Source organism: Pholcus phalangioides, unplaced genomic scaffold, assembly GCF_987345545.1.
Source record: "Pholcus phalangioides strain wild (caught in Gottingen) unplaced genomic scaffold, Ppha-v1.0 ptg000042l_1, whole genome shotgun sequence".
Classification (NCBI taxonomy): Eukaryota; Metazoa; Arthropoda; class Arachnida; order Araneae; family Pholcidae; genus Pholcus; species Pholcus phalangioides.
The window spans coordinates 37,667,912-37,812,090 of NW_028301628.1; the positions used below are offsets into that span (position 1 = coordinate 37,667,912).

Here is a 144,179-nt window from a genome sequence, read left to right on the forward strand (position 1 = left end):
TAAAAGAATAAATATAACAATAAAAAGAAAAAGAAAGAAAAATACCAATAACATCACGTGCTCACAGGCCGGTAGCCAAAAGTGGCTATCACTGAAAAAATGACCGCAGTAAGCATGGATGTGAATAATATACAGGGGCATAGGAAACCGGGGGGGGGGTGGCATTTTACTTACGAACCGTTGGTCCTAGAGTCATATTTATAATTAGGAAATGTATCCGAATAACGCGTAGTACTCAGATATGCATTCATGTTGCAAGAGGTTATTTAGTTATTAAAATAGAAAATACATTTTTATACAGTCCTCGTGTGCCTAAAAGCACAATTAGAAAGTTGTCGCCTTATCTTTCCTGATGCTAACAAAAAAAAAGGTCCATGATTTTAAGTGGATATTCACTGAGATATTCAAATTCGAAAAAGGAGGAAAGTTTGGGGAAAACAGCGTTAAATCAGCACCTAATAGGCCTCCGAAGTCTGCTTGTGATGTCAGTGAGTAGCCCATTTTCCCTCAGAATATTCAGGGAAAAAAAATTCCCTTCTCGTGCCAGTATCATCGTTGTGAGGGAAAGAAATGATCGGGCTCAGAATTGGCGATTTTTATGCCCCACATCCAATCACTATGCGGTATTCGTGAGCCAATCAGGAAGATTCTACGCCAAAATAAGAAGAAACGGAATAGGATGCTGTGATTCAAAATGTGGCAAACTTGCTAGGTATTCTCAATGTCGTTTATGGCAACCCGTGCGGAGGCCTTCTATCTCTAGGAGGTGCTGGTTAAATGCGGGAAAAACGGTTTATCCGTAACCAACACTGTTTTTTTCCCAACTTCCCTCCGTTCTTTGAATTTAAATATCTCAGCGAATATTGCACTTAAAAACGTGAATTTTGTTTTGTTGGCATCAGCAGAGACAGGGTAACTGCTTCCTGATTGGGTTCTTGAGCACAGGGTGTCCGTATGAAAAGTTAACATATTTATTTCAATAACTATACAAAACCACTCGCAACATGAACGACGTATCTGGGTATTACAGTCATTTGGACACTTTTTTCTAATTGGAAGTATGCTTCTATGCTCACCAGTAAAATTACCATACGCCCTGTTACCTATGCATCCTGTATATAGCAAACCAAAATTAAATTAGAAACAGAACTGTATGAAAATAGAAAATAATTCAAAACGTTAATTAAAGCAAAAAATATGATAACACGAAATGAAAAAAAGAGGTTTGATTAACAAGAAAAATGACAAAACGGTTATTAAAAATAATCATTTATAATATTTTGAGGATAAGAAATAAAATTGGAATTACTAAAATCCAAAAAAAAAAATAATCCGAAATAAATTGATGAAGAATGAATTAATTAATTACGGTATTAGTGCGTCGGAACATCTGTAAATATTGAATCTTCTCTTGAGAACTTTTTCTCATCGAATAAATCTTGAAAAATGGACGTTGTAAAAATAAATTAAGCAATAAGCATTGAAATGAGCCCAAATAAGAAATTAAACAATTTAGTAATCTAAGAACATATTCGTAATTTAAGGAGAAAGGTTCATAATATTATCATCTTCAGTTTTAATACTGACTTAAAATTTTTTTTATTATAGATTTCATTCAAATTTTTGGAAAAAAAGCCTCTGATATAACCAAGAAAAATTTATTATATCAAGTAAAATATTAATTTTTGTATAGTAATTTTTATAAAGTTTTCACACAATTTTAAATAATGTTTGTAATTTTTATTTAAATAGTTATTCTTTTAGTAAAAGTTGATATTTATTTATTTAAATAATTTATTTTAACAATGAACTGAGTGAAAAATTATTATGTATCAATAATATATTGATGAAAAACTGCGGATATTTTAATTAAATCAATCAAAATAAGAAATTGAATTATTTAATAAGAACGTTTTCGTAATTTAACGATAAAAGCTGATAATAATGTTTCAGTTTTCAATATGCTGAATTAATTCTTTTTAAATTATAGATTTTCATTTGAATTTTCAAGAAAAAGCCTCGATATAACGGGGAAAAGTTTATTACAGTTGAAAAAGATTAGTTTTTATACATAAAATTAATTTTTATTAATTTGTGTGTATAATTCTTATTTAAGTAATTTCTCTTAAGTGAACGTTGATGATATGTTTTAATATATACATTTAAAAATAATATTTTCAGTTATACTAAGGAGAAAACTTCCATCTATCAATGACGTAATGAAAAATGTTTGTTTAAGTGTTTATTTTAGTCTTCAATGCATGACCCGCGGGGGCTACACGTGGCTTTCGAAGCTTTTTTAGTGGCCCGCCGATGAAAACGCTCACATAGTTTCAGAATTTAAAGAAATGCTGAAAAAAAAAAAAACGTCGATGAAAAAATGTGTTAAAGAATTGGTGAAATAAGTAATTTCAAATTTACTTCAGAACTAAGAAATAATTTCAGAATTAATGGGAAGTGATTCACAGAATCAATGACAAATGATTCCAGAGTCAATGAAAAATGATTCCAGAGTCAATGAAAAATGATTCCAGAGTCAATGAAAAATGATTCCAGAGTCAATGAGAAATAATTTCAGACTCAATGAGAAGGAATTTCAGAATTGGCAACAAATGATTTCAGAATTAAGAGGAGAAATAGTTTTAGAATTAATGACAAAAAATTTCAGAATTGATGGGAAATAATTTCCTACTATTGAGAGAAATAATTTTATAATTGGTCGGAAAGAATTTTGCATTTCATGAAAATTAATAATTAATGAAAAATATTTCTAGAATTATTGAAAAATATTTCTAGAATTATTCAAAAATATATTTCTAGAATTATTCAAAAATATTTCCAAAATTAATGAAAAGTATTTCCAGAATTATTGAATTAAATATTTCCAGAATTATTGGAAATTTTTTTTTCAGAATTAATGAAGATTCATATTTAATGGTAAAAAAAAACTCAGAATATATAAATAAAATTCTGAAATAATATAGGGTCCTGTGTTGACTCGGGACCCTCGGCCACGTTTGGCCTACCCGTTAAGACTAGATCGTATGAACTATATACCGCAGTATGACTTGTTGGCCCTAGGGCTTCACTTGATTTTTTTTTTTTTTTTTTGTGGCCCGCAATGCCTGAAAGGCTGAAGACCCCTTGATTCAAGTATACAAAAATATTTTTTTATCCATAAAGAGATCAGTCTCGAGACACACCGCCATCTGGCGGCGAGTACAAGCACTAAGGCATTTGATACGAGGGAAGCTTCCGAACTACAGATCGTGCTACTTTAGTTGGCCACGCACTAATAGCGCGTTTTATCTCGTTCATTTCTTTTGTTTTTGTCCTTAAAAGTTTTCATGAAACTTTTTCCCTCATTAAAATATTCAAAATACCACGTGTTGTTTTTGTTTCGGGGCGTGATTAATAATTATCCCTTCAAAATGTCTTAAGAAAACATGATAATACAACCCTCGTCCGATTATTTCAAACGGGAACTTTAGGTGCTGAAAAGTTTCTGGTAAGTAACACTTACGTTATTTTTAAATAGTGGTATAAAATATTAGAATGTTGCAATAAAACTTCTATAAAATAGATTAAAAAATTATGTTTTTATCGAAGAATTTTGTGAATTTTTGTATAATTTACATTCCACAGAATTTAAAGTTTCAGAAGCAAATAAGAGAGCATTGTTACCGAAATTCATTGTTTAAACGCTTAAATATTTCCTATTTCAGAAATGTTTCTTTTTCTTCTGTATAAAATTTTACACTCGTTGTGAAGGAAAAATAGTAATTTTTTTAATGAAAATATTTATCGGTGAAATATTTTCAAAATTTTTTCGGTCAGAAGATTAAATATGGCATTGACTTGAAAATATTTATTGTTTTATAGGTAATAGTTTTCATTTGTTTGACTATAAATATCGTAAAATATGAGAATATCAAAATTTAGCATCTATAAAAGTATTTTCGAAAAACAGCGCTATTAATTTAAGTGTGGTTATTACAATGAATTAGCAGGATGTTTTATATGAAATGTATTAAAAAATTAGTTTTTATCACCTGATTTTGTGAATTTGTGCTGAATTTCAATTAACACAAAATTTAAAGTTTTAGAAGCCAACAAGCATTGTTATTAAAATTTATTACTTGAAACGCTCAAACAATAAGATTTTTAGAAATTTTTCAATTTTATTGTATACATAATTTTATACTAATTACGAAGGAAAAATATTTACAGTGGAATATTCTCAAAATTTCGGTAAAAAGTGGAAATATTTACTGGAACGCGTTGATACGAAAATATTTTTTTTTCTATGTGTAATAGAATTAACTTGTTTGGGAGTAAATATCGTAAAATGTAGTAATATGAAAATTTTGCATTTATAAAATATTTTTCAATATATGAAAACTTTTAATTTAACTTTAGGAATTATACTAAAACATCAAGATGTGCTCTATTCTATTAAATACATAAAAAATTAATCGTAATTTTGTAACTTTTTGTTGAATTTACATTTACACAAAATTTAAAACTTTGGAAGAAAAATAAAAAGAGCATTATATTAATAAAATTTATTATTTAAAAGGTTTGAACCAATTTCATAATTTTTATTCTAAATATAGCTTTATACTCATTACGTAGAAAATAATGGCTGTTTCACAATATACATAGTCAAAATTTCAGTAGAAAGTGGAAATATTTATTAAAAGGCGTTGATTTGAAAACATTTATTAAAAGACGTTGATTTGAAAACATTTATTAAAAGACGTTGATTTGAAAACATTTATTAAAAGACGTTGATTTGAAAACATTTATTATTTCCCGTGTGTAATAGTTTTTACTTGTTTGGGAATAAATATCGTGATATGTGCGTGTGTAAGAATATGAACATTTTGTATTTACAAAAATGGTTTTTAAAACGAACGCTATTAATATATAACTGTAATTATTGCAACAAAATATCAGGATGTGTTTTATTAAATAGATTGAAAAATAAGGTTTTTCATTGCCAAATATCGTGAACGTTTGTTCGATTCACGTTTACCCGAAATTTGAAATTTTAGAAGCAAATAAAAGAGCATTGTTATTGAAATTCATTGTTTAAAATGATCTAATAATATCTACTTTTGGTATGTATTTATTTTTATTCTGTATATAGTTTCACACTCATTATGAGGAGAAAAAATATTTTTTTGATATAAAAATATATTTATATAGTTGAATATTTTTTTTTCTTCAAAATTTCAGTAAAATCTGGAAATATTTACTAAAACACGTTGTGAATCGAAAATATTTTATTTTCTATGTGTAATAGTTTTTAGTTCGAAAATAAATGTCATAAATTGTAAAAATATAAAAATTTTACATTTATAAAATATTTCTCAAAACTTATTGTTCTGTTATCTGTTGGTTTAACAGTAATTATTATAAATTACAATAAAATATCAAGGATGTATCTATTCTATTACAAAGATTAAAGAATTACGTTTTTATTGCCTAATTTTGTGAAATTTTGTTGAATTTACATTTACACGAACTTTAAAATTTAAGAAGCTAACAAAGAGCATTGTTTGAAACGCTCTAATAATACCTATTTTAGAATTTATTAATTTTAATTCTATAAATAATTTTTACACACCCATTACGAAAGAAAAAATAATTTTTTAATGAAAAATATTTATTATAGTGTAATTATTATAGTAATTATTTATAGTGGAAATTTTTACAAAATTTCGGTAAAGTAGAAATACAGTATTTACTAAAACGCGCTGACTTGAAAACATTTTTTTCTATGTGTGATAGTTTTCACTTGTTTAGGAACGAATGTCATAAAATATAAGCATATCAAAAATTTTTACATTTATAAAATAAGCTATCAATTTAACTGTGATAATTATAATAAAATATAAGGATGCGTCTTTTTTGTTGTGAATTTTTGTTGAATTTACAAAAAATTTAAAATTTTAGAAGGAAACAAAAATACAATTATTATATCAAAATTTACTATTTTCAAAACTCTAACAATGCCTATTCCGTAATTTTTATTCCAAATACAATTTTACATCCATTACGAAGAAAAACCCATTACGAAGAAAAAAAATTGTAGAAAATATTTACAGCAAAATTATAATTTTCCTAAAATTTCAGCAAAAAGTTTAAATATTTACTGAAACACATTAACTTGAAAATATTTATTGTTTAGACTCCGAAAAAAATTTTAATTTCATTTGTTTGGGAATAGATGTCGTAAAATGTAAAAATATCAAAAATTCGCGTGTTTACAATATTTTCAAAAACGAAAGGTATCAATTTAACTGCAACAATTGCGATAAAATATCCGGATGCTTGTATGTGTCCTTCTTTCGACCGCAGGAGAAAGGATTGAAGATTGACACGGATTGGTTAAATTCAGGATTTGAACCAATCCGTGTCAATATCTAATCCTTTAACCGGCGATCGTAGTTTAAACTGTGTCGGTGAATACGGCCGTTTATCATCGTCACCTGAGTTCTCATGCAGTTAGATTTATCGACTAAAAAACCCTTTAAAAACTTGAATTTTGGGTGAAAAATATTTGAAGTAAATTTCTCTGATATAATTAAAAAAAAAAAATGGCGATGCTTATTGGTATTCACTTCAGAGTATTTCATCAATGTAACCACGATATATTTCGAAACGATGAACCTCTCCGCTAATTGTACGAAGTACAAATGACTGGATACCAAGCACAGATATTTGGTAAGAAAAGTCATATTCCTCTGTGGGGAATCGAACCAGCGACCTCGCACTAACCGATTCCTCACAGAGGAATGTGACTTTTCTTTCAAACTATCTTCTTTTGGTATCCAGTCATCTGTACTTCGTATAATTAGCGGAGAGGTTCACCGTTGCGTTGTATGTCGCCATCTGGAGGCTAATTTCGATACGAGCTGCTGCTGAGTTAGGAGGATGTCTATTGCGCAGTCCTGTTCAGCCCAACGGAACAGTGTTCTTAGGAAAGAAAACGTCTGTTCTCTGTAGTTTAATGGTAGAACATTCACCCGAAAAGTGCGAGGTTGGAGGTTCGGTTCCCCGTAGAGGAAAGCAGTTTTTTAAAAATGATCTTTTGAAGATTCATTTTGAATTTTTATGTGAAAAATCTCGGAAAACCAGAACTGGTTCATATTCTGAATTTTTATACTTTATTGCTATATTTCAGTCTTGTATTCGATCCTAGACTTTTAGAAAAATCATCTTTTTACATACAGGGAGTCCATAATTAAAAGACCCTATTTTGAAGTAACCTACAGGCGATACCACTCATCAGAAAAGTGTGAAATTTTGTGGAGGACGTCATGAAGTGATGGAAATTTATTTCGGGGGGGAAGTTTTGTTTCACATTGTCGCCACCAGAGGGCGTTTCACTTTGAATACCTGTAGTAAACATGTAAATTTATATGATGTCACGCAACAGCTGTTATAAAATCTAGAAACATCCGCGGAGATGTCGTTTCTCAATGTGTTTGCTGCTCACAATGACGACAAATTTACGAGATCGCGCTTTCTTGGTAAAATTGAAATACCAAAACAGCAATTATGCAGTAACTGCTCTACGGAAATATCGGACTAGGAAAAGGATTCCAAAAGGTCCAATGAATGTTAAAAACCATTGAAGTACGATAACGAAATTTGAAATCATAGGATCATTCTGCAGCGGTTGCTTCTACATAATTATGACACTCGACTGCGATTCTCACTGCAGTTTCTAGCCCGCGTTGAGGTCGATTCAGAATAGCCTTGGAATATCTTCTGGACGGACGAAGCGCATTTTCACTTGGATTTTGCAGTCAGTACTCACAACTGCCGAATTTGGAAACCAGAAAATCCGTACTCTATCTTAGAGGTTTCGTTGCATTCACCAAAAGTGACGGCATGGTGTGGATTTACTGCATCATTTATTCTCGGTCCCTACATCTACGAGGAGTTACGTTCTACAGGACCAGTGACATGTTCGATCACCGGGAAGCGATATGCATTGCTGTTACAGAACGAAATTGTCCCCGCTCTGCAAGTCGTGTCACTGCCTTGCTCCTCCACGGAGCTCCTCCACACATAGCAGTGTTTGTTGAGAAAGTTCTTAAAACACATTTTACAGAAGAACGTGTCATCAGTCAGCACTTCCTTAATCTATGGCCTCCCCGATCCCTGGACCTTAATCCGTGCGATTTGGTTCTTTGGGGGCTTTGGAACGTTTGGTAAGTTGTGAGAATCAAATAACTTTACCTGACCTTAAAGGCAGCATTTCACGCCACGTGCAGAACGTTTCCCCGCATACACTTCGGTTAGTTGCGGAACATGCCATCTTGCGATTTCACATGGTATCTGAAAATGATGGAACATGCTTTGTTGCAGTAACAATTGTAGAAGTGTTTAACCATTGCTAAAATTGTAAACGTTTGCCTAAATGTGTCATTTCTTAATAAAACGCCCTCTGGTTGCGACATGTGCAACTAATTCCTCCCCCACCCGAAACAAATTCCCATCACTTCAATGAAGTCCTCCACAATATTTCAAAATTTTCTGATGATTGGTTTCGCCTGTAGGCTACTTTAAAATAGGGTCTTTTAATTATGGACGGCTTGTATTATGGAAGTTTCCACCCTTAATTACTCAATTTTTTTTCGACCTCTGATAATTTTTTCTCACAGTTAATGAAATTTACTGAAAGCCATAAAAGACCATTAAACAAAAATCTATTTCGGATTGTATTGCTTATACAAGGCCTTACTAGAGACGCAAAGTGCCGAATCCCACAAAATAAATGAGTATTGAAGTAATATCACTATCAAAATATATACTAACTACCTTTTTGGAAATTCAAACCATAGTAAGAAAAAAAATTGGGGGTTGCAAACAAGGTAAAAAAAAGAAGAAAAGAAATGGAAACAAAACTTTTTTTAACAAATTAGTGAAATCACATTGTCACGTGTAACAATATTACTATATACTCTTGAAAATTTTCAACAATACCTTTATGGACATTTTCAACATTACTTTTATGGACATTTTCAACAAAACCCTTCTGAAACTGTTATATATTCAAACAAATCCTTCTGTAAATGTTATTTTCTCAAAAATATATTTCTAAAACTCATCTTATCAACAATATCTTCTGAAACTTCTCAACAATATCCTTATGGCACCGTATGTATTCAACAATATTCTTATGACACTGCATCTATTCAACAATATCCTTATGGTCCCGTATCCAACAATATCCTGATGAAACTTTTTAATAATATCCTGATGAAACTTTTCAATAATATACTGAAGAAACTTTTCAATAATATACTGAAGAAACTTTTCAATAATATACTGAAGAAACTTTTCAATAATATACTGATGAAACTTTTCAATAATATACTGATGAAACTTTTCAACAATATCCTTAGAAAACTATGTACTCAACAATATCCTTAGAAAACTATGTACTCAACAATATCCTTAGAAAACTATGTACTCAACAATATCCTTAGAAAACTATGTACTCAACAATATCCTTAGAAAACTATCTACATAACAATATCCTTAGAAAACTATCTATTCAACAATATCCTTAAGAAACTAACTATTCAACAAGATCCTTAAGAAACTAGCTAGTCAACAATATCGCTCCAAAAATGATCTGTTCAGCCCTCTCTCTAGATAAAAGAAGAATTAACAACGATTTCTCGTTATTTTGTGACAATTGAAAAATGATCTATTTCAACAGAAATTTCTTGAGCAAACTACTCTACTTTCCATGCTACTATTTCGACAATGATTCCACAAACAATATATCATTGTTGAGCAATGTCATTTCAAACAGAGAGAACCAGGGAACAATTGTTCGAACGCAAACACACACAATTCTTCTTTTTATTTCTTCCAAACACGCGGTTATGAGTTTGGCTTCCGCGGAGTGGAATCTCTTAAAACTTTATATATTCTGTCTTTGTGCTGTTATCTCTCAAGAACAGGAGATCCTCGCGCCGGATTCTCAAGAAAATACGGTCGAATATAAACGAAAAAAAACCAAATTGAATATATATACATTGTAGAAGTTCCACAATGGCGCCAAAACCGTGAGACCGAATTCTTGGACATTGTTAACTGGTCGGCGTCGAAATAAAAAGGCGAATAATGTCTTGGATTCGAGAAAGGCGATGGCGAATAATGGCGCGGATTATTTTGGAATTTTTGAGATGGAAAAAAAAAATTGGATTCATTTTCTCCGCTTTATTTCTATTCATTCAGTATAAAAAGCGAATTTTCGATTCACTGGGGTTATAAACTGAACAGTAAATATATTTTTTCGAGTAGATTTCACAGTGTTATACTTAGGTTTTCCGGTTTACGTAAAATTCACCGCCATGCGATTCCCCGCTAGGAAAATTTACCGACCAACGACAATTCATCGATGGAAAATTTACAGCTAACAATTCACTGACGACAGTTCGACACGAGTTAGTGAGCGAGCGAGCGAGCGAGCGTGCTACTGAGTCCGTAAGCGAGAGAGTGAGTCAGTCGGTTACTGAGTCCATGGAAAATCTCGGACTTGCGAAACCTTGCGAGGTTTCCCACACGCTTATTTGCTCGCTTACGGACTCGGTAGCTTTCTCGTTCACTCACTCCCTCGCCCTCTCACTCACACGCTCATTTGCTCGCTCACTCACTCACGGACTCAGCAGCTTTCTCGTTCACTCACTCCCTCGCCCTCTCACTCACACGCTCATTTGCTCGCTCACTCACTCACGGACTCAGCAGCTTTCTCGTTCACTCACTCCTTCGCTCGCTCACTCACACGCTCATTTGCTCACTCACGGACTCGGTAGCTTTCTTGTTCACTCACTCACGCACTCAGTAGCTTTCTCGTTCACTCACTCACGCACTCAGTAGCTTTCTCGTTCACTCACTCCTTCGCTCGCTCACTCATACGCTCATTTGCTCGCTCACTCACTCAAGCACTCAGTAGCTTTCTCGTTCACTCACTCCTTCGCTCGCTCACTCTCACTCACTCATTTGCTCGCTCACTCACTCACGCACTCAGTAGCTTTCTCGTTTACTCACTACTTCGCTCGCTCACTCTCACTCACTCATTTGCTCGCTCGCTCGCTCACGCACTCAGTAGCTTTCTCGTTCACTCACTCCTTCGCTCGCTCACTCTCACACGCTTATTTGCTCACTCACTCACTCACTCACTCAGCAGCTTTCTCGTTCACTCACTCCTTCGCTCGCTCACTCACACGCTCATTTGCTCACTCAAGTCGAAATGTTGCCGGTGAATTTTTCGTACACGAGGTTTCCCCCTCTCCTTCCTCCTTCTAATTAGATCATGACCCGCCGCTTTGTATCAATGAAGATATTTTAGCTGGTGATGCAAGACCTTCGTCATGCTGGAACTGTGCACATATGTGTTGTGAATCTAACGTGAAGTCTGTTTCCGAGTAATGCTTGTTATGTGTAGTGCCGTTGTTGTGTGTATAGGCCGTGTCAATTTTTCTAACTATGAGTGAAGTGTAATGATTGAATAATTGTATCGTTGTGTAGGCCATTTGCTCTCTGTGGCGAGACTTTTTAAACAGGAGATCGGTTAGCATTCGAGCCTTGGAATCACAAAAAACCAACTTCAGCCGACCCCTACTGTGCAACGGTGGGGTTTGAAACCGGGTCATCGCGATGCGAGTCCGTCACTATGACCACTCGAGCACCAAAGCGGCTGGGTTTCCTCTCTCCCGGGAAAGTTAACTCATTTCTTGGGATCTCCCGTAAGAAGAATAAGGTTGAACCAGACCACGTTTCTGTAATGAATTAGACGTACCTAACAAATTTTTATTACTAGAAGAACTAGAGAACAAAAACTCAAGGTATTGACTAGACCTTGCCTCATTGGCAAGCCCAGACATTTTATAATGCCGAAAAAATTCAAAGAGTGATTTGTCGAAGAGTGGGAACCTGGAACAAATAAGTTGCGCTTGCAATTCGGTTTTTACTTATTTTGAATTCATTTATTAACCTTTCAAGCGGTAAGGACGAGATATCTCGCCTGTTTGAAAGCCTCTTATTTTAGCATTGACGAGCCCAGATATTTTGTAAAGTTGGTTTCTCAATGGAACACTATTACCTTATACCCCCCATCTTTTAGTTAGCACCTGCTGAAAATCGGAAGAAAGACTACTCCATTAAGAAGAAACGATACGACATTTTCAATGATTTCTGCTCTTAAAGGGTTAACTAATTCACCACCGAAGGTACTGCAAGTGCAGAACGTGAAGCCTTTCTTTTTGCAACAGCAAATCGCTTTGTTTTGAAACTAATTCAATGAAATGTTTATTTTGAAAAACAAAAGTACAGGGTGATTACAATTAAAGAGCTCCTGTACTCTGAGAAGTTTTTCTTAAGACCTGCTCATCCGAATACACCCAAATTTTTAGGATATCTTAATGAGACCATGGGCGAGAGATTTATGAAATTAAAAAATAGTTCAATTTTCTACCGCCGGGTGGAAACATGGAGTTTCTTATTGAATTTCTATCTTTCCCATGGACCGTATAGCGTGTATACGAAGTTTCAACGGGATACATTCTCCAGAACGGGCGCTACATAGGTCGGAGTAGTGTTGGTATACTGACGGGTGCTGCATTGGTCTGAGCAGTGTCAGTATACTGAAACTACTCAAACTATTTGTTATACACGCTATATGGTCCTCGGGAAAAAGGAGAATTCAATAAAAAGCGCCATTTTTTCACCTGGTGGTCGAAAATTGAGCTCTATATATATATAGAGTTCAATTTTCAACCACCAGGTGTAAAAGTAGGTTGTTTTATTGAATTTCACATTTTCCCCATGAATCATATAGCGTACATACCACGTTTCAATGGAATACGTCTACCAGAACGGGCGCTACATAGAGGTCTGATTAGTTTCGGTACACTGACACTGCTCAGACCAAGCATCGCTTGGTCTGAGCAGCCAAGCATCGCTGAGTATACTGGCCCATGTAGCGCCCGTTTTGGAAGACGAATTCCATTGAACCGTTGTATATACGCTATATGATCCATGGGGGGAAAAGGAAAATTCAATAACAAAAATCTCCACTTTTTAACTTGGAGGTCGAAAATGAAATTAATTTCATAAATCTCTCTCCTATGGTCTCATTAAGATATCCTAAAAATTTGGCTGTATTTGGATAAGCAGTTTTTGAGAAAAACTACTTAGAATATGGGAACTAATTATAATCACTCTGTATTTAGCTCAAATTGTTTGAAGGATTGTTCTATTAATATTGAAAATTCTCCGAAAGGGGGAACTCGATTTTTTCTATAGTTTGGTCAATTTTTCTAAAGTTTTTTTTTATAAAATTGCATTATTCCAACAATATTGCAGTTTACACTGCGATGATTCTTCTAATTTTTGAGACTATTATGGTATAATAGTTTAATTATATAATATTATACTTTATTAACTGCAACTATTGTCAAATAGTATTTTATGCTTAAAAGCAATTGGCAGTCCACGAGGTACATCCCACCCCCAGACATTGACCTGTTTTGAAGTAGAGAGAAGAGAACAAATTATTTTCACAAACCAATGTATTAGGAATACATACAGTACATTGATTAGGAATACATGTAATATATTAGTTATTCGAAAAAAAATTTAATACCATTAATTAAACACATAATTATTAATGATATTATTTAGGGTCCCTACTTTAAATATTAATAAATTTTTAATATTTTAACCATTATTAAATGACTCAAAATTTACTTAAATTTATCATATGCTCATGATAACCGAAACCCAGGATGGAGCACTCTAATTCCCGTTTTCCCGGGATTGAGGGTTGGAAACCCCGGGAAACCGTAGGCGGAGATTGACTTGGAAGTCTGGGAGGGAGCAAGGTCATTATTGCTGGGGGGGGGGGGGCGGCACGATGATGATGATGTTAATTCATATATACATATATACCTTAGATCAGTCGACTCCACCTTTGACTCTGGGGGGCCCCCCCACGCTCCCCCGTATCTCCGCCGACTCTGGGGGGCCCCCCCACGCTCCCCCGTATCTCCGCCCATGCGGGAAACATTAAACCCTAAGTGTTACATAATAATCGAGTGGAACGATCGGAGGTGAATTTACATACAGTTAGCCCATTGGGCTACATAAGTCTTGTACTTTTCATTCAAAATCTAGTTTTCTTGATCACTCATTCCTCATATTTTCCGTACTGCACTATAGCCCGCTGCTCCCCCCCCCCACTGTAAATACGCCTCTGTCTCTTAGTCAGTTTTTTGGTTACTCATATGTCTGCACATATTTTCTTGGTCCTGCTCATACACTTACTAAGTCGTTCTTTTTGAGCTCGTTGACCTTGCTCTTTGCTCTTTAGGTCTTTTGGTGGTCCCTTGCTTTCTTGGTCCCTCCCATGTTCACAAAATTTCTAGTTCCCTCTTTTGGTCGCTCGCTGACCTGGTTCCTCACTTTATAGATCACTATTTTGGTCCCTCACATGCTTGCACACTCTGCAGGTGTCACTCACTAGTTTTTCTCAAAAACGATTCATTCGAATAACAGTTGAATTTTCAAGTAATTTATGTAGGGGGTGAGTCAAAAGCCTTAACCCTCTATGGTCCGGTGTATATTTTACAGGGTGCCCCAAAAATTCGTAAATATAAGATGATTGTACTGAGTTCCCGTACTGTGAGCAGTTTTTTTCCTCAAATTTTTATCATATCTTAATGAAACGATACGAGAGAGATTTATGCAGTAAAAAGCTAGTTCAATTTTTTACTACCAGGTTAAAAAGTGGCGCTTTTTATTGAATTTTCTTTTCTCCTCCATAGACCATATAGCGCATATACCGATTTTCAATGGAATACGTATACCAGAACGAGCACTACATAGGTCGGATACCGAAACTTTCAGACCTATCTAGCGCCCGTTTGGTGGACGTATTCCATTGAAAATTGATACGTACGGTATATGGTACATGGGGGGAGGGAAAAAATGAAAATTCAATAAAAAGCGCTACTTTTTCAACTGGTGGTCAAAAATTGAACTATTTTTTTAAATTTCATAAACCTCCTGCTTCATTCGAATGAGCAGTTTTTGAGAAATAAACTACTCAGAGTACGGGAACTTTAATTATAATCATCCTGTATATACTGACAGAAATAATTTTAGAATTGTTGAGAGTAATATCACACACAATTGTTAAATAAGTAATAATTCAAGAAAAAAATTAATAATTGGTGGAAGAAATAATTTCTTAATTCATGAAGATTTAAAATTAATGGGAAAAATAATTCCAGAATCACATCGAGACGAATTTCAGAATTAATAAAGGAAATAATTGATTTAGAAAAAAATCGGAATCGGTGTGGATGAAATTATTTCAAATAAAAATAAACATATTTAATGTTTTAATGTTTAGGGTAAGGAAATTTAATGTTTAATGTAAGGAGAGAAATAATTTCAGAGTAAATAAAAGTATTCAATGATCAAGGCAACCCCTGCTTTTGGTAACGAAGAATACCGAGAGTTGTTGACTTGGTGGCCCACGGGCTCCATAGAAAGTTTCAAACTCTTCCTCAATGGCTGAAAGATCGAAGACCCCCCCTCCCCCCCACCCCTGTACTCAATAACCAAATCAGTCACGCTTTACACCATCATCACAAAGTAGAATACATTAACACTTTGTAGAAAGCAGTTTAGATCATTTGATCATTTTTGTCGCACCATGATCGTTTTCAGCACACGGGGGCTAATTAGACCAGGACCGATTCCGAACGGCAGGCTTTTTTTACACTCATGGAGAGGTTGGTGCACTAACCCCTCGATGGGAGAACTCCCTGCGGTGGCAATCTTCTCTGCGGTCATGTCGCCGTTTCTGTTGTATCCCTTTGTCAGGAAAGTTTTCTGACAAGGGACGAACCTGGTATCGAACTCGCGACATCTCTAAGCATCCTTTGGTACTTTAGGCGGGTATCTTATCGACCTGGGGTACCGCCATCAGAAAGCAGTTTAGCTTGTAAAGCTACTTGCCATGATTTGGTAAGAACTCAATGAGTTTTCCCCCAATGGTCAGTGGCTATTTTCCACCATTATTTTCTCGCACAATTGAAAAAAAACCATCGAATTTAAATAATTTCTGCTCCGACTCGTCTATCGAGCTCGATCCATAAATGCTTGATGGTAATCAAGTTATGGCCCCGATTTCACCCCCCCAAAAACATCCACTTGTCCTAGGTTTTCTTCGTTTAAAAATTGCTTTCTTCTCTCTCTCTCTCTCTCTCTCTCTCTCTCTCCAGCTGCTCCGCCACACGTTAAACTACTAAACCAGACATGAACCTCGTTCCTATTCCTCTGCGGAACTTCTACCGAATTGGTACATGTTGGAATGTGTCTGTATCTGTTGCGAACCTGACGTGAAGTTTGTTTCTGTGTAATGCTTCTTATGTGTAGTTCTGCCATCTGCAATCATTTTTTTTTTAAACTATGAGTTTTTTCTCAACTCCATAGTGGGTGAAGTGTAATGAATGAAAATAATTATATTTGTAGGCCTGTTGTTCTCTGCCACGACCATTTCTTATACTGCGAGGCAGGTCATGGTCGCTGAGAAATACCCCAACCCTTATTTTGTCGTTACTAGGGATTTTTTCCCCGTCTACACCATTCTTGGCAGCTGAAATGGTCTTTCAGCGCCACTTTTCGTCTTTATAGGGACCAGTGATTGGTTCTTAGCTAATCTTTTAAAACACGTTTCAAGTTGCTAAGAACTGTCTTAAGAAACTAATTATAGATTTAAAAAAATGTAAAAATGTGAGGATTTAATGTAAGATGGTAAACGTCTCAATACTGGAAATGCTTTGTGCAGTATTCATGCAAACATACTGGATATTCAGACCATTCGCCAAGCATCACCGAACAAATACTCTTCTCACGCTCATCATTTACATACATATGGCATGAACGCCAATAATATAAGCGTAGTTCTAGGATCTTATTTCGCTATTCACATCATAAGGCAACGACACACACTCAGAAGACTGCTTCTCCCTAAATTTCCTAATAATCTCGTCTATACGCATAATCGTCCACATTCAGAGTAATCCACACCAGTAACGGGCATCGTAGGGATTCACGTTAGCACCCTTCACCACCAGTTTGATGAATTCAACCGCAGTGCATCAGTAATCCATACATAATCGAGCCATCTCTTCCAATGCTTATCTCTCACGTCAAGTCAATCCTAATCAATGGAAATTGTGTTTCTGGGATTTGGACCCTAATATTTTATTATAAAGAGGAAATTCCACCGGGATAACATGAAAGTCAAATATTTTTATCATTGGAGCCAATCGAATTACATTGGATCCGGGGCAATTCACGTGGGTGGTACCAACTCCCCTCCCAGTCGAATTAATAAGACACGGAGCCACAAGAACAGGGCTATCGGATCTCAATAAGAAATACCTTTTTTGCATACAACGAAGGGATTGTGGATCGTTTTGCTGTCTATTTATCTCTCTCTATAACCATTATTCTTCGGTTAACTATTACACGCGGTGACAGGATCCACTCACCACACTCCCGCATTTCTCACTAAAGTGTTAAGGAGTACCACACGCACTCACACCCCACGGTACTCCTCCCCTATCTCTAGACTCCGGTGGTATATCCTCTTTTCCCGTAAACTATCTCCCGATTCCCAACAATCTCCATCTACCTTCCACCCTATTTTCGGATGTCAAGTTGTCGAGTTCGGTTCATTAAGGCTGACAAATTGCAGTTTCTCTCCCGGATAGCTGCAGCAGCCCCCCCCCACACCGCTCCAACTCCAGTTCTCTCCCATTCTCTCTCTCTCTCTCTGCCTCCTTTCTCCATGTTAAATTGTTGCGTTCCGGAAACTGTTGCGGCGGGAAACAGTGATACAAATGGTTCCGGAGGTACAAAAAAAAAATGTACAAGTACGTACCGGGTAACAAAAAATAAATAATAAATTGGAAAAATTCCAGTACAACGGGATACAATTTACAGACTTATTTGATTTTTATTACGTTTTATCCGCTGATTTTATTATTATTTTGTTGTATTGAAGTTTATTTGGAGGAAAGTGTTCGAGAAGTTTCTATTTTCCGTGCTGGCATCGTTTTTTTTTGCTTTTAAATAATTCTTTTATGCCGTTATTTTGCCAAATTCATCAATAAATTTTACTTTTTTCATTCTTGGAATATTTGGAGATATTTTGATTAACATTTAGGATCCTTGTTAGAAAATATGAAATTAATGAAAATATGAATCGCAACAGATAATGAATAGCTACATAATTACTAAAAAAAAATATAGAGTTATGTACAGTCAAACCTCGTTAATGAGTCACTCTTGGGAGAGCAAAAATATGACTTGATAAACGGAGTGACTTGTTAAACGGAGTAGGCCATAGCTGTGCCAATTCCTGCCTGAGGAAAATTGGGACTTCCAAAAAGTGATCCGGTAAGCGGCGTGACGTGTTAACCGGGTGACGAACTAACGAGGTTTGACTGTATGTATACAAGGTGATTATAATTAAAGTCCCCGTATTCTCAGTAGTTTTTCCCAAAAACTGCTAATCCTAATGCAGCCAGATTTTCAGGACATCTTAATGAGATCATAAACGAGAGATTAATATAACAACACACAGTATTTATAATAATATCAATCATATATTGCTGTCCCGCCCCTAGAGGTATACAACGGAAATATAATAATATAACACAGATATTATTTCTTGACTTAAATACGTTTTTTCCTCACATGATCAGCGAAGTGAATAATCATTGAAAACACATTCTCGTGGGAAAATGAAATGTACTCTAGACACATGTTTATTTTCCGAGTGAAAGCTGCGTCTCGAACGAAAGGTAATGTTTCCGAACTGATACGAAACGCAAACGAACACCAGCATGACCGGAGCCAGTTCATTCCTCAAGAGTACTCAAGGGATTATACAACCCGACACGATCGTCCTCAGAAAAGTTTCCGAGTTGTGACGCCTCGTTAACACCAAGAAATATCGTTCGCCGCCGTAACACTGTGAAATATCACACTGCCTGCAGACAGTGTTCAAACTCCCAATTGAGGGAAGTTCAAGTGAAAGTCGGTACCAAGAAATGCTTCAGTCGCAACCGTTCTTTTAAGTAATAAGCACCATCTACATGCAGTAACTATCACCGAGAGAGGCCATAAATATACGCATAGAAATACCATAACTCCTAATATAACACTCGTAGTCGGAAGACTGTAAGCACTTTAATTTACTCTCAAACCAAAAAAATAGAAGCAAACGAGCGTATGAGAGATAACGCTGACGTGTCACAGAATTAGGTAACCACACGTATGCGCATGTGAAGAGCGTTGTTGACACTAAAGAAGACCAACGGAAAGGCAAGCACGCCGAGAAAATACGGAATTCCTAACGCATTTCGACACACCATGCGTGTTGTCTTCAAAGGATAAATTATAATATAATTATCATCACGTTGACGTGGATCCCACTTGGATTGGATACCATATCCCCCCTCAGGTTGCTAAGCTGAAAAATATGCGTATGTACAAGTGATACGTCGCGGTCGGAGTGAAGCTTAGTGCCTGCATAAAAGTATAATGCAACGTTCTGACTGGTTGCTTAATGAAATGGAGTTATTCTATTTTTCTCTACCGAATTTTCTTACAATTCCCGCTCATAATGAACCTAAGCAACGGCGCTTATTTATTACCGTTTACTAGTGTATTTTTGATTAGTCTCACCGCAGAGCTACAGCGGCGGAATCTTCAATCAATTCTCTTCACTTATAGTTCATAAAATATGTGTCAGATGGCAGCACTATAACAAGCATTACACAGAAACAAGCTGCACTTTAGGTTCACAACACGGACTCGCACATTCCAACATGTACCAATTCCTTAGAAGTTCCGCACAGGAATATAGACGAGGTGCATGTGGGGTTTAGTAGCAGTAGTAGTGCATTTTTGAAAACGTAGTGGCTTAGGTTCATTACGAGCCGGGAATCGTAAGAAACTCCGAATAGACCAATCAAATAACTCCATTTCGTAAGGAACCAATCAAAACGTTGCATTAGATTCACATGCGGGCACTAAGCTTCAATCTGACCGCGACATATCACTTGTACCTATACGCATATTTTTCCGCTGAGCAACCAGAATAGAAGATTTGGTATCCAATCCAAGTGGAATTCCCGTCAGCGTGATGATAATTATATTGCAGTATTCATCTTCTGAAGACGACACGCATAGAGGTTCGAAATGCATTAGGAATTCCGTATTTTCTCGGCGTGGTTGCCTTTCCGTTGGTCTTACTTTGTGATTATATCATGATCCCGCAAAGTATTATTTACTTTTCCAAGTTGGAGGCAGCTCAACTCATTGTGCGATCGGTATTTCACTACAGCATAAGCATACTTACTGCTAGAGACAGAAATAATCACGTGTTAATTACAGGGTAGGCAAAAAGTCGGTAGAAACTTTAAAAATGAATAAAAACCGGAAAAATAACCGAAATTAGAAACGGTTTGCAGGGTTAGCATCGCTAGAGGGGTAACGGGAATTTTTTCAAGACAGGGAAAAAAAGTAACTAAAAAAGCTGCCAATAGGTGGCGCTTGTACGAACGACTTCGTTGGAAATATGCAAATGAGCCGGTTATAAGAACTTGCGCGCTTCTAATTCGCAACCAGTTCACCGTTGTAAACCGTGTATGTGGACCTGCTGGACTCTGCCGTTGCTGGATTTGTGACTCGCCTGCAATGTGTTATCCCATGTGGTGATGGTCATGTGGAACGCATATAGCTGTAATAAACGATTTGGAGGCATTCTGTTCGGTATTTGCGTATATTTTCTTTGATTTGTGTACGTCAGTGCCTCCTACCGGCTGTTTTTGAGTTTTTTCCTCCTCTAAAAACATTCTCACCTAGCGATGGTAATCCCGCAAACCGTTTTTTATTTCGGTTATTTTTATCAATTTTTAAAGTTTCTACAGACTTTTTGCCCACCCTGTAAAGTTTATAAACTCCTCAATTGAGTATTCAGTCGTAAATGCTGAAAAATTGGTGAATACCTTAAACCACAGAGGTTGTCCACAGCTTCCTGTTCGAAGGACAAGATGACGGTGCAACTAAAGCATCGCGGGCCCATCAGGGAGCACTACTCTGGCGTATAAGCCTCATCTCGGAAAATATGTATACAACATTATAACGTCTACCCCTCCTTTTTGCTAGAAACATGAATGTGCAAATTTCAATAACTTGGGAAAATTGGGGCTTTAAACTTTTTTTAAAATGAATTATTTCTTTTATTAATTCTGAAATTTGTCCCGATAATTGTGGAATTATTTTTCTCACTAATTTCAGACCTTCATTAATTAAGAAATTATTTCTCCCACCAATTATTAATCGCGTTTCTGTCAAAACTTATATATCCAAATAATAGATCCTCAAAAGTGAAAATTTGTACATTCATGTCTAATGTCATGAAGTTTGTAATTCATGTCATGTCTGGGGGTGGGGGCGATAAAGAACACAGTGAAACCGTGGGAAATTTTGTCGTTAAACTTTTACCCTGGGATTTTGTATTCCTCCATCTCCTCATAAACTTTCCACTTATCCGGTTGCATTTCCGGCTAGATGCATCAAAAATTGCAGTTTCTTTGGCAAATTATTTCATCCTATGCATTCATAGTTTGTATTTTACAGACACAACTAGATTTGCTGCTTCATGCATTCATATTGCGTGAGGCATGTTTTTTAAAGAAGAATATCATATTGGCTCGATTCGAAGAAATGGTCTGACGTGTAATGTAATCAGCCTGACCTGTTATGTCTAAATTTATAGACGAATTCTTTTCGGTTTTCGGTCCGTGTCTGGAAGTCCCTTGGCGAACGGCACAATATCAATCCAACTATCAAATATGACACATTTTGCCTAGAGTTTGCGTAACCTAGTTGGTTGAAGTTTCGAGTTACCATTGAGAGCCGACATCCAATCTGAATTTTTTTTTTTTTGAGCAAAACCTGTATTCAGATACAAATACAGAGGCCGCAATACACAACTTGCACTGAACATGCATTCAGATGCAAATATAGAAGCCCCGAAATATACAACTTGCACCAAATATACATTCAGGTACAAATACAGAAAATACAATACGCAACTTGCACCAAACATGCATTCAGATGTAAATGCAGATGTCCCAATGAACAACTTGAACTTGCACTAAACATGCATTCAGATGCAAATATAGAAGCCAAAATATACAACTTGCACCAAACATGCGTTCAGGTACAAATACAGAAAATACAATACGCAACTTGCGCACTAAGCATGCATTCAGATGAAAAGACAGAGGCCACAATACACAACTTGCACCAAACATTCATTCAGATGTAAATGCAGAGGTCCCAATGTACAACTTGAACTTGCACTAAACATGCATTCAGATGCAAATATAGGAGCCAAAATATACAACTTGCACCAAACATACATTCAGGTACAAATACAGAAAATACAATACGCAACTTGCACTAAGCATGCATTCAGATGCAAATACAGAGGTCCCAATGTACAACTTGAACTTGTACTAAACATGCATTCAGATGCAAATATAGAAGCCAAAATATACAACTTGCCCAACCAGGTGGCGGAAGAAAAAAAAACCAACCAATGCCCATAACAAACTTGATGAGAAATATATGTGTTAAAAAATTTCTCCTAAAATGGCAGTATGGTGAGAATACGGTGAATTATTTTCGTTTCTAGATAATGTAATTAGTTTGTTAATCAGGAAGTCTGCTGTTAGAATCAATATCTCAAATAACGATTACAAATTTAATTGAATGCACAGTATTTCTTGACCTGTTCCGGAGCCGCACAAAATCACCTCACGGGCCAGCTGTTGGCCACCCCCTGCCCTAGAACATTCCCGAAATCTTAAAATACTTTTCCGGGATTCCCAAAAGGAAACGGCGGATTTTCCCGACGTGACGGACTCTCGAAATACTCCATTGAATGGCGGTCAAGCGTGAGGTTTCTGACCCTAAGGGACGGAGTCGAAAGAAGAGCCTTTTTAAAAAAAGCATAAAGAAGAAAACTTCTCAGAGTGAGAGACTGTAAAATGGCATCCGGAGAAGTTGAACAAAGACTTCGAGTGTGGAATTCCGACTTTGCCAAACACGTGTTATTTATTTATTTCACAAAATGGTATTATTATTTCTTTATTCTTAGCGATACAGTTTCGAGAGCGTAGTTTAGCACTATATTTAGCACCGGCGAAAAACGCCTGCTCGGAGATCTTCAGTTCTAGGCAGAAGTATGTTGCAGGCATACACATTACGTACGAGACAAGGAACTAGAATTGTCTTCTTTTTTTTAAAGTTTGTTTCTACTTTAGTTTTGTTTGGAAGGTTCGTTAGGGACTTGTCGCGCTGTCTTTATACATAGAAGCTGTTCGGGGAACAACTAAAATAACGGAGTCATCGCGTCTATTTTTGTTAACTGTGACATGTTGTGCGAGTGTTGTTTGAAGTTTGATGAAACGAGACCTGCACCAACTCAAAATATCACGTACATACCTCAGTGGGGGGAAGGAAACTGCCGTTGTATTGTTTTGTGATATGCAGTCGAGTTCGCTTAAAACATGGCCCCTCTGGTGATTCGAGAAGTGTATGTTATAACCGTCGCGTATGTTGAAAGCGAGGTCTTACATATAGCGGTTCTTATGCGGCATGTAATTACTGATAAAAAAAAAAAGAAGACAAGATCTCAAAGTTAAGAAATTCCAGGATATGACAAGCATGTTCAGCATGTCGTCCCTTTTATACCAGAAACATGAATGTGCAAATATTCCCTTCCCTTGGGTTTATCAGCTGGTTGGACCACTTATTTCGCCACGTTTTGCAAGAAACGCGCTAATGCGTATCCCCCTATTGAGAAACCATTTTACAAATCATTTTAGGAGAACAACTTCCATAGAGTAACATTGAAAAGGCCTTTTATTTCCACGTTCTAGAAATTTGCACATTCATATTTCTGGTAAAGGGGTGAGGATATTAAGATAGCTTCTCAAGCGGGCGGCTTTTTATTCCTTAATCTATTTCTGCATTTGTTTAGTTCCATTCAGCGGATAGACGAGTGAAATGAATAAAATATTTTTTTTATAGCATCAATTAATACAGGGTGGGCAAAAAGTCCGTGACAAATTTTAAAAATGCATAAAAAACCGGGAAAGTAACCGTATAAAAAACGGTTTGCAGGGTTAGCATCGCTAGGTCCCGGGAATTTTTTGACAGGAAAAAAATAAGCCGACAGATGGCGCTGACGTACACAAGTCAAAGAAAAGTGTATCCAATCCGGTGCATCTAACCTGTCGGAACTGAAAGATGCGATCGGCCGAGAGGTATACATGCATACATCCGGACCTACTGCAGAGTTGCTGGATGTGTGACTCGCGTAGAATGTGTTATCCCTTATTTGAGTATCTGTTCTTTGACTTGTACACATTAGCGCCACCTATTGGATGTTTGTGAGTTATTTTCCCCCCTTGTCTTAAAAAAATTCCCCTGACCTAGCGATGCTAACTCTGCATACCGTTTTTTATATTTCGGGTATTATTTTTCCGGTTTTTATAAATTTTTGAAGTTTGCCACGGATTTTTGCCCACCCTGTATTACACAGGCTGCGTAGCAAACAGGGCGTATGGCATTTTACCGGCAAACCGTTGATCCTAGATGCATACCTCCGGTTAGAGAAAGTATCCAAATAACGAAGAGTACTCAGATATGTCAATGTTGTGTGGCAATGGGTTGTATACTTATTAAAATTGAAAAAAAAAACCCTTTTTTATACAATCCCCTGTATCTCAAAAGCCAGTTAGAAAATTATTGCCCTGTCTCTACTGATGCCAACAAAAATTGATGTTGCGAATTCACCCGAGTTGTGATGAACTTTGACTAAGTGTCCTCATCAATTGCCCAGATTGAATATTCACTGACATATTCGAATTCGAAAAACGTAGAAATTCTGGGAAAGAATAGTATTAAATGCGGGAAAACCGTTTTACACGCATTTAACGCTGCCTTTTCCCAACTTTCCTCCGTTTTTCGGACTCTTAATATCTCAGTGAATATTGCACTTAGAAACATGGGAATTTTTTTTTGTTGGGATCAGGAGAAACAGGGCAACAACTCTCTTATTGGGTATTGCGGCACACGGGGACTGCATAAAAAGTTGGTTTTTTTTTCATTTTCTTAACTGTACAACGTCTTGAAACATGAATGACATATCTGCGTACTACACGTTAGGGGTCATTCAAGTATTACGTCAGCATCGAGGGGGGGGGGTTTGAAGGTTGCTTACGTCATTAACCACCCTTTTTTGAAGATATGAAATATTCTAAGCTGCTGACGAAATTTTGCTGACAAGGGGGGGGGGGGAAGGGTGTCAAAAATGGCTGAAAATCTGCTTACGTGATACTTGAATGGCCCTCTTATTTGAAAACTTTTTCTAACTGGAAGTATACCTCTAAGATGAAAGGTTCGCCAGTAAAACTTCATACCCCCTATTTACTATGCTCCCTGTATAGTTACTGACACTGTTTGCTATAAATGAACATGACTTGAAAATATTCGATTAAAATTCGATTAACCGGTCGATTACAAAGTTTTGATTTTAACCAGTTAAAAATTTTAATCGATTCCCAGCACTAATTTTTAGTTAATCTAGTGACGTGTGATTACAAGTGGGATTTCCACCACATATTTCCCGAGCGTCACAAGTTGTATTAAAAATTCATGATGCCCATGTTCCAAGATAAAATATGGATACATATTAATGTCTTAATCAACCTCTCAGCTTACGTGAGGATTAATCACAGCCGACATCCGACTAAGTGATGTTTGAATAATAATGATAATAAGAACAAGTAGCGGCCACGTACCCGCCGCCAAGTGCCAGCATAGGTTTCATCTTGGTTTTTGGGTATTATAATCGCTGGTAAAAGCGATAAATTTCAAGCATTTATCAAATTTATTAGATTGGCTATTATGTGAATTATCTTAAATTCGTACGTAGGCACGTGGCCGTACGTACTGTATACTCCTTCACATTCCATATATATATAATTTTAGATATCCCGAACTTTTTTTTTTTAAATGTCCCGTTTTTTCACGTATTTTCAACGAGTACAACCGATTATTGAATTATTGTTCTTGATTATTGAAATCAAGAGAGAGAAAATTATCTTCCCAACTCATAAATGATATTATGATAGTTTCGACCATAGATAAGATAGATGGCCTTTTCACAGCCCAATATATCAAGGAAGCATTTTATTTTCTGGATATTATGCTGAGGTGAACTCGGAAAGAAAAGTCATCTTGTCTCCGACCGGGACTCGAACACAGGCCCTCTTGCATACCGGGCAAGCATGCTACCATCTACACCACTGGAGACACGACCCTGTCTTTCTTACTTCAAGCACTGTGGCGTGAGGCACTGAAGTAGAGACAGTAGTAGCCTCTCTTAATTTCAGGAAATGGCCACCAGGTGGGACGGTTTAGAGAGATAGATGGCTTTCTCTCAGCCCAATATATCAAGGAACATTTTATTTTCTGGATATTATCCTGGAGTTGAGGCTGTGGTTCTAAGAATCCCCTCCTTTCTTAAGAGTCGGCCTAGAGGCTTAGGACTCTACCGCTGTGGTGGTCGAGTGGCCATAGTGACGGAATCGAATCGCGAGAACCAATTCGTTAGAATTGTCCAACTATTCCAATATTTTCAAATTTTAATGGTAATTATTCTTCTAATTATGTCATATATTACTAGTGCATTGTCATATACAGCACATCCAACATGTTAATCCAGAGATACGTGATTACACGGAGGATTCCCGCCATGTTTCACGCGAGCATCACCAGCGGTATTAAAAATTCATAATGTCCATGTTCCAAGGTAAAATATGCACATATATATGACTTATAAATGCCTTAATCAATCTCTCAGCTTTCGTGAGGGTTAATCACATCCGACAAAGTGATGTTTGAATAATAATTATAACAACAACAACGCGTTGCGGCCACACGTACCGTCCGCAAGACACCAGCTTAAGTTTCGGTCTCACAGCGTACGGACAGATTACTTTGTACCATGGGTAGTAGATGGGAAGAAAATTTTAATTAACTCCTCGGGGAATACGTGTCCAATTCATTTTAATTAGGTGCCTGCCTCTTTTCTGCTCGAGTAAGTCGCGCAGATTTCTCAGAAATTTGTCGGTTTGTCGGAGGCGGTGGGGCGGTGGGCGTACGGGGCGCGAATGATGCCCCGTATTACAACATACCAACCATCGTAAAAGGCAAACAAGTTTCATATTAAAACGCGGCCATTTCTGACTTTTCACGGAGTTTCCCATAACGCAAAATTAGGGTGGGAGAAGTTAATTGCTCAATAAAGAGCAAACACTTTACGGGATGCGCCCCCCCCCCCCGTCCTCCTTAATTAACGGGAGTAAATGAGGCTTCTCGTAAATGACTCACTTCTCCTTGTAGATCATTTTCTGACTGAGAGTGACTTAAGTGAATCTTACGTATACTATAAGCATGCGATTATGCCTTATGACCGGCTCGATTCTTGGAGAGAAATACCGGGATTAAATTTGGAGAATGAATATGTAGTTTGTGTGTTTTTGGCGTCACCCCCCCCCCCCCATCTCTGCATACACCGAGTAAATGTGAATTTTAAATTCCGAATGCTAATAATGAGGGATTAGTAAAATCTCTGCTGATGACTTCGGTTATTAGGGATTGTAATATTTAATGTAAGGGAGAGAGAGAGCTATTTCTTTTGAATAGAAAAGAATGAAATTTATGAATTTTCTGAATACGTGCATGTTCCTAATTGTGTGTCGTTCTTCCGACATCTTTCTGTGAAAACACAATCGCCCCTAATTCTACAGTGAATTTAAAATTCTCTATTTGCTTTGACCCTTTATTTGCCTGTGTTGCTTTTAAGTAGGGCTGTGAATCGATTACGAATAGTTTAGTTTGTTTTCTTCTGGATGCTCTTAAACATTTCATGAAATCTTCAAGTGAATTTTGAAGATGCAGTTTTCGATCTTAACCCTTTAAGCAGTTTTCAAAATTTTCCTGTGCACACTTTTGACACTACTCACTTACTCCTGAAAAGAGGCAAAACGAAAGTAAATTACCCAGTGACGATAGACCGGAGTGGTGCTCAGATTAGAAGTAGTAGTTTACAGCGAATGCGAGACGAGATCTATCTCAGCGTAAAAAAAAAAAAAATCTCGTCACAGAGAGAAATAGACCCATATAGCGGTAAAATATATCCAATAACTTAATATTTGATGTATAGATGGCGGCACTAATTCTTCAATTCGTTAGAAATTCCATAGAGAAATGTCCGCAAGGTGCATGTACGGTTAAGTAGTAGTAGTAGCACTGACTCTTCACTCAAGAATAGATAAGCAAAGCAAGCAGACTGTTTGGTACACGCGCTCACTTCCAGCACAACCCACTTTCTCATAAAATAAATGGATTGAAGAGTAGCCACCTCTTTGGAAGTAGAATGGTTGAAATTTCTTCCGCAGCTCTGGGTCGCACTCGTGTTATTGGTGCAAGGACCAATTAGGTCAAACTGCGACACGGTGAAGTAGATTCATACTGTTGTGATATCAAAAAGTAGGAGGTTATCACATTTCCTTGATTTGACTGTTTATCATGATAAGGATTGAATCTTGTACAGGGTGTCCCATAAAATCGAAAAAAAGGTGGAAAGTTCATAAAAATTGAAGGAATTGGTATATTTGAATGCGGTTTGTGAAAAAGTTATTCCCATGACTGGGAATTTTTTTATTGGTACAAAAAAAAAAAAAATAAATAAATAAAAACCAATTTTTAGTTGATAGAGGGAGCAGTACGTGAGCAAATCACTGGAAATTTGCAAATCAGAGTCGTAGAAAAAGCAGGGTGCACGATTAACAGTCTGTGACTTCGTTTTGTTGTTACTGGCGCTCACGTAAGGTTTCATTGTGATGCCGACACATAGATGGATAAAACACGACTGCTGAAGTTGTTTTACCTCGGTCATCGCCTGCTGAAGCTATATGGAAGTCTCAAAGAAAGAAGAACAGAATAGATTGAAGAAAAGTTCAGGTCCAATCACCGGACAGGCTTCTAATGCCCCGTAATGGAAAAAAATTGAGCAAATACAAAATTGAACAAAAACAATTTGTTTCTATGTGCGGGAAAAAAGTCCCCTATCACGAGAATAACTTTTTTTTCGCAAAACGCATTGATACCAATTCCATCAACTTTTATGAATTTTTAAAATATAGGGTGGTTATACACTCATGTCCATAAATTGAGGATAATGCTAGCTCCGGCAAATAAAGGTTCAGAAACAAAACAAACGTTACTTATTCATAAAGCCCATTTATTAAACAAAAGATAAAGAACAAAAACGATGGTGTATGTATGATGACATTCATAAAAACCACGATTTTTGCTCCCTGGAGCAATTGTAAAAAATATCTCCTTTACAAAAACTTACTATTACATGGTTGGTATGATGGTTAATACATTGTATGTCTCCCATGCGATGAAATACAGTCCGTACAACGCCTAGTCATGCTGAGTATCAAATTATTGATCTGATCTTGGGGAACATCACTCCACTCAGCAAGCAATGCTCTTCGAAGTTCCGGTTCACATGTAGGAGGTGGTTGACGGGCTGCAACTCGTGGGCCAAGCATGTCCCACACATGCTCTATCGGATTCAAGTCAGGTGAGAATGCTGGCCATTCCATACGGGTTATATCCTCAGATTCAAGGCATTCGTTTACGATGTTTGCTCGGTGAGGACGGGCGTTGTCATCCATAAACACAAATTCTGCGCCCATGGCACCCCTAAACAAACGTACATGTTGTTCCATAATGATGTCCCGATAAATTTGGGCTTTCGTGGTTCCGGTGTGAACATGCAGATCTGTTCTGGAACCCAGTATAATTCTACCCCAAACGAGCAATGCTGCACCACCGTAACGGTGTCGTTCAATGATGTTGTCTTGGTGGTAACGCGTTCTCCATATGAAAGTCCGACGTGAATCAGACTGCAAGCTAAACCTGGACTCGTCGGAAAACATCACACAAGCCCACTGTGACGGTGTCCACATTGCATGTTCTCTACTCCAGGCTAATCGCTGCCGACAGTGAGTTGCCGTGAGCGGAATACATCTGACAGGCCTGCGAGCATATAGACCAATGTCTCCCAAACGTCTGTACACGGTTTGCCTTGAAACTGTGGTACCCGTGGCTGCAGATAGCTGACGAGACAGGTCGGATGCTGTGCTCCGTCTGCTTCTTTTGGCAGTTACTGCCAAATACCGGTCTTCATTCGGCGTTGTAACTCGGGGGCGACCTGTACTGTAACGTCTACTGGCATTTCCGTTATCTTGGAATCGTTGCCAAAGCCTAAAGATGACACTTTGGTCAATTCCAAGTTCCTCGGATACTTCCATCTGAGTACGCCCACATTCCAGGCGGCCGATAATTCTACCTCGTAAAAAATCATCCACATGCGTCCTCTGTGTCATAACTATTCGCTTATGGCACTGAGTGCCTTACAGAACTCTTGTGAACAATTCCACTTCTTTGCAACCATTCCTTTTATACCTCCCTCTTACACTCTCGTCATTGTGACGTACTATCGGCATCATCTGGTGGCTTCCTGAAATTTGCATATCATTCTTGCAGATGTGTGTGATAATTCTACAGGTGAAATTTTTACTTTAGATTTCGATTTCCGTGTGATTCTGAATTATCCTTAATTTATAGACATGAGTGTAATTAAAGTTCCCGTATTCTCTGAGCAATTTTTCCTGAAAAACTGCTTATCTCTCTCTCTCTCTCTCTCTCTCTCTCTCTCTCTCTCTATATATATATATACACACAGCCAAATTTTAAGATATCTGAATGAGCCCACGGGAGAGAAATTTATGAAATTAAAAAAAAAAAAAAAAAATATATATATATATATATATATATATATATAGAAAAGTGGCGCTTTTTATTGAATTCTCCTTTTACCCGTGTACCATATAGCATGTATACCAAGTAGTTTCAATGGGTAGTTTCAGTATACTGACACTGCTCAGACCAATGCAACACCTATCAGTTGGTTGAAGCTTGGTACACACGCTATACGGTCCATGGGAAAGAGGAAAATTCGATAAAAAAAAGCTCCACCTTTTCATCCGGCTGTAGAAAAAATTGAACTATTCATTAATTGCATTAATCTCTCGCCCATGGATCTCATTAAGACATCCTTAAAATTTGGCTGCATTCGGATAAAACCGCTCACAGAGAACGGGAACTTTAATTACAATCACCTGTATATACGAATTTATGGGTCACCCACCCTGTACAATATACACCGGACCATACGGGGGTTAAGTCTTTTGGCTCACCCCGTACATAAATTAAATTCCGTATGCATACGAGGGCAACAAAAAAACAAAACAGCTCCATAATAATAAAATAATAAATGACAAATGACTTTTCCACACAAGAACTCAACAAACATAAGATAGCTTCTCTCGATCCAGGTTTTTTTTTTCCACGGGATATAAAAAAAACCAAAAACAAAAGCGCCATCTTCTGGCGAAAGAAAATAAATAGAAATAAATTTCATTTCTCACCGTCACACGAAATACAAAATAAAATAGAAATTCAATTCCACACACTGAAATAAAAAAAAGGAGGAAAAACAACCAGATATATATAAAATAAAATCTATATATTTTTCCCGAAAATTTAGTTTGTTTCCTACAGGAATTGGTGGAACCTTGAATTATTTGGCTTATGTCTTTCTCTTTTATATATTCCGGGACAAATATAAAATAATATATATATATATATAGGAGTATAATATTCACAAGACGGTTTCGAAATATATATATATTTTTTCAAAAAGAAGTAGAAAATAAATAAATATTTTATTTGCCGTTTGAACAGGAGCCAAAAACATAGGCCCAAAAAATAACGGACTTTTGAAGTTTTTTCTCCCGTTTCATATTTTGTTTTGTCCCGGAGAAAAACGTGTGTGCGGATAAGGTTCGTATTTTTTTGTATGGCGTGGGGGAAAAAAACAAAATTTGAACGTTTTTGTTTCAATTTTTCATATTTCGCAGCTCATATCGTCTTCGAAACACTGGCGGGAATTTCTTCTCCGGGACTTTTTTTCATATATATATATCCGAAGACAACATGGGTTTTTATTCCTGAAAAATTGTATTTTTTTCTATTTTAAATTTATGCTTTGTTTTAATGTGTGGGGAACTTTCGGGAGAAGGGATTGATCCGATGGGATTTATGATTGATTCGATGCTATGTTATTAATTAATTATGTTTGATTAGCGAAACGCAAGTGTGAGTCTACCATAATCTACTGCGACAGTTTACTTTGTTACCAATAATTGACGCGATTGATGTTTCATTTAATCAATCGTAAAATAATTATCGGTGAAATCAATCACTTCAATGATTATGAAGTCCACATGATTTCCGTTTCAGCATTTTACTTGACGAATCGTTGACCTTAGAGCAGTGTCGTTACTAAGCGGGTGCAACAGGTACAACCGCACAGGGCCCACTGGGAAGAGGGGAGCCCAGAATGGCCCATTCTGCGCTCAATGGGCCAGGAGAGACCTGAATGGAAATTCTTGCACAGGGCTGGCTAGTTACGGCACTGCCTTAGAGGCGTACTTCCAATTGGAATGAGTAGCCGAATAACGTGTAGAACCAACACCTTTTCTATAGCGGAAAGCCTCCGCAAGAAGGTCTTGACGTCACTGAAGTTGTCCATTTCACTTACTTGATGTACTGCAAAAAAAGGTGAAGATTTCGCATACGTCGGACTGCTATATCCAATGGCCACAGGTGAAATGGACGGCTTCAGTGACGTCAAAGCTTCACGAGGAGGCTTTCTGCTGAAGAAGGTGTTGGTAGAACTCAGGTACGTGATTCGTGTTGCAAGGGGTTGTCTAGTTATTAAAATGAAATGAATTTTTTTTTTATGCGGACAAACTGCTACACCAACTCCGGTCATATCAATATATTGCAATTATTTGCCATTAATGAGCTGGGATGGAAATGAATGCACTGTTCGCCTCAAGTTCGGTAAGGAGAATATCTTATATACATCTTCCCCCCGGGTTAGACGAACATTCACGAACCATCACGCCACCAAAACAGAACAGACCGAGTACGACCAGGCTCTGTCGCTTACGTGATATAAGCTCGATGCTCCGGAGGCGATGGGCGTGCCGGAGAAAATTCTGAGTTACAAAATGAAAAAAAAAAACTGAAATCCCTGTCATGAGACCTAAAGGACCCCTAGTCATGTATGTGCATTGATATACAATTAGAAAAAAAAACGTGTGGTGTTAAGACATATTACGGAAGAAATTAGGTCATACAACAAGTTCTGGGGCTCCTATTTTAGGGTACCTAGTTACTCTAATTAATTAACTATTAAGGGTCTTGTAGGACCCTTTGACAATATGCATTCAAATACGAGATTCTAAGGAGTATCAATAAGGTATCAACTTTCTAATTGTGTTTTTGAAGACAGGATGTCAGTATGAAAAGTTAATTGTTTTATTTTGATAACTAAACAACCCCTTGCAACGTGAATGACGTAACTGAGTTTTCTACACGTTATTTGGATAATTTTTCCAACTGAAAGTGTGCGCCTAGGATCATCGGTTGGCCAGTAACATGATGCAAGGGGGAAGTACTAAGTAATCACCCTGTGTAATCAAATTCATTGATGCTTTACAATGAAGATCTTTATTATGCAATTGGTACTGGAATTTTCAAATTACTTGTGTGATGCTGAAGTCACGTGAGATGACCGTGAAGAAACTGATTTACGAAAAATTCACCAAAAACAATTCACCCCCCCCCCCCCAGTGAAATTTACCGCAAGGAAGATTCACCGAAAAAATTTCGACACGAATGAGTGATCTAGTGATTGAGAAGTAAGTCGGAGAGCAATGATGGAGCGATTGAGAAGAAAGTCGTCGAGCAATGATAGAGGGATTGAAAAGTAAGTCAGAGAGCAAGAGTGGAGTGATTGAGCAAGTTAAGTCAGGAAGCAATGATAGAATGGTTGAGCTAGTAAGTCAGTGAGCAATGATAGAGTGATTGAGCAAGTAAGTCAGTGAGCAATGATGGAGTCAGTGAACGAATGAGCGAATCAGTGAACGAATGAGCGAATCAGTGACAGTGGTGCGTGTACGAGAGACAGAGGGAGCGACCTAGAGAGTGTCTTAAAGATTAAGCGACCTAGTGAATAAGTGAGTGGCAAAATGAGCAAAGTTACTAAATTTTCTAAGCGATGAATTTTTCTTTCCATGAATTTTCGTTTCTCTGAATTTTCCAAGCGATGATTTTTACTTTCGATGAATTTTCGTTTCGGTGAATTTTCCAAGCGATGAATTTTTCTTTCGATGAATTTTCTTTCGATGAATTTTCTTTCGATGAATTTTCTTTCGATGAATTTTCTAAGCGATGAATTTTTCTTGCGGTGAATTTTCTAAGTGATGAATTTTAGAGGCACGGAGCAAACCAATCAATACATCTTAAAAAAAATTAAATCACAAATTTACATTTGAATATTTTATAACAATTAAATTGAATGGTATAAATTTTAAAATTATAAATTCGTAATAATTTGTTGTTAAAATGCCAAAAATGTGTTAAAAGTGAAATTTTCCAACTAAGACAAACTTTCAAGAAGAAAACGTTGAGAAAATATCGAACTTTGTATACAGCGGGTGCGTAAAAAAATCGGTGAAACGGAGTCATTTCTAAATCTCAAAATTTTCTCCTTTTCGAGTGAAAATTTCTCTTTTTGGAAGAAAAAAAAAATTCTTCTCATCCTTATGAATATTTATTCAAGCCTGAAAAGTACAAAGAGTGAGAAATAGGTATCCTGTACTTGCAGAACCTAAAATAGGAGAGAAAAAAGGGACTCTTTTTCTGCGGTTCAATGCTGATCGAGCAATAAGTGACTCAAGCGCATAGTAATTGGCTCCTACCAAGAAAGGATTCCGGTTTTTAAAGATTTTTCCTTTCTAAGGAAAAGGAAAAATTTTCTCAAGAAAAAGAAATTTCCGATTCTCGAGTGAATTTATTCGTCGTGTTTAAATTCGTTACCATAACCAAATTTTTTTTGGGAAATCGCGTATTTTATTTTTTTAAGGGGCGTTCCAGATCCGGACTTGATTCGAATTCCAGAAATTTTAGGAATATTCAGGATTGGTTCGGCAATTTATCATCACGTGGGATGGAAATGGGTTCTTAAATTTTTTACTTATTCGATATATGTTTCACACGTAATATATGAATCAAATAAAAAGAAATGGAATGAATATATGGAATTTTTAGGTGACATTGATTGCCAAAAAATTTATGGATTTTGGTTTTTCCTGGAGAGTTTTTTAATTTTTGACATTTTTGAGTAGTTTTTTTGCGTTAATTTCGTATGGGATGTATATTTAATTGGATTTGATGATACAAAAATTTTTTGTCAAGATTGAATTTTCTGATTGAAAATCAAGACGTAAATGAAATAAATGATACGACGTTTAGAAAATTAAAGTAATTGAGGTTGGTTTTTTTTATGCCATAGACACAGCTGCAAGTTTTGATGTGAATACGTTTTTTGTGACCATAATCGCGCTTGTCAAAGCATTTGCGTCAAAATATCCGTTGTTCTGAAAAAACGGTTGTCAAAAATTGTCTTGAAAACTACGCTTGTCAAAATATTCTTAAAAAACGGTTGTTAAAACATCTGTTAAAAAAAAATTCTTGCCACACTAATCTTGTTGAAAAACGCTAGTCTACGACATGTCAAAACGAAACGCTTGTCAAAACATTTCTTTCAAAATAAAACGCTTGAAAAAAGACGCGTTGCAGTGAAAAAAAGACCGTCAAAACATTTCCATAACAAAAGTATCGCCATTACAAAAAAGTAAAAAAACACGCGAGTCAAAACACTAGTCAAAACTAAATGCTTGTCAAAACACCTGTTGAAATGAAACGCTTGCCGAATTATTCCTACCAAAGTAAAACGCTTGTCAAAACATTCCTGCCAAAATAAAACGCTTGTCGAAATACATATCAAAACGAAACGCTTGTCGAAACATTCCTGTCAGAATAAAATGCTTATCAAAATACCTGTAAAAACGAAACGCTTGTCGAAATATTGCCGTAAAAAATACCTTCGCCAAAACATTTCCGTAACAAAAATATCACCATTAAAAAAAGTCGCGATCAAAATATCGCCGTCCAAAAAACGCTTATTAAAACATTCTGGTCGAAAAAGGCTTGTCTTAAACATACCCGTCAACATAACTCTTGTAAACACCCCCTTAAACTCTATCAAAACCACTCTCAAAAAAAGTTTGTCAAAACTACTGTCAAAAAGCCTTGGTCAAAACACATTTCCATCCATAAAAAAAAAATAATAATTAAAAATTTCATAATAACAATGTGTAAAAAAGAGCGTAATTCGAGCACGGATTCGAACCCACACACACACACACCAATCCAATTAAAACTAGAAACTTGAAAGAATCAAGTAAATCGAGACAGAAAGACCAAAAAAAAAAAAAAAAACCCAAATAGGATAGAGAAAAATCTAAGAAACTCCTGCACCAAATTCCGGATAAAAGAAGATCCGTTTAAAAGAGAATAATAAAAAAAAAGAGCTGATGGGGCGCAAAAGGCTATTTATTTCATCCGAACTCGTAAAAGCAAAAAAAGAGCCCTCATTTAACAAAGCTTTCGTATCTCGAATTTCAGGTCTTTGTTTAATTTGAATAAGACATTACTGTTATAAAGTAAAGAGTCCCGGAATAAAGTAAAAAAAAAAAAAAACGGGAAAACACGGAAATTACAGCACTTTAAAGTAATTCTTTTCGTGTTTTTTTTTTAGGGCTATATCCATTTGTTGAAGAGCTCTCTTTCTTTCTCTTTTCGGTCCATTGAGAGTTATATTGCTGCTTTTCACGGAATCATCTCATTTTAAGGTCGTAAATTTCGGACTGCGTTGGGGCGACACAACAGAGCCGAGTCTCTCTGGAGTTGCGTTGGGATTAATTTAACTTTTAATTTGGGCTCTCCTTCAGCGACGGTTAATGAGACTCGGCGAAAATATATGTTGAAACAGCGGGTGTGTTGGTTGCCGAAGAAAAGTGTGTGGAGTAAATATACGCACACACTTCATTTGCAATTGAAATGAATATTTTCGGGCAATCATTTGTTCCGGTTACTGTTTACTGTTACGTATAAGGGCGGGGTGACTTGGCTGTGCAGAGTGAGTGTTGTCGGCGATGGATGGGAATCGGTGAGAGGAATATAATCTGTGGAGTGTGATAATATGGAAGAGTTTATTCTAGTGACAAAGTCGAGTTTTTGGATATATGCGTTGGGGCATTATGATGTCGAATATTCTGATTTGATATTTCAGCGCTTTCTGATTTTAATCTCCATTCGGTGTCCTGACAAGACGCTGGAATTTCGATTACGTATCGTTTAATATTCTGATGGATGATGGTGTTACGATTTGATATCGTTTGATATTCTGGTAAAATTTCATGTTTAATATTCTTGTTAGTTTTCATGTTAGATACCGTTCAATGGTTGTTACATTTCATGTTAGATACCGTTCAATGGTTGTTACGTTTCGTGTTAGATACCGTTCAATGGTTGTTACATTTCATGTTAGATACCGTTCAATGGTTGTTACCTTTCATGTTAGATACCGTTCAATGGTTGTTACCTTTCATGTTAGATACCGTTCAATGGTTGTTACGTTTCGTGTTAGATACCGTTCAATGGTTGTTACGTTTCGTGTTAGATACCGTTCAATGGTTGTTACATTTGATGTTAGATACCGTTCAATGGTTGTTACATTTCATGTTAGATACCGTTCAATGGTTGTTACATTTCATGTTAGATACCGTTTGATATGCTGGTTAGAGAAGTAATGTTAGATACCATTTATATTCTGGAAAGATGTCATTTGACATTCTCGTTTGATATTTCTATTAGATACCGTGTTAGATATTGTTTGATATTGTGATTGGATGCAATATTAAACATCGTTTGATATTTTTGTTATTTTTATTAGATACCATGTTGGATATTGTGATTGGATGCCATATTAAATATCGTTTGATATTCTAGTAAGAAGATGTTTATTATTTCGGTAAGATACCGCGTTATATCAGCACCTCCTAGAGATAGGCCTCTGCACTGTTTGCCATAAACGTCATTCAGACTACCTAGCAAGTTTGCCACATTTTGAACCACAGCATCCTATTTCGTTTCTTCTTATTTTGGAGTAGAATCTTCTTGATTGACTCACAAATAACGAATACCGCATAGTGATTGGACGTGAAGCGTAGAAATCGCCAATTCTGAGTCCGATCATTTCTTTTCCTCACAACGATGATACTGGCACGAGCAGAGAATTTTTTCCCTGAATATTCTGAGGGAAAATGAACCACTTACTGACGTCACAAGCAGACTGCGGAGGCCTTCTATCTCTAGGAGATACTGGTTATATACTATTTGATATTCTAGTAAGAAATATTCAATATTGTTTTTAGGGCTATCCATTTGTTGAAGAGCTCTCTTCAAATCGAGCTCTCTTTGTTTCTATTTCTGCTCCATTGAGAGTTATATTGCTGCTTTTTACGGATGGGAATCGGTGAGAGGAATATAATCTGTAGAATGTGATAATATGGAAGAGTTTATTCTAGTGACAAAGCCGAGCTTGAATATATGCATTGGGCAATAATGTTCAACATTCTGATTTGATATTTATAAGCGCTTTCTGATTTTATTCTCCATTTAGTATTCTGACATGACTTTGGTATTTCGATTACGTATCATTTAATATTCTGATGGATGATAGTGTTACGATTTGATATCGTTTGACAGTGCGCTTAAATTCCATGTTTAATATATTCTCGTTCTATTTCATATTAGATACCGTTTGATAATCCGAATAGATTTCATGTTAGATGCCGTTTTATATATGCCAGTTAGAATCAATGTTAGATACTATTTTATATTCTGAAAAGATGCCATTTGATATTCTCGTTAGACATCGTTTGATATTCCGATTAGATACCATGTTAGATATTCCGATTAGATACCATCTTAGATATTCCGATTAGATACCATGTTAGATATTCTGATTAGATACCATCTTAGATATTTTTTGATATACTGATTAGATACCATGTTAGATATTGTTTGATATAGTGATTGGATACCCTGTTAAATATCGTTTGATATTTTTGTAAGAAGCAGTTTGATATTTTGATTAGATACCGCGCTGTATGCCATTTCATATTCTAGTAAGAAGCTGTTTGAGATTTTGTTTACATATCGTGTTAGATACTGTTTGATATTTTTGTTTTTAGGACTATTCATTTGTTGAAGCGCTCCCTCTTTTCAGTCCATTGAGTGTTATATTACCGCTTTTCACGGAATCACCTCATTTTAAGGTCATAAATTTCAGACTGTGTTGCAGCGAGACAACAGGGTCTGGAGTTGCGTTCGGATTTAATTTAATTTCAAATTTGGGTTCTCCTTCAGCAACGGTTAATGAGACTCCGCGAGATATATGCGAAAGAGAGCGGGTGTGTTGGTTTCCGAAGAAGTGTGGAGTGTACGCAGTTCATTTGCAATTGAAATGAATATTTTCGGGCAATCATTTGTTCCGGTTACTGTTTACTGTTACACGTACACGAGCGAGCGACAGACAAACGGCTGAGCTGACTCTCTAAAGCGTTGTCGGCGATGGATGGGATTCGGTGAGAGGGATATAATCTGTAGAGTGTGATAATATATAGAAATTTGTTTTTATGATTTTCGTAAAAGGACTATTTTGGATGAACGCGTTGAACATTGTGAGAAATCGGTATTGAGCTTTCTGAATTGATATTCTTGGGCCATTCGATTCGACTCCATTTAATATTCTTACTAAATACCGTATTCTGGTTTTACACTGGCGAGATTTCTGATAAGATATCGTTTAATATTCTGATTACATAGCGCATTTTGTTCCATACTGATATGTTTTAATATTCCCATTGAATACCGCGTAGTGTTCTAACTTGATATCGTATAATATCTTAACGTTCTGGAGAACGTTTAATTCTGTGGTGTTTGGTCAGAATATGATAACTCCAAAAAATGGCTTTTTATCTATAAGTAAGCCTCTTCCTAATTATAATTGCTTAGAAGTGAGATAAATGCACAAATACGTGCGTACGGCTAAACAACATGCTGATGTATGATATTTTCATTTGTGTTTGTGTGTGTACTTTATTTTTGGTTTTTAAATGACAATGAAAATGCTTATATCTCAAAAATGTGATTTTGGAGTTATCATGCTCTGACCAAACACCACAGAATTATTTGGTTAGAATTACCTTGATTCCACATTGATACCATTTAATAATCTGGTTAGATACCGTTCAATATTCTGATTCGTATCGGTATTTTGATTCGACAATGAATGTGAATGAATTTTGATTCGACAGTGTTCGAAGGGTTTTTCTGTTGGTCTCAGGAGATACAGGGCAACGATTTCCTAATTGGAAGGTAGAGTACAAGGAGACTATATAAAAATTTATCTTTTTTTGTGACACCCTGTGTTTTCACTCTAAAAACTGGTACAGTGTAATTTTTTAACGTCTTTTGAGCATTCCTTAAATTGGAATCAATCTCTACGATGGCTGAGATAAAGGTCGCATTAGCACTTACGGGACGCCCTGTATACAATAGTCATTTTGGGATACATCGAGAAGCTATTCATACTTAGATGAAGACAATGTATCGTATTTTCTAATAACTATTAGTATTAGCTTTTTTTTCAGGGATTGCGGTATTTTCGATATTTTTGGCAAACATATTTTTTATGGGCAGATTTTTCCAGAAATCATTAGGCTTTTTGCTTGTTGTGGCCTTATTTAATTGAAAGCTTATTACATATAGCCGGGGCCTTCGTGTTGTTTTCCCCCTCATACCCGTAAGAAGAAAACCAATCACGAAGGCCCCGATATAGCATATCCTATAGTACATAGGATTTTCAAATCAATATCGACTGGGTAATATTTAGTTATATATAAAATAGAAATACTTTTTTTTCCTATTTCCTCTCTTGTTTCTGGAATGTTTGAGTTGTCCCGTCCCGGGAACTTTACACTTTAACCTGAAACTTCATATCTCGTCGATTCGTGAACATTTTCCGCGTTCGTTCATCGGCTAGATTGGAAACACGATATTCTACCGACGTCATAGCCAGTGGCCGAGAAACGAAATAACATCATATCACATTTCGAGTTACGGTCAGAAAGAAAATAAGACGATATAATAAGAAAAATACCGATAAAAAACCGATAAATTTTTTTCGCGGCGATGTTTTACTTGGAACATTGAAAAATTCCGTCTAGAGAAATTATACGATCTTGTTTTAAAACATACATAATCGGTTTTTTTTCCGCTATTTATAGAATAATTGTATTTTCTATATCGTATCCTGCGTGACTGGTTATTGATATTCGATTTTCTAAAAATTGAAATTCTAAAAAAAAGGTTATGAAGGTACTAGAAATTATAATATAGTCGAATCTCCCGTTACAACGAATTCCAAGAGAATAAAGAAATCACTTCGTTGCAGCGAAATTTCGTTATAAAGGAATTTTACGAATTTTAATATGTGTGCTAAAAAGATTTCGCTGTAGTAGAATTCATTTCTAAGGAAAAAAATTGCTTATTTACGTTTTAAATAATAAAAAGAATGAAGTTAAAATTTGAAAAATGACACAAAGCAACTCATATCAATTCGGCACTGAATTTAGTTTGGCAAAATTTCTACTTAACTTCACATTTTGAGGCAAATAATCCGTAATTTGTGTTTTGTAACCGAGGAGAAACAAGAAATCCATCTAAAGTATACGCGTGCTGAAACAAATGGTCTGGAAGGTTTTCTTCATTTCTTCAGGTGATAAATACTGTTTTAGAGTAGAAATAGATTACCTTCAGGGTGATATAATATACATAGAGAAACAAGGTCAGTGTAAACCCATGTCCTCTTTGTATTTCGGGTTTACTGACATTGTTTCCGTGTGTATATTACTATTATAGGGTTTTCAAACCACCTAAGGCTTCAGATGCTATAGGTGCCGAATATGAAATTTCGCAATGTAAATTAAATTATCGTTTTGCCGCGGCTAGCTATTGTTTTCATTCTCCGAGTGAGTTTCCTCGTGTTTCACGAGTACGGTACCACTTGGTAAATTCTTAAGTATTCTTTGTTACTTTCGCCAAACAAAGTTCCATTGCTCCAGGGGTATTCACGCAAAATTTCAAGTCATTTTGACTAGTGGTTCTTATTTTACAGCGTTTGGAAATAGAAACTTTAATAATTATAATAATCCTGAATATTGTTGATTTTCGGAAAGTTTTCGCACTCGTTGTAATTTTTTCTTCATTTCGTAATACAGTCGAATCCCGCTATAACGAATGCCAAGAGACCGGAGGAATCACTTCGTTAAAACGAAATTTCGTTTAAAAAAATTCCAGATTACCTAGCATTGTCCCTATGTAAACTTACTTGAGGGATTATAAAAGTGTTCGTTAAAACGAGATTTTCACTATAACGGTATTCGTTAAAACGGGATTCGACTGTACACAGGATGTCCATAAACTTTGAGGGAAGGTAAAATACACATAAAGAAGTATTTTTTGTGTAGCAATGTGGGATCAGAAATGAAAGGTGTTGGCGGAAAAACTCTAATGAGGACCTCATTGTGTAAAACTTCGTCATTGTTGCAACTGATCGTAAAACACCTGACATCTTCGCCAATCACTTGCTAGACGCTGCCAATCCTGTATCGACGTTGGTGGCACATTTAAGCACGTACTGCAATTATTAATGTAAATAGAAAGCTTTTTGTCATTTCTTCAGCATTCCGTGTTTTTCCGCCAACAATTTTTCATTTCCGATCCAACATTGCTATACAAAAAATGCTTGTTTATGTGTTTTTTTACCTTCCCTTAAACTTTGGCCCATGAGTTTAGGGACACCCTGTAGAAATTCGCAATTCATTATGCCTATGTAAACTTAATTGGGAATTAGAAAATTTTTCGTTAGAACGAGATTTTCGCTATAACAGTATTCGTTAAAAATAGCAACTAACTGTTTCTATGTACATGTTCATCATGTGTACAGTTTACGAGATTGTTTTTTCTTTTAAATATGTCCATTCGCCGCTTAAAGGGTGAAAGAAAAACAAAAAAAATCAATAAAATTATACTTCATGAGAAATTTTGCATAAAAAAAACACCACGTGCTGCATAAATTTTACATTGGACAACAGCAAGTAAAACACATAGGAAAGAAACAAAAAAATCAAAGCCAATTTCCCTACAAAACAAAGACACGAGAAAAATTGATGGAACCACTGTCACAACTAACACAGCGAATCTCCGAAGTTACGGGAGCCACTCCTTCGGATTGACTGTCAGTTTTGCGAGCGATGCTCACTCAATACCTCAGTTACCTTAAAGGGTTGTGGATCGCGTTGATGACGTCGGTGGTGGTGGTGGTGGTGACGATGATGGGTGGTTAGGTGTTGCCTATCTTCCCGATGGTCATTAGAACCTTCACGTGGGGGGGGGGGGAAGAAAAGCAATGGAAAGGATCAACTTCGTCATTAGGGTAATGACTAACCGTCGTGCAGAGTGGTTAATTGTTACTAATGTTCTTCTCCCGATCTCCCGTCGGGGGGATTCCTTTAGAAAAGAGGGAGAGAGACGAACTACTTTTAGTCCTTTCCTCGATTAAATCGTCTTCTGTGTTCCCTTTGTTAGTTATTCCAAGAGATACCTCTTTACCTCCCCCCCTCCGAGAATAATCAATGAAAAGGGACCCCAAGAATCGAATTGGGTGAGATTAACTTCTCTGCTAATGATTTACGCACCGGTGGTTCTTGCTTATATGATTTAGTAACTTTGTGTATCACGTCTCCAACTGTAGATAAGTATGTTCCACTTGTTAAAACGATAGTCGGGGTTCATCAAATCTTTGTTCTTTTTTGGTGTCGAGTCTCTTTCGAGCCGCCGGGACTTGAATGTAAATGAGAGGAGGCAGCTGTGCGAAAATTTTATAAATTCATAAATATTTAACTTCGTGAGTGTGATTTGTGCTGGAAAGGGAATTTCCTAGTTAAAATATAGTCTAGAATTCCAAGAACTCATGGACTTTGGATTTCTTGCATTGTTTTATCACCTTTTTATCAAATTTGATTTGAATTTCCCCTTCCTCCAAATCACCTTGATTTCTGGAACTGATGACTGGCTCACCGCATGAGAGCGCTGCAGCGGGCGCTTTGATCAATGGAAAATTTATTTGTTAATAAGATGAATTTACATGTTTGACACAAAGATTATAGACTTGAATATATTTTGTTTCTGTTCGACCAATATTGTTGTTGATAGTTAGTTCTTCATTCCAATTAATGCCATGCCACGCAGCGTACTTTAATTCATTACGTAACGAATAATTAATTTTTTTTCGGATTATAAATCCCTCAAACTATATTACATAGGGTGTCCCGTATAATCGCAAATAGTTTAAAATTCATAAAAATTGAAGAAATTGGTATATTTGAATGCAGTTTTCGAGAAAACTGTTCTCCTGAAGGTGGATTTTCTTTGCTTGTTTTTGGTAAAGGAAAAAATTTAAATCAAATTTTTGTTGATAGAGGGCACTACACGAAAGCAAATCACTGGAAACATGCAAATCAGATTTCCATATAAAATGCGCGTTTTACGATTAACAGCTCATTTCTAAATTTTCTTGCTACTGGTGCTCAAGTAAGGGTTTCATTCCAATGGTGGATAAAACACTATAGGTAAGTTGTTTTATCTCAGCCACGAATCCCCTTGCGAAGCTTAAAATTTTCAAAATTACAAATAATAACTGAATTTTGAAACACGATATAATGGACGAGACGGGCGTTTGTTTCTTGATTTGTATAGTATTTAATTCTTATTATACACTTTGTATATTATATTACATTTTGTCTTAATTGCCTGCATCGCCTGGATGCCACTCACCAAAGAAAACGACCCCTTCTTTTTTGTGACCGTCGCCTGTGGCCTCTCCCCTCAGAATGTCATCACGGATCCCACACACGATTTAATTTAAATTTTCTCTACCTTCGAAACTTCATCGAGTGGGGGAACTTCTATATAAAAATTTCAAATTATACGACAACAAAAATTTCGATTTATTCAAGTTTCTCTTCCACAAATTTTCCATTATATAAACTTTTAAAAATTCTACCGTATTAAATCAGGTTTCAACTCCAAACCCATAATGCGAATCTTATGATAATTTACAAAAGAACTCATTAAAAAATTAAAAATAAATAAATTTAACTTTGATGAGAAATTCGGAAAAGAAAAAGACTCACCGCACTTTCCTAAATTTTTCATTGGATCCGAAATGAAGCAGGAAAAAATAAATTTCAAGATCAAAGACAATTTTTCTTTAAAACAAAGACACAAGAAAAATTGATAAAAGACTTCAAAAGAAAAAGGTATGAAGATAGAAGATAAAATAAAAAATAGCGGGAAAACTAAGTAAAAGGAAAAACAAGATCACACACAGGAGCAGATAGAACTAAATAAATCTTTGTTAAGGGTCATCTATTAACTGGATAAGAAAAGCTGCGAGAGGAAAAATCGATGATTCAATTTTCAACAAAAAAAAAGGGAATCGAATGCGAGTTTGTTATTTGGAGAAACCTTCCGGGCGCGAGTTCGTTAACGGGATCCGAAAACTTGATGACGTCGTTAGAAAAATACCTTATAATGCTAATGTATAAAGAAGGATCTCATTTGCATAAAAGTGGTTACAAGTTTTCTGCCTTTGAGTTGGAAAATCTCCTGAATCGGCATGAAACTGATCGAAATTGTGAGAAATGCGAATGGTTCTAATTTTCTTCTTTTTTTTTCCTCTGGAATTCTTAAGAGAAGAGAGCGAATAACTCGAGTCTAGGATTTAATTGATGAGATAATTACAAGATATTTCTAGAAATTCGTAATTTGAAACATTCTTGAGTAATATTCGAATGAACTGTGTGTATTGAATAAAAGAAAACTATTAAATTTTTAAAAAAATCTCTTCAAGTTATCCGACTGCGTTCAATACTATATTAAGAAAATATCGTTTTTTTTTTAAATTTTTAATGAAAGTTCAATTTCTTGTCATTCCAAAATAGATCTTGTTTTGTTTTTATGATGTTAGGAACTGAAGTTACGCCTACTTTAGTGTTGCGCTTTCACAATAAGTAATCTGTGAATAAAAACTTTAAACGGAAATGCAATTTTTAACATTTTACTTGTATTTGAAAAACATAATTTCTAATACTCTATCGATTGTATCATTAACAAATACTGTTATGATATACTGCCACAAGTTTTTGAATTAATGAACCAAGATCTAAATCTATCATATGTGTAATTACAGTATTTTATACACCATATGTTAAATAAAATTTCAAAAAAAAAACTCGCACCTACATGAACAGATTTGGATGCAACTTATGAGCGTAACATACAATCCTTTATATTTTTGTATTTGTCCAGCATCATTACTAGCTATATGTACAGTAAAAACAATAAAACATTTCATTCATAGAACTTTTCGCAATCGTGTTTGGAATATTATATGAATTTTGTTTAAAATTTATCACAAAAATTACTTTGTTCCCATCGAAAATGCCATTAGGTGGTCCAAAATTTCTAATACAGTCGATTGCCGTTTTAACGAATACCATTATAGCGACAAATCTCGTTTTGACGAAAAATTTTATAATCCTCCCAGATACGTTTATATAGGAATAACATAATAATAATATCTCTGTGTGGAATTATTTTACAACGAAATTTCATTATTACGAAGTGATTTCTCCGGTCTCTTGGAGTTCGTTATAACGGTATTTATACTGTATTTTCGCTATTTTTTGAAACATTTTCTTCTAAATGTTATCTTTATGTTATCAAAGTTCAGTCCCGTACCATATTATAGAAAAGTGCTTAGAAAGGTAGTCGGATACCTTAATTTGAAATGTTAATTTCCTGCAATATATTCATGATTATAACTGTCAGAAAAAAATCCTGTTTCATTGTTTGAAGTGTATCTTTTTTCTAACATTTTTCCCAATTTGAAGACATTGGACAAGTGAAAGAGTTAAATGAGAGTTTCGATTCCCGCATTTGTACGTTTTCACATACGGTAGGGCATCAATTATTCGAAACAATTGGGGACTGGGGGGTTTTCGGATAACTGATCATTCATGGAAAAAAAAATTGGACGAGTGCCATAGGAGTAATATGAAACAAATAGTGATAATAAACACAAAACTATATACGTGTATCACACGTCTTACAAATAACACAGAGACTAGCCTAGTTTTACAAGTTCAAAACGGTCATTAAATTAGGCCAACAGTTTACTAAAAAAAATCTAGCAAACGTCTTTAAGACAGCAATTGGACAGCATAACACTCTTCTTGTTGTTCTAACCACTTTATACCCGTCTCAAGGCAGTGAATTGGCTGACTAGAACGCTTTCGGTTAACCGATGTTTCGGTTGATCGGTATTCGGATAATCGATGCTCTACTGTGTATTTTTTTATCATTTTAAAAACATCAGAAAGATGAAAACACATCGTATTAATAGTTAGTTTCGGTTTCGTTTGCGGAACGAGTAATCTCATCACAGCTTCTCTGACTATATTCACTGTTTAAAGACATCGGCGGGGAGGGGGGGAAGGGGTGGGAGGGGATTTATGTGATAAAATCGATTTGAGTTTGGATATAGCATTGGTTTTTCCTCAAATACTTTTTTTTTACAAAAAAAAAATTGCTGTTTGAAAACAAATGACGGAAAAAGTAATTTCAGTTTCTGTTCTTTTAGCATTAGTGTGTTTTTTCTCCAACAATAATTTAACGTTTAGTTAGACTATATCAACCAGCAAAAATGTCTTGCGAAGGTTAATTTCAGTTTAATTTCTGGCATTATTGTTTCTTTATGAAAGTGAAATTTTCCCATTCGAAAACGTAAAATAGGTCAAAACATACCAATCACTACGTAGTTAGTTTCGATTCCGTTTTCAGTATGAGCACTTTAATTAGTTGTTTCCGCAACTATTATTCCCATCTCATAAATTCACAAGTAAAATATGACGTATTGTAGTTAGTTTCGATTTGGTATTTTTTTTTTAGTGAAATAAACAGTTAAAAACGTGATTGAAAAGTTGGTTTTGTTTTCGTTTTCGGCATGGGTATCTGGAGTGGTTTTTTTACAAGTATTTTTCCAGTTTTAAAACATTAGACACATCGAAAAATGAAATTGAATAGTTTGGCCAGAGTTTTTTTTAGAACGGGTCTTCTAACTGGTTTTCTCAAAATTTTTCCGGCCAAAAACGTTAGACAAAATGGCATTTGACAATTTCCTTTTTGTTTATGCATGAGTATTTTGAAATACGTTTGTGAGAATTTTCCGTGTTTTGTTGAAAACATGAAACAATTATAAATGCATTCTATATTTAGTTTTGGTTTCGTTTACAGCATGAATATTTTGATTAGTTGTCACATATATTTTTCCCATTTTAAAACATTCAACAAACAAAAATGGTATTCAGTAGTTGGTTTCCATTTCGTTTTTATCTTCAACCTCACCACATTTGAGCCCAAACTGACTATTAAAAATTGTTTTTGATTGATTTGTGTTTATTGTATGTCACAATGACCTTTAAAAAAACAATTAATATGGGTCTTTCTTGGAAAATTTGAGTTGAGTACACATATGTATTCACGCAGACCTTCACTTGAAAAAAGAATCATCAAAGACCATTTAAAACTATTGAAAATAAGGTACATATGCATGTGTACCTTTGCAACAAACAGGTTAATGTTTAGACTAGTTTTTACTAGTTCTTTTTTTTAATTCCAAAAATTACATACCAAAGTGGCATGTAATAGTTTCGGTTTCATTTTAGCATGTGTATTTCGATTCAATTTAGCAAATCTTTTCCTTCTCTTAAAACTCAAAATGGGTAAAATATTTAGCTTTGGTGTTGTTTTGAATGTTATGGATATCATTGAATTTTCAATTCAAGTCCTCCAACCACGAGATGATGCTTGACTACATCATGTTATTCACGTTGCACGGAAATAATTATGCATCAGGAACTGCTTGTTAGTGACTGGGCTTTTACGTTTGGCTTGTCCTTCTGGAAAATAATACAATCACCTCACGTGCCGTAGCCAAAGTTTGGTGAAGTAGCAACTTTATCAATTTTTCGAATTTTTTTCCCGTTTGAAGGCATTAGTGAAGTATAACGTGATGGTTAGTTTCTATAACGCTTTGGGCCGGGATTTACGCTATAAAAGTTTGATAAAAGTTCATTTATAAAATATAAAAAATTCAACCAATAAGGCTATCGGTTACATTCGAGCAAATGTAACCGACAATCATATTAGCTACACTTTTAAGTTTTATAAAATAACTTTTATGAAGCTTTTACAGTGTAATCCCGGCCTTAGTCAAATATTAGCCATCAGTTTTTCTAAATATGTTCTGCACAGTAAATAAATACCACAATATGATGAGTAGTTTTGGTTTCACTTTTAATTTTTTTTTTCCTTATTTGAAAAGATTAGACGAATTTAAAAAAGCAAGTGTTAGTTAGTTTTGGTTTCGTTTCCCAACATTAGTACAGTATCCATTAAGAATGGTATTTTAGAGTACCCGGTAAGAGAATGGTATTTGTATGTATATGTGAATCTCCGAAACGTTATCCCAGAGAGACTGATACATTTCTAGTTTGTTTTTTCCTTTCTGGAACAGATGTTCACAACTACACAGGAATAAATAAATAAAATCGGAATTTTTTTTCCCCCTGCTGTCGAAGAACAAATATTTTCCAGGAGGAAACAGGAAAAAAAAAAGTAGAATTGTTGTATATATACTTCCTTATCGAACAATGAGGCTCTTATCCCTTCTTCGTACATCCATCCGGCGGGAAAACGACACTCTGGAACACCAGTAGCTTTCTTCCAACGACGAAATTCCTGAGAAGACTCTGGACGCTTTTGCGCCAGATGTTCCATCGCACCATGTGGCGTCCGTTTGTTCAATGCAACTTTAATGGGTGCCCATTACGATTCGAAAACATGACTTTAAGCCGCTTTCGAAATTTTTCCCGCACCCACTTCAAGTAGTTTTCCCTATCCGTCCGCCCATTCCAAAACCCGGGGTAATACTCTTTTGCCTTCATGCATTCTTCTCTCTCTTTCTCGACTAACAATTCTTCACTTCTCACAAACCCTTGCAGCAGGTGTCTTTTTCCCGGCAAAAATTCCGGGTCGGATGAGCGAAAGTGGGAGTGAAGGAATCAAATTGTGTGAAATTTGTATTGTTAGAGAGAGGAGGGGGGGGGGAAGGGAGGGGTGGGGGGGGGAACGTTGGTTAAATTGTCTAACATGATTCTAAACGGTATCTGTAATGAAAAGACACTTAGTGAGAGAAAGTCATGTAAAAGTTTTCTATACTTGACTAATAAACGTAGGAAAAGCATTACCATGATTTTAACTAAAGAAATTGAGCGCTTTCAAGAACACGAATTGGAAACCGATTTAGGTTACATTATATTTACCTAATTCAATCGAAGAATATTGTTGGACACACAAAGGAAATTACGGCAATAAGCGAAAGTTCAGGAAAACTCGATTTCTTGTACTTATTTATGAAATGATGCCAAGCTATTTTAGCGTACTTTCCAGGCTCGGACCATGCGGCAAAATTGATCACTTTTTACAATACACAGAAACATTATTGAATTCACAACTGGAAAATATTGTTTAAATAACAATTGAAAAATATTGTTTAAATAACAATTGAAAAATATTGTTTAAATAACAATTGAAAAATATTGTTTAAATAACAATTGAAAAATATTGTTTAAATAACAATTGAAAAATATTGTTTAAATAACAATTGAAAAATATTGTTTAAATAACAATTGAAAAATATTGTTTAAATAACAATTGAAAAACATTGTTAAATTTTTTTTAAATTTTTGGAAAACTTTTTTGTTGAATTAACAGTTGGAAAAACATTGTTGAAGCTATAGGTGGAAAGCGTTGTTGAAGTTATAAGTGGAAAGCATTGTTGAAGTTATGAGTGGAAAGCATTGTTGAAGTTATGAGTGGAAAGCATTGTTGAAGTTATGAGTGGAAAGCATTGTTGAAGTTATAGGTGAAAAATATTGTTGAGGTAAAAGTTGGAAAACTTTGTTGTAATGAAAGTTTTGGAAAAAAAATTATTAAAGATTGTGTTTGTGGTAAAAATTTACATTCCCAATGGAATTTACAGAATTTTTATCAAACTTTTTCAACAGTTCTCCAACATTTTTTAAAACTTTTCAATAAAAGTTTTAGGATCTTCACCTGAATTTTTGTAATTTTTCAGTAAAGATTTTCAGAAATTTTTAATGAAATTTGCAGAAATTTTTAATGAAATTTGCAGAAATTTTTAATGAAATTTGCAGAAATTTTTAATGAAATTTGCAGAAATTTTTAATGAAATTTGCAGAAATTTTTAATGAAATTTGCAGAAATTTTTAATGAAATTTGCAGAAATTTTTAATGAAATTTGCAGAAATTTTTAATGAAATTTGCAGAAATTTTTAATGAAATTTGCAGAAATTTTTAATGAAATTTGCAGAAATTTTTAATGAAATTTGCAGAATTATTTAATGAAATTTCCAAAATATTTCACTAAAATTTTCAGAATTTTTCAATAAAAATTTTCAACACTATGTAATTTTTCACTTTTGTAAAATTTTCATTTTTGTCAATAATTTTAGAAGTAAAATTGATGTTTGCTGCTGTTGTTTCAGGCATGGCATCCAGCGAGACGCTGGCCATTGCCACTCAGTCCCACGGATGGAACCCACGTCCTGGGCTAGCCGCCGAACTTTCCGAGCTGTGCCTGGACTCGTACCTAAGCCAACACCTCTTCCGGATAGGCATCTACGGTTGGAGGAAACGATGCCTGTATTTCCTAGTGATCCTATTGTCCAGCCTTGTCGTCGTCAACCTATCGCTCACGATATGGATCATCAAAGTGCTAGGATTCACCATGGTCAGTGCATGTTGGACACGATCGAACCATCAATCTTTATATAGGTATAGATTAGATTAGGCTGAATCTGAGTTTTTTTCTTTATTGACATTGCAGGACGGAATGGGTAGGCTGAGGATACACAGAAACGGCCTACGCGTCGAAGGAGAGTCCGCTTTTTTAAGAACGCTATACGCCGCTGAAATATATTCCAGGCAGGTAAAAATGCCATGTTCATTTACATTAATTTTAATTCTCCGAACAACATGAGCGATGAGCGATGACTGATATTTTTACATTTTATACGAATTTTTCGTGATAGAAATTTCATTAAATAATATTACAAATATATGAATAACCAAATTTTTTGAGTTCCAAAAATTATGGAATTATTATTTCATCATAATTTTGAAACATTTTTTCAAATCAAAATTTAAGAAAAGTTTTTTTATGAAAAGTTTAGGGGAAAAATTATGAAATGTGAAATTTATGAAATGAACTCATGTCCAAAACACAATTCAAGTTTTACTTAATCAGAATTTTAGTCATTTTCGACTTCGGTTCTCAAATGTCAGTGAGCGGAGAACTGATCCCTTCTCTCCCATCGTCAGCTAAAATAAGTGTAATAATGAGCTCTGACCTTTTCAATCAATCCCTTGTCAGGAAAAGAAGGAAAGCTCCCTCCGATTCCTTACCCCTCCAGCCCCGTCAGCATTAGCAAGCACAGCCCTGACCCCTTCTCTCTCTTATTAGTAACTGGGCAAGCAGAGCTCTGCCCCTTCCCTCCCTTATCAGCATTAGCGAGCAGAGCTCTGACCTCTTCGCATCCTTATCAGCATTAACGAGCAGAGACATCTACCCCCTTCAGCCAAAAGCAAGCACAGCTATAACCCCGTTTGCCCCCCCCCCCTTCTTGTTAGAAAAAGTATGCCGATCTCTGACCACCCCTCCGCAGGGCCGTTATCTGGCATTGACTAATACTAAACGGGGGATCCCCTCAGAACTAAACTAAGCACCCCTCCCCCTCTCGTACTCTGATTCCTTCTCGCCATTGTCAGCAAAAGTGACACTATCCCTTGGGGGCCGTCAATATAATGACGCGCTGCCTACTGCGCTACTGAAGCTACCGCAAGCGATGCTTAGAATCATACACGTTCAGGTACACAGTACTGGCTACACAACATTTCTCGTGAAAAAGGAGACACAACCGAAACATTCGAAATCAGCCATTGTTTAAAAAAAAACACCATAATTTAGTAAAAACACGAGCCCCAACTGAGGATCGAACTCAGGATCTTCAGATAACTCGATTTAACGATTATGAGGCTGCCTACTGCGCTTCTGAGGCTGCTCTGAGCAGTGTTCAGCGTCATTCACGTTCAGGTATACAGTACTGATTACAAAAAATTTATAGTGGAAAACGAGGCACAATCGAAACGCAGCTCTCACTTGGTAACACCGTGAACTTTGTTGCCTAAAGAGCGGCTCTGAAAACAACCTAGGAAGACAATATCAGTTTTCTCAGACTTGTAGGGAGTTCCTAGGACATTTCTCGGTCTTAAGACTCACGATGCTGTTACGATGGTAAACCGCACTCTTTCTAAAACAATTTGTCTCGATTTCTTTCATTAGTTTTTTAAAATGTGGCATGGACTTCCCACGCACCAGAATGTACAGAACCAGAAATCCCGGGTTTCCTCTCAAATAAACTTCACCCATTCCTTAAAACTCATCCAAAACTTTTAAGACAACAAGAAATATTAAAATACACGAATATTTCATAATAAGGCCCAAAGATTAAAAACTCATTTCAATATTTCCTAGGAAAAAACACCACACAATACACACCAATGCCAGTTTTGAAGTTAATTTTCGAGGGCAAAAAAGTGAAAAAATTCCAACAAATTTGTGTCTTTCGTTTTCTAGGATTTCATTAACCCAATAGAATTCGGTTTCCACAAAGTGATAGGTATGTCCAAAACATTGAAAAAAAAAACAAACAATCATATAAACTTGGAATATTTACTAGAGTACTTTTAGCCTAAAGAAAATAATAATTATTATTTTCAAAAATTCTTACATACTTTTAATAAACTCCATTTCGGAAAGAAAAATAAACTGCCACTTTTTTAAGTCACTTTAAAGAATGACTTTAGGAGTCTCTTCGCGTTCTCTTGAAGTCATTCTTCCGCTTTTTCGAGGCTTAGTTCGTCCGGGACTGGAGTATGCTTTGAGGTTTTTGCAGACCAATACCTACAGAGGGACATAGACTAGGTTGAAGGGGTGCAGAAAAGACTTACGCGTGTCCTTATTGGGCTTGAGTTATGAAGAGAGACTTCATTTTTTGAATATGTTTATATTGGATGAACGCAGTTGTCGGGGAGATATGATCGAAGTGTTCAAAATTTTCAATGGGATGGATAGGATGGACCATGAAATTTTAGTACACCGTCAATCGACTGCTTTTACGAGGGGACACCAGTATCGATTGGTAAGGGGCAATGCGAGGTTATGGTGTCGCAGGGATTTTTTCTCTAATAGGGTTGTTAATAAATGGAATAGCTTACCCCCGGAGGTAGTAAATTGTAACACAATTGACACGTTTAAAAAGAAATACGATAAACACGTTGGGATAAATCGAGAAGCTATCAATATTTAGAATAAGACAACCATAAGTATTCTTATGGGCATTGTATAATATTATATCATGTGTATATATTGTTTATAATTTTTGTGATTGTGTTTTTAATTGGGTTGATGTATTTTTGAAACATATGACATCCATATTTGTTATGAGCATCTTTTTCTCAGCCACCTCGTTGGAAATTTTGCCTGTTGTGGCGTTGTATTTGTATTTAAAAATATCTCCGCGTACCACCCACGAGATAAAACAAAATTATGTAAATGCCAACTTAACTTGCCTTTCACAACTTTTTTTGGCTGTTATAGGCAACTTTTATTGCCTTTGACAATTCTTTTGGATGTTACTGGGAACTTTACTTGAATTCGACAATTTCATTTGATGATACCCAGCATTTCTATGATAAAAATAAGGTCAGCCTAGGTATTTATGGTGTTGTGTGTATCTATACTTTTCTACCGAAAGAACTTTCGCAGGCCGAAGGTTGTTCACCCCCGCTCTCTAAGCCATGATAAATATTACAGTGCAAACAACTGCTTTTTATGCTAATTGGTTGTTATTTTTTATTAATTTTCAAAATGTATACCATGGGCTTTTCACTGTGTAGTATACCAATTCAAGGGTCCCAAAAAATTCACCCATTTGCTAAAAACACACCAAAACTTTTAAGACAACAAGAAATATTAAAATATACGAATATTTCATATAAGACCCAAAATTAAATACCAATTTTAATATTTCCTAGAAAAAACACAATATACACTAATGCTAGTTTTAAAATTAACTCGGAATATATTCATTAAAGTACTTTGAACGTAGAAGGAAATAATAATTATTATTATTTTCCAAGAGAGAAAAAATATATTCTTGCATACTTTTAATAAACTGTATGGCAAAAAATAGAATGAAATGTCTTGTAATTTATAGTAAAAGTCACTTATTTGTGACTTGTAACTGTCACAAAAATTATGCAAATGGCAACTTTTTTTGCTTGCGTTTGAAAATTTTTTCGGCTGCAAATGACATCTTTACTTGCATTTGGCAATTTCATTTGACGATATCCGTATTTTTTATGAAAGAAATATGGTCAGCCTCTAGGTATTTATCGTGTTGTAAGTATTGATACATTACCTGAACAACTTTCGCGGGCCGGATGGAATCCCTAGGCGGGCCGTGTTTGGCTCTCGCAGGCCGGAGGTTGTGCTCCCCCTACTGTAAACCCCGATAAGTATTTCAGTGCAAACCACCACATTTCTTCCATGCCAATTGGTTGATTGTTTATTAATTTTGAAAATGTATTATACACTTTGACTCGCCAGATTGTATAAAACCAGAAATTTCAAGAAAGCTCACATACTTCTCTAAAACTCACCAAAACTTTTAAGACAACACGAATATTTCATAAAACCCAAAGATTAAAAACTAATTTCAATGTTTCCCAGAAAAAAAAAAAAACACAATACACACTAATTCTAGTTTTAAAATTAATTTTCGAGTTCGAAATAAGTGAAAAAACATATTCCAACAAATTTTTGTTTTTCGTTTTCTAGGATTTCATTCCCCGAAAGAATTTTTGCTCCACACCAAAGTGATAGGAATGTCCGAAACGTGGAAGAAAAAAAGAAAAAACAATCATATCAACTTGGAAATATTCACTAAAGTGCTTTTAACCTAAAGAAAATAATAATTATTATTATCTTCCCAGAGGGTGAAAAAAAATTCTTACATACTTTTAATAAACTCCATGACACAAAAAATGCAAAATAAAATGTCGTGTAACTGTCACTTTAAATATCTCCGCATACCATCCAAGAAAAAAAATGGAAAGCTTTTCCAACTTTCAGTGTTAACAGCCCCCCACAAAACATATTTAAGCTTTGGAATTTTTGCGACAAAAAAATAGAAAACAATTAAAAAAAATGAACAAAACACACGGAAATTATTTCGCTAATCACTTCCGCGATTTTCAGATTTAAAAAAAAAAACTATTTTTTCCAAGGGAAAAAAATTTTTTCCCTTCATTATTGTTGTTACTTTCGTTTCCGTATCCGGGGAAAAAGAGGAAAATATCCCTCAACAAAACTTCGTATAAGTCTTTAAGGAGGGGAATTTAATTAATTGGGAGAAGAAGAAGAAATATGTAATTTGAATAAACTTTCTCCCGTGAAATATCTTTTGGATTCCTTCTAATTGTTTCCACTGGTCACATTTATACAGAGTGATTCTAGTCCAGTGTTTCTCAACCGCCGGGCCGTGGCCCGGTACTGGGCCGTGACATCATTCATACCGGGCCGCGACTGATCTGCCGTTTCCTTTTTCCCCCATTCACGTTCCGTTAATCATGTGTTTGACCGGGTCTCCCACTTACAAAAATAAATGAAACCGGGCCGCGGGCTTCCAAAGGTTGAGAACCACTGGTCTAGTCTGCATTGTGGGGGGAGAGTAGCGCGTTTGAGATTAAGGGTGTTGGTGCACGCTAATTTTCCAAAAAACACGTTTTCCAATTTTTCAGTTTTTAAATACTATGAAATTTTCAGCGTCTGACTGTGTTGAAGATTTTTTGTTCTACTTTTACTAAAAATATTTTTAAATTATTTTAATGCAAACTGCTGGCAGGCATTACACATGGGCTAATGTTTTTCGCTAAAACTCGTTTTCCTCAAAACTAAGTTTTTCTGTTAGATAAGGAACATTTTTTTCAAACACCACTCATTCAAATGTCTTGAAACTTCGTGTGTCTGTCAATGAATAGGTGTTGCATACTTTACATGAGCTTTTGGGATTTTGTAATTGTTGGTTATGTTTTTTATCGAATTTTAACTCCAACAGCATGCAACTTTTTCAAAAATCACCGAAATTTACTCATATTTCGTGCCATAGATTTTTTTAAAATTAAATAATTTTAACAAACAATCTTCATGTTAAAGTATGTAACACCATAGTGTTGCGAGACACCAAGTTTCAAGACATTTGAATGAATGGTGTTCGAAAAAAAATGATCCTTATCTAACAAAAAACTTAATTTTGGGAGAAACGCATTTTAGTGAGAAACATTAACATGTGTAAATCCTGCCAGTTTACATTAAAATATTTTAAAAATATTTTTAGTACAGTTAGAACAAAAACTTGAACACAGTTAGACGCAGAAAATTTCATAGTATTTTAAAATTGGAAAATGTGTTTTTTGGAAAATTTGAGAGCACCAACCCCCTTAAGGAAAGTTCAGATTCAAACTTGAAAAAGAATTGATCTAATTATACCCCCAGAGAATCCTAAACTTTTGTATTCCCGCGACACCTTGTGCTAATAAGGTGAAAGCCACGGACCACCTGTTTCGATACGACGACGGGCGCGAACTTGCTATGCCAATAGTACATGAAGGAAGAAACGGATCCTGTTTCAATAGGAAGACGGGTGACTGACACCCCGTCGCCTTGGCCGCCAAACCGAAAGATATCCAGGCCACATCACCATAGGGAAATATCGGCTCATTATTCTCACGGACTGGATGTACCTCTGGCAATTTATTTATAAAAAGCATACATTACAATCATAACAAGTATAAAATCAGTTGCAAGATCACAATCTACGTATACGATCAGAAATCTATATATATATATAATTGACGAGATAATACCCGGCGCTGCCCGGGTTTTTTTCTGTGAGGCTGTTTGGATCACGTGATATCTTCCTCTTCCTTTGAGGGACACGCAAACCGTGTCTAAGTTAACCAATATGACGACTTCTAGCGCGACTCGTCAAATAAAGAAATCTAGATTTAAAGAAACATAGAAAAATGAATACTTTTTTAGCTTTTTTTAGGGGCGCTAATTATTTCGCTCCCCTCCCCCCGAACTTCAAGTTATCCATCAGCCTGTTTCTGCTTCCAAAAACGCTTAGTTAAAGCTGTGGAATTTTTTCGATGTACTTTACGGGCCCATAATTAATTTTAAAACAATCTAAACTATATCCATTTATGCAGTTGAATATTAAAAGACAATACAGAGAACTTAATTTTCATGCTTGAGAGGATATAAATAAGTTGAAATCAATGTTATTGCATGGATATCCAACTCAAAAGTAGGTCCGGTTTCATATTTAATCTCCTGAGCTTCGTATCTCTAAGCGAAACTCAATATCAAAAATCTAGAATTCCAATACAATTATACAATTTTTCAAATTATTTATGTGTCAGAAAACCCCATCAAATTTCAGCATTTCTACAGTAAAATCGGCAATTTTAATACTGATTTCTATGAGGATCACCCTTTTCCTGACCCTCAAACAGATGCTCATGATGATTATGACGTATATCCAAAAAGCCTCTTTACTGAGAGTATTGAAAATGTGGCAAACCATTATAAAAGGCATAAACTATTATACATATACTTACAGGATTAAAGAAGGGACAAACCATTGTAAAGGCATATACGCGTCTGATACTCATTGCTAGGGAACCACGGTAACCAAAGTAAGCGTTCCGAAAGTGATTGTTGAGGCCCAAAAAACATTGTTGCCCTACGGTTTTGTACGGTGACACACACACACACACACACACACACACACACACACAGAGAGAGAGAGAGAGAGAGAGAGAAAATCATATATATACCAAATGGGACCCGACTTAAACGATAGGCTACTTTAAAAGTTTGTCAGACCTGAGCAAATGCCCCAAATGGGAAAAAACTGTCGGGCAACAATGGTTTTTTGGGCCTCACTTTCTGAATGTTTACTTTGGCTACCGTGGCTCCCTATCAATGCGTTTAAGACGTGTATATGCCTTTACAATGGTTTGTCACTTCTTTAACGCTGCCAGTGTGTGTATGTATAATAGTTTATGCCTTCATAATGGTTTGCCACTTTTCCAATAGTCGTCAGAATCATCATCAACATCACTTTGAAGGTCAGGCAAAGGATGATCCCCATAGAAATCCGTGTTAAAATTGCCGATTTTACTGCATAAATGCGGAAATTTAGTGACTTCACTTAGAGATATAGGAAGCCCAGGAGATTAAATATCTTAATATACTTAACTTTATACTTAAATATTAAGTAATTATCCGGACCTACTTTTGAGTTGGATATCCATGCAATAACCTTGATTTCAACTTTTTATTTATATCTTCTCAAGCATGAAAATTAATGTCTCCGTATTGCCTTTTGATATTCAACTGCACAAATTCATAGTTTAGGACGTTTTGAAATTAATTATGGGCCCGTAAAAAGTACATCGAAAAAACTCCACAGCTTTAATTAAGCATTTTTTGGAGCAGAGATAGGCAGATGGATAAAGGTCTGGACACACATATCCGCACCGTGCCCGACACGTGCGTCGGCCGAGTGTAGGTCATCACACGGTCAAAGAATAATTCTTTGCTAAGCAATGCAGCCGTTCACACATATCCGCACCGTAGCCGAGCACCGTCACCGCACCGTCACCAACTAGTTTATTTTATATTTTTACGGTGACGGTGCGGGCTCGGGAGAGAGAGAGAGCGCAGATTTTTTTATAAAAGAGGAGAGAGCTCATTTATTTTATGTCGCTTCTCAATTTTCATCAATTGCTGAATCATTAATTCCATTTATTTCTTGATTTTAATCAATTTCTGCATTATTTCTTCTATTAATTCTGAATTTTCAATAGTTCTGGAATTATTTCTTTCAATTATTTTTAATCCATCGATTCTAAAGTTTTCCTTAATTTCGGAAACGGTTTCTCACATTAGTTTAAAATTACCTCCATTAATTTTTGTGTTAATTCACATTTGTGCAGTTATTATTTTTTTTTGTACGGGGGTATTTCTTAGCGTTCATGTATATTCAGTATGCCGATTCCCTCTTCCCACAAAATATATGAAATCTTGTTAAAGAGAGGGGGTGTCCTAAACATTTTTCGTGCCCCGAAATTGTTTAGACGCACCTGGCCTCGCTTCTGTGGTACTAGCGTAATATGTAGAAAACATAGGGATAAACATTTTCACAACTTCGATGGGAAAACAAAGTTTAAAATTATGTTTCCCATAGCATATAACGAAATTTTGCCGGGGAGATTTTTGTTAAAATAATAATGTAAACTTGGAAAACTAACTGGGTTTAATTTCCGATGCTCTATAAATGAATCATTGTTTTGGTTTTAACATAAATTATATATATAAATAGAAAACGGTTCGAAAATTTTTGGGGTTTTTCTTATGGGAAAATATATGAGACATTTTAAATTTGGTACTCACATCAGATGCAACATGTTAAGCCATAAATGCTTAACCCATGTCCTGTGCTCCAAATGCGGCCCTCGGAAGCATTTGATGTGGCCCGTGACAACAAAAAACAAAACAAGGCTCTCGAGTGGTCTCAAGCACATTTCAAAATCACTTGAGCGACTAACGGCACACGTCACTTAAGTGGATCGTGATACATTTGCAGATTATCCTATTTGAGTGGTTAGTGGCACATTTCCAGATCTCTCGAGTGGCGCGCGGCACGCTTGCAGATCACTTAAGCGACACGTGCCACTTCTTTTTAGATAATTTTGGAGGATCGAGACTCATTTCTGGATAACTTAAGAAGCCCGCGAAATATTTCAAAACAATGAAGTGGCCCACACCTTCCAAAAAGTCGAGCAAGTTTGTGCTAAATATCTGACAAAGGTGTTTCAGCGACTGAGACTTTGGCAATGAGTGCTTTAAATTACTATCGAATACTGGTGAGGCTTTATCATTGAATCAAGCCCCGGCAAACTAAACACCCCAATTGTTATTGATTTTAATATCCATTTGCCATCTGCAGAGGAGCCAATTTTCAGTGTAGAAGATTCCGCGAACACACACACACACAGAGTAAAAGATATGCTCGCTCTTTCGTACAATATGCTCCTATTGAGCTGAGATACACTTCTCCGAGGTGTTATCCGAATTTGACACCACCTGCCCCTACAGATGATTATATTTACGATGACCGTTGACTCTGAATAAAAAAAAAACGAGTGTGTAGGTGAGGAAGAGACAGTACCCCTCTCCCCCACAGATTGTTTCAATTTCTATATGACTTTTTTTTTTCTCTCTCCATTTTTATCACTCCGTAAATAATCTCCTCTCTCCAAACTATAAACAAGAATGCATACAGTCAAACTAAGCAAATGGCCGTCTTTTTATTTCCAGCTGCATTTAAAGATTCTATCCTTTTTTGCGGGTTTGTCACATACAAAAAATCTATCGGAGATCAATCCAAAATTAAAATTTCTATAAAAATCACATCCACACACACATATACAGACAGATAAAAAATTTATATACATGTGTAGATTATTTACAGAAATGTTTAGAGCAATTAATTATTGTTAATTTACGCTAGGGTTATTATATCCAAATCACTCTTGTTAATTAATTTACTGAACATTTTGATTACGCCGAACCGGCTGCGTTGAACACTTGAAGCAATCGACACAGCTTCGTAGTCAGCATACGGCAGCGACACGGGCAACACACGGAAAGGTGTGGTCTGAAGAGCAACGAGCCGAGCCACGGCCAACTGACGCCCGAGCTACGGTCCTGGCACGGTGCGGATATGTGTGTCCAGACCTTAACTTGAAGTTCGGGGGGGGGGGGGATCGAAACACTTAGCGCCCCTTAAAAAGGGGGAAAAATTCATTTATACATTTCTTTAAATCTAAATTATCTGTTTATTTCATGAGTCGCGCAGGAAGTCGCCATATTGGTTAACGTGGACACAGTTTGTATGTCCCACAAAGAGGAAGGTATCACGTGATCCGGTTCCCTTTTAAGGGTGGGGGGAGAAGGCAGCTACTGCCCTGTGTACATGACATTTCATGCATGATACTGTATGAAATACTCGGATACCGTATACCCGGTATCATTATACCGGGGTACGATCGTGGAATTCGTTATCATTATATCGGGGTAACACTATATTCATCACACACACCTTACTCAGAACTTTTTTCTTCATATTTATCAAATTTACCAACGACACTTGGTTATTACGCACAATCTCCGGTGAAAAGGATAAATTTATCAAACGTACCAAGACGATGATTGTCAATTATGAACAATAACCGGTTATTATGTACACACACACACACACAATAACCGATTTATCACATTTTCCGTATATACACATGTCACGCTCTATGTCTGAAGTCTAGCGTCTTCGTAGAGTGGCCAGTGTCTATGAGGTCTGTACGAAACGGTCGTCTACTCTGTTGCTCTCTGTCGATACAGTAGCGCCATCTGTAGTGAACCGTTGTCGAAGGGCCGCTAATATTTGCATTCTCATTTCGTAGTTTCGGAAACCTGTTACCCCATATACGAGTAAATGTCCTAATGAATAATCGTAATTCTAACAAATTGCCCCACGTCGGAAGGCGTTGTGTGAGTGTATGTGCATACGTGGGCCCTAAAATCTTAACGTTGTCAGAGTAGGGCTTGTTTCATGCTCTTGCGGAAGTTGGCACCTACCGTCCACCTTTCATTTGAAGTGAAAATGGCGAATGCCTGAATTTTCATGCTATGTAAGTACCACTTGGAAGGTCTGCGTGATCTCTCGGAGAGACGTCAGGCCCGTCATTTGGGGGGGGGGGGACGCCCCCCTGGCTTTTGAAAATACATTAAAAATGGTATATATATATATATATATACATACATTGAGCAGGGCCCCCACATCCTGAAGCGAGGCCTCCAGGCTGGGATCTTTCGCGGGCCCCCTCGGTCAGACTTTTCATGGGCCCCCTTCAGTAGTTAACTTATAGCGTAAAAAGTAAAGAATGATGAGAACTGTCTCGGGCCCAGGGCTAGAGCCCTGCCAGCCCCCCCCCCCCCGTGGAGGCCATGACATTGAGTACATGTGCTTTGGCCCCCCCCCCCCCCCGAAAAAAAGTTGAAATGACGGCCCCGAGAGACGTTTTCAAATGGGAAATCGGCTCGAAGTTGGAAAACGACAGAAAACCAGTTTCCAACCGACCACCACGGTACCGCCAACGTAGGGGTGGGGGGGCAGATGGGTGGGGTTTGGCTATTACTGCAATTCAACTTGACTCGAATTTGTTTCAATAATATGTATAGGACGCATGATGATTGGCAATTTCTGATTTTTCAGGACCATTCTCTAAGAATAGATTCAGCCAGGAATGTGACAATAAATACAAGAAACATACAGGGTAAAGTCACTAACAGGCTTCATTTAGGTAAGTGCTGTGTGTGCATTTGATTAATAAACTAAATTCAACCCATTGTTGCGCATTCATTGTTAGCTATAGTGTTGTTTTGTATTCCCCCCCCCCCTCAACGCAGGTGATTCTAAAATGGAAGTGTTAACTAATCATTTCGTAGTCCGAGGACCAAAGGGTCAGCTTTTACTTTATGCTGATGACCAGGAGGTCGTGATGGCGGCCGAGAGGATGCGAGTCAGCGGTAAGCATCATGATACTGAATAACATATTTTCTAACTTGACCTATGATTGACCTATAATTGATAATTACATATCTATTTCTATAATATAAAATCACAAACAAACTCGAAAAGGGCCTGTTGCTAAGCAACCGAGTGACGGAAACTCTGTTACGGAAGTGGGTTCGATTGATATATCGATATTCACATTCATATATCGATATGATATCATATATCATATATCGATATTGGGTCGATATTCACATATCGGGACCCATTTGACCCATCGGGACCATGTTATGTGCATGTACCAAGAGGCTCCTACATCCTACAGCAGAGCCCTTAGGCTGGAATTTAGATTTCGAGCCCCCAAACCAGCTTTTCAGGGGCCCCCCTGTGATTAATTTATAATGTGAAAAATCAAAAAGTGAAAAGAATCGTTGTGGCCCCTGTCAGCCCTTCCTTTGTGGGGGGGGGGGAGGTCCATGCCGAGAGGTATATATATGTGTAATATACACACACAACAGCAGTGCTCCCAACACAAGGTCGGGGTACCCGGGGAAGATTTCACGTATAAGTAAAAAGTTTTCATTTCCAGGGGCCCTTGATGGATCTCATTGTTTTCTTGCTGCTTTAACGTTGAAAAATTTCGATAGCGGAAGCAAAAGATATATCGAGTCTGGGGCCCCACCAAAAGTATGCGAATTGGTGTCCCGGGTAATTGGTTGGGGGGTCCTGGATTTTATTCGTTGGTAAAACGAATACAAATGAAAAATTTTCATGGTACTCGCTCCGTGGGATGGCCGACAAGCTTCCAAGTCGGGGCCCATGTTTACAGGTTTAATTTTGGGTGCCCTGGATTTTATTTGTTGGTAAAACGAATACAAATGAAAATTTTTCATAGCACTCGCACCGGGGGATGACCGACAAGCTTCCAAGTCGGGGGCCCCATGTTTACAGGTTTCATTTTGGGGCCCTGGACGAATCTCATTCTTTTCTGTTGTAGAATTCGCAACAGCGAAAGCCCGAGATAAAGCCAGTCTGGGGCCCCACCAAAAGTATGGGAATTGGTGTCCCGGGTAATTGGTTGGGGGCCCTGGATTTTATTCGTTGGTAAAACGAATACAAATGGAAATTTTTCATGGCACTCGCTCCGGGGGATGACCGACAAGCTTCCAAGTCGGGGGCCCCATGTTTACAGGTTTCATTTTGGGGGCCCTGGATTTTATTCGTTGGTAAAACGAATACAAATGAAAATTTTTCATGGCACTCGCTCCGGGGGATGAACGACAAGCTTCCAAGTCGGGGGCCCTATGTTTACAGGTTTCATTTTGGGGGCCCTGGATGAATCTCATTCTTTTCTGTTGTAGAATTCGCAACAGCCGAAGCCCGAGATAAAGCCAGTCTGGGGCCCCACCAAAAGTATGCGAATTGGTGTCCCGGGTAATTGGTTGGGGGCCCTGGATTTTATTCGTTGGTAAAACGAATACAAATGGAAATTTTTCATGGCACTCGCTCCGGGGGATGACCGACAAGCTTCCAAGTCGGGGGCCCCATGTTTACAGGTTTCATTTTGGGGGCCCTGGATTTTATTCGTTGGTAAAACGAATACAAATGAAAATTTTTCATGGCACTCGCTCCGGGGGATGAACGACAAGCTTCCAAGTCGGGGGCCCTATGTTTACAGGTTTCATTTTGGGGGCCCTGGATTTTATTCGTTGGTAAAACGAATACAAATGAAAATTTTTCATGGCACTCGCTCCGGGGGATGACCGACAAGCTTCCAAGTCGGGGGCCCTATGTTTACAGGTTTCATTTTGGGGCCCTGGACGAATCTCATTCTTTTCTGTAGTAGAATTCGCAACAGCGGAAGCCCGAGATAAAGCCATTCTGGGGCCCCACCAAAAGTATGCGAATTGGTGTCCCGGGTAATTTGTTGGGGGCCCTGGATTTTATTCGTTGGTAAAACGAATACAAATGGAATTTTTCATGGCACTCGCTCCGGGGGATGACCGACAAGCTTCCAAGTCGGGGGCCCCATGTTTACAGGTTTCATTTTGGGGGCCCTGGATGAATCTCATTCTTTTCTGTTGTAGAATTTGCAACAGCCGAAGCCCGAGATAAAGCCAGTCTGGGGCCCCACCAAAAGTATGCGAATTGGTGTCCCGGGTAATTTGTTGGGGGCCCTGGATTTTATTCGTTGGTAAAACGAATACAAATGAAAATTTTTCATGGCGCTCGCTCCGGGGGATGACCGACAAGCTTCCAAGTCAGGGCCCATGTTTACAGGTTTCATTTTGGGGGCCCTGGATGAATCTCATTCTTTTCTGTTGTAGAATTTGCAACAGCGGAAGCCCGAGATAAAGCAAGTCTGGGGCCCCACCAAAAGTATGCGAATTGGTGTCCCGGGTAATTGTTTGGGGGCCCTGGATTTTATTCGTTCGTAAAACGAATACAAATGAAAATTTTTCATGGCACTCGCACCGGGGGATGACCGACAAGCTTCCAAGTCGGGGGGCCCCATGTTTACAGGTTTGATTTTGGGGGCCCTGGATGAATCTCATTCTTTTCTGTTGTAGAATTTGCCACAGCCGAAACCCGAGATATAGCCAGTCTGGGGCCCCACTAAAAATCTGCGTATTGTGTCCCCGCTACTGTATGTGGGGCCCTGGATTTTATTCGTTGTAAAATTGATAAAAATGAAAAATTCTCACAGGGGGGGTGTCCGACAAGCTTGCAGGTCAGGGCTTCATGGAAATGTTGGCAGGTTGTAATTCGGTACCCCTGAATGTATCTCATTGATTTTTGTGGTTTAACATTGTAAAATTTGCAACACATCGGTAGCCCAAGATATATCCAGTGTGGGGCCCCACTGAAATTCAGCGAATTGAATCTGGGGACCCCCATGGGGAAGTTTTCTGGGGATACTTGATGAATCTCATTTGTTTTTTGTTGCTTTATTATTATTTTCATTAAAATTCGCTTCTTCAGTAGGCTGGTGCTTTCACACGTCCCTTTCCCCTTTTTCATAGCACGCTGATGAAGTGGGACGAAATAAACAAGATATGTCCGGGAGAGAAGTGGGGGGGGGGGGGTTGGCCGCCAAAGGCGGCAGGGGGGCAGAGCCCCCCTAGTTATTCAATAAAATTCACTTATATATGTGTTACTGCCAAAGCCCGCAATTGGACAATTCGTGAAGTGGCCGGCCGGTACGATCACGAATTGGCCAATTTCGTTAGGTAAATTGACCCAGCCAATGTCTAAATTTTCGACATTGCCCGGCCAGTTCGCGAAGTGGCCGGTGATACCTGGCCAAAGTCCGATAACATAAAACATGATTTGGGATCATTGTCAAGTTGGCGTATTTTTCGTGATAATTATGTCTACTTTAGTTATGGCAACACATCAGACCGCAGTCACGATGCGGTAATCATTTTCCAAAATTTGGCAAAAATAAAAACTATGATTAACGTATACAGTTTTACAGTTTTTTCCCACATTTCACTTTTTTTCCCTCTCGTCACATGTAGTTAATCCAATACAGCTGCTATATATATATATATATAGACATGTATCATACATTGGCGAATAAAAAAACTGGATTTGGCTCCTAGGCCGTCTTACATCCGCACATCGAGTTTTGGCTGAGGGTCTCCAGCCATTTCGTGAAGTGGTCGGCAAAAGTTCGAATCATTTCTGCAATTCGGACTTTGGCCAAAACTCTTGGCCTATTCGCGAAGTGGCCGGCAAGAAACCGAATCATTTCTGCAATTCTGACTTTGGCCAAAACTCTTGGCCAATTCGCGAAGTGGTCGACAAAAGTTCGAATCATTTCTGCAATTCTGACTTTAGCCAAAACTCTTGGCCAATTCGCGAATTTGCTGCACTTCGGGCTTTGGCAGTAACACATATGCACAGTCATATACCACTTACATATCAGAGGGAAAGGTGACTGATGAGAAATGAAATAAAAGGCAATATTTATTTTTTTAGTTCTTTGATAGTCGATACAGCACTGGAAGCGGTTGTAGAATTTTTTGAAGCACTCCTGTAACTCATTCTTCGGCATTTCTTCGGGAATAGCGGTCAAAGCCTTCTGGATGTCTAAAATCATGACAAAACACTTCCCCTTTCATTGTCAATTATAATTTTGGAAATAGCCAGAGGTCGCACAGACCTGAATCAGGTGCTTACGGTGGGTGATTGAGCACCACAATCATTTTTTTTTTCTTGGCCAAGAAATCACGCTCTTTGCAAATCCCTGCTGTGCTGGTCCTCCACTCTGTAATCCTTTTAATCGTCCGTCAGTGTGTGTGTGCGTGCGGTACAAAGCGATTACACCTTCAGTTTGCCCAAATTTTCCGTTAAAATCAGATGAACAGTGGATTTAGGATCTCCTCGATTATCCTGGTAGACGAACACGACTAGCATTTCGAAGAATTTCTGTGCCACTTTTTGAACATTTCCTTCAATCCTTCAACTGTCAGTGATGGTTCAATCTGGCCGAGGATCAATCTTCAATACCCTCTCTATCATCACGAAATCTTGAATACCACTTATAAAAACGTTCTTTCGACTCATTCACTGCTCATTGCTTCTGTTATTACCATAAACAGTCGGAATCACCGACTTTTCTGTGACTCTTTTACCAAGTTTTAAGCAAAATTTAACGTTGGCGAGTTACTCCATTGTTCCCTTTCCGACCGAGATGCAGAAGGTGCTGCTAATTATTAATGAACTAGAGATTCTAGCGCTGTGAATTTTTTACGGAAGATAGTCTAAATCAGTGGTCGGCAACCTTTTTTCTGGCTGCGGTTCAAAATCAACCAAAATGTATGTATTAAGACGTTTTGGGTATATACTTTATATACCCGAATATAATTATACTTTATTTTCGGAACTAAAGTGGGTCACTCGGTGACCTGCGGGCCATAAGTTGCCGAGGCCTGGTCTAAATGTATCGGTTGTTGGCCCAATTATTCGCCCACAGATGGCACTAGTAGTCACACGAAAATAAAATCCGTCACTTTTCCCACTAGACAGACTGTGTAGTAGAAAACGTATATTTTCTTGTTATGTTTCGTAGGAAAAGGTGGCGTGACATTCGATGGTTCCGTACAGACTCACCTGGTGACGTCAGAGCCAACGCAGCAACTCAGGTGATACATTCGATTTGTGAATCCTCATTTTCTCTCTCTATATATTTCCATCAATGAATGTCATTATGTTAGGCGAGTACAAAAGTTCTACCCGTTTCCAAGATACAGATGTTGAGTAGATCTAGTCAAACAGTTTGCCGACAAAGCGTTCAGCAGCAATGAAGACACGCGCCTAGGTACCCATCTCAATGAAAACGTGTAATCAGACTACAAATACAAGCGCTGCATCTGTGAAACAAGTGGCGAGTGGCACATCAGACATTATCCAAGATGTGTCTTCGTTCATTATTCAAGACAATTCTGCAACTGGCAGCGCACCGTAGCGTACGTAATGCGCATAGGAAAGGAAGCAGACGCCTAGAGCTCAAATCCACACGCAACGCTATATACGCACTCAGACTGTTAGGTACACATACTTACTCTCACGGCACAACTCAATCCGTAGTAAATGGCCCATGGCGATAGACCGGAGTTATGCTCGGTTTGGAAGAATGAAAGACATCTGGAGCTCCCTGGTTTTGGACGGATATCTAGAAAACAGACACAAACTTCAAAGGGGAATTTTTTTCAAAGAGGTTCTGTACCAAGCTGTAATCAATACGTAATGTCTATCTGTTGAAGGATGTTGAAGAATAAGCGATCACCAAGCTGAAAACTCAGCTGGATCACCCATGCCTGCTGTCTGAAAAGCTTTGGCACACGAGAATAAGTACCCAAGTTTGTTTGCTGCCTCGTTCTCGGAAAGAAATACTCTCGGCACGATTGAAGATGAGTAGAGCCTGGATTACATCAGCACCTCCTAGAGATAGAAGGCATCTGCACTGTTTGCCATAAACGTCATTCAGAGTACCTAGCAAGTTTGCCACAATTTGAAACACAACATCCTATTTCGTTTCTTCTTATTTTGGCGTAGAATCTTCCTTATTGGCTCACGAATACAGCATAGTGATTGGATGTGGGGCATAGAAATCGCCAATTCTGAGCCCGATAATTTCTTTTCCTCACGACTTTCCTCTCAAGGAAAGAAAAACATCCGGCAAGCGAAAAACACCCTGCCTTGAGCTGAGGCCCGTTGTAGTAACAAAAAGTTGCTGAGGATTGATTCGGCAATACTTCAGCCCATCATAATCATAAACATATCATTTAAAACAATGGTTTTTCTTTTCGTATATATACTAAATAGAAAATATACATAATTCAACTTCACATAATCGCAATATAATAATTCATTTCGTTTTTGATAACATTAGTGCTAAAGTTCACTAAAATGTGAGATTTACCGGATGAGTTCTGCTTTTTCTACCAGCCATGTTCATGTGCGAAGAAGAAAATAAAAAGAAACCCGTTAAAATACAGTCGAATCCCGTTATAACGAACGCCAAGAGACCGGAGGAATCACTTCGTCAAAACGAAATTTCGTTATAAAGGAATTCCACGTTACCTAGCATTGTTCCTATATAAAATTATTTGGGGGAATTAGAAAAGTGTTCGTTAAAACGAGATTTTCGCTATAACGGTATTCGTTAAAACTGGATTCGACTGTATGTTACGCATATAATTATCGATCATTAAAATTGCGAATTAAACACCAACGAAGTTGAAAAACTACAAATATGTAACCAAGTTTTCGTAAAACTTCAAAAATATCTCCTTATTCTGGAAATTCTTCAATTTTATGCACTAAAATTGCATAAAAATTGAAGAGTGTCAATCCTTACACTTGAGCCAACTTTACATTGCACGTATGTTTTAGCATACACCCCGGGCTCTATAGTGAGGAGAAATGGACATTCTACGGCGAATGTCACCGTCGGAATAACCTCTAGGGACGAAGGACTGAGCCATAGGTGGAGATACGGGGGGGGGGGGGCATTGCAACCATGCCTCCCCGGAGCGTCAAAGTTGGAGTCGCCTGATCTAATGCATACGTGTATATATGAATTCACGTCGTCATCATCATCGTACCCCCCCCCCCCCCAGCCATAATGACCGTGCCCTCCCCGCCCACAATTTCAAGCCTACCTCCGCCTATGGACCGAGCCACATAAGTAAAGCCTGCTTCAGCTGTCTCAAAAAAACGGACTAGCACATGCATCTCAGAAACAATTTTTATGCGACGCATGAGGAATATTTGAGGTATGAATACTGTGTGTGAGGAATTTTTAACGAACGGGTTCATGCGGCAAAATGCTGTGTATGTCATTTGCACTAAACTGTGACGGTGATTTTTTTTGAGGAATGCGTGATCCAAGAAGTGCTGCCATCTGGCTTACGAATCCAAAAGCAACAAAGCAAGGTATTTTCTGTACGGATTATGCGTGAATTTTGAAAGTTGGAGGCCCGATTTCTCTCTGCGGAGAGAATTATAAATGGATACAAAAAAAAAATTCACCTAAGAAACGGCTAGAGCTTCTGCACTTATCTAAGAACATCTGATTCCCCCCTATGTTAAAATGATTCGTAAATAGAAACCTAGTTCGTAAGAATCTTGCCTTCAGAGACTCGAGAAAGCAAACTGATATAAGCTGTCGCATGTACCGTATGATATGTAGTATAATAGCTTCGTTATATAAGATATAGCTTACTTCATTCCTTTTTTTAATGAACAGGTTAGAATCCCCGACACGTCAGGTTAGGCTGGTCGCACCCGAAGGCATCGGTATCGAGTCCAGGGCTGGACACATAACGGCTACTTGTATGAAAGACCTGAAGCTCAGATCCCGTGAAGGATCCGTGAGTTATATCATGAATTTCTTTTAAGATTCCAAGGGGCAACTGATTACGTTCAAATGACGATTTTCTTTCCGAAAATTGTCGAAAATGATTTTATAAATTTATTTGAAAAACTATTTGACACAGAATCCAAAAACTATTTTATTCCTGTACATGCAATAAAAGGACGTTCAAGTATTACGTCCATTGGGAGGGGGGTGGGTTTCCCGATTTGATGACAAGGGAGGAGGGGGGTTTGGATAATGCTTACGTCGTCAACCACCCTTTATGAAAATATGAAATATTTTTAATGGCATCTTACTCGGTGCGCCAAAAACGAGAAAAACCTTTCGATAGTTTGTGGGCACTTGAAGTGACATCCCCCATATTGATAGGTGCCCTAAAGAACCACTTTAGTGATCTCTAAATTTTTCGCGGATCCAAGTAATCTGGAAATGTGTCCGGGCTGCTTAAGTGCTCTGGAACTGTGCCACGCATCACTCAAGTGATCCGTAATTATGTACCGTGGATCACTTAAATTATCTGAGAATGTGCCGCGGGTAAAATGAGTGATGTAGAACCGCACTGGGGGTCACTTAAGTGCTCTAAAACTACGTCACATGTTACTTAAGTGATCTCTTAATGTGTCACGGATCGCTTAAGTGTGTTGTAACTGTGTGTCCCGGGTCATTTAAGTGATCTGAAAATGTGCCACGGGCCGCTAAAATGTTCTGCAATTGTACCACGGGGCACTTAAGCGATCTTTAAATGTGCCGCTTAGTTCATGTTTATAAAATTAGGTTTGAGGAGGGCAGCCCGCATCAGATAACCCCCAGGGCCATATTTGGTCCCAGGGCCTTTATGCGATTTGTCATTATATGGCTTAGAGGGTGGGTCGCAATGAATTTATTAAAGATAAATTTTGAGTTCATAACATTCAAATAACATTAGAATATTAACAGAAATTGATCATAATTACATATAAAGGTATTTTCTTCCGAAATTACAATTAAAAAAAATTTATTTTTTAGCATTAAAAAAATAAATTTTTGATCGTGGGGGGGGGGGGCATGAGCCCCTTGTGCCAAGTAAGTTGCCCTAATTAGTGTATCTTTTTATAATAGATCTTCTCAAGATTTTTTTCTCCTGACAATATTTTATGACTGGTGTATAAATGTTTTTGAATCTGCAGATTGTCCTCAGCGCGGAGCACCTGGAATTCCGAAATCTCCGGACCGTAATACCCACGAGGAGAGGAAGATCATATCCTGGTATATTCGAAATGTGTTCTTGTCAAGATGGACGCCTCTTCCTGTCTCCGCCCGACGGGGGATGCGTCGGAGACGAGACAGTATGCAAATGAGCCTGTCGTTAATCTCGGAATAATATCTCCGAGTGGATTTAATTATGACTACGACGTTCAAAATGAAACGAAAACGATTCATTTCAACAAAAAAACAGGGTGTCCCATAAATTCGTGAATACTTTGAAAATTCATAAAAATCCGAGGAATCGATATATTTTAACTCGGTTTGCGGGAAAGTTATTCTCACGACAGCGGATTTTGTCTTTTGAGTAAAGGAAAAAAATTGGTTAAAATTTTCGTTGATAGAGGGCACTTTATGGAAGCAAATCACTGGAAGTAAATATGAAAATCGGAGTCCCATAAAATTCATGCTGTACGATTAATTCTTTACCAGCCATAACGGTCGCAGACGACTTTACAAGCAAACAGCCAAAACGGCCGAATCTCGGGGTATGGGTTTATAAAAGGTTATTGTGAAAGGGCAGGGAAGGATGATCCTTATCCTCTCGTCAGGGGCGGGAACGGGAAGGACAAGCGTAGACGCCCCATAAATTGGATTTAAAAAGCTACACTCAAGCTTCACGATGAAGTTCGCTGTTGTTTTTTACAATACAATATAGAGAACTGAATGGTAAGAAAGGATGGCGGGGTTAGGTGAGCAGTAAAAGTTTGGACGAGTCCATTTCAGAATGCAAAAATAGGTCATTTTCACTGACCTCCCAGTACCCTTCAAGAATCTGTAAAGGGTTAAGAGCTCCTTTCTGAATTTTTCTGTGACTGACAGGCGCTTATGATACGGCGCTAGCGGTGTCGCAATAAACCTACCCGGTTACATCGAACAGAATCACAACAAGACTCGTGAATAATGAACATAGTACAGTAACTCGGTTTCGTTCGACTTCGTTTAATTACTCGTGATTTTCAGTAACTTCAAATTAAATTACATATGAATTTACATTTTGGTTATGTAGAGGTGGCGAGTGAGAAGATTGGGAAGAGAGAGAAAAGTACATACGCGGTGCGGCCTTTCTTTGGTTGGTTCTCTTACTTCACATTGATGTTCTTCTTCTGAGAACCGGTCCTGTATTACTGTGTGGTATCGAGTCTGTGAGCACAATGAGCTGATATCGCCATATGGAGATGTGGCATGGGTATCTTTCAAGTAGACGGTTCTGTACCCAGCAACTAACCGTTTCTGCCACTCGCCAACAGTATTCAGTAGCACTCCAAAACAGTATTCAGTAGCACGTCAAAACAGTATTCAGTATTACGCCAAAACAGTATTCAGTATTACGCCAAAACAGTATTCAGTGTCACGCCAAAATATGTGCTTTGGCGCGGATGTCCTTTGAGTGATTGCCAAGTCCTCTTGTTAACCGCATCATTTACATAAGGTTTGCACTGCGATGTTGACGTGGTGAATGTTGTTGTATTAGTTCAAGAACATTGCTGTTGGTGAAGTTGGTTTTACCTTAGCCACGAATCGCCGGCTGAAGCTTTGCGAACGTTATGGACGAGGAAGAATTTGAAGAAAAGTTAAGGTCTAGAATTATGTGGTTTACGTAGTGCCCTCTATCGATAAAAAATTGAACTTTTTCGCAAACAGCATTCAAATACACAATTCCTTCATTCAATTTTTATGAATTTACAAATCATTCACGAATTTATGGGAGACTGTATTTCAGTGCAACATAATCTGAATCTCTCTCTCGACCGAATTGGCGGAATTTCTTCTGTTTGTTTTAATTTGGCAGCTTTTTTCATTTCCAAATTCAACTTAACTACCGAGTGTTAAATTTTAGTTTCCATCGCCAAGAAGTGAACTTATTATTTTTTAAGAAGAGAGAAAATCAGGTAGGAGCTCATTTGCATAACGGAGGGTCGTTGTTCGAGGACAGTTTGTGAGTTGTAAGTATGTTCAGAATATGTGAAAATAGTCCGTCCTATATATTTGTAATAGTTGCCTGTAATTATAAGGATTATCGTAATAAAGATATCATTGGTACTCTTTTACATTCTTTTATATGTTGGCATTTTTTTTTAACCCCCTTCGCTTCCAAGCTTTTGGCAACAAATTTGAATTATCTCTATTTGATGAATCGGTGATAAATCTGGTAACCTAACCGCACGTTAGAAAAAAAGAAAGAGAAAGGAAAATACATATATAAAAGGAAAAAGTATAGTAAATAAGAAAGTATAAAGAACATTTCTCTTTTCATCCTCACCCAACGGTAGTAATTCCCAACGTGGGCGTCAACCCCTCCTGGGGGGGAGGATCGATGGGATGGTCCAGGGGGGCGGTAGAAGCTACGGGTATAACATAAGATCCTATGGGTTAGATTGCGTTGGGGGGCGATGGGAGAAAAAAATTTCTGAAGAAGGGGGCGATGGGACAAAAAAGGTTGGGGAGCTATGCCCTATGGGATATATTTCGCTGTTACATGCATATAGTAGAAAGATACATTATATGTATTGAAAAAAAACCATTAACAGGAGTATAGAAAAGAAAGAAGGGAAAAAAGCAACTTCCGTAGATAATTGGGTTACTATAAAGCCTCTCCATGATGAAGAGAGAGAGGAAAGAAAACACAAGAGAACTTTTGTTTGAATTCATTCTATTGGAGTTTGGACGCAATACTACGTCCGTGATCGTAAAGGGGTTGATTTGATGGCTTGTTGAGACTATTGGGTGCATTTGTGTGGGCCGAAATAACACGGATCGGGAGAAACAGAAGCGAAAGGGGCTCGCGGTTTTTAGTGAACGAATCCAACTGCCCGTAATGTTCACAGATTGATTATTTGCGATTACAACAGAGCCTGATCAGGTCATCCCTTTAATGGTCAACGATCGCTGCTGATTTTGTTCCTAATTGCACTGTTCCATAGAGTGCAAATATATATACCATGGAGAGAATCTTTAATTTTCTCTCATATCTCTCTTTGCGATGGAAATGCACCGGCTCCTACCCATTTGAATCGAATAAATCAGCAAGGGGAATCATTCCCCGAATACTTTTTTCCCTGATCACCAATAGTGGATTGCTCCAAAAATTCGCAGGATAATCCACAAAATTGTGATCGCCCTTATCACCGAAAAAGCCGGGAAATCCACGTTTTTTTTCTTCTTCATCCTTATCATCAAGCATCTCGAATTAATCCGTAAAATAGTGACTGCCCTTCTCACTGAAAGCGGAATATTCCACGTATTTTATTGGTTCCTGTTTTATCTGTAGAGTGGAATAACTTGCGGATTTTTAGTGTCTTTTATGAACCAGAACGAACTAAAAATCCATGAAATTATGATTGCCCTCATCACTGAAAGTGGGATAATATCACCAAGAGTGCAACAAAACCTAAGAATGGTGATTGAAGTTATAAACAATATGGGGTAATAATCCGCGAGATTATACCGTTCTTTATGACCAAGCATGAGATTATCCACTAAATGAGGATTGCTCTCATCACCGAAAGCGAAATTATCCACGAATTTTTACTATTTATTTCCAGCAAGATTGAAATAACCCGCGAACTTTTATTGTCCAAGAGTGAAATAATCCACACAATTGTGATATTGGTCATTACCCCGAAAGCCGAAAAATCCACTCGCGCCAAAAGATATCTTCTCGCCAAGTGTGGAAAAAATCCGCGAGCGTGTCTGAAAGTAAAGAAAACTTACTTGTGGGTTATACTGATTTTGGGGGGGGGGGGGGGAAGCCTCAACTAATTATAATTACCGTAGTTTAAACACTACAGTTCCAGTGTTGTCTTGGTTTACAGAAAATTCACCGCCAGCAATTTACCATGCAATTCGAAGCTAGAAAAATTCCCAGCTGGGGCAATTCACCGACAACGGTTCGACACGAGTAAGTGAGCGAGGAATGACCAAATGAGTGCGTCAGTTAATGATACAGTAGTTGGTGAGTGAGTAACAGAGTGGTTAGTGTTGGTGAGGGAGTAACAGAGTGGTTAGTGTTGGTGAGTGAGTAACAGAGTGGTTAGTGTTGGTGAGTGAGTAATAGAGTGGTTAGTGTTGGTGAGTGAGTAACAGAGTGGTTAGTGTTGGTGAGTGAGTAACAGAGTGGTTAGTGTTGGTGAGTGAGCGACCTAGAGATAGTGTAAGTGAAGTAGTGTGTGAGTGTAATAGTTAGTGTGCAGTGATGGACTGTGCGATCTAGTGAATAAGTGAGTGTAGTAGTGAGTGACCCAGTGGTGGACTGAGTGAGTGTGAAAGTGAGTGACGCAGTGGTGGACTAAGTGATCCAGTGAGTGAGTGACACAGTAGTGGATCAAGTGATCCAGTGAGTGAGTGACGCAGTAGTGGACCAAGTGATCCAGTGAGTGAGTGACGCAGTGGTGGACTAAGTGATCCAGTGAGTGAGTGAGTGACAGAACGAGTGACTTAGTGAGTAAGTACGTGACCTGGTGATTGAGTATGTGACAGAGTGAGCGATTTAGTCAGAGTGTAACAGAATGAGCGACCCAGCCAGGGAGTAACAGAGTGGTTAGTGTTGGTGAGTGAGTAACAGAGTGGTTAGTGTTGGTGAGTGAGTAACAGAGTGGTTAGTGTTGGTGAGTGAGTAACAGAGTGGTTAGTGTTGGTGAGTGAGTAACAGAGTGGTTAGTGTTGGTGAGTGAGCGACCTAGAGATAGTGTAAGTGAAGTAGTGTGTGAGTGTAATAGTTAGTGTGCAGTGATGGACTGTGCGATCTAGTGAATAAGTGAGTGTAGTAGTGAGTGACCCAGTGGTGGACTGAGTGAGTGTGAAAGTGAGTGACGCAGTGGTGGACCAAGTGATCCAGTGAGTGAGTGACGCAGTGGTGGACTAAGTGATCCAGTGAGTGAGTGAGTGACAGAACGAGTGACTTAGTGAGTAAGTACGTGACCTGGTGATTGAGTATGTGACAGAGTGAGCGATTTAGTCAGAGTGTAACAGAATGAGCGACCCAGCCAGGGAGTAACAGAGTGAATGACCTAGTTAGTGACTCATTCATTCACTCATTTGCTCGTTCACTTGCTCATTCGATCATGCATTCAATCGTGTCGAACTGTTGTCGGTGAATTTTCCCAACGGATGAATTTACCATTTCGTAAATTGTTGGTCGGTGAATTTTTCGGACACGGTCCGTCTCAAAAGTAATATTTACCGATTTCGACTTTTTCTTCCCCAATTACCGCAAAAATCGGGTACATAAAAACCAATTTCGTTGCCGAGGAATGGTGATACGTATTAACTGTGACTTAGGGGTATTTCGGATTTATGAAGTAAAGCATTTTAGAGCGGTGTTTCCCAAAGTGGGCAATATCGCCCACTGGGGGAGGACGGACGGACGATGAAATGGTCCAGGGGGCGGTAGAAGCTACGGGTGCAACATAGGATGTGTTGGCTGGAGTCAGGGGGCGATGGAAAAAAATGTTTGGGGAACTATAACTTTTAATAAATGCTACGACGCCCAAGTTAGCCACATGCCTCCAGGAGTAAGACATTCATTTCTAACTCAAGTCCCTGGGGTCCCAAGTCCGGGGATTGTCATCACCTTTTCTTTCGATTAACATAACAAAACTTTTTGACATTATTGACAGAAGCGGTGCAGGACATAAAAATCGATTTTTATAATCGTTAAGACCGGTTTATAGTCACTCGATTATCCGAAATTTGTTTACTTTCTTTCTTACTTTTCCTTTTTTAAAAAGAGTAAGTTTTTATGACCTGTGATGTTGTGTGATGTGTTTCGATTGAATTACAGTCGAATCCCGTTTTAACGAATACCGTTATTACGAAAATCTCGTTTTAACGAACACTTTTCTAATCCCCCTAAATAAGTTTACATAGAAACAATGCTAGGTAACCTGGAATTCCTTTATAACGGAAGTTCGTTATAACGAAGTGATTCTTCCGGTCTCTTGGTGTTCGTTATAACGGGATTCAACTATACTAGAAACCCGACAAAAAAAAATGGCTTTATAAACGTATACCGATGTTTCTTTTGTCTTTTCCTAATTGGTTCAAATTAGTTTCATTTGTTGTCTTAGTACGTAGTATTTAACTGATATTGCGTGGTTTTTCTTCGCCAAATATACTGCCAAAATCGGATACATAAATACAGGGTGGGCAAAAAGACCGTAGAAACTTTAGAAATGCCTAAAAACCGGAAAAATAACCGAAATAAAAAACGGTTTGCAGGGTTAGTGAGCATCGCTGAGTCACGGAAATTTTTTTGACAGGAAAAAAAAATAAAAAACAGCCGAAACGTGGCGCTGACGTACACAAAGAAAAGTATATCGATCCGGTCCATCCAATCTGTCGGAACTGAAAGATGCGATCCACCGAGAGGTGTCATGTATACATCCAGACCTGCAGCACTCTGCCGTTTGCTGGATTTGCGACTCACCATGTCAATGTGTCACCCCCTGTGGTGATTGGTCATGTGGAACACATACTGCTGTAATAAACGATTTGCAGGCGCTCTGTTCGTTAATTTCCGTATCTTTTCTTTGACTTGTGTACGTCAGCGCCACCTATCGGTTGTTTTTGAGAGTTTTTTTTCCTGTCTTGAAAAAATTACCGTGACCTAGCGATACTAACCCTGCAAACCGTTTTTTCTTTGTTATTTTTCCGGCGTTTATGAATTTTTAAAGTTTCTACAGACTTTTTGCCCACCTTGTACCTGTTTCGTTGCCGATGAATGGTGATACCTAACAATTGTGACTCCAGGGACATCGGATTTATGAAGTAATGCCTTTACAGCTGTAGTGCAAATGAGCCTTATCCTCCAGGCATAAGGTATTTATCATGATATAAAATCCAACGTTGAAGCTGAAAATAACAAAGAATTTTCGACACGAAACAGCTGTTACGAGGCTAAATGAAGCCCCTTCTTCAGTAGAAAATGTCTGTTATAGCGCAGACTACTCGCTTGAACAAAGACACGTGGGTGAATGAAAATGGTGATGGCAGAGACTTCTCGACTTGATAGTGGTGGTACGATTACGACCTATCATTATCACTATCAAGTCGAGAAGTCTCTGCCATCACCATTTTCATTCACCCACGTTTCTTTGTTCAAGCGAGTAGTCTGCGCTATAGCAGACATTTTCCACTGAAAAAAGGGGGCTACATTACCCTCGAAACAGCTGTTTGGTGTTGAAATTCTTTGTTACCTTGATCTTCAACGTTTCGTTACCTTTACCAGACATTGGTTTATAACTTGTCCCTTTTGTGATTCGCTAGGGGCCGTTCAAGTATTACGTCGTCATCGATGGCGGGGGGGTTTCGATTTGTTGACTTTTGATGACAAGGGGGGGAGGGGGGTTTGGATAATGCTTACGTCATCAACCACCCTTCACGAAAATATGAGTTAGGATTCAGAGGGGCAGAGCTGATGATGAAATTTTGCTGACGGGGGGGAAGGTGGGGGGTCAGCTTTTGCTGGCGAGGGGGGGGGACTCAAAAACGGCTAAAAATTTGCTTACGTAATACTCGAACGGCCCTCTATGAGATGACCAGCCTGGGGGTATATAAGGAAAAAAATTCTAAAAATATATCATTTAGAAACTCTCCGTCGCCTCAAGTTTCTTCTCTCCTCCCGTTCTAAATTTTAATATTGCAGGAAAAAAAAAAATACATAAGCGTAACAAAGACCTTTTTGACATTATTGACAGAAGCGGTGTATGACATAAAAATCGATTTTTATAATCGTTAAGACTGATTTATAGTCACTCGATTATCTAAAAAAAAAATAAAACAACAAAGAAAAGGTCACTTTCCTTTTTTTTTTTTTGCTCTTTCCCTTTTTTAAAAAGTGAGTTTTTAATGACCTGTGATGTGTGTCGATTGAATTACTAGAAACCCGAGAGAAAAATGGCTTCAAAAACTTATACCGATTTTTCTTTTGTCTTTTGTAATTATTCATGAAACCTTCGACTGAAACTAGAGGAGAGCAAAAAGGACGAGGAAAAAAAGAAATCGGGAACATTAAAGAATTATCTTATCTCCTGTAATTTCCTTTTTTTTTCCTGGATCAAGAAAAAGGTGAATAATTATCGGTTGAGCCATTAGAGACGTTTTTCTTTCCTATTTTTAAGTTCTGTGTTTGATTTTAACTACCTAGAAATGACGATAACAAGCTTCCTAGAACATCAACGTAGTTTCGTCTGAAATTGGTGATGACTTCGTCACCTTTATGACCATCCAATTAACGTTATTCTTGGAATATATCCCTAGCGTCTTCACTCCCCACTTCCATCCATTTTTTGTGTGTGTGTGTGTATTCATCGCAATTTATTCCATGTCAGTTAAGTTATTGAGCTCTTATAGGGCATTTAGTTGATTGTGACAATGAATATGTCATTGTAAATTATAATGAGAAATATCATTTGGTGATTTTGATTTAGTATGATACATATTTTTTTTGTTAGAAGTTGGTAATTTTTTATGCTGTTTGTTTGATCTATTCGAGTTATAAACTAGATAATGACTTAATAAAAGACCAACAAGTTGATGCTTTTTTTTAGTAAATTAACTTATTTTTGCCGTTTTATTGTCTATAGAAGCACACAAAAAAAATGTGTTAAGGTTTGGGCATTGTTGCCATTAATAATCAGAATTGAAATCGAAAAGTAGCAGGTGCTCATGAATTTAGTATTTGTAGCAAATTCAGTATTCGTGAGTCTGCCTTCTGTCTGTGGAGAAAATTTATTCTTATTGTTGAGCACCGATTGGCAATAATTGGCCATATATATATAAGGTTGTTCTTATCCATCCTTTCCTTTCAATAAAATATGGAAACTTTCGATATTTCACATGTGGTTGGTCACCCCATTCTTTTTTATCTATTCCTCTTTGATGCGATTCTCGTATGGAAACAGTTATATTTCTGAAACGCGGTGCCAAAAGCCTTCAAAATAAGACGGGACGACGTAAATGCCGGGTGACATAAGTCGAGGGGACGTAAGTCGGTGTATTACAGTAAAAGTTCATAATAGAAAAAACTATTCATGACAACAGTAAGAACTCAAAACACTCAATGGTGAAAAGACTAAAAATACTCAATGGTAAAAAGACTAAAAACACTCAATGGTGAAAAGACTAAAAACACTCAATGGTGAAAAGACTAAAAACACTCAATGGTGAAAAGACTAAAAACGAAACTCAAACTGAAATTCAAGTATATATTCATTGTTACTTTAGATATATCTTCTATTCATGTCCGTATGATCATTTATTAATTTCCCAAGACAGAAATCCTTTTTGTTTTCTGCAGTATTCTGAACAAATTTCACTCGAATCCTTTTCCTTATTTATTTTTCTTATCCCAGAAAAAACATAAAAAAATGACGTTATAAGTCTTGAAAAGTTTTCATGAAAATAAATGAACGTTTGAAAATGAACGTGAATCTGGGGCGGGGGGGGGGGGAAAGGGAAGAATGTGTAAATTTGTTCCTTCTTGAGCGTCTTACCAATCAGTGCAAGTCAATTTTCGGAAAATGACTTTCGTATTGCAAGTGCCACTTCATTTTAAACACTTCCAGTTGCCAAAGCATTCAATGCTACCTCTATAGTGCAACATCAGAGCAGATAACACCACTTATACTGACCATATAATAAAAAGATGTTTTAAAAGATCCTTTTATCTCATTTTTTAATGTTTATTGACTTACACTGAGTCCTCCATTTTGCTATCAAGATCGTTAAATGAAACATGCAGCTCATATACGGACCTTCTAACAATTTGAAATGATATCACATTAATCATTAGATCACATTAGCTGGACTACCAAATAACACAGTTTGTGGGTACTAAAAGTATAACTCATTGTGTTCCTTATTATTATTAATTTTTCTTGTTTCAGAAAAAACAAAAAAATATAGACGTTATGTGTTTCTTGAAAAATTCGCATGAAAATAAATTAACGTTAAATAAAAAATTAAATTAAAGTGGATGTATATAGGGGAAGGGGGCAAGAAGATACATATAAGAGCGCTTTACCAAACCACTGTAAGCAAATTTTCAAAAAATTATTTTCGTATTGTAAGTGGCTTTTTATTGTCAAAACTTTCAGCTGCCAAATCATTGAAGTCGCTTTACTTACATTTCAACAGCAAATAGCGCCACTTATACTGACCACGGAATAAAACGATCCGTTCATCTCATTTTTAATGTTCATTAAGTTACACTGATTGACTTCTGAGCCCTCCATATAGCTGTCCATACAAAAAAATATAACATATAGCTTATACTACTTTATACTACAGTGAAACCTGTCTAAGACGGACACTGTATAAGACGGAAACCTGTTTAAAACGGAATCAAACTATACTCCGTTCAATGATTAGTGTTTTGATTTGACAAGCCTGGAAAAGAAATTCCAGGTTAATTCCAGAACTTTCTTCAATATTCAAAAACTATAACTAGAAAAGTATTCTCCGCAATAATGAAGTGAAGGAAACTGAAAACGAAACCGGCACTTAAATGTACAATTAGTATATGAAGTTCATGTTTAAGGTATTCGGTTATCTTTCTTGTCACTTTTCTATAAGATAGTACTGGAGTGAACTTAAATAACAATTTCTGACAGAAAGACTCTCAAAATGGGGAAAGTGACAATAAATTTTGGACTACCTACGTCATTTACTATGGAAAATTTCTTTTCGTGTCAAATTTTAGGCAAAATTCATGGTATCCGAAATACTATTGCAAAAAAATTCTAAGAATGAAATGCTTTGTTATTTTTCAAAGTACATTTAGCTAATAATGATGCAGGTTATAAACCATAACTTAAAGGATTGTATGGTGTGCTCATATGTTACACCCAAATCTGTTGATGTAGGTGTGGAGTTTTTGAAATTTCATATTACATATCGTGTATAAAACACTGTAATTGAACAAATATACGTGATAGGCCTTAAATTTCGATTCACAACCTTAAAAATATATGACAAAATATGATATTAAAGTTTTGCAATGATACAATCAATAGATTTTTAGAAATCATGTTTCAAACTTAAGTGAAATGTCAAAAGTAGCATTCCTCGTAAAACACGTTCAAAAGGTTTTATTCACAGACTACTTAATGTAAAGACGTATTCGGATACCTTAACTATATTGCTGTTTCAGATATATCTCATATTCATGTCGGTACGATCATTTATAAAATTTCCCGAGACAGAAATCCTTTTCATTTTCTGGGTTTTTCTGAAGTAATTTCACTCGAAAAATCTTCTCCTTATTTATTTTTCTCGTCTAAGAAGTAACGGAGGGAAAAAAACACGTTATAAGTCTTGAAAAGTTTGCATGAAAATAAATGAACGTTTGAAAATAAACGTGAAATAATAATAATAAAAAAAAAAACAACTAAAAAATGGATAAGATGTGGTAGAAGAATGTGTAAACTCGTTTCTTTTCCTGAGCGTCTTACCAATCAGTTTTCAAGAGAACTCGAAGGAAAGAAGGACTTTTTGCGCAGATTGCGCGAGAGGTGAGAGAAGTTGAAGTTATAGTCCGTGACTAGGAGCCATGCTTATGTCCACGGTGGATGTGAAAACTAACATCTGCAACACTCGGCCTGACACCAAAATAAATGCTGTCTAGCGAGGCGAGAGACATCACACTTACTTAAGAGTTAGTGACAACCATTTTTCAACAGAAGCTTCAAGAAACTTGTCTCAAGAAGCACACACACACAAAAAAGAACTAAAAAAAGAAAAACTTGTAAGAAAAGGAGAAAGATGAGATAGAAGATGGAGAAGTGTAGGCAAAAGGCATTGGAGGACGCCTCCCTGTCATCTTATTAGATCGGCCTTGTCACCAAGCAAACAAGAATGACGTAAATGAAATGACAATGAATAGGCGGGGATTAAAGCCCTCTTCCTCCCCCCATCCCTTTCAACATCTTGCTACTAAAGGAGGGGGGGGGGGCTATAAGATGGTTGCAAAAAAAAAAAAAAATTCTGTACAATAGGCTGCAGAGGTTATAAAGATGGGGGATTAACGTGAATGTTCCAGAACTCCCTTTTCTATAGACAGCTATAAGTTATAGCTGAAGATAAGGGGGTTTCACACCAGGAACTATTTTAACGGCCTGTTGTTCGGCAATTTCTAGGAAGCCTCATAATTTTCTATATATACGGTCATGTGATAACGGTTTTTTCTCCCCCTTCTCTAAATAGATAGTGATCATGGATGGTTCGATAAGATTGGATCCTACTTATAGACTTGTAGCAAAAAAAAAGCGTTATTAAAATAGGAATTACCGTAATTGTGTGTGTGATGCGCGTGGAAATACATTGATAAGGTTTTGGACATTAAAGTGTGAAATTTGTATTTTTTTCCCCGAAGAAAAGAGATACAAAATGAGACCCTCATTTTTCATACTTATAGTACCGATGTTTTTCATCGAGGGGCGGACTAATGCTTAAATATTTCAGAATTCGGGACTTTGGTGGCTTCAAAAGCTTTCTATAATAGCTATAAGTTGATAAATTATGTTCTGATTTCAACCACTTTCCTGCTGTTTTCAACATTTTCTAAAAACAGAAACAATGATTTCATTTTTTGGCGAGTTTTTTTTTTTCTTCTGGAATTCAGTCTTCACTGTATTATGGGAGGAAAAAGGAAGAGAATAAACGTTGGCAGGTTTTAATTTAAGGAAATATGAAAAAATACGTTTTATAAAGGAAAATATGCAAATTTTTATGTACTGGTTCACGCGTTTCGTCCCTGAAATGCAAGTTTTGAAGACGGCCATAACGAGTAAACCAGAGAATGAAAATTCGTGCATTTCTCTTTAAAAAACATGTTTTTCTATAGCAGTTTTTTTTTTTTAAACTATACTGTATTACCTGATTTTCAGCAAAATGTCAATAAAAGTAAAACTATAGCTACACATCGCTCCAGAAAGAGAAACTTAAACTTTGGATAACTACCGAACGCGGAACTTAACCCTTTAAGCGGTTTTTAAAATTTTCCTGATCAGCATCATAACCGTCACATTTGAAATTGCGAAACTCCTCCTAAATCGCTACCTATTTTCAACAGGATTTTTTTTCCCATCGCGAGCAGATAATTGTTTCCTCCCTCCCCCCCCCCCCCAGTAAGAAAATTTACTCCGCCCATCGCTTTTATTTCGCTGACTATGACACAAAAACACCTGCCATGTGTGTTGTGGCGTTCTAGGAAGATAAGTGCTTACTTTTGTATAATTTATACTGAGCATGTTTTTCTTTCCTCTATTTCTCTCGCTCTTACTTCTTATCTAATGTTGAACAAAAGCTGACTCCGCCCACTGCAGTTGATTGGCTGGAAGGAGGGAATGGAAAACATGTTTTATTGCAAAAGCAGCTTCAATGCATGTTCAGAAGATGAAATATCTCGGGGTGCAGAGCCTTAACTACAGTGTAGCAGTGGCGGGGGGAGCAACTGCCTCAGGCGGAAAAATTTTAACAAGGGTGGCCGTTTTAGGTGGGAACAAAGAACATCCTTACAAAATTATATAATTTTAAAGATGTGCGGGTGGCAAAAGTCCTAGTTACGGACCTGTTGTGGTGACAGAAATATAGGAGATCAAGTTTGACGAGATATCTCGGGATTGCCGCTGAAAGGGTTAAACTAAAAATGACAACCAAAAGTAAAACGATTCGACACAAAAAAAAAAAAAAAAAACAATTCCCTGTCAGAATTTCCCGTAGTTATACATCAGGCATCTTCAAACCGTTGCCCGCGAGCACCACGGTGTTCTCTGAAGTAACTAGAGTGCTCAATGCTCGTGTCCGATTTCGTGCTCGCGAGCACTCGACTAACCTTCCAATTAAATTACCATGTACAAGTTGTATTCAATGAATGAAATCATCCTGATTTCACGCATTCGAATATTAAACTTGCCGTAAGGGTGCTCTTCGTTTGTCTGATGATGGGTACAGGCAGTGCTCACAACTGGAAAAAGGTTGAAGACTTCTGTTCTACATAGTAACGCAATAAATTTTAAGCCAGATTACGGTATCTATCGATTGTTTATTACTCGTAATTTTTCTTGGTAAAAATGCATTCAAACTGAAGTTTCATTCTTCGTAATGGATTTAAATCCTATCGTATAAACCATACTGAACTAATGTGCTTTTAAATACAAATGAAACATTTTAGTCCTCTTTCAAGCAAAAAGATTCCAAACCTGGAATGCAATTCAATATATATATATATATATATATTCAAGATGAAATCGGAATGTGTTGCCATTTTTGCCAGAGCAAAAAAAAAAAAAAAAGGAATTCCACGAGGAGAGGAAAATAAGGTAATGCTGTCTGTCGACGCCATCTGCTTTTCTGTCGTGTGTATGTGTCCATCGTGTGTATTTGTACCATACGGAATGTTAGGAGCGAAAGAGGAAAAGTGATGTGTGTGCGCGCGCGCGAAGATGGAATGGAAGGGTTCGAGAAACGAGATATCAGGATAAGGGGGGGGGGTAAAGGAAAAGGACGTGGTTTCCTTTTTTGGGCTCGGGATTTGACGAGATCGGTATTTTCCGCTGAACCGTCTTCATCCCGATGCCAAGAAATCAGCATAAGAAAATGGGAAAAATCGGTATTTTTTTTTAAGTCGACATCAAGATTTGCTCCATCCACTCTTTTTACCTATCCAAGAGGAAAAATCTCCATTTTCTCCTTCTTTGCCTGAGAATTGTTTGGATCTCGTAAGGTGGCATGTTTTTGTATTTTTCCTCTCTCTCACAGATATTTCCCGAACATGTTGCTGATATCGAATACATACTTGAGAGAAAATGAGATATTTTTTTTTTGTCCTTTATTGTGAGAAACTGTACTCAAGATTTCGCTTTCATATTGTTAAAGTCAAGACAGGAACGACACCTTGGTGATCCGTGGGATCCGGATTTCTACGGTTTTGCATATTTTTTTTTTATTATTTCGCTATTTTTACGTGGTCGAGCATTTTTTTCAGGAATTTTAAGACGTTTTCCCATGGTTTTCCGTGATATTAAGGTATTTTTCATGATTTTCAAAATTGACGGCATATTTTCATGTTTTAGAGCAGTGTTTCCCAAAGTGGGCAATATCGCCCCCTGGTGGGAGATGGAATTGTCCAGGGGGGTGATAGAAGCTACGGGTATAACATAGGATCCTATGGGTATGCTTGAGTTGGGAGCGATGAGAGAAAAATATTTCTGTAGAAGGGGGCGATGGAACAAAAAAGTTTGGGAAACTATGTTTTAGAGCATTATTTTTCATATTTCCGCAAAACAATGACGAGGGATTTTCTCTCTCTCTCTCGGGCTCACTAGATTCATCTCCCCAGAATTGGCAATTTTTCGGCGATATCAGCAATAATTGACAATTTTACTTACCCTTGGCATCGTTTTTGGCAATGATTGGCGATTTTTCAGAGATATCAGTAACAATTGGCAATTTTATTTTCGCACCTTTGGCATCCTTTTTTTTGAACGATAATTCTCGATTTTCCGTAATTTCCTACAAGAAATATGGTCAGCCATTTTATATAAAAGCATATTTTTAGGTTTTCACGGCACATTGTTTTTTAGGGCATAAATGCATTTCTTATGAAGCGTATTCTGTCGGTTTTTAACGTCATAAAATTCTTAGCCCTAGTAATCAGTAATCGGGAGACGTATTCTCTCCCGATCCACACTCACAGAAATTGACAGAGCGAAAACCGGTTTTGAGATGTGGTTAGCACAGCTAACCCCACCTCCTAACCAGAACATTGCCCGCCGCCCTTTCTCAACGGAGAAATACAAGCGGTGGTGAAAGACTTGGGCCATGCTGGGAAAATGAAAATGCGTAGATACACTCGAAAACCGGTTTTTGCGTTGCCGAGTTTGGTGGAGTACTGTGGATGCGTGCCCTTCTTCAGGTTACCGAATCCACCATAATTATGCTAATAATAATTATTAATTAGCGATGATTTTCAGGAAAAACCAGAAATTGAGTATGCGAATACCAGTTGCACTAGAAATTTCGATAATTCATATATCCTATACATTTTTTCTTTGATTTTAAAATATTATACTGTCCCTATACTGGTTTTTATTTCTGACTTGGCCTTCAGTTTGGTTTGTGAATTACCGATTTTCCTATTTATTTATCACCGGCTCGTTTCCTTTTTATTTTCTCCCATTCATTTATTTTTTACCGGTCCGCAAAAATTATTTCTACCATTTATTTATTTTTTCCGTCCGCAATTTATTTCTAACATTTATTCATTTTTTACCGGTCCGCAAATTATTTTTACTATTTATTTATTTCTAACGGTCCGCCACTTATTTCTACCATTCCAGCCGGTCCGTGAGATCGCTGATATTTTTTTATCACGCAAAAACCAATGTCGGGGCCGAAATAGCTTTTGGGAGAGCAAATGCGTAGAAGAAAACGATTTTATTTTACGTAATATAAGACGAGACATGCGTACAAGTAGGCGTCGAACGAACATATCTATACTAGGGAAAAAAGATACAAGGGAAAAGAAGACAAGCGAAAAGTCACGTAACGTATCAGTTTCGCCATCTGGAGGTGACCAGAGGGATTACAAACGTAAGCTCGTACTATTCCCAACATCCTCCCCACCCTGGTCAACCTCCAGAGGAATTACCAATTGAATTGGCCGTCGAATTTCTGTTCCATTGGCAGTACGTAGAATACACGAACGAATGTTGCCGTCACGACCTTTGACGAGGGATGATATGCGTGCCTTCGTCCACATGTGTCGAGGTTTTGCATCTTCCTGTAGGAGGACGACATCTCCAACTCGTAGCTGAAAACCTTGGTCTTTATTTTTCACTTGGTGGAATGTCTTCAGCTCTAGTAGGTATTCTTTCCTCCATCGGTTCCAAAAGTCATTCAGTGAATCTTGTTGCAGTGACCACGATTTCTTGAGGTCGGTAGCTGCAGGAACCTTTTCGTGAGAAGGAAGGGTTGTCAGTCGTTGTCCAACCAGGAAGTGGGCAGGCGTGAGAGGTTCTTCGAAGCTGTCATTTAACTCGATATCAGCTGTCAATGGTCGGCTGTTGACTGCGGCTTCAATACCAGCCAACGTAGTCGTCAGTTGTTCGTCATCGAGAGATGCGCGACCTAATGTTTTCCGTAAACAACGTTTGACGACACCAATCATGCGTTCCCACCATCCTCCCCACCAAGCCGCTCGAGGGGCTATGAATTTCCAAGTGATTCCGTGGGAGGCGTAGTATTGGTGAGCAGAAGGTGAAGTCATGGCACCCCAAAAGACGGAAAGCTCACGATTTGCGGCGTGAAAAGTCTGCGCATTATCCGAATATACAGTGTTGGGAACACCTAGACGAGCAACAAAACGTGAAAATGCCAGCAAAAATTTATCTGTAGAGCAATCCGTGACAAGCTCGAGATGAATCGCTCGAGTGACAGCACATGTAAACAACAATATATACACTTTCACTGAGATAGAGCTTCTACGAACGTATAGTGGGCCAGCGAAGTCTATCCCCACGACACTGAATGGTTTCGACTGTGTGACTTTATCCGAAGGAAGTGGTGCTTCAATTTCAGCCGGTGGCGTGTTTCTAAAAATTTTACAGGGAAGACACTGGCGTAGGACACTTTTAATAATCTGTCGCCCTCGAAGAATCCAGTAATCATTTCGCAGTTCTGATAGTACCACTCTCGTGCTCAGATGATGGAAACGAATATGTATGTGACGAATGAGCAATTTGACAAATGGGTGTGAACCATCGAGTACCAAAGGATGTTTTGCAGCAGCTGGAAGTGATGCGAACTGCAAACGACCACCAACTCGTATCAAATTGTCACTAAGAAATGGATGGAATTGTGCAATTTTCGAGTCTTTTGGAAGTTGTTTACCATGTTGAAGAGCATCATAGTCAGACGGAAAACAATCTATTTGAACCTGACGAATCCAATAACATTTCGCTTTTTCGAGTTCTTTTGCTGTTAATTCGCCGTGAAGTTTGCAAGACGTGCGACAGTTGTATATGAATCGTTGAATCCACGAGGTAACCCGAATAAGTTTCGCGTAAGAACTGAAACGAGAAATGTCAATCACTGGGAGAGACGTAGATACCAACATTGAACTTTTCACAGTCTGACGAATTTCTGTCGAAGGTTGATTTGGACCAGTCTCAAGAGCATCATTCAGAGATGGGTGTTCGTTGACATGAAACGATGAATCAAATACGTTACGACACTTTTCCGACTCAAGAATGGTCTTCACTGCGTGGTGAGGGAGATAATAAATTCTAGGACTTGACGATTCTGGCGCAATTTCGACGTGGCCGTTCTGGATGTAACGTTCCATTTGCTGAATGTACATTTCCCGAAAAGGGCGATCCTTATCCAGACGTCTACGAAGAGTGTCAAAGCGGCGTGAGGCAATAGGTCGATTGTCCGACGTGAGGCATACGTTTTCTTTCCACGGCAGTGAAACAACACGACGATGGTTTTCCAGGCTGTAAGATTCGTGAAAATCTTGCAATATTTTTGTTTCACCAGTCGAGAGTGATTTTTCGTTTACATCGGTGATTCCCATGGCCTCGAGTTCCCAGAAGCGTTTGAACGAGTCATTTATTTCTTCGGCACAAGTAGTAGCCGTGCAATGAACAGTAGTGTTGTTCGAAGCAGGAGTGTGTTGGACAAGAACGTTGGAACGGGTACCACTCAAGATATGTCCGAGATGAGATGGAACAAGAACGAAAGTGCCTGACAATTTGACCGGCGAATCAGTTTTCACTATTTTCCAGTAATAATCACTACCGATGAGAATTTGAATCGGGATGTCGTCAGAAGAGTGAAGGTCCGCAAGCTGAATTCTGCGTGAAGTAGCAAATGCACCAATGTCTACTGGAGCCGTGGGATGTGAGGCGTAGGAATTATTGCTTTCGAAAGCAACTATAGGAATCGATCTGTTATCCCAAATGATAGATAAGAAAAATTGCACTTGACGTCGATACATCGATTGTTTTGGCACAGCTTCGAATGCACTAATAGACAAATTGACAGATTGCAGCACATGCAATTGCAGTTCATTCACTAAACTGCTGTGAATGAAGGAGGTTTGACTTCCGGCGTCTAACACACATCGAGACAATTTGCAATTTCCGTTGGGACCGAATACCCAAATACGTGCAGTTTGCAAATACGTAAAACGGGGCGATACATCAATTTTACCAACAGCAGTAGAGGCATGAAGTGAAGGACAAATGGATACGTGATGTTTCCTTTTACAGTTAGAACAGAAAGCTCTAGCACGGCGTGGGCAAGTTTTAGCGTTATGCGAACGGTTAGTACACAAAAAACAACGATCAGTGTCTTTTAGCTTCTGCACTCGTAATTGAACATCAGTTATCACCGAGCAATTTTGGGGCCAATGATCATACGATTCACAAAATGGGCAAAACGGTGACGGATTTTTCTCGTTACGTCGAGTGCGAACATGAAATGCTTCCGTAGTCGGGCGAAAATTCGAAGGTGGCAAAGGAAACTCACCTTGCACTCTGCTTGAAAATCGAAGTCCGTCGATTTCTTCACCGAGGAACTGCATCAGCTTTGATATGTCCATCTCCGAGATATCTTGCCGTTTAGAGTGGATAATCCACCGTTGACGAATGTCCGTAGGAAATGTGCGAAGAATCTTCGGTGTCAAAATCCGACTGTAGTTATCGACATCTTCGCCGAGTGATCGGAGAGCTTGAATATGGGCGTTAATTTCCAAGTAGGTGTCGTTGAGAAACTCGGGCGATGAAGTTGTCGCTGGACGCAGGCTGTCGAAGAAATCGATGTGGGTCTGTATGATGGTATCCTTGTTGCCGTACCTGTCGATCAGCATCTTCTTCACAGTCTCGTAGGCTTCCGATGTGACGCCGATTCCCTCGACGAGCTTCTTGGGTTCGTTTTGGAGATACCCCCGTAGAAAAACGTGTTTGTCGATGGTTGACAGTTGAGGATTCTCGTCGATCGAAGAGGTGAATTGTTGCCAGAATGTCGGCCAGTCTTCAACACAACCGCGGAAGGGCTCTAGGCGTATTGTAGGCAGCTTGAGAGCACATGGTGATGAAGTCGATGTAGGTTGAGCTGAAGCGGGAATCGAAGTAGCAACCAGAGGAGGCACCGTCGTTGGAGACTTGTTGCGTTTTCGTAGCACGAGGGAAGCATCGAACAAGGCACGTTTCGCTTTCTCATTGTACTCCTCGCATTTTTCGATATCGATAGCGTAGTCCTCGTCTGATAGTAGAGCGTGAATACCGTCGTCAAGGCGAAGTAATTCGTCCAATTCCTCCGTCAAACGAGAAACTATGAAGTCGATTTCCGAGTCGGTTTCCTTCCCGGCACTGTCCAACGTTGAAACGAATCTAGTCACCTTGGCGCGCACCGTTGTCCGTTTCCGATGGAGCGTAGTTATTTTCTCCTGATCCATATTAAGACGAGTTTCGTTGGTCAAAATGTTCATCCGACGGGTTTCGTTCATCAAAATATTAGTTCCGGCGAATTTCGTTCACCAAAATATTCGTTCCGGCGGGTTTTGTGCACCAAAATATTGGTTCCCGGGTTTCGGCACCAAAATATGTCGGGGCCGAAATAGCTTTTGGGAGAGCAAATGCGTAGAAGAAAACGATTTTATTTTACGTAATATAAGACGAGACATGCGTACAAGTAGGCGTCGAACGAACATATCTATACTAGGGAAAAAAGATACAAGGGAAAAGAAGACAAGCGAAAAGTCACGTAACGTATCAGTTTCGCCATCTGGAGGTGACCAGAGGGATTACAAACGTAAGCTCGTACTATTCCCAACAACCAATGTTTCACAGAGATACGATTTTTCCCCATTATAACACCCACGGTCAGTGAAGAGCTAGCTGAGTAGAGACATTGCACTTCTCCCTTAATTCCGTAGAGAACAGGCAGACACACAAGTTAATGCACGGAAATCCAGGGATTGCCCTATTCATTTTAAAATACGGGAGCTAGATGGTAGCACCGGTACAATACAATACAAACATTACTAAGACACCAGAAATACCTTAGAGCCTGTACGTGTCAGTTCGTTGGAAATTCTCTAGAGGAATATTTACGAGGTGTGTGTATGATTAAGTATTAATACTACCGGCGAGCCGGTCTTCCATCTGGAAAAAGTCTCTCCACCGAGAGCAGGCAGACCTTCAACACGATACTTACAAAACATGATATTCTAATGTGTATTTATTCTCCAAAAAATAATATTTAATAGATGAATAGAGTATGCTGTAGATTTCTCTTTTCAACCTCACCCTGCGCGTTTGCTTTCTCTCTTACATGTACACAGTAGGAAGATGCACTGCACGTGGGGAACAAACACCATTAACAGCAGTATAGAAAAAAAGGAGGAAAAGAAAAAAAAATAAACATCGGTTGATAATGGTACAATGCAGCTTTGCGATGGTGAAGAGAGAGGAAAGAAAACACAGAGAACTGGATTGCATTTATTCGAGTAGCGCTTGGACGAAATATTTCGTCCGTGATATTAAAAGGGTTAATAATCGGAATCTCTTAGTCTCGTTTGAGAACTTCTTGTAGCAATTACGTTTCTGTTTCAATAGCACATGACAATCAAAACAGGGAATCGTATTAATTGAAAATTAAGGAATGCAGCGTTTTTAGTATTTGATTCGAAAATATTTTAAAATGTTATAGAATTTTTTTCATAGCATTTAAAAATTATAAAAATGATATTTTAAGTCAATCAAAAAAGAAAGATGGCGTTAGTATCAAAAAGAAAAAGGTCGTTCCATGATAGATGATGATTACATTTAAGGTAATAATAAATAGCCTTCATCAAACCAATATCTAAGAGATTTATATTTCGCTCAAAAAGAAACTCTTCTCAGCAAAGAAATATTCATTTTCTGTGAATCTTCTTTTCTCTTTCGGGCATTTTTAACTTACGATTTAGACTCGCGATTCATCATTGTTAAATGCCTTTCTCTCATTTTGTTTTTTACGATTTTTCTCTGAATTTTTCTTTCAAAAAAACGTAAAGATACGGTTTTTTTTTTATATTTTTGAAACGGGTAGGAAAAAAAATTGGAAAAAACTCCGTGGGAATTTCTTTCTTGCTGAAACAAACAAGGTTCATGTCATAAGTTTTTGACGGTTTTGTATTTGGTTGTTTTGTGTCGAAAGATTCAAATGGAATTTTTCAAACGGAAACTTTAAATAAACCTGAAATATCAATTGTGACCTTTGAAATCCTAAAAAAAAAAGAAGTATTTTTCTTGAGGGGGAAAAAAGAGTTTTTAATGGAATTTTCTCGATAATTTAAAATTTTTTAAATAAATGTTGTTAGTTTTTGAAAATTGAAAAATGTATCGTACCGTCATGACAACTGTAATACTGCATCATTTGCATGCAACACATAAATAACTGTTACGTGTACATTATCAGTAGGCTGACCATATTTCCTCGAGAGAAATACGGGACATTGCGTTTCCAAATACGGGAAAATACGGGACATCGCTAATTATCGCCAAAAATAACGCCAAAACTAAACACAGTTGCCAAATATTGTTGAAATCCGGAAAAATCACAATGGCGAGGAATGATGCAAATTGCAGTGGATTACAATGTATTCCACGAAAGACAAACGTTCAAGGCAAATGTGGGAGATTAATATTCTCATATATAGTTGTAATCATCGTAAAATAATTTATGAGTTGAAAAATAATGTCAATCTTTGACTTCAATAAAGAATAAAAATTCAAGTTGGCTTCGTGTAAAATACGGGAAAAACCGGGACACTTTTGCCAAAAAGTCGGGACGGCCAAAAAAACAGAAAATACCGGGACTGCCCCGGGAAATACGGGACGTATGGTCACCCTAATTATCAGAAAGTTTTTATACAGACACCATGTCCGAAGAAACCCTATTAGAAAGTTGTTGCCCTCTTTCTCCTGAGGCAAAAAAAAAGAGAAAAAATAATCATAAATAAAAAAATAATATTACTAATAATAATTATTAGTATTATAATTCACGTTTCCAAGTGCAATATTCATTAAGATATAGTATTTCAAAAATTGAACTACATATAATAAATATGTTTAGCCTAGTCTGACCATATTTCCTTCATAAAAATACGGGAATTTTCAATCCATAGGGATACCACTAAACATTGTCAAAGGCAAGTAAAGTTGTCTTTACTACAGCCAAAAAGTTTGTCGAAGGCAAGTAATAAGTCAATTACAGCCAACAAAGCGAAAAAAATGTCGCTGTGGCGATCGAGTAGTCATATTCACGGACTCGCATCGCCGGGACAAGGGTTCGTACGCCACCGGCGCTCGGCTGAAGCTGGTTTTCTGTGATTCTTAACTTCGAGGCGCGAATGTGAGTCAATCTCCCAGTTGAAAAGTAACGCCACAGAGAGCAACCGAACTGCAAAAGGTAGAAATATTCAATCACTTCACTTCAGTCCTAACAATATTAAATAAAGATGGCAGCACTGAAAAATCAGACACAGCACTAGATACGCGCTCAGACCTTTAGATGCACGCACTTTGTTCCAGACTTTGCCACTAAGCTGGGCTGGAGGAGAATCTCGGCAACGGGGTAAGTGGTCCTTGCGTTCATTTATTCAGCCAACGAAGGATTGTCAAAGGCAAGTAAAGTTTCCAATTACAGCCAGAAGAAAATTAAAAATTTCAAAGACAGGTAAAGTTGCCAATCACGTCCAGAAAAAAAATTTAAAAATTTCAAAGGCAAGTGCCAATCACAGCCGAGAAATTTTCGAAAACAAGTAAAATTGCCAATCACAGCCAAGAAATTTTTGAAGACAAGTAAAGTTGCTAATCACAGTGAAGAAATTTTCAAAGACAAGTAAAAAATTGCCAAAACATACAAGATTTTTCAAAAGCAAGTTCAGTTGCCAATCACAGCCAAAAAAAAAAAAAAAAAAATTGTCAAAACACAAGTAAAGTAGCAAGTAACAGCCAAAAAAAGACTTTCAAATTAAATAATTTACGCTACATAAAATAATCTTATATAATTCTTAGTAACGAAAATCCAAGTAAAAACAAGGGAAAATCCGTTGAAAACAAAGGGAAAAAAACAGGACACAATATCTCTCTCTCTTCAAGGAAAAAAGTTTGGACGTTCAAAATTACGGGAATGTTCAGTAAAAAATACGGGTCATATGGTCATCCTATAATATACAAGTTTTCTGACCCCGTGAGCTGCATCAGAGGAAAGAAAGCCTGCAATGCCAAGTTTTGCTTGAATTGCCTTTCCCATAATAAACCTGGTATTTATAATAAACCACTTCGCACATCGATTATGCTGTAATTAGAAATAAAACTATGGAAAAATTTTCCACCGAAGTTGTTAATTACCTAAAAAAGGGATATTTACGGGCTTATTTCCTGCAAAAAAAAGAGAAAGAAGGATATTTGCTTTATAAAAGAGTAACCAAATCCCCTTGCCGCTCTCTCTCTCTTATTATATATCTCGGGGAGAACCCCCCTCCTCCGCCCTTTTCCGTTATTTATAGGCAATATTGATGGTCGGAGGGGAAGGCAAACCACCGAACCATCCAATCGTAAATCCCCGTGACGCGAGTGGTTGAACGTGACGTCATATCACGTGAGAATGGTGGAATGTTCTCGAACATTCAGCCCAACCCACGTCACGTCACGGGATCGAGTCGTGACGCGACCAGACAGGCCTAAACAAGATGCGGCATTGCGTGAAATTCGACTTGACGATCTCATCACTCAAGTCCGACCACTTCACTCTTTTATATCTCGCTCATGTGTGTGTGTGTGTGTATCCCAAATAGGCATTTTCTTCAAGAAGAAGAAGAAGGTGAATCCTCCTTTTAAGCTTTTTGGGGTTGCGGGACCGAACCCCCCCCCCCCACCGCCTCATTCATTTTTCTGTACACATCTCATTTGATATATTTGACGATGGTGGGACTCAAAAAAGACTTGAGCAATTTTTTAAAGAATATTATTTTATGACCCCGCATTAATGTGGTCATGGCTTCCACCTCAAAGTCTAATGTTGCAAAAAAAATGTCTTAATGACCAAAGGATTTTGTCCTGGAGTACATGTCGAAAAGAAAACTCGAGCACGCCATCTATAAGTTACTTTTTGAATATTACAGCTGATATTCATTGTTGTACTGATATACAGGGTGGACAAAAAACCGTAGAAACTTTAAAAATTCATAGAAACCGGAAAAATAACCGAAATAAAAAACGATTTGCAGGGTTAACATCGCTAGTTCACGGGAATTTTTTTAAGACGAGGGAAAAATAGCCGATAGGTGGCGCTGACGTACACAAGTCAAAGAAAAGATACGCAAATAACGCACAGAATGCCTCCAAACCGTTTATTACAGCTGTATGTGTTCCGCATGACCACCACCACCACAGGGGATACCACATTGCAGGCGAGTCGCAAATCCAACAACGGCAGCGTGGCAGTAGGTCCGGATGTATACATGACACCTCTCGGCGGATTGCATCATTCAGTTCCGACGCAAAACCAGAACATGACTCCCACTCTGTCCCCAAAGGGGATATAAGCGGTTAATAAGTCATGCTAGAAAAGCCTTTCAGCATCCAGGCCGGGAGTGCCACCACGCAGAGGTCGCAACAGCAGTTACCAACCCCCAGAGCAATCAGAAAAGCCAGCACAAAGTTTGTTAGCTTTAGCCCAGGAGAAAAGATGCCTTAAGGCATCACCTCTCCGGGAAAGGGGGGGGGGAATACAAATACGCATATTATATGACATATTGCTACAAAAATTGCGGCAGCGGAAAACACTATGAACATCAATGTTCGTCAATATGATGCGAAGCAAAAGGTAGAATAACCGATATTACATCGATACAGATAACAGATTTAAGGATTACAGATACTACGCAGCAATATAACATGCCTACATAATAAATATAATACAGATGGCAGAGGAAATCATTATCAGTTCAATCGGAAATCAAATCAGTTCCGACAGATTGGATGGACCAGATCGAAACACCCGGGACCGTACCGTTCGTACCAACGCCACCTATCGGCTGTTTTTTTTAGGTTTTTCCCCTCTGTCTAAAGAAATTTCCCGTGACCTAGCGATGCTAACCCTGCAAACCGTTTTTTATTTCGGTTATTTTTTCGGTTTTTATGAATTTTGAAAGTTTCTACGGACTTTTTGCCCACCCTGTACTTATTATTACTGATATTAATTCAAGTCATCAATACACGGCTTAGCAAATATCTGCGATTATTCAGATTTGATTTTTTTTCCAGTGCAATTTTTTTTATACGCAACGCACACCTCTCACACACTTGCAGTTACTAAAAACGCTTGCGTCTTATGCATTTCTAGTTCTATGCGACGCACGTCTCCCATGCATTTCTAGCCACATATGCAACGCACACCTCTCACGCATTTCTAGTCGAATTTGCATATGTGACTAGAAATGCGTCAGAGGCATACGCACGCACACCTCTTATGCCTCTCTAATGATCAGAAACGTAAGTCAATTCATTAATTCACTTATAGTCACGCACACCGCACCCCTCTCACTCATTTCTAGTCGCATGCAAAGGCCATTAGAAATGCGCAAGAGTTATACGTAACGTACACTTTTTACACATCCCTGGTCGCACATCAGCAACGCACGCCTCTTATTCATTTCTAGTCCTATGCAACTCACGTCTCCAACGCATTTCCAGTCACACACACACACACACACGCAACGCACGCCCCGTGCACATCTCTAGTCACACCACACTCAGACACATCAGCAACGCACGCCCTTCACGCATTTCTCTCAGCATTTTCACGTGATTAGAAAAGCGCTAGAGGTATACGTAACGCGCATCTCTCAGTCATTTCTAATCACATGTCTCTAACGCATTTCCAGTCATATCGAACGCCTGCTTGTCTTGCGTTCTTAGTCATATGCAAGTCTCATGCGCGTATCTAGATGTTCGCAAGGCTTCGAATATATACACATATCTGGGGATACGCAGAGTGTCCCTCATCTTGGCTATATATACGCATTCAATTCTAGTCGCTGATTGAATCTGGATCAATTTTCTTTGTTTTTTCAGATAAAAACCTATTCTCAGACCAAAATATTTTTGAACATTTTCGATACAAAATGGAAACTTTTTATTTGAATATTCTCGGGTTAAAATCATATTCATGTAAAATATCAAATAGTTTCAAAATAGTTACAGAAAAAAGAAATTGAATATCTCTTTTACATTTTATTTTTAAAATCCGCAAATTTAAAATTCCAAAGATAATAGATTTCCAACATTCTTCAATCATTCATCATGAAATTTTAAATACTTTAAATGCATTTTTGTAGAATTGATCGTTCCATTTGTAAAATATTTTTTTTAATATCAATTTTAGGTTCGTTCATTTACGTAAATACTACGTATGCTCCCCAAAATTTGAGTTTCTAATGTACAGGGTGGGCAAAAAAGTCCATGACACGTTTTAAAAAAATCATGAGAAATCAAATAATCGATACAAAAAATTGCGGTTTGCACCGAAAAAAGGTTATAAGTAGAACCCGGATTATATGCAAATTGCATATGTGCATATGCATTTGGACATTGTGGCCGGCCTCTTTTAGCATTAATGCATATAAATGCATACAATAAAAGAATTTTCAGTATAAGTGCATATTTTTGAAGGTTTATTTAAGCTCACTCAATTTTGTTTTATAATTTTTCAAATAAATATTGTTCATAATATTTTCATAACATCGGTTTTTTTCCCTCGCAGGAGAAATTTAGTGAATAAATACATATTTATAAAGTATTTTATGAATATTAACCGTTTTATTGTAAGGTTATTTCCAGAGACACGTCAAAGTATTCAAGTTTTTTTAGAAAAATTTTCCAAATTCTTTTGTTACTGGCATTTCCGATATTGAGCAGCTACAACAAACTGAAAAGTAAAAAACGCCTGAATAAAAAATATGTAGAAGTTATTTGCATATGCGGTATATTATATTAGGGGATATTTTTCTTTTTGTAAATGAAATACACATACACTAAGAAAAGATGCACTTTAAAAACACATCTGCTTTTCTTTTTCATGGTAAAGTTTTTAAAGCATATTTTCACATTTTTTGTATATATTTCAAAACTTTTGACTTTTTCAAGATTTCTTGTGCTTATTCTGAGGTATTCAAGGCATATTTCGGTATTTTAAGTGCACATTTTGGTATTTTAAGTGCACATTTTGGTATTTTAAGTGCACATTTTGGTATTTTAAGTGCACATTTTGGTATTTTAAGTGCACATTTTGGTATTTTAAGTGCACATTTTGATATTTTAAGTTCACTATTTGTATTATAGCATTTTTAAGTGTTTTTTGCATTTTTAAGTGTACATTTTAGCATTTTTAAGTGTACATTTTAGCATTTTTAAGTGTACATTTTTTGCATTTTTAAGTGCATATTTTTGCATTTTAAATACGTACTTTTGCATTTTCAAGTACATATTTCCATATTTTTAGAGCATATTTTACCACTTTTTTAGTGTATAGAATCCGGGCTCTAGTTATAAGGCCCGTAGTTTTTTTTCGGTTAAATTAAAAAGAAAAAGATAGAAATTCTACTCCTAGATGGCGCTGTATCGCGCGGAACATGACGTAGAATAAAGAAAGTGACACGAAGAGTGTTTTGACATTCAATGTTATGATGCAGCGCCCATCTGTGAGAGTGATATTTTAAGCAATTTTTTTTTTTTTTTTTTGTAATTTATCAAAAATATAAAGTTGACCTCATATAGTACTAAAGTGCAGTGTTTTTAACCTTTTTACAACTACTGACCAGTGAAAAGTGTTGAGCAATCTCATGGATCGACGAAAACTGGAGAAATAATTTGCGTACCGACAAAAGATTATAAACTTATGCCTTAATGATGACTTAAATGGGAGAAATAATTTCTGGACCGGCGGAAAATAAATAAGTGGAAAAAATAATGTGCGGTCCGGCAAAAAATAATTTGGGGACCGGCAAAAAATAAATTAAATGGGAAAAATAATTTTGGGACCAGCAAAAAATAAATCAGTGGAAAAAAAAAGATTGTGCACCGGCAAAAAATAATTAAATGCAAAAAAAAATAATTTTGGGACCAGCAAAAAAAATAAAAGAAGTAATTTGCGGTCGGGCAAAAAATTATTAAAACAGAGAAAGGATTTGCGTACCGGCAAAAAAGAAAAATTAAATGAAAGAAATAAATTGTGGACCAGCAAAAAATAAATAAATGGGCGAAATAATTTTTCTGGCTGACAAGAAATAAATATAAATAGGAGAAATAGTTTGCAGACCGGCAGGAAATAAACAAGTATTAGAATTAATTTGAGGAACAGCAAAAACTAAACAAACGGGAGAAATCATTTGCGGAAATAAATAAATAGGCAAAAATATTCACAGACTTTCTGAAAGCCACGGCAGAAATAAAAACACTATACAGACGGTATAACATTTGTATGTATTCAATGTAAATGTATGTATAGAATGGCTATATATCAATTAGCTAAAATTTCTCAGATCAGAGGTTGAATAAAAGTGATTTTCCGACCGGTGTAATTTGTTTTCATAAAGAAAACTAAAACACGCAAATGATGGGGAATTAGCACAAAACACGATCTATAGTGGTACTTGGTCATTTTCTCCGATGACCAAGGACCGCTGAAGATCAAGTAGCTTAATCATACAATAAATGCATTTACTGTAGCAAGTTTTTTCTGACAAATACTTTTGTCGGCTAAATACCAGGAAACAGAATATTGTATGGAAGTAAAGTCAGTTTTAGAAAATAACAAGATGCATACATTAAAGGGTATGTACGGAGCAAATACGAATGTACACTGTCTGGTCAAAAAAAAAAACCCATTGTCGCACTCTAAAAACTTTTTGGATAAGCTTTAACAAAAATGAATCACGTATCAATGTGTCAGCATTTACTTTTAGCCATTTTCGCATCAATATTGTGTATCATCATTTCCATCAAAGTGTTGCGTTTCACCAAGAATCCTAGTCGATGGCGTCTCTCTAACAAATTCCTTAGGCTCTCGATTGGATTCAGGAGTGGACTTGATGGATAACAGCCCAGCTGGTGACTAAGAAGATTACCGTCAAGGTCCGTAGGTTCAAATCCGGGGAATAACATAAGAAACAAGTTCTTCACCCACCGAGACTAGGGCGACCACAGATAGATGGCGCCTTCATTTCCCCACTGGTTGGAAATTGCTGTATGGCGATATATATAACCGGAGTTGGTGTGTGGTAAAGAACCTGGTGACTAAACGATATCTCGTGCTTCTTCAACCAATTTCTCAGAATTTGGCATAAATATATTTTGGCATTTCCATTCTGGAATATACTATAATCTGCATAAAGGGAAAATGTCCCTGATAGGGAAAAAGTCAGATTTATTAATTAAAGGAGCATATTATGAAAAGAGCGTATTCCATTATACTGCTGAACCTACCCGAGGCCATCCACAACACCCAGAGCACAACACTTTATTTTTCCTTCTGATGCTTGCGAATCCATCATTAAATTATTTAATGATGAATATAAAAGAAAATTAAACATCTTTTTTTTTTAAATCCTATAAAAACAATGAAAGAAAATATTCAAAAATATTCACAGATTTTTGATGATTTCCCAAAGTAAAAAAAAAAAAATTGATGCAAAATATTTCAAAATTACCTTCCTTGTAACAAAATTTGACACTTGCCGTTAGTGCCGGAAATATTTCTTCTTTATTGTACGTATAAAGTTATGAAATTTCGATTTTTTTGAAGGGGGGCAGGGAAATTCCCGTAGAGAGGAAAGCTACAAAAGTTTGAAAAAAAGAAAATTTCCAAAGAATTTCCATTTCTTTATTTCCTCTCTTGAGAGACTCCCCTCTTTTGCTTTTAAATTCCTTCGAATTGATAGACACATTTATTCAACTGCAAGTGTTGAGTGAGGAGGCGTTTTTTTTTTTTTCTTTGCGAACTGCAATCCCGGAGATGTGTCGGGAAAAGGAATTTTCCTTGACATTTCTCGAATCACGGCATCGAAATTAAGTTCGTATGAAATAAGGTGGAAAAAAATCGCGTGTGTCTGTGTGTGTGAAGGGAGTAGATACTTTCCAACCCTTCTTCTCTCACCAGGAACTTGTTCACATGCAAATGCGGTCGAAACGAAGTGTACTCGTCGCAGAGAAGACTTGTGACAGGCCAATGTAGCAACCTGTCGTCCACAACTTCTTCTTCTTCCTTACAGTTTTTCTTTTTTCCATTCCGATATTTTACACTTTTTTCTTCTTTATTTTGGAAATAGGAATGTAAGTAAAGGCTTTTTATAGGAAAAATATATATCGGGGGAAGGGAAATTTTTGTTAAGAGTGAAGAATGAATATAGATTGAATAGTGTTTTGAGACATTTCCAAAGTGGGTGGTGAGTGAGATCAGTCAGGGATACTGTGAGATATTTCGTGGACGAAATTATATTGTAGACAGTGCTGATTTTTTCAGAAAAGACCGCAATATTGTAATTTTGAAATAATACTCATTAAAATGCACTGTTTAGCAGAAAAGAATTTTAAACGTACACGTAATTGTGAAGAAAGATGCCCTCTGCACTTGTTAATACAAGATATGCAGTATACTGGTTGTTATACAGAGATGATGACTATTAAATCAAAATTTGTATATGTTTCCACTGGGACTCCAATAACAGTCTTCTCGAGAAGTCCGTTCTTTCTCTAAATATATGTCGCCCTCTGGTGGCTTCGATGTCGTTCCCGAGCCATTAGTTCATTGTTTGTCGCCGTCCATTGCGTGCTAGCGTTTAGCATATACGCCCCAAGGAAGAAATTTCTTATTGCTTTTATAGCACAGTGGTAGCGCATTTCCCCGGACTGCAAAAGGGGCTGTGTTTTGATTCCCAGCTTAGGTAAATATGAGTTTTTTCCGTTTTTGTCATCATCTTTACATAACAGTTAGTTTCCTACATATCTTGTATAACGTATTTTACTGCACTTTCTTCACAAGCCTCAGAAGAAGAAATAAAGTGTTGTGATCTGGCTGTTGTGGATGGCTAAGGGTAGGTTAAGCAGTATAATGGAATAGGCTCTTTTAATAATATGCTCCTTTAATTAATAAATCTGACCTTTTCCCTATCAGGGAAATTTTCCCTTTATGTAGATTATAGTATATTCCAGAATGGAAATGCCAAAATATATTTGTGCCAAACTATGAGAAATTGGTTGAAGAAGCACGAGATGTCGTTTAGTCACCAGGTTCTTCACCACACACCAACTCCGGTTATATATATCGCCATATGGCAATTTCCAACCAGTGGGGTAAGTGGGGAAATGAAGGCGCTATCTATCTGTGGTCGGTAGGTGAAGAACTTGTTTCTTATGTTATTCCCGGATTTGAACCCACGGACCTTGACGGTAATCTTCTTAGTCACCAGCTGGGCTGTTATCCATCAAGTCCACTCCTGAATCCAATCGAGAGCCTAAGGAATTCGTTAGAGAGACGCTATCGACTAGGATTCTTGGTGAAACGCAACACTTTGATGGAAATGATGATACACAATATTGATGCAAAATTGGCTAAAAGTAAATGCTGATACATTTCATGTTCTCTCAAGAACATTGCCACTACGAATACGTGATTAATTTTTGTTAAAGCTTATCCAACAAGTTGTTAGAGTGCGAAAATGTTGTTTTTTTTTTTGGACCGACAGTGTACGTTCGTATTTGCTCCGTACTCTATTTAATGTATGCGTCGTTATTTTCTAAAACTGACTTCACTTCCATACAATATTCTGTTTTCTGGTGTTTAGCCGACAAAAATATCTGTCAGAAAATACTTGCTACAGTAAATGCATTTATTGTATGATTAAGGTACTGGATCTTCAGCGGTCCTTGGTCATCGGAGAAAATTACCAAGTACCACTATAGATCGAGTTCTTTTCTATGACCAAGGAATCAATCAGTAGCAGTTGTGCTTGGTCATCTTTTTTCAACGATCAAGGAACTCGATCAATAGTTGGCTTTGGTCATATTGTTGTATGATCGAAGAACTCAATCGTAAGAGGTCATAGGCGTAATGTAAGCCATTGCAAGGTCTTTATCGTGAAAAAAATCGTCTTTATCGAAAGAAAACAAAACACGTGTTATGATGTTGAACGTGGGTGTTGCGTTTTCGAAAATAATACCCACGACGGATCTTCTAACCAACGTCGGATGGGAATCACTGAAACACCCTACCCTATAGTCCAAAACTATCATAATGCCGACCACTATTTTTCCATCCCCCTCAAAGAACGGAAGTTAGTCTTGGCCACTAAGAGTGAAGGATTGATTGTTCTCACAGTCTCCCCCCCCCCCCCCGCAAACCCTTCTATGACAAGTACATGCACATGCTGGATGCTGGAGACAGAGCCGTATTTAGATGCTTAACGGGGTAAAGTCCAGGTTGGCAAGTTCGAAAAGGCGAAAAATTTGAGGAATGAGTTGCTGAGAAAATTAGAAGATTGATGAAGAGAAGGGCGGAAAAATTTGTATAACTTATAGGCAGCAAAATTATAAATCCACCCATGGCTGGAGAAATAATAGGATCGCAGCCTAAAGCAATTACCCCTATAGTCGACTCTACAATCCACAGAACTCCACAGCGCAAAACCGGTTTTAGGGTGTGGCTACGCGAAATCGTCCATCAAAAACCACCCGTGCTGTTCTAGCCAAGCCTCAAAAACGGTTTTCGCGCTGCGGAATTCTTTGGCTGGTCCTAAGATGCCTTAAAACTCCCGCGGGCTCATCGAAAGCCGGGAAACCAGTTTTCTGCTGAACGTGACGTTGAGATGACGGATGATCGTTCAAAAAACGACGTAGAGGACAGTAAACGGATAGTGACTGTAGCGATAATACTGGCGTCACAGTGCGCAGTAATGGCAGATGAGTCGGCCTGGATGAGTCCAGCTGGCTATAGCTGGACCTAGGAAGCCTTTTGGAATCTCTAGCGGGCTTATCGAGGGTAGGAAAACCAGTTTTTTCTCCAAAGTGACGTCTCTCTCTAATCGATAAAAATAACTTCATAGAGACAGATATTGGCTGTAGCGATAATACTGACGTCACAATGCGCAGTAATGGCAGATGAGTCGGCCTGGTTGAGTCCAGCGGGCTATAGCTGGACCTAGGAAGCCTTTTGAAATCTCTAGCAGGCAGGGTGGGAAAACCAGTTCTCTCTTTAAAGTGACGTCTAATCGATAAAAATAACTTCATAGAGACAGGTATTGGCTGTAACGATAATACTGACGTCACAGTACGCAGTAATGGCAGATGAGTCGTCCTGGATGAGTCCAGCTGGCTATAGCTGGACATAGAAAACCTTTTGAAGTCTCTAGCAGGCAGGGTGGGAAAACCAGTTTTCTCTTTAAAGTGACGTCTAATCGATAAAAATAACTTCATAGAGACAGGTATTGGCTGTAGCGATAATACTGACGTTTCAGTGCGCAGTAATGGCAGATGAGTCGGCCTGGAAGAGTCCAGCTTGTTATAGCTGGGCCCGGCTTAGTTGCTACTTTTTTTTGTCGATAGCAATGCTCACGTCACCCCTTTCCATCATCCCATCAACTCTCATAACAGCGAAAATGAAGAAACAACTCCAATGCCAATCGTTGACGGGAAATAAGCACTTGAAAAACTCCGCAATCGATGCAAGTCAAATGGATCCGGCCAATAAATTTATGATTGCCGAAATTCCTAGAAACTCGAATAACACTTTTTAAAACCATTTTTTTTAAGCCTGCACAAATAAAAAGCTATCGTCAAAAACCTTCTCGTCTACATTTCCATTCTCTGATACATCTTATACTCCCAAGTAGTATAATATTAAAACACAAAAAAAAAAAATATAAAAACATTTCTTACATTGACCGAAAGCTTTCGGAATATTACGCAGTGACTTCACGGAGAAGGGAAATTTTTACGACCTGATGAAATTTCCCACCAACTTCGTTTTTGAAAATTTCCTCTCCGTCGTCGTATTTATGTACTGGAACCCCGCACCTTAAGACGGCGACGACGAGTTTATGTTAGGACGTCAAGGTAAGAATAAGAATTCCGTATTGGGAAAGAGTCCTACTAACATCGCGGCCAGTTAACTTTTTACGACTGTTGCTTGTTAAAAATGATGGGCCCTGGAACGATGCTTTGATGGCCCGGTGTTTAACAACCGGAGCCGGGAAGCATTTTCACGGATGCACTTACGCAAACTTTCCGACGTTCGTTCGTTCGTCAGGAAAATGAAAAGTTCCACAGATAATATTTACTCTTTGAAGGATGAAAAATTTCTATCCCAAAGTAAAAAAGAAAAACGGAAAATTTTAAAACTTTCTCAACTTAAATTATCTGGAACTGTCAATCTCGGGAAAAAGACGCCATCGTGACTATCAACTAATGACTCCTAAGAGTAAGAGTTCACGAGCTTTCCAGTCCGCGGGCCAGAAACTTGGTGATGTGGCCCGTACTTTACGGGACATTTTCCTTAATTTTCGTCATCCAAGCTTTTTTATGAGAGAAAAATATATCGTTTTTTTCCCTTATTTTCAATTTCAGGCTTGCTTGAATTTCTGAAATCGGGAATTGAGATGAATTTTTTTGACTTATAAATCAACGCCTTTGACAATCTTTCTGACTGTTGATTGACGAGGTTACTTTACTTGCATTTGACAATTATTATTTCTTGGCAGTAATTGGGGAATTAACTTGATTTTGACAATTATTTCTGGCGCAATAGCAAATTTACACGTTTAGAAAACCCAAGCCGCTCATCAATGAGAATACGCAGGGTATATAATATTGGTGATCCTAGCTGCATTCAAAATAAAAACACCATTCAACTCGTAAGTGAAACGTGGGTTGTTAGAACCGAAATGATCGACCATGCACTTGTCAACGCTCGCTTGTCTAAGCAACATTATGTTAGTTATGTTAAGCATGGCAAATATGTTTGGATAACGTGGTCTTCTCTCACCTATTCCCAAGGGATCAGCACGATCCGTACAGAGAATTCAAAAATAGACATTACGTCTATTATTATACTAAAGTTATCTGGACGTGACGTAGGGTTGCCAGTCTCACTAACGTCCTCAGACTTACACTGAATACCGCAACTACATCCTCGCAGTACTACCTCATAGCAAGCATCCGTCAATACAATTCTACGAAAACTTCAAAGTAAAAAAAACCAACGAGTGTATCATCCATTTATACAATTTTCAACTTCAAAACAATTCAGAAACATCTAAAAAATAATTTTCCAATGGAATGAAAACTCACGAAAAATAAATGCAACATGAGAGAACATCCATCACTCACGACACCGATAAAAAAAAAACTTTTATGCCAAATCTACGATAAATCTGAAAATTATCGTAAAATCCCAAAATACATACAGAAAAATATAGATATTATACTGAAACAAATTGGAAGTAAAAGTTCAAAAAGAAGCAAGCGTAGCAAAAGCGAGCAATTGATGGGTGGCAAAAAAAAAAGGCAACTACTACCAGAAAGAAAACATAGTTATTCGGCCGAATATGAAATCGAACAACCTATAAAACGATAGATAGATACATCTAAGATATAATCTGGTGAATTTCACGGTGGATAAAGAAGTCGAAAGAAAAACTGAACAAATAACAATGTTGAATAATACTTTCATCTTTTTCCCCCAATTTTTTTCACTGAATAGGGTAAAGAGAAAAAACTAAATTTTTTCTTTGGTATAAGATTTTGATTCCATTCCCCTCCATTTCATCGGATTTTTTTCTCCTATCCTATATTGGATAGGGAGCTTAACAGATGTGTGTTTCCCGCCTTAGGTCTTGGATTTATCTACACGTAGAAATAGTCTTTTATAATATTTCTTTTTATAAGACCTCCCTATTCTGTACTCCCTTTTAATGTAAGGTCGGAGAGGGGGGGGGGAAGTTTTTTTCTCCTCTCTGTCATTTTTCCTTACGAGAGTTTTAAGACTTGAGGGATCTTTCACAAAATTCTTCACTTTCTTTTATCAATTCTTTTTTGAAGTTTGCCTCGTGCCAGGAGAATGGTCAGTGACGTCGCCCAGGAATACATATTGTTGATGATTGCAATTGTTTGGGTGCCGCAAAATAGGGTGATCTTAAGAGGTCTACAAACTTTTAACTTGGTGAAAATCTTTCGGCTTATTGAAAATTCACCGCTGAAAAAGTTCACCGACCAACGACGGCTAGAAAAAGCTTAAAAAAAAAAACACCGCTAAAAAATTCACCGACCATCGACAAAAAATTGACCACCATACAATTCGCCGCTGAAAAAGTTCACCGACCATCGGCGTAAAATTCACCGCCATACAATTCACCGCTGAAGAAGTTCACCGACCATCGACGGCTAGAAAAAGCAAAAAAAAAAAAAATCACCGCTAAAAAATTCACCGACCATTGACGGAAAATTCACCACCATACAATTCGCCGCTGAAAAAGTTCACCGACCATCGGCGTAAAATTCACCGACATACAATTCACCGCTGAAGAAGTTCACCGACCATCGACGGCTAGAAAAAGCAAAAAAAAAAAAAAATCACCGCTAAAAAATTCACCGACCATTGACGGAAAATTGACCACCATACAATTCGCCGCTGAAAAAGTTCACCGACCATCGGCGTAAAATTCACCGCCATACAATTCACCGCTGAAGAAGTTCACCGACCATCGACGGCTAGAAAAAGCAAAAAAAAAAAATCACCGCTAAAAAATTCACCGACCATTGACGGAAAATTCACCACCATACAATTCGCCGCTGAAAAAGTTCACCGACCATCGGCGTAAAATTCACCGACATACAATTCACCGCTGAAGAAGTTCACCGACCATCGACGGCTAGAAAAAGCAAAAAAAAAAAAATCACCGCTAAAAAATTCACCGACCATTGACGGAAAATTGACCACCATACAATTCGCCGCTGAAAAAGTTCACCGACCATCGGCGTAAAATTCACCGACATACAATTCACCGCTGAAGAAGTTCACCGACCATCGACGGCTAGAAAAAGCAAAAAAAAAAAAATCACCGCTAAAAAATTCACCGACCATTGACGGAAAATTCACCACCATACAATTCGCCGCTGAAAAAGTTCACCGACCATCGGCGTAAAATTCACCGCCATACAATTCACCGCTGAAGAAGTTCACCGACCATCGACGGCTAGAAAAAGCAAAAAAAAAAAAATCACCGCTAAAAAATTCACCGACCATTGACGGAAAATTCACCACCATACAATTCGCCGCTGAAAAAGTTCACCGACCATCGGCGTAAAATTCACCGACATACAATTCACCGCTGAAGAAGTTCACCGACCATCGACGGCTAGAAAAAGCAAAAAAAAAAAATCACCGCTAAAAAATTCACCGACCATTGACGGAAAATTGACCACCATACAATTCGCCGCTGAAAAAGTTCACCGACCATCGGCGTAAAATTCACCGCCATACAATTCACCGCTGAAGAAGTTCACCGACCATCGACGGCTAGAAAAAGCAAAAAAAAAAAAATCACCGCTAAAAAATTCACCGACCATTGACGGAAAATTCACCACCATACAATTCGCCGCTGAAAAAGTTCACCGACCATCGGCGTAAAATTCACCGACATACAATTCACCGCTGAAGAAGTTCACCGACCATCGACGGCTAGAAAAAGCAAAAAAAAAAAAAATCACCGCTAAAAAATTCACCGACCATTGACGGAAAATTGACCACCATACAATTCGCCGCTGAAAAAGTTCACCGACCATCGGCGTAAAATTCACCGACATACAATTCACCGCTGAAGAAGTTCACCGACCATCGACGGCTAGAAAAAGCAAAAAAAAAAAATCACCGCTAAAAAATTCACCGACCATTGACGGAAAATTCACCACCATACAATTCGCCGCTGAAAAAGTTCACCGACCATCGGCGTAAAATTCACCGACATACAATTCACCGCTGAAGAAGTTCACCGACCATCGACGGCTAGAAAAAGCAAAAAAAAAAAAAAATCACCGCTAAAAAATTCACCGACCATTGACGGAAAATTCACCACCATACAATTCGCCGCTGAAAAAGTTCACCGACCATCGGCGTAAAATTCACCGCCATACAATTCACCGCTGAAGAAGTTCACCGACCATCGACGGCTAGAAAAAGCAAAAAAAAAATCACCGCTAAAAAATTCACCGACCATTGACGGAAAATTCACAGCTAGGAAAACTCACTGCTAAAAAAATTCACCGATGAACAATCAAAAGCTAGGAAAACTCACCAACCATTGACGGAAAATTCATCGCCAACAATTATGAATATGCGAAATGCAATTCATTTCTAAAAAAAATCCACGGCCATCACTTCACCGCTGAAAAATTCCCCGTCATGCAATTCACTGCTAAAAAAATTCACCGATCATAGACGGAAAAAATTCACAGCTAAAAAAAATTCACCGCCCAGCACATCGAGCTTTGGCCAGGGAGCTCCAGCCACTTCACGAAATGGCCAGTCAAAATTCAAATCATTCCTGCAATTCAGACTTTAGCCAAAACTCTTGTCCAATTCGCGATGTGGCAGGGCCTGTCACGACCACACTTCGGGCTTTCACAGCAACATTTATGTAACAGAATAAGACTCAAATAGATAGTTCCGAAATACACAAAGCAAGCTTTGTTTTGTTTATACAGTCCAACCTCGTCAATGAGTCACTCTTGGGAGACCAAAAATATGACTTAGTAAGCGGAGTGACTCGTTAAACGGAGCCGGAATTGGGACTTCCAAAAAGTGACGCGGTAAGCGGAGTGACGTGTTAATCGGGTGACGCACTAACAAGGTTTGACTGTATTACGCTAAGAATCGATGTCAACTACGTCAAGTATAGAGTGTGGCGTTTTTACATACACAAGTGATACGTGAATAAAAATATCAATGTGTTCCACGGAGAAAATGCGATTCTCACAATTTAACTTGAGTTTGGAACATGATTTCTAAAAATATGTTCATTGTATCATTACGAAATTTCAATATGATATTCTGCTATACAGGGTGCATAGCGAACTGGGAGTATGACGTGGTCACTCACTCTTTCACAAACTAAGTCACTCACTCTTTCACAAACTAAGTCACTCACTCTTTCACAAACCAAGTCACTCGCTCTGTCAATAGCTTACTCACTAACTAGGTCGCTTACTCACTAACTATGTCGCTTACTCACTAACTTTCACTAACTATGTCGCTTACTCACTAACTTTCACTAACTAGGTTGCTTATTCACTAACTAGGTTGCTTATTCACTAACTAGGTCGCTTACTCACTAACTCTCACTAACTAGGTCGCTTACTCACTAACTATGTCGCTTACTCACTAACTCTCACTAACTAGGTCGCTTACTCACTAACTCTCACTAATTAGGTCACTTACTCACTAACTAGGTCGCTTACTCATTAACTCTCACTAATTAGGTCGCTTACTCACTAACTCTCACTAACTATGTCGCTTACTCACTAACTTTCACTAACTAGGTTGCTTATTCACTAACTAGGTTGCTTATTCACTAACTAGGTCGCTTACTCACTAACTCTCACTAACTAGGTCGCTTACTCACTAACTATGTCGCTTACTCACTAACTCTCACTAACTAGGTCGCTTACTCACTAACTCTCACTAATTAGGTCACTTACTCACTAACTAGGTCGCTTACTCATTAACTCTCACTAATTAGGTCGCTTACTCACTAACTCTCACTAACTAGGTCGCTTACTCACTAACTCTCACTAACTAGGTCGCTTACTCACTAACTCTCACTAATTAGGTCGCTTACTCACTAACTCTTACTAACTAGGTCGCTTACTCACTAACTCTCACTAACTAGGTCGCTTACTCACTAACTCTCACTAACTAGGTCGCTTACTCACTAACTATGTCGCTTACTCACTAACTCTCACTAACTATGTCGCTTACTCACTAACTCTCACTAACTAGGTCGCTTACTCACTAACTCTCACTAACTAGGTCGCTTACTCACTAACTCTCACTAACTAGGTCGCTTACTCACTAACTATGTAGCTTACTCACTAACTCTCACTAACTAGGTCGCTTACTCACTAACTCTCACTAATTAGGTCGCTTACTCACTAACTAGGTCGATTACTCACTAACTCTCACTAATTAGGTCGCTTACTCACTAACTCTCACTAACTAGGTCGCTTACTCACTAACTCTCACTAACTAGGTCGCTTACTCACTAACTATGTCGCTTACTCACTAACTCTCACTAACTAGGTCGCTTACTCACTAACTCTCACTAACTAGGTCGCTTACTCACTAACTCTCACTAACTAGGTCGCTTACTCACTAACTATGTAGCTTACTCACTAACTCTCACTAACTAGGTCGCTTACTCACTAACTCTCACTAATTAGGTCGCTTACTCACTAACTAGGTCGATTACTCACTAACTCTCACTAATTAGGTCGCTTACTCACTAACTCTCACTAACTAGGTCGCTTACTCACTAACTCTCACTAACTAGGTCGCTTACTCACTAACTATGTCGCTTACTCACTAACTCTCACTAACTAGGTCGCTTACTCACTAACTCTCACTAACTAGGTCGCTAAGACACTGATTGTAAATTTCTTGAAGAACAGCGAATTATATTCTGAGCATAAAAGTACGGTGAGGCCGTATTCTTCAACAGATTTGGCCGAGGGGAACAGCAATTAATCGAGTAGAACTGTCCACAGTAGGAGAACAACAGGTCCGCATGCAGTCTATTCAAAAGTAAAATCTGTCCTGGCCACCCTTCACCAGCGCACACACACCGTGTTTGTTAAAAGTACTCAATTTAAAAGAGAGATGAACGGTAAAATATAGTATTTTTTCAAACGCTCATATAAAGTCTATATACAGGGTGTCCTGTAAGTGCTAATGCGGCGTTTATCTCATGAACCGTCCGTCGTAGAGGTATGATTCCAGAATAGAAAATGATCAAAAGGCGTTCAAAAATCACACTGTATCAGTTTTGAGAGTGAAAATACAGTGTGTAACAAAAAAAAAAAAAAAAAAAAAAATCTAGATTTCTTTACGTTCCCCCGGCATCTAACTTCCAGTTAGAAAGTTGTTGCTCTGTATCTCTTAAGGAAACAGGAAAAAAAATCCATGTTTCCAAGTGAAATATTCGTTAAGATATGTGAATTCAAAAATCGGAGGAAAGTTATGAAAGAACAGCAAAAATTAACGGACGACACTCCTTTCCTTCATTTATGCTGTTCCCTCCAACTTTTCTCTGATTTTTAAATCCCAATATCTCAGCGAAACATGATATATTGCACTTAGAAACATGAAATATTTTTTTCTGTTGGCCTCGGGAGAGACAGGGTAACAACTTTCTAATTAGAAGTTACAGCATAGGAGGACCGTATAAAAATTAAGATTTTCTATTTTCTTACACACTGTATTTTCGCTCTAAAAACTGGTACAGGGTAATTTTTGAAATCCTTTTGAGCATTTTTTTTAAACCTGAATCATACCTCTATGACGGACTATTGATGAGATAAAGACCACATTAGAACTTACAGGACACCCTGTATACAAAATTTCGAACCTTTATCCCCTTCGAAAATTATGTACCTTTTCTAGCGAACTCCAATATTCACTGTGTGCTCCTAAAGAGTGGTTCGAAGCACCTTTAGCTTCAAACACACCGCGCATGCGGACCTGCTATACTTGTATTGTGAACAAGTCTACTGGTACAAGACAGTTGCAAAAGGTTCCCAATGCTCTCTTAAGGCCGAAATTACACTATAAAAGTTTCATAAAGGTTCATTTATGAAACTTGAAAAATTCAACCAATAACGTTACGGGTTACATTCGAGCAAATACAGTCGATGCCCTTATTGGTTGCATTTTTCAAATTTTATAAATGGACTTTTATAGTGTAATCCCGGCCTTAGACATTGTTTTTGCTCTCATCTTGAATTATCGCTTGTATCATTTGCCAATCTTTATAAGAAGACGGACTTTTATACTCAGAATGAAAATCATAAAAATTTAAGAGAAATTTTATTAACAAAAAAGTTATTCTCACGAAGGGGGGATTGTTTCGGTACTGACAAAAAAAAAAAAAGATATTTCAAATGTTTTATAGATAGGGGGCGCTGCGTGAAAGCAAATCACTGGAAATATCAAAATCAGAGTCCTATAAAAGGCAGAGTGCTATCAGAAGAACAGCTGATTTCTGAATTTTCCTGTTACTGGCACTTACACAAGGTTTTCATTGTAATGTTGAAAATTAATGGTAATGTACTATTTAGGAGTAGCTTTATCTCAGTCGCGAATCTTCAGCTGAACCTTTACGAACGCTTCGGACAAAGAACAGATTGAAGAAAGGCTCAGGTTCAATCACACCAAATTTGTTTTCGTGCAGCGTTCTCTATCGACAAACAATTTGAACTAATTTTTTCTTTAGCAAAAAAAGAAAGACCCCTTTCGTGAGAATAACTTCATCACAAACCGCATTCAAATATACCAATTTTTACGAATTTTTAAACTATTTACGGATTTATGGGACACCCTGTATATGCCTAATCTTACTTAATGTTAAATATCTTATACATGTGTGGTATGGGGTCTTCAAAGTAACATTATAAATACATTTACTAATAATCGTCGCTCGAAATAGTGAAAATATGATTCTCAATATAATAACAGATTCCCAACACTGCTTTTCACTGAAGATTTCGCAATATACATTGTGTTTGAACACGCGGAGTGAAGTTCGTTTATTATTCTGTTTCGCAAAACGCCCCCGTTGCATCAAGAAAAGGGAAAACGGTTATAAATAACTTAAAAGTATCATATTCCAGTTTCCATCCCTAGGGGGACACACACGGGGATGGATTGAGTCAAATAAAATATGCTGTGTATGAATCGGAAATACAAGTTGTATTTTGAAATGTTAGAAAGATAGTTCAAACTATAAATGCAATATCACGATGTTGAAATTCGGGTGTGTCTTTGTTGTCTCTTTTTCCGGGAGAATAAATTCCAATTCCTTGGGAGAAACGTTCGACATGGTACGATTTGCTGCTGCTGCTTTGCGGGTAACCATATAAACAACAAATCAATACGAAGATTTTCAACAACTGGCTGTTGCGAAGATGAATTTGGGAAAGAGAAAATTCAACTGTCTGTGGATGGGGCGGGGTGGGGGGGGGGAATTGATGAGAACCCACGTTCTTTCATTTCCCGGGTGAACGCCCTAGACCACTGGGCTACAGAGGCAACGAATCGTCCAATCTTCCCTTGGAGCTCGTGTGCACTGAAAGGGACCATGCATGGACAGCTGGACTTGACTCAGGGCAAGCTCGCAACTGCTGACGCTGCACCAGATAGCGACTTATGAACCGGCCGTCCATGTACGGTCCCTTTCAGTGCACACGAGCTCCAAAGGTCCACAGAAATATTGAGAAATTCGTTGCCATTGTAATTGAGTGGCATAGAGCGTTCACCCGGAAAGTAAAGGGATGCGAGGCCGAACGTGAGGCCAGGCTCACAACTCAGATGGCGACTTATGAACCTGCCGTCCTTGTACGGTCCCTTTCAGTGCACACGAGCTCCAAGGAAAGATTGAGAAACTCATTGCCTTTGTAATCCAGTGGCCTAGGGCGTTCACCAGGAAAGTAAAAGGATGTGAGGCCGGACTTGACTCAGGCCAGGCTCACAACTGCTGACGCTGCCACCAGATGGCGATTTATGAACAGGCCGTCCATGTACGGTCCCTTTCAGAGCACACGAGCTCCAAGAAATGATTGAGAAATTAGTGGCCTTTGTAATCCAGTGGCCTAGAGTGTTCACCCGGAAAGTAAAAAGATGTGATGGCGACTTATGAACCGTCCGTCCATATACGGTCCCTTTCAGTGCACACGAGCTCCGACGAAAGATTGAGACATTCGTTGCCTTTATAATCCAGTGGCCTAGGGCGTTCACCCGGAAAGTAAAGGGATGTGAGGCTAGACTTGACTCGGGCCAGGCTCACAACTGCTGACGCTGCCGCCAGATGGCGACTTAAGAACCTGCCGTCCATATACGGTCCCTTTCAGTGCACACGAGCTCCAAGGAAAGATTGAGAAATTCATTGCCTTTGTAGTCTAGTGCGTTCACCCGTAAAGTGAAAAGACGTGGGCTCGATTCCCCCGCAGAAGGGCAGTTAAATTTTCTCTCTTTCCAAAATTCATCTTCACAACAGCTAGTTGTTAAAAACCTTCGCATGTATAACAGCGGAGAGTGACGTCATCCTTTCACAAGAAATAAAAAAAAAGAAGTCTATTTTAAGAAGAATGATATTCCATTCGAAGGAGAAACCAGCGTTAATGAATCAAAAAAGCATTAAGGAGGTCTCATACATTTCAACATGATCAAAAGGCTCATAGAAATGTTCAATTAAAAATATTATTTTGGGGCACTCTGTATGTCCCCTAAGCATCCCCGTTGAAACCTCGAATAATAATATTCTGTTAAAAACAAAAATAACGTTAGAGCTCCTACACCGGGATATACCGGTATCGAATTCACGAATAGCTCAAAATAATGAATATTTACGTTAGTTTAATCGAATGCCTACTTGTATATTTACACTCATTCACGGATACAACATTGGAGAGGGGCTTTGTATAATTCAAGTCCGTATATTGAGTGAAATATATATTCAACTCACATGCATAATTAAACATTTTCATGTGAGAAAACGACGTTTCTCTTAAGAGTCTCGAAGCATTTATACGATTATTCTAATATTTAAAATCAATAATTTGTTTTATTTTAATGTAATATTTTATTCGTTACATGCATTTCGTTGAATTAATTCCCAATAAAATGAAGAAGAAAAAAAAAGGATTCGATTTTTAATTAGAAAAATCTGTCGCGTATTTTTCTCATTAATTTCTCTTGAAATAGTTTCCCCTTCAATTCAACCTTCATTAATTATTTATAATCAAATCTTTCATTGTCAATGCATCGAGACGCATTCATTCTTGTGTGCGAAGGCAAATATATATATAGCGATGGCTTTTGAATGGAAATCTGGGACGTAGTGTTCGTGCAATGATAATTACAGTTGCGAAATATCCTGTTTTAATTAACATATGGTTGTCTTTTATTTATACAGTGTGTCCTGAAAGTGCGGATGCGGCCTTTAACTCATCAGTCATCCGTTATAGAGGTATTGTTTCAGTCTAAAAAAAAATGCTCAAAAGGGAAGAACGAAAATTACCCTGACAGTGAAAATACAGCGGGGGATAAAATGAGAAATCGAAATTTTTATACGGTTCCACCTGTCCTCTAACTTCGAATTAGAAAGCTGTTGCCCTGTATCTCCTGAAGCCAACGGAGAAAAAAATTCCCTGTTTCTAATCGCAATATTCACTAGGATATTTGAACTTGAAAATTGAAGAAAAGTTACGGAAGAACCGCAAAAACTAACGGACAACACTCCTTCCCCCCTCCCCTCATTTATGCTCTCTCTCCCCTATCCCGAATTCCCTCGTTTTTCAAATTGGAATATGTCACTAAGGAAATTGGAATCCCTTTTGTTGGCCTCAGAAGAGACATGGCAACAATTTTTTTAATTGGAAGTTAGAGGAAAAAGGAACCGTATTAAAAATTTAGATTTTTTTCTATTTTATTTTGTTACACACTGTATTTTCACTCTCAAAACTGGTACTACAGGATAGTTTTTGAACGCCTTGTTGGGAATTTTTTACGTACAGTTGATGAGACAAAGGCCGCATTAGTACTCACGGGACACCTTATATACTGCTTGACGAATGCTGAGGAAAAGCGTAAATTTCCTTCATGACGACAAACATCTTCAAAGAAATCAAACTTGGCACATCTTTAAGAGATACTGAAGTATTTTTTATGATGTAAAATGAAACATATATCGCTACATGGCGAAAAAACATAAGCAAACAACTCCTTAGGACGGTATTACTCTATAAAAGTTTGATAAAATCCCTTTTATAAAACTTAAAAAATCCAACCAATAAAGCTCATAGTTTACAATCCGAGCAAATATAAGCGATAAGGTTATTGGTTGAATTTTTCAAGTTTTGTAAAAGGAAATTTATAAAACTTTTATGGTGTAATCTCGGCCTTACAGCAATTTTAAAGTTACGTAGAGTGTAAATTCTGCTGGAAATCTAGGCAGATACGAGAGTTCGTCAGTATAAAGAGTGACGTCCTCGGACGGTGTTGCACATTTGGCATTGGTTGCGCACAGGTTGTCCACCAAATTGTTGGAGAGAGCTTGGAGGATTTTGAGTCCCATTCGTTCTTCAAGGCGGTTTTCGGTTCCTGTATTCCTTGAGGAGGGTTATGCCTTTCAGAAATACGCCAGTCGGGTACTGGATGGTCGTGGGAGGATCACCCACACCTCGAGAGGATGAATATGTCGCCCGAGTGAAAAAAAAAAAAAGGAAATTGAAATTCCACTCCTGGCCAGGCAGCCACAGACCTTGATAACGGTACTGGCCAGTGCCGTAACTAGGCAGGTGCAACAAGTGCAACCGCACAGGGGCCACTTGAAAGGAGAAACCCAGCCAGAAGAGACCCGAGTGCAAATTCTCTTGTGGGGCTCAGGAATGGATAGTTACGGCACTGGTACTGGCTCTCGCGAAACAGAAATTCCACTCCTGGCCAGATAGCCACAGACCTTGATAACGGTACTGGTCAGTGCGGTAACTAGGCAGGTGCAACAAGTGCAACCGCACAGGGGCCACTTGAAAGGAGAAACCCAGAATGGGCCAGAAGAGACCCGAGTGCAAATTCTCTTGTGGGGCTCAGGAATGGATAGTTACGGCACTGGTACTGGCTCTCGCGAAACAGAAATTCCACTCCTGGCCAGATAGCCACAGACCTTGATAACGGTACAAATACAAATACAAATACAACGCCACAACAGGCAAATTGCCCAACGAGGTGGCTGACTTAAGAACATCATGGATCCCCGAGCCCCTACCTACTACTGCTACACCACACATGAACCCCCCAACGAATCGGTAAATGCGGGAATGTGCGTGTACGTGTAGTGCAACTTGACGTAAAGTTTGTTTATGTGTAATGCTTGTTATGTGTAGTGCTGTCATCTGCCCCCAGTTTTACTAACTATGAGTGAAGTGTTATGGTTGGATGATTTACCGTTGTAGGACTGTTGCTCTCTGTGGCGAGACTTTTTAACGGGGAGATCGGCTCGCATTTGCGCCTTGAAGTTGGGAACCACAGAAAACCAACCTCAGCCGACCACCACTGTGGGGTTCGAACCCGGATCCTCGCATCACGAGTCCGGCACTATAACCACTCGACCACCACAGCGGCAACTGGCCAGTGCGGTAACTAGGCAGGTGCAACAAGTGCAACCGCACAGGGGCCACTTGAAAGGAGAAACCCAGAATGGGCCAGAAGAGACCCGAGTGCAAATTCTCTGGTGGGGCTCAGGAATGGATAGTTACGGCACTGGTACTGGCTCTCGCGAAACAGAAATTCCACTCCTGGCCAGATAGCCACAGACCTTGATAACGGTACTGGCCAGTGCCGTAACTAGGCAGGTGCAACAAGTGCAACCGCACAGGGGTCACTTGAAAGGAAAAACCCAGAATGGGCCAGAAGAGACCCGAGTGCAAATTCTCTTGTGGGGCTCAGGAATGGATAGTTACGGCACTGGTACTGGCTCTCGCGAAACAGAAATTCCACTCCTGGCCAGATAGCCACAGACCTTGATAACGGTACTGGCCAGTGCCGTAACTAGGCAGGTGCAACAAGTGCAACCGCACAGGGGCCACTTGAAAGGAGAAACCCAGAATGGGCCAGAAGAGACCCGAGTGCAAATTCTCTGGTGGGGCTCAGGAATGGATAGTTACGGCACTGGTACTGGCTCTCGCGAAACAGAAATTCCACTCCTGGCCAGATAGCCACAGACCTTGATAACGGTACTGGCCAGTGCGGTAACTAAACAGGTGCATCCACACAAGTCTCACTTGGAAGGGAAAACCAAGAATGGCCCTAAATGGACATTCTGGGTCCAAGAATGGGTCAGAATCAAAGGTAACTAAAATTTTCAATTATTCCTTTAAGGTCACCAATTTGCGCGAAATGGAGGTAGGGAAGAGAGAACTTGGGGGGAGTGGTTACTCTTGATTATTATGCTGAAATATGCAAGATATGAAACTATGCCTTATTATATAATTAATATGACATTATCCAAAGCATGAAAATATGCCTTAAATCCTGAAATTCATGCAAAAATGCCCTGAAATTACTGAAATTCATGAAAAAAATACCGTAGTTACTGAAATTCAGAAGAAAAAGATGTTCTGTAACGTAAAAATTGCGAAATGTGTGAAATGCAAAAAAAAGAAAAAAATGCAAAGCCATGAAAATCTTAACCCTAGTAATTCATTGATTTTCATTGATTTAATTTACATTGATTTGAACACATTCATCTTGCATATCTGTCATATATCCATCTGTAATTTAATCCATCGCGTCTTGCAGTAGCTATTTCTCGCCATTGGCGATTTTTCAGCTATTTTAGACATAGCAACTTTACTTACCTTCAATTTTCTTCCTTTTTTTTAAATAAAAAACTGTAAATTTTACTTTGACTATTTTTGGCTATAATTTGCAACTAATTTTTCACACACACACACACACACAAAAAGAGCTCCGACGATAATAACAGTATTCAGAATAGTAATATTTTTCAAAAAGTAATGGAGGATGGCTCAGGTCGATAATATGCTTGTCAAAAGTACAAAAAAAAGAATGCATATGTTACAGTAAACGTGATATATAAATCGGTTATTATACATAATTACCGTTTATCATTCACACTTTCCAATCGTCTTAGTAAGTTTGATAAATTGATTACTTTTACCACTTGCGAAATGTGCATAATACACAAGCGTCGTTGGTAAATTTTATGAATACTTGAAATTTATCACCTTTATCTGTGATTATGCATAATACCCGAAGGTAATTGGTGAATTTGATGAATACGAAAAATATTCCAAATAAGTCTAGCATGTGTGATGAATATAGTCGGACCCCGATATAACGATAATAAATATTACGGTCGTACCCCGTTATAATGATGCAATGCGTGTATGAATTATCATGTATACCCTACATGCTCAACCTATGACAGAAGGGTCAAATGAAGCCCGCGACATCAAACCTAATTTTGTAAAAGTAAACTGAGTGGCACATTTCCAAATCACTAAAGTGACCCGTGGCACATTTACAGATGTCTTGAGTGACCCTCGGCGCAGGTCCAAATCATTGAGTGGCCCGTGGCATATTTACAGGTTACTTAAGTGACCCATGTGGTGCTGTTCTAGGTGACTTAAGGGTTCACAGATCACTTGAGCAAATGACCCGTGGTTTCCAGATTAGTCAAGCGTTTCGCGGCAGAGTTGCAGATATCTTGAGCAATCCGTGGTACATTTGCAGAACACCCGAACATCCCGCGGCACATCTACGGATCACTTAAGTGACCCACGTAATATTTACAGATCATTCAAGTGATCCGCGGCACTTTCAGATGACTTGAATAGCCCGCGGCAAGTTTTCAAACAAGTGAAGTGGCCTGCACTCTTCTAAAGGCTGAGCAAACTTGATGTGCACGCACTATTTATCATGTTTACCAACGACGCGATTCTTGGGTATTATGCATAATCACCGGTAAAAGTGATAACCTTTTTTTACGGATTATCAAATTTACCAGTGACGCTTGGGTGCTATGCATAATCGCAGGTAAAAGTGTTTAATTCAGGGAAATTTATAAAATTTACCAACGACCTTTGGTTATTATACGCAATAATCGGTAAAAGTGATAAATTCCGGGGAACTGATCAAACTTACCGAAATGCTCAGGCTATTATGCATAATAACCTGCTTATAGTGTAAAGCAGACTATAATCCGTTCATCCCATAACCCTCCATCAAGACTATAACCCGTTAATTATGTATAATAACCGGATTTATCACGTTTTACGGCAGCATATACAAGTGAAAAAAATGTTGGAATAAGTCCAGAGTCACATTAAAGGCATATATACATGGTTTGTTGGCTCAATATCGAACGCCGTGATCGGATGAACAGCTGTCGGTAACATTTGGTCCTCCCTATATAAGGATGGGGAGGGCGGGAGGAGGGTAGAAGCATGACCAAAAAATATCGCAACACAATCTCGTACCGATACTGTCTGTTCCTCCTGCTGCTTGCATTGCATGACACGTTCTTACCTTGTCATTAGAGTGACACGAAAGAAAGACTAAATCAAAGCACGCGCTGATGGCAACGTCACTGCCAGCTGGTCACTAATATTACAACAACTGCGCTCGAAGCATCGATATCACTCTGTGTTTTTTGCTCGCTCTCTTTCTCTTTTGTTAGGACAATGAATGTCACGCGTCGGGTAATTCAAATAACACACTGTAATACTTGTTCATGTCATGACCGTCATCAAGACTATTACTGTAAAGACTATTACGTACGGAAGAGCAGGTTGAACTTTACTTAATAATACTCAAAAATAAAAACCCCCCACCAACGACTACAAGGAAGAAATACAAGGAAATACAAAAAACCCTTCCTGATGCATTTCGACACACCATGGGCGTCGTCTTCAGAGGATAAAATATCTCGCGGACACCGAGACAACGCAAAATATTTCATACACGTCTGTCCAAGTCGAACGTTGTCACCAGAATGAAGTGGAGCTCGAGTAGTGGCGTGGTGCTCGTCTACCAACGCGAAGGTTGCTGTCACGGTCTCAGGTTCAAAACCGGGGGAAAAAATGTAGATATCCCCCCCCCCCATCTCAACGAACTTGCAGTGACCACCGATAGATGACGCTTTCATTTCCAACTCAACTCTTTAATGGCAGTAAACTGCAATACAGCGATATAGCCAGAGTTGGTGTTTGTGGAAGTCGAATGAAGGGGAGCAAGAAGCGCCTGCGCGTGTAAGCCTTCTGCAACACCCTGATTTGGCTGCTTGCGAAATGAAGCTATCCGATTGGTCTATTCGAATCTTCTTGAAATCCCCCCCCCCCCTCGTAATGAATTTAAGCCATCGGTGGTGTTGATTTACTGTCGTTCACTAATTTGTTGACGAAGGCAGGAGTGTATGCGCCCTTCGTAGAAGTCTAAATCGGCCGCGGACTTCACTTGGTGAAAACATCTCTCTCCCTGAAATTTGGATCTATGGCCGCTCATGCCAGCAGGCAGCGGCGATGGCGGATTTTCCACATTCTTGATTGTTAACGCAGCGAGCATGATCATCCAATCTACACTGCTCAAAACAAGTAGGGGAGCAAGCAAAAAAGTGAAGAAAACCGTGCGAGACAGCCACGTATTGGCATACAATGGATAATACACGCGTATCAATGCGCAATACAGAAAAAAGACGTAAAAAAATTTGGAATTAAGCTTTAATTCTTTGAAAATATGGAAAAAACATGAAAAGATGATTTAGGGAAACAATTTGGTTACATGTAAACGATAAAAAAAAGTACTGTTTAGACATGATGCATGAGTTTTAATAGGGCGTGTGGTCTCCTCGAACAGCTAAGACTGCTGCACACCTGTTTGCCATGAATGCGATGAGGTTATCGATCAGACTTTGGGGAATACTGTTCCATTCCTCAAGAAGTGCAATCTGCAAATCTCGGACAGTAACAGGCGGCCTTGGTCGCGCAGCAATGCGTCGTCAGTGAGGTCAGGTCAGGAGAGCACGCTTGCCATTCCATACGCTGTATTGTTTCAGCTTCAAGCGTGTTCTCCACCAGGAGAGCTCTATGCGGTCGGGCATTATCATCCTGGAAAACAAAGGAATCTCCAATGGCTCCAGCTAAGGGATGACATGAGGTCGCAGTATCTCGTCTGCATAGCTTCGGGCCGTCAAAGTGCCATTCCGAATGATATGCAGGTCCGTACGTCCGGCTATGCTGATTCCACCCCATACCATCCAACCAGCTCGTCTGTATTGTGACCTTTCACGAACGAATGCGGGGTTATTTCTAGTGCCCCTGTCCCTCCATACCAGAACACGTCGGGTATCACACTCCAGACTGAATCGGGACTCGTCTGTAAACAGCACTTGGCTCCAATCACGTTGCTCCCAATCTCGATGTTCAGCAGCCCATCTTCTTCGGGCCGCACGGTGGCGTGGGGTCAACGGAATGCAGACCATTGGCCTACGTGCATAGAGCCCTCCCTCATGATGCCGATTACGTACTGTTTGGCTGGACACCCTTCGTCCTGTTGCCAAGAGCAACCGTCTTTGCAGCTGCGTAGCATTCTTTGTTCTGTTTCGACGGGCTGTTAACCGTATATACCGGTCATCAGTTGCTGTAGTGGCGACCTTGCCCTGGTCGACGTCTAACATTTCCTGTTTCTTGGAATCGATTCCACAGCCTTGCAACAACACTTCTGGCGACTCCAACAGCGTCCGCGACACTACGTTGTGTTTGCCCGGATTCCAGTCTGCCTATAACACGCCATGCCATAAAATCACGGTAAATCACGTTGTTGAGACATCCTCAAGTCACCTTGTCTCAAAACAAAAAAATACTGCGCAATCGAATTTCACAGTTACGGCAGTAAAACAGACGTTTCTGCAACATTCCTATTTCTGCCCTTATCTCCTTTTCCTGGTTTTTGACGTCATGAACTTTGATTTGCATATGAAGTTTTCTTCTTCCGTTTCCTGCTAGGCTTTAAATTATGGATGATTCATTTTATGTTACTTATCGGTATACATCTTTGCGTAATTTTGTTAAAACCATGTGCTCCCCTAATTGTTTTGAGCAGTGTAGTTCGTGATCATCTGTGATCAAGTAACTGGAGAGAAATAAATTTGCGGTCCGGCAAATAATAAATAAGTAGGACAAATAATAACCCCACCCACCCACAAAAAATAAATGAATAGGGGAAATAATCTACGGAATGGCAATAAATTAATAAATGAGATAATAATAGAAATAATTTGAGGTCAAGAAAAAAATTAAGGAATGGAAGAAATAATTTATGGATCGGCAAAATGAATAAATTAATTAAAGAGGAATTATTTACGTATGGCAAAAATTAATTTTCAGTTCTGACGACGGCCAAGTCAGAAATGAAACCAAGATATATAATAATAACAATATAGAGAACGGGTATAATTCTTCATTAAAATTAAATATGCGTAATGTCTACGCTACGGGAAATGTGATAAATTAAGTTAGTATGCATAAACCCCCATACCCCCATGTTAATCATGCATAATCGCCAAGAATTTTTAGCCAAGAAGTTTTATAAATTTCCATAAATTTATCACTTTTACCGACGATTATGTGTAGTACGCGAGCGTCATTGGTGAATTTGATAAATTTCGCTAAATTATTCTCCTTTTAAAGGCAATTATGCATACTACCCACACGCAAGCGCCATTGATAAATTTAATAAGTACGTGTCGTTGGATGATGATTAATCGTAACAGATGATAAATCTATTCTATGATATTCATACATGTATTGTACCGTTATATCGGGGTACGATCGTAAAATTTGTTGTCGTTATATCGGGATCCGACTATATTCACCATACATACTAGACTATTACTACATACGCATACTATTAATTTGGAATTTTTTATTTTTTATTTATTATTTCATTATCTTTTTATCTTATTTTCTTATCTTTTTTTACTTGCGAAATTCCCTAATTACGCAATGATATTATGCACAATTACAGATAAAGGCGATAAATTTCAAGAATTTATCAAATTTGCTAACAGCACTTTGTTATTGCGCATAATCTCCGGTAAAAATGGTAATGTTTCCAGTATTCATCAAATTTGCCAACGACGCTTGTGTATTATTATGCATAATCGCCGGTAAAAGTGATAATGTTTCCAGTATTCATCAAATTTACCAACGACGCTAGGGTATTATTATGCATAATCGCCGGTAAAAGTGCTAATATTTTCAGAATTCATCAAATTTACCAACGACTTGGGTATTATTATGCATAATCTCCGGTAAAAGCGATAAATTTATCAAACTTACCAAGACGATTGCTAAGTATGCATAATAACCGATCCATCATATCTACCGTGACATCTATATGAATTTGTTGAAATTTTTCGCCGACCAGCGGTTAAAGACAACCTGGATCTAACACGTACGAAATTTATTCCCGGTCCCTGGATCTCTTACCACATCAGAACTTTGACGCGGATTTTGGTTTTTCAAAAGCGAAACCGGAGAAGTGGGAGATGAGGGGGAAAAAATACAGGAAAATAGGAATGGAATAATAATAATAATAATAATATATAAAAAAGGGGGATCCCCTTGCTGAGAAGCGCATCTACGTTTTCGTAGGGATCCAAAAATGAAAAAAAAGGAGATCCTATCGAAATACCTCATCTCTTCATCACCAAAGTTTCGTTCCTCTCCCAGGATCGCTCTCTCCGTCCTCCAATAATCTTTTCTCCAATGTATTGTCCCGGGCGTTTTTATACGCTTTTTTGAACTTGGAGATCGGCTCTTTCTTTCAATTTGGATCCGAAAAGAACATGATTATAGATGAACGCGTTGTAGATAAAACACACAATTTTGTTCATTCCTTTTTCCTTTTTTCGCAAGATAACGTCGTTCACGGAGTAAAGTCGTGTCAAACGATTCCCGATTTTGATCGACAAGAAACTCGGTCGGAACTATCTCAAAACGTCCCGGAAAAAAAGAAATGAATTCTCCCTCTCTCTATATATATTATTTCTCTCAGAAATGGAGTATTTGTCACTGGGAATGATGCTCTTGGTATCAAACAAAATATACGATGAGACATTGATCGGAAGGAATTACCGAAGAATTGAAACATTTGTATACTGTTCTGTAGCTTTCGATTTTTATGTCTTGTCCGAATGCGTTTTGTTATTCCTCTCGATTCGGAATTTCTTTTGCCAAATGCCATTGTTGCAACGTCCTAAGTAATTATAATTGAAATATTTCTATATTCAGAGTTCTTTGGACAATGAACCATCAAAACAAACTACACTTAACTTGCTTATGGAGTTTAATATCATGGGGAAAGGATTTTATTGGTTGTTATTACTCATATGAAACACCAAATCAAGGTGTATCCAATTCATGATACATAAATGAAGACATACGTCAAAACATTCAAACTTTGAAAATATTTAATCAAAACACTTATATTAAATATTGATTTGATACAAATATATATATATAAATAAATTATAATATATACAAATCTACAATTTTAGATCGATCGTCGCCAAATTTTGCATATATATATACCAAATGGGACCCGACTTGAACGATAGGCTACTTCAAAATTTCGTCAGAGAAGGGCAAATGCCCCAAACGGGCAAAAACAATTGTCGGGTAACAATGGTTTTTGGGCCTCAACAATCACTTTCGAAACGTTTACTTTGGTTATCGTGGTTCCCTAGCAATGCGTTTCAGACGTGTATATGCCTTTGCAATGGTTTGTTACTTCTCTAATCCTGTTACTATATGAATAATAATTTATGTCTTTATAATTGCTTTGCCACATTTTCAATGCTCTCAGTAATGAGGCTTTTTGAATAGACGTCATAATCATCATCACTTTGAGGGTCAGGAAAAGGGTGATCCTCATAGAAATCAGTGTTAAAATTGCCGATTTTACTGTAGAAATGCAAAAATTTGGTGGTGTTTTCTGTCACATCAATAATTTTGAAAATTGTATTGAATTCTCGATTTTTGAAATATTGAGTTCGCTTAGAGATAGATATACGAAGCCCAGGAGATTAAATATGAAGTAATTAGCCGGACCTACTTTTGAGTTGGATATCCAGGCAATAACATTAATTTCAACTTTTTATTTATATCTTCTCAAGCATGAAAATTAAGTTTTCCGTATTGTCTTTTTATATTCAACTGCATAAATTTTCGTTTTACATAAGACAATGATTATTTACAGGCTAAAAACGACATAATAAATGATGAATAAGAACTATGTACATAATTTTCGTAATAATATTTATGTTCTTGGACTTCCTTTTTCAGGAAGAAATTTTTAAAACGGACAGTACAGTACATAACAAACGTTTACATTATGTGTATAAAGTTCATTACATTTAAGTATAAAGTTCATTACATTTAAGTATAAAGTTCATTACATTCAAGTATAAAGTTCATTACATTCAAGTATAAAGTACTGACCTGTACCAAGAGGTCACAAAATATGAATAGCAGCGGTTTTTGGTATTAAAATGGTATTCTTGATGGTGTGGGGGAGGGGGTAGGAAGTGAGCATTTACAACAGGCTTTTCTGTTATCTGGCCGGCCCTTCCGCCACATTAGGCCAGATAGTCCCGATTCTACAGTAATTAAAATTTATAAATTTTTTGCAAAAACTCAACACACGTGTGAAGCTTAAAATTCTTTAAAGAAATGTAAAAATTCCAACACGGGTACATAACACTCACAATGTTAAATTGACGAAAAATAAAATTTCTGTTCCGTATCCAGATCCCATTTCTCCTTTTTTTTTCTTCTACAAATCTTCGAAATAAAATGAAACTTTGAAAACGAAACCACATAATACACAACCTGGATCACATTCTCCGACAAAAAGGGAAAACGGGACCGAAAGTCTTTCAATGGTACTATTTGATATTTTACTTTTACAGGAAATGGTATCTCCTGTATATGCATTTCTTTAGATAAGAATCTCTATAGAAACCAACGGGCCTATACATCGACGAAATATTTAATGCATATACTGAATCGACTTTCTCTCCTTTGTATCGATTGAAAAATGCAGAATTTATCAAATTGCCGGAAGGCATTAGTGGTTATGTAAAAGTATCTAGATCCATAATATATTTGTGATCTATAAAAAAATTGAACTGTAATGTGAGGATAAATTGACGTGAAATCATAATTTGGTGAATAAAATGTCGAGTGTTTACGCTCTTTTTTGGATCGCTGATACACAGGGTTATTATAAACCCCGTTCACATGTGCCATAAAAAATCCTGTTACCGGGAACTTCCCGGGGAGATTTTCGCTACAAACCATTCACATGACGTTTAGTTTATGCCGGTAATCCCCCCCCCTTCTTTCCGGAAGTCGTCACTGGTTGCGTGGGTTGAACGGAAGTGGTTGGTTCAAGATGGCTGACGAAGGCGCTTACAGTAGTTTTCGTGGCGCAAAGGATTATGGGAGAGGAGGTCGGTGTCGACCACCAATCCACCCCAAGAAAGATGGGGTTTTCTTGATGAGCTTCTCCAGCACCTCCTAGAGATAGAAGGCCCCTGCACTGTTTGCCATAAACGTCATTAAGACTACCTAGCAAGTTTGCCACATTTTGAAACACAGCATCCTATTTCGTTTCTTCTTATTTTGGTGTAGAATCTTCCTGATTGGATCACAAATACAGCATAGTGATTAGATGTGGGGCATAGAAATCGCCAATTCTGAGCCCGATCATTTCTTTTCCTCACAACGATGATACTGGCACGAGCAGGGAATTTTTTTTCCTGAATTTTCTGAGGGAAAATGGACGTCACAAGCATACTGCAGAGACCTTCTATCTCTAGGAGGTGCTGGCTTCTCTCCCACCTTTTTTTCCCTACGAGGGGAAAAAATTTAACATGCCGGTAATTATCACCAAAGCGACCCCCAATCTTGCACATGTGAACGGGGCTATAATTAAAGTTCCCATACTCTGAATAGTTTTTTTCAAAAACTACTCATGCGAACCCAGCTAAACTTTTAGGATATCTTCCTGGTAGTCAAAAGCCGAATTTTTGACTACCAGGTGAAAAAGTGGCGCTTTTCACCTGGTAGACAAAAATTGGACTTTTGACTTTCGGAATTTTCTTTTTTTTTTCTATGGTGCATAAAGTGTATATACCAAGCTTCAATGGAATGCATCCACCAGAACGGACGTAATGGAGGTCTCAATGTGTAGTTTCAGTATACTGACGCTACTCAGACCTATGTAGCGTCCGTTCTGGTGGACGTATTCTATTGAAACTTGGGCGCGGTAGCCCACGTCGATAAGATACTCGCCTAAAGTACCAAAGGATGTATAGAGGTGTCGCGAGTTCGATAACCGGTTCCTCCTTGTCGGAAACTTTCCTGACGCTGAGGAACAACAGAAATGGTGACATGCCCACAGAAAAAGATTGTTATCTCATTGAGTCTCACATGGAGGGGTTAACACACCAACCTCTCGGTGAGTATTAAAAAAAAGGCTGCCGTTCGAAATCGGCAATAAATTGTAGCTCCCGGTCCAATTAGCCCTCGCGTGCAGAAAATGACCGTGGTGCGACAAAAATTATCAAAATATTGAAACTTGGTATATATATACGATATATGGCCCATGAGAAAAAGGAAAATTGAATTAAAAAACGTCCCTTTTCACCTGGTGTTAGAAAATTGGATTAATTTCATATTTTCAATTCATTAATCTCTCTCTCATAGTCTCATTAAGGCATTCTAAAAATTTGGGTGAATTCGGATGAGAAAAACTATTGAGATTACGGGAACTTCAATTATAATTATTTTCTACATGTAAACGAGTATTATTCTTGGTAATTGTGAATTTCTTCTGTCAGTCAAATATGCAAATTACGTCATGCATTTTCAATTCAAGAAACTTGGTTCTACACCGATAGGGCAAATTTGATTTTATAATCAGTAATTTCAGTCTTTCAGACATTGGGGCAGGAAAGATGGCACCTAGAAGTAAACATTACACGATCAAATATTTTTTATTGTGGATTTAATTCCACCTTTCTCGGGAGAGGGATCGCGTGGTTGCTCCTAGGACGACGCAATTTCCACCGTGAAGTTAAAATTGACGGCAACCACCGAAACATGTTTTTTTGCCTAAAACGAACACAAATCATTTCTCCAAATTTTCTCGGAAATTGCTCGCGTGATTCCAAAAAGCAGTACCCTGCCAGCGCAGTTGCACACACTTGCAACCTGTGCGCAGCAAGAACAAGAATTCGGGGAAGACTTTGCCACTCCAGTGCGACTCCTTGGCAATAAAGTATTCACAGAACACAGCTGCAAATTCCCAAGAGGTCACGACAGGCTCGTTTTGTCACTGGGCTCCAACCCGAAATGCAACGCCATACGCTTAGCAGAGCCCCCACCAAATTTCGACAAAGCTGCCTTGGACGCCCTAACTGAGGAAACAAATAATAGACTTTTCATGAGCTCACTGCAGAGTAGGGAGGAAACACCACAAAGAGACGTCGTGTCTCAATTGAGTCACCAAATTAGAGAGCTCACCATGCATGTGCATAATTTGAGCTCTCAACAAATCAACATAGGTTCTCAGCAGGACACACACACACTCCTCGATCACACGTCACATGTTTTTGGCCGTGTCGGGCATGTTCAGGCAGATTTTTGGGAGGAACAGCGAGAAAATACACAGGGCAATATCACTCAAACTCACGAGGATGAAGGGTACATTTTGCACACAACACAGAGGGAAACCATCGGGAAAATCGACAAAATTTAAGCGGGCAAAGGAAGCCGCCACCTCGTTGAATTAGATTAAAATGCAAATTTGAATATTGTTAAGTAGAAGTGGTACATCATCCTCGGTTAAGTCGTCATCTGGTGGCAGTGACAGCAATTGTGAGTTTCATCCTGAATTAGGTCCGACCGTTCATGTACGGTCCCGTTTATTGCAAACGAGCTCTAAAGCCGGGGTTTCCTCGGAATAGGTGTTTTGCGTCGCGTGAACCGAACTGTATAATTTCGCGTCGGCAGGAAACGTGTCACGTAATCACGCTACGCGTTTGTGTTTTCCTAGCGCGGCGCATCGCATCAGGGCGACTATATTATAGTACATGGCCTCGGCAGCAGCTACTCTGTCATCTGCATGCTCCGGTTTAAAGGGAAGGGAAACAACACACACACAAGAGTGTGAAGAGAACATCAGCAAAACGCGCGGCGCACGACGCATTTGACTCCTCCAGAAGCAGTCGGCCAATCACGCCCGACGTAAAGCGCCATCGTGAGCCGTATTACGCTCCGTAGGAAAACAGTCGCACTGCTTTTCTCGTTGGTGGGTAGACGGCGTGTCGCGCTGTTTGAATCACGTTGCTCGCGGCACAGGAAACCAGCTCCTAGGAAAAACTCGGCTTAAGGAAAATTTGCGGTGGACGTTGCCTTTATAGTGTAGTGGTCTAGGGCGCTCACTCGAGAAGTGGGAGAACGTGGGTTCGATTCCCCGCAGTGAGTTTTCTCACTTTTCCATCACTAATATCAATTACAACAATTCAATAATGTTTCTTTAGCATTAAATTAACAAGTCCGTCAGACGATCACTTACGCCATCTTCGTGGACCACCTTCGCTCCGCGGACCGTAGGCTGAGAAACGCTGCTATAAGGAAATATATCCGAAGAAAGCAGTAAGAAGTTTGGTTGCAAAAAAATGGTATATTTTCTTTCTTTCCATTCTATTATAAGGATCCAAATAAAAGAATAACAAGAAACTCGAAAAGGCACTCTAGGGAAAACCCAATCTTCGGAAGTCTATTCAAAAAAGAGTAAATCACCGACTATTACGGTATGAATGCTAAACGCCAGAAATGCATCTCATTCCTTTTTTTATATATATATATATTCCCATCCTTTCTTATTATATTCATCTCATTTTATTCTTCTTTTTTTTTTTCGTTAGGATTTTATCCGGGAAACGAAGGTAATTCCAAAAAATTGCTATTTTTCGTTTCCTTTGGATCCATTTTTTTGTTTCTTTGTAACATTACTAAGGATCCAGAAAGGAAATATTAGTAATATTTTGCATTTTCTTCTTTTTTTTGAAAAATCTGAGGTTTTTTTACTTTTTTCTTTAAGTTTTTTTTTTGTGAATAAAGTGACTTAATACACTTAAGTTCTTGTTCCGGGAATATGTAAAAATTGAAAAGTCCTGTAATTTTCTTAGTTCTTTCATATTTTAAATAGTAATAATATTATTATTATTATTGTTAGTTATTCTTTTGGATAGTATAATGGTTCACTTTTAAATATTTACTCTTGTATTTTAGAATAGCTAGATAATATACTTTAAGATGAAGAAGAGAAGATTAGTTCTCTCTCGGAATGAATTTAAATTTAATGGAGAGAATGTGTATTGATACGCACCAACGTCTGGTGGTGGTTTTACCGCCCGTGGGCTACACAAATTTTATATATGACACGATTTCGCTCTCCAATTGTTTATGCAGTATATACAGAAAACTGGATGTTGTGTGAAGATGCTTATTGTTTGAAATGTTGATTTTAGGAAGGGGAAAAATATCCATCTTTACTTCTACCTGGACCACCGTTTGCCGGACGAGTGTTTTCACAAATAAGCTGCAGATGATATAGAGATTTCTTTTCTTGGAGCGTATCTCTCTCCCTCAGGGCCGTCATTTCAACTTTTCCGGGGGGGGGGGGCAATGCACATGTACTCAATGTATGTATATACCATTTTTAGAGTTTATTTTCAAAAGCCGGGGGGGGGGGGGGCAACGTTCCCTCCCTGCCCCCCCCCCCCAAATGACGGGCCTGGAGCTTATACATGCCGAACGGGACCGTGCAATGGACAGCCTGACACAATCAGCTAATAGCTCATGGGTGGCAGGCCACCAGATGGCTATATACATATGACGTGATGTCGCTCTACACTCGTTTATGCTGCTATACATACAGAAAACTAGATGTTGTGTGAAGATGCTGATTTTTTGAGATGTTGATGATGAGTGAGAAGATGAGTTTTTTCCTTCCTAAAATCAACATCAGAAAAAATAAGCATCTTTAGAATTTGTTGCTGTTTTCTCTCAACTTTCCTCCGTTTTTAGAATTCAAATGTCTCAGTGAATATTGCACTTGGAAACGTGAAAGTTTTTAGTTGGCACCAAGAGAGACAACAACTTTCTAATTGGTTTTTTGGTCACACAGGGATGGTGCAAAAAGTAATTTTTTTTTATTTTGATAACTACACAACCCTCGCACCATAAATGACATATCTGAGTACCACACCTTATTTGGGAACTTTTTCTAATTGGAAGTATACCTCTAGGTCCAACGGTTCGCCAGTAATATGGTAATACGCCCTATTACCTCTGCACCCTGCATATTTATTCAACTAAATATACAGACTACAATAAATCCCAATAACAGGTTGAACGGAAAGGTCACAACCACTAATAATCATTTCACAAATCGTCGTTGTCACCACACCATTGAAATATTCAACCATAAGGGTTTCGGCAAAATGACTTTTATTAGCTGAATTTGATGGGTTCAGACGGAGTAGTCGCTCGCTCCATCTATTCATAACGTCGAATCCTAAAGGGAGCCGAGAAGAATGGCCAACCTGTAAGCGGAAAACGCATTTATTAATGACCGGCGAAAAACAATCAACGACCTCGTGTGATCCTGGTTTCCATTAATGCCGGTTCATTAATTTCTAACGCAAAAGTTCCGTTCACACTAAGATCGAATCCCGATGTGAGCGATTACATTTGTTACATTCGCGAATTCCCCCTCGATTATTATCGCATAAGAATGTTTCCACTCTCGATATTACGCCTCACAACCACTCCCCCCCCCCCCCCCGTAATCTCCATGCTGTATAGCACCATCGTCTTTAATAGACTAACATTGTTTAAATATGACAGCCATGCTAATAATTTTCGAGATAAATTTTAGCAATTACACGAGGATATTGACTGGCTTGTCAGTGATTATCGTTTAGGTGATAAATATCAACGGGGGAAACTCCATTTCCAGAAATTCACGAACCTCGTATATCTCGAGGCGGATTGATTGAGGGGGGGGGGGGCGCTTCTGAGAGAATGTAAACGGTCTGGAACAGTTTTGGAGGATGTGAAAACGGTTCATTCAACCTCTCTCTTGATAACAGGACATTGCTTTAAATGGAAACATGGCACGCGTTATATTTATTAACCGTTTACTTGAGTTTGAATTTAGATATTAAACGTTTTTGTACATTCGTTTCTGCGTTTATAATGTGAGAAACAGTATTTCTATATTCAAAGACAACAATTAAGGGGGAAATTGATTGAACAATATCTTTCAATCGCATATGAGGTTTGTTGAAAAAGTAACCGACCATAATTTTTCGTGTGTAAAACACCTGAAGCTGGGGAGGCGTGATTTAGTGCGTGTATTTAGATCAGTGGTTCTCAACCTTTACTAGCCCGCGGCCCGGTTTCATTCATTTTTGTGAGTCGAAGGCCCGGTCAAATACATGACCAACGGAAAATGAAACGCTAATCACTAGCGGCCCGGTATAAATGAGGTCAGGGCCCGGCGGTTGAAAAACACTGATTTATACTATCACAGTGCGTAACTTTGAATAATGTACAAAAAGTTATTTTCATTATTTTGATAACTATACAACTCCTTGAAACATGAATGGCATATCTGAGTACTGCACGTTATTCGGGAACTTTTTCTTATTGGAAGTTTACATCTAGGATCAACGGTTCATTAATAAAATGCCATAGACCCCGTTTGCTATGCACCCTGTATAATGATTACCGACTAGATTAACAGACCTTCGGAGATGCAGAAATGGGCACCCCATCGAATAAAGGAGTGGTTCAACCGCTTCAAAGATTGCCGAACATCAACGGAGAGTGAAGCTCGTTCTCTGATAGGCCCTCAACATCCCCAATTGAGATCGTTATTGACTTAGTGAGGACTCTGGTGATGCAGGTATGATCGAATCCCGAATAGAGAACTTGCAGACCAGGCGAGAATTATCATTGGATCCGTTCATTGCATTTTGACTGACGACTTGGTGTCCGGGAAATGCAATGTCGAAGTCATGCTTACCGTCTTCTATGACTCCAGTCGCGTGGTTCATCAGGGCGTAGGCCTACTACTAATGGCTTCTGCGTCGCAACTTGACACCTCCATCACCATTAGTGCAGAACGTTGTTGAAGTTTTTCCTGCCATTTTGTCGAAAACCAAAAAAGCAACGGCACTTACTTAACTTTCCTCGCTCCGGTCTTCCGGAGACTCTTGGCTAAAAACGCGCTCCAAACCATGCATTTCCAGCTTCATTAGTAGGCATGAAGCTTCATTAAGTACGAAAAATTATGGTCGGTTGCTTTTTGAACAAACAACGCATTCTGAGATACAGCGTATCCCATAAATTCGTAAATAGTTTGAAAATTCACATAAATTGAAGGAATTTGTGTAATTTGGATGCGATTTGCGAAAAAAGGTATTTTCACGAAAGAGGGAGGGTGGGTATACGGAAAAAAAATAGTTCGAATTTCTGTCGATAGAGAGTGCTGCACGGAAGCAAACCACTGAGAATGTGAAAAAATCAAGAGTTCTATAAAATGCAGTATGCATGATGAACAGGTCATTTCTGAATTTTCCTCTTACTGGTGCTACATAGGGTTGCTTTCATTGTGATGTTGACATTAATTGGATGAATCACTATTAGTGAAGTTGTTTTACTTCAGCCACAAATCGCTGGCTGAAGCTCTGCGAAAGTTTCGGGCAGTAGAGGAAAAGATTAAAGAAATTTTCAGAATCAATCTCTCGTAATTTGTTTTTGTGCAGCGTCTTCTATCGACAAAAATTTGAGAACCAAACTTCCTCTTTCAGTATTTCTCTATTCTGTATATTTTCTGCGTTCTGTATAGCCAAAATAAACACAACATCAAATCGTGATAGTGTTTTTCAAATATCATTCGTGTCTGTTACAATTTTATTCCGCCGCATGGGACCAAAGGTGTGTTCAATAGCAGGTTCTATCTGCATACAATCTTCAGTAATAAAATAAGGTGACGGAACTTTTTGAACGTAGTACTTTTTGACAGTCAGTTGAACGTAGTATACCTCAAACAATGCATTTTCTTTCTTTGTGTTGTCGCCGTTTTGACCTAGACAATCGATGTGATGTTCACATTAGACACATGATTTGCACAGTGTCAATGATAGAGAACAGAGCGAGATAGAGAAAAAAATAATGCTGAGATAAACGAAAAATCAGATTGAATTCCGTTCATAAGGGTTAAGCAACCAAATGATGGTACGTGGTAAAGACGATAGAGAGAGATCTCTGAAGTATATCTTGCAGCTGGTCTGGGACGAGATATCTCGACCTAGCAAGGCAAGAGGTTTACTCGGTAATGACAGTTATGAATGGTCATTTTTACTATTAATATGGGAGCTTCACTTTGATTCATAAACGGTAACCATCACGATTTTCGAAATATTTGAGATTTTTCAAATTTCTTAAAGTTTTATTAACCTCTTTTAAACAGTTTGTGAAATTTTCCTGATCCGAATTATAACTGCTACATCGGAAATCACTAAACAACCTACAAATTGTCACCTATTTTCCAGAATAATATTTTTTCCCCGATCTTACCAACTTGGGCTACCACACCCGGTACAATTCTTACAATATACTGATTATACTTTATCCCGTAATTAAATAGAAATCAATTCCTAGTATCTCTAACACTTTATAAAACCACTATTCCTAAAATATATTTCATTTGCTTTATTTTTACCTCAACAATCGCTTCAAACCCTGAAAATCCTTAAGACTTCAAGCTTAATATTGACGATAACTTTATTGTAAGACAAGCCTGGTTTTCATCCATATAATCACAACTCAATAAAATTCTCCTCCGAAAGTGCCAATGATGACTAAAAATTTCCCGAAAAAAGAGAGGAAATAAAACTCTCAATGTATTTCCACTTTCCTGGAACTTAAAATATTGAAATGTGTTTAATTCAATCGCATGTCGAGTAACAGACGGAAAAGAAAAGATGGATACTATAAAAACGCTGAATTGAAATATTTCTCATATAAGACTAAAAGTGAGCTTTTCACACTGGAATGGAAGCCCCCGCCCACTCCCAATTTCTTTTTTTTGTTGTTGTATATAATGCTAGAAATAGTCGGGGCGCTTCTCTGATATTTCCGAGATGTGAAGTGTTTAAATTCAAAGGATTTTTATTCAAAAAAACTCTTTTTCTTTGAACACTTTTCGCTTTTAATCTCGCGCCAATGCGTTAGTTTCTCTTCGTCGGAATCATGAGAGCGTTTCTCTGAGAAATATTAAACGCCCGTTCCGGTGAAAAAAATAAGATATTTTTTTTTTACGTTTTCCGTTCAAATCCGGCATCGTGTGAGGAAAATGAAATTTATATAGAAAAAACAAATAAAGTACAGAATATGAAATTTCCTATGCGTATCGCGCCTGTCATCTCTTTTGCGCTGGATTTAACGATTCAATGTTCATTTGTTTTGTCTTTTATTATCTTATATACGCTCGATTCTGTTCTTCTCTTTCTGTATCTCTCATTTCTAATCCTCTTTTCCCTTGAAAATCCGAGGATTGGAGATAATATTTCCGTATTTTACTGACTTGAGAATAAAATTGAAGATGTGATTTTTTTACTGTTGCGAGGTTTAGATGCGTTGAGAAAAATTCTATGGGAGTTTTGGCGGATCTTTTGAAGATTTCATGGGCATTTTTGGCTTTGAGGATTTCAATGAAACTATGAGAATTTATAAGGGGTTTTTCTTTGTTGAAATTTATTAGGAAGTTTCAGTTTTTTTTTGTAATTTTTGTCGATTTTTTAACGATTATTTTAATTTTTGACGATTTTGTTTTCTTTTAAAATTCCCAGAATTTCATTATGAATGTTTTGTTTGTTATTCTGAAATTGAAAAAAAATATCTGTAAAAACATATTATTTTGCAATTTGATAATAATGTAATACATCTTGATTACAAATTTCGTTTTGCTCAGATATTTGAGAAATGTGTGATGAAAAATTTTTTCCGAGTTAAAAAGTATGAGAGACCATAAATAATTTCTACAATTACTCACGCATGTTTAGAAGAATATTCAAATCACTAAAAAATTATTCAAGAAATGTTTCGAAAATTGATAACATGTCTAAAAGATTATTAAAAAATTTTCAAAAAAAACACATTCAAACATGTTTAGAAACTATTAAAAAATCTTATCCAGCTTTATTTCAAAAAATATTTTAAAAGTTATGTTTAGAAACTATTAAAAATATATATTTTTTAAAATTATTCAAGAATGATCGAAATATCTCAAAAATATAAGAAATATTTATAAAAAACATTTAAAAGTCATCTAAAAACATTTGGTTTAAAAATTATTTGTACACTTTTATAATTTGATTGAAACATCCTATGTATTTAGATTTACAAATGATTTAAAAAATTCCCAGATATATATGTTATTTTTTTTTCGTTTTTAATTGAAATGTGAAAAACCATCGTGTGAGAAAAATGAAATTTATATATAAATATAAAGTATAATAAAAAATTTCATACAGAAATTCCATTCCTAATCGGATGGTTTAACGAATCAATTTTCATTTATTTTGTCTTTTATTTTATTATCTTCTACGCTCGATTCTGTCCTTTTTTCTCTATCTTATTTTTAATCCTCTTTTTTCTTGAAAATCCGAGGATTGGAGATAATATTTTCGTATTTTACAGGAGTTAGCAAAATTCCCTGGGAGTTTTTGATGATTTTTAAGACGTCTAAGTTTTGCGCGAAACTATGAAAATTTCTATGAATCTATGATAATTTAGAAGTTTTTATTATTATGGGAAATTACAGGAAATTTTGAGTTTCGTTTGTAATTTTTGTCAATTTTTTAACGATTATTTTAATTTTTGAGAATTTTCCTTCTTTCCGAGATCATTCTTATGAATATTTATATATGTCATTCTACAATTTTAAATTTTTTGTCTCTATCAGAAAAATATTATTTGTGGAACTTAATTGTTATTTAGTATTAATTACTCTTCGGGGCTTGCAAGCTAGTTTATCCCCAAAATGTTTAGTTTTTGTGTGTTTTTGATTAAATAAATAAAATTATATTAAACACATCTTCAATTATAAATTTTTTTAGGCATTCCAGAAACGTTTATTGAAAAACCATTTTCCGAGTAAATGGAAATGAAACCAGAAATTATTTCATAAAGTTATTCACATATGTTTAAAAATAATTTAAAAATAATTTAAAAATAATTTAAAAATAATTTAAAAATAATTTAAAAATTATTATAAAATTATTCAAAAACATTTAAAACAATTATTCAAAAATGTTCGAAAAATCAATCTAAAATATTCAAAAATGTATAGAAAAACGTTTAAATGATTATTCTAAAATTACAAAACTATTCAATAACATTTTAAAAACATATTAAAAATTATTTTTGAAAAAATATTCAAAATTATTTAAAAAAATATTCAAAATTATTTAAAAAAATATTCAAAATTATTTAAAAAAAATATTCAAAATTATTTAAAAAAAATATTCAAAATTATTTAAAAAAAATATTCAACGCAATTTTAAAAAAATATTCAACGCAATTTTAAAAAAATATTCAACGCAATTTTAAAAAATTATTCAAAAATATTTAAAAAAAATATTCAACGCAATTTTAAAAAATTATTCAAAAATATTTAAAATAAAAACAAAATCCTTAAAACATCCCAAAAATTAAGGAAATATTTAAAAATACATGTATAACGACCACGAAACCATTTAGAAATTTAGTTTCAAAATTATTCGCGCACTTTTAGAATTTGATTGAAATGTCCCATTAAAACAATCTGAAGTTCAGATATAAAAATAATTCAGGAAAATTGTTTTAAAATTTTCAACATTGTTCCATAACTACTCAAAAGTTATAAAAATTGTGAAATTTCAAGGATATCAATTTTTGTTCCCAACGATATATAAAAAAAAATTTAAATCTTTTTATATTTTTATAAATATATTTTTTTAATTTATTTACTTCGATTACTTGTGTTCCAAACACTTTATAAAGTTTTATAAAGAATAAATTTTAAGATTTATTTTTTAAACATACTTTTGAAATTGATCATAAAAGAAAAGTAAAGTTTTATTAATCTTTTAAAAAAATTGCAATCATGAATTTTTTGTTAAAATAACTATAGAGTCTTTGAAATGAACTTCCAATTAGTATATACTAATTTATTAAAATAATATTTTTATAAAACAATTAACGTAATTTTAAAGTAATTAACGTAATTTTAAAGTAATTAACGTAATTTTAAAGTAATTAACGAAATTTATAAAACAATTAACGTAATTTATAAAATAATAACCATTATTTATAAAATAATAAACGTTTTTTATAAAATATAATTTTTATTTTTCCTCAAGTAAAATATTCTTATTGTTTGACTTACGGACCCTCATCATGTTACTTAATAATTATCATATTAATGCTAACACCAAAGAACCCAAATTATTTTTCTGATAAATGATAACAGTTACAACCAATGACTGAAAAAATCCACGAAATAATATAAATCTCTATCAATAATATTAAAGAATTCATCATAATCAA

The 144,179-nt window shown here is 37.6% G+C and overlaps 2 protein-coding genes across 2 annotated transcripts; one reads left to right on the forward strand and one right to left on the reverse strand.

Annotated features, from left to right (window-relative positions):
- Positions 1 to 3,233: 3,233 nt before the first annotated feature.
- LOC149064996 (delta-sarcoglycan-like) lies at positions 3,234 to 75,602 on the forward strand. The gene is made up of 8 exons (XM_089255061.1): positions 3,234 to 3,508; positions 52,143 to 52,387; positions 52,484 to 52,585; positions 64,122 to 64,209; positions 64,316 to 64,435; positions 69,499 to 69,571; positions 72,181 to 72,304; positions 73,476 to 75,602. Exons 2-8 carry the CDS (start codon positions 52,145 to 52,147, stop codon positions 73,644 to 73,646), a joined length of 921 nt encoding a protein of 306 aa, XP_089111187.1. The 5' UTR covers positions 3,234 to 3,508; positions 52,143 to 52,144; the 3' UTR covers positions 73,647 to 75,602.
- Positions 75,603 to 90,136: 14,534 nt separating this feature from the next.
- On the reverse strand, positions 90,137 to 94,012 carry LOC149064997 (uncharacterized). The gene has a single exon (XM_089254643.1). It carries the CDS (start codon positions 94,010 to 94,012, stop codon positions 90,137 to 90,139), a length of 3,876 nt encoding a protein of 1,291 aa, XP_089110769.1.
- Positions 94,013 to 144,179: the final 50,167 nt, after the last annotated feature.

Excerpts from the sequence above, each read along its gene's own strand:
- LOC149064996 (XM_089255061.1), top strand. The coding sequence starts at position 52,145 with ATGGCATCCAGCGAGACGCTGGCCATTGCCACTCAGTCCCACGGATGG. Across the intron at positions 52,388-52,483 it reads AAGTGCTAGGATTCACCATG|GACGGAATGGGTAGGCTGAG; the intron begins GTCAGTGCATGT and ends TTGACATTGCAG. Across the intron at positions 69,572-72,180 it reads GAGCCAACGCAGCAACTCAG|GTTAGAATCCCCGACACGTC; the intron begins GTGATACATTCG and ends TTTAATGAACAG.
- LOC149064997 (XM_089254643.1), bottom strand. The coding sequence starts at position 94,012 with ATGGATCAGGAGAAAATAACTACGCTCCATCGGAAACGGACAACGGTG.